The sequence below is a fragment of the Melospiza melodia genome, chromosome 26 (assembly GCF_035770615.1).
Source record: "Melospiza melodia melodia isolate bMelMel2 chromosome 26, bMelMel2.pri, whole genome shotgun sequence".
Lineage (NCBI taxonomy): Eukaryota > Metazoa > Chordata > Aves > Passeriformes > Passerellidae > Melospiza > Melospiza melodia.
This window is the reverse complement of record NC_086219.1, coordinates 4,766,202-4,903,927: the sequence shown is the minus strand read 5'-3', so window position 1 is coordinate 4,903,927 and position 137,726 is coordinate 4,766,202. Positions and strand designations below refer to the sequence as shown.

General features: G+C 45.0%; 10 protein-coding genes across 15 annotated transcripts in view; 5 read left to right on the top strand and 5 right to left on the bottom strand.

Moving 5' to 3' along the window:
* C26H1orf167 (chromosome 26 C1orf167 homolog) overlaps positions 1-6,438 on the top strand; it is a 13,998-nt gene extending 7,560 nt beyond the window's left edge. For both annotated transcript variants that reach the window (XM_063176876.1, XM_063176875.1), the window contains exons 13-18: positions 1,754-2,018; positions 2,579-2,687; positions 3,428-3,635; positions 4,371-4,506; positions 5,239-5,349; positions 6,063-6,438. In XM_063176876.1, coding sequence (XP_063032946.1) covers positions 1,754-2,018; positions 2,579-2,687; positions 3,428-3,635; positions 4,371-4,506; positions 5,239-5,349; positions 6,063-6,122 — 889 coding nt within the window. In that variant the 3' untranslated portion in view covers positions 6,123-6,438. The remainder of the gene's footprint in view (positions 1-1,753; positions 2,019-2,578; positions 2,688-3,427; positions 3,636-4,370; positions 4,507-5,238; positions 5,350-6,062) is intronic.
* Positions 6,439-7,425: 987 nt separating this feature from the next.
* MTHFR (methylenetetrahydrofolate reductase) lies at positions 7,426-18,282 on the bottom strand. 3 transcript variants are annotated; one of them, XM_063176878.1, is made up of 12 exons: positions 18,235-18,282; positions 15,382-15,766; positions 14,128-14,366; positions 13,730-13,840; positions 13,368-13,561; positions 12,674-12,924; positions 12,109-12,243; positions 11,111-11,291; positions 10,561-10,743; positions 9,196-9,297; positions 8,853-8,972; positions 7,426-8,273 (listed from the first exon to the last, which is right to left on the bottom strand). In XM_063176878.1, the coding sequence occupies exons 2-12, from the start codon at positions 15,621-15,623 to the stop codon at positions 8,076-8,078; spliced, it is 1,956 nt and encodes a 651-aa protein (XP_063032948.1). In that variant the 5' UTR covers positions 15,624-15,766; positions 18,235-18,282; the 3' UTR covers positions 7,426-8,075. The 3 variants fall into 3 exon arrangements, with proteins under 3 accessions (XP_063032948.1, XP_063032950.1, XP_063032949.1); XM_063176880.1 differs by lacking the exon at positions 18,235-18,282 and adding an exon at positions 17,555-17,574; XM_063176879.1 differs by lacking the exon at positions 18,235-18,282 and adding an exon at positions 15,190-15,276 and having other exon boundaries at positions 15,368-15,507.
* A 270-nt stretch (positions 18,283-18,552) lies between these two features.
* On the top strand, positions 18,553-36,062 carry CLCN6 (chloride voltage-gated channel 6). Its single transcript, XM_063176877.1, has 23 exons — positions 18,553-18,636; positions 19,397-19,456; positions 20,461-20,526; positions 21,014-21,079; positions 21,737-21,803; positions 22,202-22,308; positions 22,539-22,665; positions 23,230-23,297; positions 23,394-23,452; positions 24,075-24,207; positions 24,600-24,713; positions 24,960-25,126; positions 25,984-26,110; positions 26,471-26,597; positions 26,924-27,077; positions 27,172-27,331; positions 27,479-27,585; positions 28,160-28,346; positions 28,771-28,928; positions 29,667-29,823; positions 30,492-30,599; positions 30,957-31,082; positions 33,017-36,062. The coding sequence occupies exons 1-23, from the start codon at positions 18,559-18,561 to the stop codon at positions 33,095-33,097; spliced, it is 2,604 nt and encodes an 867-aa protein (XP_063032947.1). The 5' UTR covers positions 18,553-18,558; the 3' UTR covers positions 33,098-36,062.
* A 4,921-nt stretch (positions 36,063-40,983) lies between these two features.
* LOC134429633 (natriuretic peptides A) lies at positions 40,984-43,876 on the bottom strand. The gene is made up of 3 exons (XM_063176881.1): positions 43,660-43,876; positions 41,925-42,210; positions 40,984-41,707 (listed from the first exon to the last, which is right to left on the bottom strand). Exons 1-3 carry the CDS (start codon positions 43,777-43,779, stop codon positions 41,691-41,693), a joined length of 423 nt encoding a protein of 140 aa, XP_063032951.1. The 5' UTR covers positions 43,780-43,876; the 3' UTR covers positions 40,984-41,690.
* Positions 43,877-67,713: 23,837 nt separating this feature from the next.
* On the bottom strand, positions 67,714-74,875 carry LOC134429506 (atrial natriuretic peptide receptor 2-like). The gene is made up of 8 exons (XM_063176706.1): positions 74,832-74,875; positions 73,220-73,451; positions 71,881-72,015; positions 71,209-71,383; positions 69,917-70,015; positions 69,424-69,515; positions 68,204-68,341; positions 67,714-67,734 (listed from the first exon to the last, which is right to left on the bottom strand). Exons 1-8 carry the CDS (start codon positions 74,873-74,875, stop codon positions 67,714-67,716), a joined length of 936 nt encoding a protein of 311 aa, XP_063032776.1.
* A 1,322-nt stretch (positions 74,876-76,197) lies between these two features.
* On the bottom strand, positions 76,198-82,593 carry LOC134429620 (chymotrypsin-like elastase family member 2A). Its single transcript, XM_063176860.1, has 8 exons — positions 82,551-82,593; positions 82,239-82,327; positions 81,158-81,255; positions 80,128-80,256; positions 78,808-78,944; positions 77,978-78,123; positions 76,914-77,066; positions 76,198-76,215 (listed from the first exon to the last, which is right to left on the bottom strand). The coding sequence occupies exons 1-8, from the start codon at positions 82,591-82,593 to the stop codon at positions 76,198-76,200; spliced, it is 813 nt and encodes a 270-aa protein (XP_063032930.1).
* Positions 82,594-85,493: 2,900 nt separating this feature from the next.
* Positions 85,494-90,767, bottom strand: KIAA2013 (KIAA2013 ortholog). Its single transcript, XM_063176761.1, has 2 exons — positions 89,780-90,767; positions 85,494-88,797 (listed from the first exon to the last, which is right to left on the bottom strand). Exons 1-2 carry the CDS (start codon positions 90,744-90,746, stop codon positions 87,938-87,940), a joined length of 1,827 nt encoding a protein of 608 aa, XP_063032831.1. The 5' UTR covers positions 90,747-90,767; the 3' UTR covers positions 85,494-87,937.
* A 4,280-nt stretch (positions 90,768-95,047) lies between these two features.
* Positions 95,048-114,975, top strand: PLOD1 (procollagen-lysine,2-oxoglutarate 5-dioxygenase 1). Its single transcript, XM_063176902.1, has 19 exons — positions 95,048-95,147; positions 99,746-99,837; positions 101,161-101,297; positions 101,937-102,100; positions 102,306-102,418; positions 103,707-103,770; positions 104,839-104,936; positions 105,277-105,378; positions 105,483-105,614; positions 105,896-106,017; positions 106,666-106,770; positions 107,208-107,333; positions 108,156-108,297; positions 109,144-109,257; positions 109,527-109,592; positions 109,899-110,003; positions 110,373-110,519; positions 111,354-111,479; positions 113,232-114,975. Exons 1-19 carry the CDS (start codon positions 95,063-95,065, stop codon positions 113,385-113,387), a joined length of 2,196 nt encoding a protein of 731 aa, XP_063032972.1. The 5' UTR covers positions 95,048-95,062; the 3' UTR covers positions 113,388-114,975.
* A 683-nt stretch (positions 114,976-115,658) lies between these two features.
* MFN2 (mitofusin 2) lies at positions 115,659-127,979 on the top strand. Its single transcript, XM_063177181.1, has 19 exons — positions 115,659-115,716; positions 116,635-116,789; positions 117,285-117,463; positions 118,134-118,269; positions 118,603-118,765; positions 119,260-119,384; positions 119,682-119,790; positions 119,882-119,989; positions 120,338-120,491; positions 120,726-120,793; positions 120,935-121,056; positions 121,388-121,514; positions 121,685-121,789; positions 122,202-122,304; positions 122,976-123,196; positions 123,334-123,483; positions 123,712-123,908; positions 124,254-124,388; positions 125,042-127,979. The coding sequence occupies exons 3-19, from the start codon at positions 117,289-117,291 to the stop codon at positions 125,109-125,111; spliced, it is 2,268 nt and encodes a 755-aa protein (XP_063033251.1). The 5' UTR covers positions 115,659-115,716; positions 116,635-116,789; positions 117,285-117,288; the 3' UTR covers positions 125,112-127,979.
* Positions 127,980-129,345: 1,366 nt separating this feature from the next.
* Positions 129,346-137,264, top strand: MIIP (migration and invasion inhibitory protein). 3 transcript variants are annotated; one of them, XM_063176972.1, is made up of 11 exons: positions 129,346-129,425; positions 130,808-130,960; positions 131,075-131,246; positions 131,785-132,246; positions 132,880-132,979; positions 133,406-133,517; positions 133,707-133,765; positions 134,189-134,318; positions 135,092-135,188; positions 135,931-136,038; positions 137,030-137,264. In XM_063176972.1, exons 3-11 carry the CDS (start codon positions 131,076-131,078, stop codon positions 137,099-137,101), a joined length of 1,311 nt encoding a protein of 436 aa, XP_063033042.1. In that variant the 5' UTR covers positions 129,346-129,425; positions 130,808-130,960; position 131,075; the 3' UTR covers positions 137,102-137,264. The 3 variants fall into 3 exon arrangements, with proteins under 3 accessions (XP_063033042.1, XP_063033039.1, XP_063033041.1); XM_063176969.1 differs by having other exon boundaries at positions 132,877-132,979; XM_063176971.1 differs by having other exon boundaries at positions 131,035-131,246; positions 132,877-132,979.
* The last annotated feature ends 462 nt before the right edge of the window (positions 137,265-137,726 follow it).

Below are 137,726 nucleotides of genomic sequence, written 5' to 3'. Positions count from 1 at the left end.
CAGTGGGTTGATTTTATTTTAATGTGAAAAATTGAGATTGATTTGTTCCTGCAGCAAAGCAGTGTAAAGCTTATGGAGGGAGAACCATGATATTCAACTCATCTTGGTGTTATTACAATACAGGTGAAGCTGTAGTCTATCTTTGAGTCTTATGTTATGTTGACAGATCCCAAAACCACAAGAATTTAAATTTTTTTCTCTCTTAACTGTGTTCAGTGGTCTTCTTATTTGAAACAGTTTTGTTTGTAGTTTATGTTGTATGAGGCCAGAGCCTGCCTGAAGTGCAGAGAAGTGTCCAGCTGTAGTAAACCAGGAAATAATTCAGGAGGATAAGAATGAATAAGATTATTTATGCCAAGGGTTCATTTTAAGGTATGAGAAGTGCAAGTTTGGCCCTATAAGTTTTTCTTTTCAATTGCAGGTTCAGACTGAGAGGACACAAAGATCTGCAGAGGAAAGGGCAACTAAAATCCCACTAAAACTTTGGTGGCTGTGATGTTTAGACCCTGCACTTACCCCTCCTAATTGCATTTTCCTCTGCAAATCTATCTGTGTGGCTCCCTCGTGGGAATTGTTTTTAGGATAAGCCCTTAATGTTGCTCCTTCCTGTTGAGTGTGTCTCCACCATTAATCTTTTCCTTCTGAGTCTCCTTTGATGAGAGTGCTTCTAATTTCTCACTTGGATGAGCTCTCTCTTTTGAGGGGGCATTTTTTGTGTTGGGATAACCTGGAACAGCTTCTCTTGATCTTCCAGAAAGCCTTCCAGGCACAGAATATTCACACCTCTGCCCTATGGTGCAATGGGGTGATTTTATAATGAAGGTCCAAATGGAACAAGGAACCAAAAAGATAAACCAGAATTAAAAGCAGATTTCATTCTCTGCTTGCAGAGGAAGACTGGCCTCCTGTGCATCAGCCTGTGAGATACAGAGAGATTGTTGTGGGTGCAGATTTACAGTGCTGATTATAGCAACTCCTGAAGTTGTTGATTTTTTGGAATAAAATCGTCTTTGCAAAGATTCTAGTTGTACATCCCACATACACAGGGCTTTAGTTTGTGACAGCCAAGAAACAAAATCTGAATCTTGACAGCAAGTGGCTGTCATAAATGCTGCAAGCGGGCTTCAGGAATCTGCTGGGTTCCACGCTGAAGGAAATTTTAACAGTTTTACTCTCATCCTATAATGGAAAAATGAAAAAGCCTTCATCCAGCACCATCTTTCTGGTCAGCTGGTAACACAGAGATAGACTGAAGACTGGCTAATTAATTTTTATTTTTTTAGTGTGTGTGGGGGACCAAGTATGTGTACTGGCAAGGCAGCCTTGGAAAGGAATTTGTTTTGTAGGCAAAGAAAAAGCATAGTATAAGTTTGGATTCAGTTTGCAGAGGCCTTTGAATAGGAGGAAATGCTAAAATGGCCAGAGGGAAGCAGAGTCTCTTGAGTAGGTGACAGGTGCTGGGAACTTGAAGTAAAATGAGGGCAGGTTTTCAGCAGGAAGATATTTGAAGAGTGTGAACTTGCAGCTCCCAGAGATAAGGCACTGGGAAAACACACGTAGCATAGAGGCCAATGCATGAATCTTTATTGCAGCAGTAATAGGAACAGGATTTTTTCTTTGTTGAATGCTCTTTGTCTTGCTTTGGCCATGTATGTTGGATACTGCAGGGCAGGTGAGAGGGTGAAATTTGGTTTGACATGGAATTGTTGCTTTAGGCATCTGCTTCCTTTCTGTGCTTGGAACTGTTTTTCAGGTGCCTTGTCACTTGGGCCCAGGTCACTGCATGTCACCTAAGGCAGCGTGAAGCCCTCTCTTATTTTAAAAGGGTCAGAGAGCACCGACTGCTGGTTGGGAGCTTTATTAAGTGGAGGGACAAACTCTGGAGAGCTGAACAGGTGCCAGGAGGGAGAAAGCACAAGTGGCAGGAGCCCTCTCCAGGTAAAGCCTGTCACCGCTGGCGAGTGGCTGCGAGAGGACAGCGAGCCCTGCGCCTGGGATCTGTGACCACTGTCAAACAAGTAAGAGAAGATCAAGCTCCCTAAGTATGGGAAGATAAAGGTCCCTATGAGACAGCTATTATTAACTCAGTGAGTCATGAGGCACTGAGGTAGTGTGACAAGGCTTGCATAAAAACCTGGTTTGATTTGTGGTGACTGCTTAGTCCCTGCTGTGAGATTCTTCACCGACTGTGCACACAACTTCATCACCATAATCTGGCACTGATTGCAGCAACCATATGGAGCACAGCAATAAGGAAAGGGGACATTTTGACCAGAGAGATGAGAGCACTCCTTCCTCTCTGCTCAAAGATAAGATGGGATAATCACTGTCCCTGCAGAGCAGAGTGAGTTGCCAGAGATACAGCTTTTTTCAAAAGACTCACAGCTAGCAAACTACAAAGAAGTCCATTGATTTGGAAGGGCTGAGTCAGTCCTGCTGGGATCTCATCTGTGCAGTTTCCAGCCTGGGGTCTAGCACATTAAGCTGCCTGCAGAGCTGTGAGCCTGTCTCTGGGCTGTGTGAGTGCTGTGTGCATTGTGTTTACTCTTGGCTGCAGCTGTGTTATTCCTCTTTGCAGGCCTGCAACTACTGGACCAGAGCAGCTGCCTTTTCCCAGTGCTTACGGCAGCACAGCACCCTCATAGGTGTCAGGAAAAGCAGAAAGATGGCTCTCTCTTGGCCCACCAGTAAGATTTTCCCTCCTCTCTTCCTTTCACAGACCCGTGTGGGGAGTGTGAGGGAAAGGGGATTGGTGTTTACCAGCTTAATGACTGGGATTCTGTGACCGTGTTCACATGGGTCCAAGGATGAGGGAAGAGATGAGGATCTGACTCCATGTTTCAGAAGGCTTGATTTATTATTTTATTACTTATATTACTTATATTATATTATATTATATTATATTATATTATATTATATTATATTATATTATATTATATTATATTATATTATATTATATTATATTATATTATATTATATTATATTATATTATATTATATCTATACTAAAAGAATAGAAGAAAGGATTTCATCAGAAGGCTAGATAAGAATAGGAAAAGAAAGAATGAATAACAAAGGCTTGTGGCTCAGACTCTCTGTCTGATCCAGCTGACTGGGATTGGCCATTAATTAGAAACAACTCCATCAGACCAATCACAGATGCACCTGTTGCATTCCACAGCAGCAGATAATCAATGTTTACATTTTGTGCCTGAGGCTTCTGAGCTTCTCAGGAGAAAAAATCCTAAGGAAAGGATTTTTCAGAAAATATCATGGCCACAGGATTCCTCTGTGGAGCAGGAGCTCATGGCAATCAAACTCAGTTGATTTCTTCTGTGTTCAGGAGTTGAAGGACTAAGGGCTCATGGCAGCTCTGATGTGTCCCTCTCCAAGGTTAGCTCCTGTGTGATACCTCTTTTGTTTCTTAGAAAGCAGAAGAGGCAGAGAAGAAGATTCAGCACCAACTGGACATTTTCCCAGTGCCATTCAACGCTGGCTGGTGATCTACAGGAGCCAAAACAGGGCTGAGAGGTTGCTGGAGAGACCTGATGTGGTAGGACCCTCTCATGCTCATGCAAGGATCCAGGAGAACACAGCAGGGGTGGACTTGGAAGAGTGGGCTAAGAAGTGGCTTGGGTAAGTGGAGTGCAGGGCTCTGGGCTTCCTCTTGCTGATACTGAGACATAAACTTTAAGGAATTTAGGGATTTTAGAGGAGCTGAGGTTTTAGTTAGAGATAATCAAAATAAATGGGTAGGCCTTGATGAAGTTGAGAGTTAGTAGTTAACTAATAATTGATTGCTTGTCAACATAATGTTTGGTTAGCTGGGTTTATAATGAAGAATATAGAAACTGATAAATAGCTTTTAGGAACATCAGACAATTGTGGCCTCCTCTGAAACCAATTGAAGACAGGAATGGGAGTTCTACCACGGGTTCATTTGTCATATTTGCGTTGAAAAGGTAGAAAGGTCAGAAGGAGGATGACTTCATTTACTTCCTCATTTTGGGACCCCTCCCCATGAAAGGGATGACCAAACCATTTCAAGGAACAAACTATGCATGGTTAATAGTGTTTGAACTAATTACCATACGAAGCAGGTACCGAAGTTATGAATATGCATTTGTATTTTGGGCATTCAATACCTGTATAGATAAAAGGACTCTGTAATCACCTGTAAATTGAGATGTGAATTTGGGAGCTATCCCACAATAAACACACACCTTCTAACTTTAAACTGTTAGAGAGTCTTTGTCTGTCACAGTTGGATATCGGTACTAGATCAATATCCATATTTTTAATAAATCAATACCATCAGGGAAGGGCTCCCCAGTATGGCTGGTAAAGCTGATTTGCTTCTTTTGCCTGCAGGAGGAGATACCTGAAGAAGTGGCATCACACAGTGGTACTGCACCGGTGCCAGCACGACAGGAAACTGCTCTGCCTGGCAAGGGGGTGGCACCAGTGGAGGGAAGCCAGCAGGGTGGTGATGCTGGCTCAGGTGCTGGTGAGTGTCTGGTGCCACTGGGGTGGCAGTGATGGGTGTTACTGGGCAAGCCTGCTCTGCCTGTAGCCTCCCATACATCCTGGGAGATGAGACCTGGGGGTTTAACAAATACCAGTAGGCAACAAAAATCCTGGTTTACTGCTGTGGCTGGTTTTTCCAGTGTTCTTTTTGGAGTGTCAGCTTGACAGACTGGCATATCCACAGATTTAGTTGTGCTTTGCCCTTTACAGATGGGAAGCTGAAACAGGACTTGTCTAGATTGAATGTAGACTGTGCAAAACTTCACAGCAGTTATTATGATCTTTGTCCTCATCTGTGCTCCTGATACATCCCGCTGGTGCCCACAGTTTATGAAGAGCTGTCATTTGGCATTTCCCCCTCTGTTCATAGCCATGTTCTGCCAGGTTCCTGGGCATTAGCTGTGTGAGCTGTGCTCTGGCCTGCCCAGGTAACAGGATGATGCCTGTGTAGTGTGAGCAAATCCATAGCTCACACTAACTGGGGCACAGTGGGGCATTGTCCTCTCCCCAGGGTTACTGGAACTTGCCCACATTGTGCTGGAGAGAGCAGCTCAGCAAGAGTTCTGTTATTTGTCCTCTCTGTTTGTTACCAGTGCAAAGTCTTTTAAGAGGGACTCAGGAAAGCAGCTGGAGCAAGGTGGGACTGGAGGGAAGTGAGGTCATTTGCCTGCCAGAGCCCAGTTAATCTGTGTGCTGCCTCTTTTCCTGGCAGCACCAGCAGCAGCTGATGGAAAAGGCCTGGAGGGTGTGGAGACAAAGATACTTGCAAAGCTGTGTGGTGCAGAATCTTCTGGAGCAGGAAGCCAGGAGCCTCCTGTCTCAGGTAAGCATTTATGCCTTCTTCAATTCAGTGGACCTCAGTGATACAAAAAGCACCCCAAAGGGACAACTGGTGTTCCCTGCATCTCTCTCCCTGCACAATGCACTTGCTTGGGGAGAAGTTGAATACATCAGGGAATTGGACTTGCCAGTAAAAAAAGAAAAAAAGCTTCCAGCTTTACATGGGTTCATCTATGGGTGTTTTTCAAAGCTTTGTGTCAGGAGTCAATTTCCCTGACATGTGCCCCCCTCCCTGCTGTTATTAGTGGTGTTAATCCCCTAATCCCCTGCCTCTTGAGACCCCACTCAGGGAGGAAAGAGGCTCCACATTGGTGCAGGAGGACTGTGCTGACTTGCACCCAGGGGCAAGCAAATCACTATGAATTTATGAATTTGAGCGAGCAGGCAAAGCCTTAGAACTCATATCCAGTTGCTCCTCTGCCTGCATCCCAAAGATTCATGCAGGATTAGGGCCTCCTCTAAGGAGACAGGAGCAGGTACTGAAATCAGAGGGCATTGGTCTTTCTTCTGTCACATTGATTTGTACTCTGCAGGCCCCATATTGGCTCCAGGAGAGACAGGGAAGGGTTTTGAGTGAAGGGTAAGGCAGCTGGCAGAGCCATTGCTAGGAAAGCTGTGTTTAGGGGTTTCTGTAAGAATGGCTGCAGCCCCTCAAGGGTGACCCGAGTGTTTGATTTGTACACTTTGCTCTTTCAGGCCTTTGGGAGGTGGTGGCAGCTCACAGCATTCCAGTGTAAGGACAAAGGATCCCGCTGAATGCAGGGGCCTGCCTGCAGCTGCTGCTCCGTTCAGGACACGTGGAGGATCCAGCTCCTGTCACAACAAAGAGGTGGTCCTGTGCTGCCAAAAAAGAACTCTCTGCTCCTACAATAAAAGCAGTGCTGCCAGCCAGAAGGATGACAGCCAAAGAACAACCAGGATTGTACCTAGTGAAAGGTCCTCTTTAAAGGACTTGTATCTTACCTCCTTAGCAACACAAACAGAGAAGTTACTTACAGTTGTGAGGTTGCATTCTCTTCTTCTCAGGACCATGCTGTTGCTGGAGTTCTGATTAAAGAGCAAAAATACCTTCTAGGCTTTCCTTTTACTCAGTGTTTTTTCCCTGTTCAGGAGCTTGGTGTCAAGGGGGGAGTATGCAAATACAGCCTTAGAGATGAGCAGGAGTTTGTGAGTGCTGAATCCTTTTGATTTCAAAGTCTGGCTTGGGTAGGTGCAAACACAGCTCTTTATTTTTAGATTTGGCTTTTCCCCTGGAGGTGGGGGGGCAGATTTCCACATGGCTCCCACCTCCTCCCCCTGTCTAGGTCCATCAGCTCTTCATTAAGCCTTTCAGTGGGTGGCCAACCTCCTGACTGCTTCCTGCTGCTTCATTTCTGTGCTGAATGGGCAAGGTATGAAGAAACCTGCTGGGAACAGCTGAGCACCAAAAGCTTTGCCGAGGCCAGACAGGCGTGTCTGATCCCCAGCCTTCCCATTACTTGCCTCTATGATTGATGCCTTGTAATTACCCTGGATATATGAGCCTGCTCTCAGACAGCTGTAACAAGAGGGTCTGAACAATCTGGAAAAGGCTTTTCTTCCTTGCTTGTTTGAAAGAGATGCTCACAGCATGGCAGGGATCTTGAAATCCCACTGGGAACTGCTCCAAGGTAGTTTTCCTAGCCCGTGGCAGCTTTGCAGGATTGTTAAGTACACAAAGCAGCCGCAGTAGCTTCCCCAACCCCTTATTCCAACGCCTTGGGGCCTGAGGCTGTTAAGAGGCATTAGGTCAGGAAAGATAAGCTTAGCTCAGGAAAGATAAACTATCTTTTCCTGAAAAGAATACCTGAGCTTGCAGGATTGAGCTCAATAGTGTAGCTGGTTACTTTTGGTAAATTCTAGGATTTACACTTTCTCCACTCTACCGTGGAACTTGGGCCATACTCAGGACATGCACTGAAAGTGAAGGCAGAACTGCCTCAGAAACAATTGATTTTCTTAAAGCTTTCCCTTGTGCCAGGTGATTAATTAGCAAACAACATGAGTCTCTGCTATAGAACATGGCCTAATAAAAGAGACATTTGTATGCATGTATTTTATTGTATGTAATCTAGGAAATAGTATGATTCCTACTTAGTCATATCCAAATGGAAATTCCCATAGTCCTATTAAAAAGAAAACAGGAAATACAATACAAAGAGAAAAGTTAGGAAGAAAATTCGAACCTTCTTCTGGAGTGAGTGCAAAAGTGCCTGATGATCAACTGTGAAATATATTTTTTAAGAGTGCAATATAAAAGCAATTTGACCTTCTTTTCCAGGCTGGTAACTGTTGCTATAATCCCCTTGCACAGGTACAGCTGACAGGAGTGTTTCTGTTCCCCTGCCAGCATTTCTGGCACAGGAAAGTTACCAGAGGGGAAAGTTACCAGAATCTGGTGTTCTTCAGTTACTGTAATTAGCTTAACCATGATTAGCAGCTCTTCATCCTGCAGACCCCGGCCTTTGGGCTTAGTCTGGAGCCTCGGCTCAGAGGTTCAGGCAGTTCTGGCTAGTGTTCAGTGAGAATGGCTCAGGCAGCCTTTGTGTGGGAACAGAGGAGCACTAAGGGTGGGTAGATGAGAGCACCACCCTGCTCACGGTGTGGGAGTGTGTTCATTGTCACACAGGAGCTGCTGCATTCCCCAGTCAGTGGATGGAAGGAGGAAGTAAGAGATTAGGAGAAGAATTTTCACTGCTGAGTTGGAGAGTTCAACAGCTCAAAGGTATCCTCCACGACCTGCCAGAGGCAGTTTTCTAGTGGGAAGTCATTGTCCACCAGGTTGACCAAGTAGTAATTGTCATGGATGTACTGGATGATCATGCGGGAGGGAGATTCCTCTTCATAGAGCTTGGCCCACTGCTCGATCCACAGTGCAAAGGCCTCATCCTGCCACAGGAACAACAAACACGGGCAGCTGTGAGACAGCTTCATGTTACTTAATTTAGGTACACGTGTTACACATCACTGGCCAGACTGTGGCTTGTTTCTTCACAGTAAAAATGCTCGGAGCTGAGCAAGGAGCCTTATGCTTTCCAGTCAGGAGACACACTGCAGTACAATGGATGGCTCACTGCTGCCCCTGTATGTGCAAGAGGGGAGGAAGAGCCACTGGCCACTTTCTTTTCCAGTTTGGTAACTGCTGATAGAATCCCCTTGCATAGGCACAGCTGACAGGAGAGTTTCTGTTCCCCTGCCAGCATTTCTGGCACAGGAAAATTACCAGAGGGGAAAATTATCAGAATTTACAGTACAGTAACAGTAGCAGCTCTCAGTCCCCGTTTGTTGGGTGCTTTGTGTCTGGCAGCAGCTCTTGCTGGAGCTGAGGGAGCAGGAGGAGCAAGACCTCTGCAAGCCAATATAGCAACAGCCCTCAACTGGAGGGAGGAGTGCCAGAAACTAAAACTAAATCAGACACTGAATTTCCAGGGCATCACAGCAATGTATGCAACAGAAGGCAGGACTCACCTTCCAGGAGAGGAAGCTCACAGGATCCACTACAGTGGGCTGGATGATCTCCCTGCCTGGGAAGATGCCCCAGGTGACAGCATTGGGTTGCAGATCTGGAGCATTGGTGATATTCTCACCCTGACAATGGAAGGAAAACCTTTCTGAAGCAACTGCTGGAGAAGGGACTGAGTTAGTTGGAAAAAGTGTATTTACCCTCTCCTTGTTTAGGGACCAGCTGCTGCACACCACAGCTGAAGTGCTTTACTTTCCCTTCCCTTCATCAGCCTCATGTCTGAGTATTTGGTATTTGTGTCTCTCCCAGGGTGGTGAAAGGAAAGTGTCCTGTGAACAGTGGCCTTACCTTGACATTGACAATATGGTAGTTCACTCTCAACTCGTACTTCCTCAGCACTTTGAGCAGTGCCCTGACAATTTCACTGGAGGTGAAGAACTCTAGGTATGCCTGCAGGGAGGGATGGAGAAAGGGGAAGAGAATCAGAACCTTAAATCACAACAGAACTGGACACACACAGGTAAACAGTGGCATTTGTAGAGTCTGGGGTTGTATGTTCATCCCCAGAAACACATACTGATTTACTCTTGCTCGAGCCTCTATAGTAAGTGAGCTAGGGGAAAAATAACTGGGGAGAGCAGAGGGAACAGCCCAGAACAGTGCACTGAAGAAAGCTACATGCTGCCTGTTTTGCATCCAGGTAAGTCCAGGAGCAGGAACAAACTCCAGTGTTACCACAACTGCTGCATGAGGAAGCTTGGAAGAAGCCTGAGCTTAATCTTCATTTTCCAGCAGTGTCTGGCCAAGGCAGCCCAGCCTGGTGAGAGCAGAACTCTGGGGTCTCAGCTGGCCTCTCCCAAGCACCACCACTCCCTGTCCTCATCTTTTGTTCCCAATTCTCCCCGTGTGCTTATATAACCAAAGTCTGTGCTTGGCTGCTCCCAACAACTGCATCCCCTGCCCCCATTTCCTGGCAATTGCGGGAGATGATGGATTTCCCTCACCTCAGGGGAATTTCTTCCTTTGAAAACATAAATGCATTTGCCATCTGCTGGCCTCTGGTTTTACTGGTTTGCATCCCTTTTGAACAAGGATGCTTTGTCTTCCAGTTGGAGCTACTTGCCTGGCATTTACCTTGATGGGATATTCCTGTCACAGCCCTCCTAGGGCCTGAAATGCCTGACAGGGGGAGGCAGGCATGACTGCAGGCCAGGGAAGGAACATGACCAGTCTAAACAGCACAGTGCATGGGCTGGGGGGCAACTCTGGAGACCTCTGACATACAGAAGGACAGAGGAAATTTTTAAATACCTATTTATCACCATGAGATGCTGGGTGCTAGAGATACTACCTCATTGATTCCCATTGTGTGAAAAATCTGGGTGCTTCGTGCATCACTGCATCAGATGCAGGGGGCAGGCACATGTGTATATATATAAAATGTCACAGCCTGCTCTAGAAATAAGTTACCAATCATTTCTTGCTAAGAATAAAACCATGAAACTCTACAGATGTTCAATAGATGTTTTGAAGTGGGGGGAAATAGCCATAGAAATGGCATTATGGCTCTTAAGACACCAAAGGAGTTTGCCTTATCTCACCAAGAATGCAATAAAGTGCAGAAAGATTATGTGGCTGTAAGGATGGGAGCTCCCAGCCTAACAGAGACCAAAGCAGTGAAACTCTTTTGCCTAGCCCAGAGAAATACAGCACCTTTTGGAAAACATAACCTCCACTGGGCCCCCAGCCCACAATGGGGTCTGTGGATGGTTTGCCATTGATGTTTGGCTGGGAGTTGATGGTCAGGATTCCTCGTCTGTTGACCTTCTCCAGCTGGTCCTTCAGGAGGTTGGTTTCAGTAGCAAGAGGGTCGTCATTCCAAGGCATACACGTGACCTGCCATGAGGAGAAAGGATTCTCACAATGGATGTAACAACCCTTGGATTTCCATCTGGGTGTTGAGGTAACTCAGCAGTGCCTTAACAGTCTCAAACACGGCTGCTTCAGGAGAGAACTCCCAGGTTTGGTTCAAGGTTAGGATATGCACAACTCTAAGAGTGCTGAACTCAATCAATACTGGTCCTGTATACTCTTTTATGCTGAGCTTTAGCTCTGGCTGCTGGACCCCCTTCAACCACTGTACCAGGAAATCCTTTTGGATAGAGAAGTGCTAGTTCTTTAGAAAAACAATGTGGTACCAAGAACAAGAGGAAATATGCATTATTGTTTGTGGCCCACTGACCATCCCTTCCTGGCCTCTCACCTTGTACCCATTCTTGTTGGGTTCTCCAGTGATGTAACATGTGAACACCTCAAAGACACTTTCCTCACTAGTCAGTTCTTCTCCCCACATCTTCAGAAGCTCCTCACGGGGAGACTTGCTCTTCAGATAGAAGAGGTAATAGTCCTTCAGTTCCCCAAAAGCTGGAGAGGAGGAGTTACCCCTGGAAGGGAAGAGGACCTGAAGTTACTGAGGAAAATGAGCTGGTTTGGTGATGCAGGAAGAGAGCCAAGCAGCAAGAGAAGTATACAACAAAACCCACCTTGACACAAAAAGTCCCAAAATCTTGGTGCTATTCACCTCACCTCACTCAAATCCAAGCAACAGGGAACCACTTTGTAAAGCTACCTCAGGTGTGCCCAGGGGCTTTCCTACCACAGCTCTGCCTTCCTGCACCTTGTGGAAACCCAGGGCACTGGGAATATTTCTGTGTCTGCTCTGGGGTGACTGACTCTGACCCTCATTCATGGAGAAAGTTTTATAAACTCCAGACTGGACTACAATCCACAAGGGTGTGAAATAGATTATAGAGAGCAGTGTAGGTCTATCACTTGGTGAGAAATTGAGGTTTTGGGATTTTTAGTGTGTTGTGGATGACAGCAAGATGGAGGGCACAGGGTGTCATCCTGGGTTTCTTCTCCATGCTTCTTCTTCTTCCTTCTCCATGGGTTTGGGTGGCATTTTGTAATTGGCAGAAAAGTCCCCATTGCAGCTCTTTGGGATCAGTTATTGGGTGAAAAGGGAAAATAATCCAGGTGTCAGCTCTTAATTGGACAGTTTAGTCTTAAAAGCCCTTGTACCAACAGATTGTTGGCCATTTTGTGCCTTCTAATGAAAAGCTGCTGAACTCACAGTAGTCAGACTTTTACTGATAAGAAATAATAAACACCTGAGTGTGAACACGAACTGCCGTCTCAATGCCTTCAGTCCAGACCCAGAGAAACCCACAACTGGGACCTCCAGAGCAGGTGCCAGCTTACCATCGGCCATTGGGGAAGTCATCCCACTCCTGGGTTCTGTAGATGTAGCTCTTTGGCCTGGAGGCCCAGAAGATTGGCCTAACATCCTCCACTCTCCTCTTGGGGTGAGCACTGACTGCCCAGGGCAGAGGCCGCCTGCAGGGGATGAGCAGATGTTAACACAGCTCCTCTGCTGACTATATTAATACTATATGAAAAATATATACTAAAACTATACTAAAGAAAGAGAAAGGAGACATCAGAAGGTTCAACAAGAATAATAATAATAATAAAAACCCATGACAGACTCAGAGTCCAGCACAGCTGGCTGTGATTGGCCGTTAATTAAAAACAATTCACATGGAACCAATCAAAGATGCACCTGTTGGTAAGCAACCTCCAAACAATCACATAATTACTGTTTACATTTCTTTTCTAAGGCTTCTCAGAAGAAAAATCCCGGTGAAGGGATTTTTCAGGAAGCATCACGGTGACACCCATCCATTATTTGTACCTTCAGCAGACGGGAGGGATGGACAGACGGACAGACAAGTGGAACTAACAGAATCCAAGGCATTCTGCTCACCTGGGGTCCTCATTCCACATGCCCAGGCGCTTCAGCACCTCGGTGGTGGCCACCTCGCGGTTGAGGGTGTAGAAGTGGAGCCCGTGCACCATCCCACTGTCCAGCAGCTCCCGGCACATGGACACTGCCAGCTCCACCCCGTAGTTCCTGATGGCTGCATCGTTGTCCTTGATGGGCTCAATCACATCCTTGATTTCCTGGGGCACTTCCAGCTTGGAGAGCTTCACCAGCTGGCGCAGGGAGTGGTAGCCCTGGATGAGAACGCAGATTATCGTTTTTCCAAGAGCCTTTTTTGCCATCCCACTAACACAGGTGCTTTATCTCGATTTTTGTGGCAGGAGATTTAGAACTGGGGCTCCTGGAATCAACTCCCAGGCCTCATCTCTAGGATGGTAACACAGTCACTTTAGGTATTTGTTCCCACATCCTTGCCTGAGCCCAGATACTCAGGACTTGCAGGCCATTATCCTTTACATCCCTTTTTGCCATATGGGCACAACAAACCTTTTCAGCTTGTTATTAGCAGCCCAAGAGTTTAATTTGGCCTACCACCAACAGATTTATTACATTCAGCAGTCTCTCTTCCCTAAAATTTTGTGGAGGATATTTACAGACCTCTCTCAGGCCCCAACCTACAAATACCTAACATCCCAAATCCTTATTCCCTCCCTAAATCCAAATTACTGGATTTCACCTGTATAGGGAAGATGCCAGGAATAATGGGGCAGGTAATGCCAATGGCTTGACAATCCTTCATGAACTTGAGAAAGGTTTCTGGTCGGAAGAAAAGCTGTGTAATGATGAAATCTGCTCCTGCATAGACTTTCTCCTTCAGGTGCCTCAGGTCTGCCTCATAGCTCTCAGCTTCAGGATGACCCTTGGGGTAGCCTTTGGAGAAAAGGGAGGAAAAAAAATGAAAAATGGTGGTCAGGACAACATGCAGAAATTAGGAAGTATCCAATCTGATTATCCTGTCACAGCTCAGGTCCAGGGAGGGACTGCTGAGCTGATTTCCCTGTCTCAGACCCTGCACAGTCTGCAATAGAAGGCATTTACCTGCCACACAGATGTCGAAGTAATCATCAAATTCATTGCGAATGTGCTTAACCAGATCAACAGCGTAGTTGAAACCATCCACTTCTTCCTCCCATTCCTCACCAGCAGGATCTGAAAAGAGAACAAATCCACAGGTCTGTTTGCTGAACTCAGATCTGGTAGTTCTGTAAAAATCTGGCACCAAAAGGAAGACAGGTGAGCTCCCAAATCTGCAGTTTTACCTATGGACTGGTTTTGTCTGCCCTCGAGCTGGAGGCACTGCTAACAAAGGGCTCAGGTAAAACAGTCTCAGCATTTAATTCCTGCAGAAGGAGCCCCCAAATATTTTTTGGTTTTACTCTGGAATTGGACACAGCAGCACAACCTCTGCACTAACATCCCAGGACAGAAGGATTCACCTCCACGCAGGGCCATGATGTTCTTCAGCCCGAGCCTCTTGGCCTTCTGCAGGTGCCCTGTGATGTCATCCTTGCTCTGGCTGCAGCAGGTCATGTGCAGGATGGTCTCCAGGCCACAGTAGTTCACTGCAGTGTAAGCAATAATCATGGAAGAGGTCTCCTTGTCAGACCCTGGGTCCCCTGCAGGGTGCCACGTCACATCAATGAAGAGGGGGCCACCTGCTCCCATGTGGTCAAACCTGTGGGGTTTAAAGCTGAGTTAGCCTACAGCAGACAGCCAAATCCCCTCCCTGTGCCTTGAGTATCCTGCTCACTAGAATGCCAGCAGCAGGCAGAGAGAGCTTGGATGATAGCAACAGGATAGACCACTAAAGTGCTGCACCAAGAGTTTAGCAAGTGGCTGATGTAAATAAGGAAAGCCATCCTTACAATTTCATAGAAGAGGCAATGGAGGTGTTCTCTGTACAACAGACTCTCTCCCTGCATGCTCTGATAGCTTCTGACAGACAGCAATGCAAGTCCCTTTCCTTTTGAGACAGAAGACTATGCTGCAGCCCCCTCTGTTGCCAGCTTGAACTGTAGAGGCCACAGGGCTTCCCCAACTTGTCTCTCGCCTGCTCCAAGGTGGAACAGGCCCTTCTGTTCAACATATGGCAATTATAAAAAGAATTATGAAATACTCTTTTCTCCACCAGGTACGTCCATGGTGGCTCCTGGGGCTCCAGAATAACTCCTAGCTCTGCTGTGACCTATCAGCTTTTATTTAGCACACAGATGTGGATACCTGTGTCAGAGGCTAAAACTGTAGCACAGAGGCACAAACCATGGTGGCTGGATGAATATTGAAAGGAAATGGGAATGTGTTTCAGAGATTTTGCAACTCTGTCCATCAAGACAGAGTTTCAAAATCTCTGAAACAGATTTCTGCTTTTACGAGGTCCTTTTCTGCCCCAGCATCGTGCTTCAGACCCAGAACGTGACATTGGGCTTACTCCATCTTCCCAGGGCATGGGAGTGGGGAAACAACCTGGCCCCCTCAGCAATCCCACCGTGACACTTAACTCTTCAGGGCCTCCAAGGAAGACACGTTACTTGGTGTCCATTACCCTCCTCAGCAGGAAAGCACAGCCCCACTACCTGCTTCGTCACCTGGAAGGGGAGACAGAGCATGGAGCAGAGCCTGCCTCTGTTAGCCAGCTGCTTCCCTGCCCCTCCACCACGGGCACCTCCCCTCTCGTACCGCGCAGCACTCGCCTGGAGATGAGATTGACAGCAGCATTGGCCGTGCGTGGAGGGAAGAACTCGAGGGAGAACCACTTGTCGCCGGCGTCCTGCCGGCGGCGCATCTTGTCCCGCAGCCGCTCGTGCCGCTCGGCGTCCAGCACGGGCGTGGAGCACCGCGAGCTGTCCTTGGAGCTCTCGCTGCCGCTGCTGCTGCCGCCATCCGACCTGGAGCTGGAGCTGCCGCTGCAGCTCTGCTGGGCCTCGTTGACCATGGCGGGAGCTCTGCAGAAGGCAGCACAAAGAGGATGGTCGGTTCGTGGGTGTCTGCGCTGCTGGGGTGAGCGGCAGATGACTGAAGGAGCCGAGACCCAACATCCACCGCCACCACCTTTCACTGTAAGCCGTAGAGGGAAATCTGGTGAAAACACAGGAAAAAGCGTGTTTAGATAGTGCTGATAGTGATTGTAGCCTTGGGCTGGGCATGCATAGGAATGTGCTCCCTGTGGAAGGAGTGACAAAACTCTCCTTTGTCCCCTTAAAGAGGAAATAAGCCCAGAAGTTTCTCTCCTCAATCAGAAAAGACACCTCATAGGACCTGGGGGACTTCACCTCAAACTTAAGGATAGCCAGTTGGACAGGAGCCAAAAAGTTCCACCTGAGCAACTTACTAGAAAAAGAAGAGAAAGAAACAAATGGCTTTTGTGAGGTGTTTTACCAGGAGCAAGAACCTCTTGCACCTGTCTCAAGTTTTTCTCTGTAAAGAGTTTGTTACTTTGGCTTTTATTAAACCTTTATGTTTCCAACACTACCACAGAAGCCATCCTGCTGATTTTATGCCTTCTAAGGCAGCCGAGCTATCTTGGGTGTGAAACAGACCTCCAAGAGCTTATGAGACCTGCCTTGAGGAGACCCCAATTTCAGGCATGCTGGCAGATATTTTTTATTGTCTACTGCAGCTGCTTCTTGGACTGTTTCCATCCTGTTTGTGCCCAAAAGGCAGCACTGCTTTACAGTGCTAATGGGGCAGGTACTCAAGACTGCACAAACTACTGCTGTGTCAGAAACAAAGCACAGCATCCCTTCTGACCAGGCCATCCCCACAAACTGTCCTTTGCTTTCTTTGCTGGTTTCACACCTGCATTTCCAACCATTAACCTTCTCCACAGACAACTGTCCCCTATGCCAGTCCCACTGCACACACTCAACTCTTCACCAGACACGCTGTTCCCTTGGTCAACAATTGTGGCCTGCTTGCAAACAAGGCCAGCAGGGACCATCCTCATCTCCCTGTCTTGCAACAAGATCAGCTGCGCTTGCTTGGTGTTACAGAAGGCAAAACAGCACTGCAAGTCAGTGGTACAAATAGGTTTAGGATCCCCAACTCCACTTAGCTCTGCAAAATGTCCCATCCTGTGCCTTTAAAATGAGGTAGGGATTACGGTTATGGAAGAGCTACCACAATATTTGGATCTGTGTTATTTGCTTTAGTACCTGCCAAAACTTAAAATTCTCACTGGGAAGCAGCATGTTGTCCAAGTATGACATAACTTTGGAGAGTGTTTTGGGGGAAGCAGTTGCGTGAACCATCACACTCTCAGTCCTTATCTGTGGGTTTAGTTCAGCCAAGAAGACTTTGAACTCATCTTCTACTGTTTATACCGGAGCTGCCAATCAAGCAAAACCCTTTGAGAGAAAGTCTGCTTTTATCACCTGAGGAACCTGTCCAGCTGGCAGCAGATGTGAGAAAGAAGCGCGGGCTTTCTGTTCCAAGCGCTCTTGTGTACCAACACAGCAGCTGCCGTAAAAATCAACACCACAGACCTACTGACAAGTGAAGCAAACCCAACTGGGTGCACAGTCACAGCCCTGACGAGGCTCAGAGGACTCTGCCTGACATCCGCATGCATTAATCTGGGAGAATTATCCGCAAGCACACATTAGTGATCGAGCTAGCAGCTCACAATCACATGCTGTCAGCTCCCAACATCGCATTTCCAGCAAGCACGGCACAGCCCTGCAGGCAAATCAAAGGAGCTTTGTTTTCTGATTTGAGATTTTAACACCCATCACATGGAAAAAGGGTTCAGGTCTCCATAAAATGAGATTGGCTGTTGAGCAAAGCTCCTTATCTTACTAGCAATAACAAATCATGAAGACATGACAAAGGCACACTTAGATTGTCTACAGGCAACAACTTCCTTACCATGATACGCATCACAGATTTGCTGGCAGATACTTCTAGTTATTGCTAAGAGAAAAAAAATAAGCCTAAACAACAAGAACAGCAGCAAAGCAAGACAATTTTTAACACCTGTCAACACCCCTGCTCCTGTCTTTGTCACGCTGCAGAGCTCAAAGATCCGTGGCTCAGCACACTTCTGATGCTCACCATGGATGCACCTACTGTGTTTTTATGATGTTGGTATTCCAACTCCTTCCAGCCCTGAGCTGACACCGACACACAGAGTGTGCAGTCTGCATTCCCCTAAGCTCAGTTTTACCCTCCACACTGAACTCGGCTGCAGCAGATGCATTTTTCTCACAGGTGCACGGCGCTGCTCCAGGGCCACGGCATCAGGCTGAGGCCAGGCGGGCACCCGGGGCTGCATCCACCGCCCGAACAGCTGAGGGGCCACGGGACAGCTAAGGGGGAAAGGCCGGAGGGAGCCCGGCAGCCGGGGAAAGAGGCGAGGAGCAGCACATGCGATCCCGAGTGCTAGGGAAGGGGTCGGAGCCAGGCAGGTCACTGCAGCCCGATCGCCCCTTCACCTCAGCTCACCCCGCCAGCAGCGCAGCACGGCCCGGTCGGAGCAGCCAGCAGCTAGATGGGCCGGGGGGAAGCCCCGGGCAGCGATGGAACCCCCGCTCCCGGGCCCCGCTCACCTGCGGCCGCTGTCGGGCGCTGCCCGCGCCGCTCGCCCGCCGCACTTTAAAGGCGGCCGCGGCCGGGCGCGTCACGTGTGGGCCCGCGGCTCCCCTCACCCGACATGGCGCCGCGGGCCGGGGCGGGGCTGAGGGCCGGACGGGGCCTGGGGGTGCGGCCAGAGCGGCCCGACGGGGCGGGAGCGGCGGGGCTGAGGGAGGGAACGCTGTCGGCAAGGGACGGGGCGCGGCCGATCGGGGCTGAGGGGAGCGGCCATGCTCAGCGGGCGGGGCCGGCGCGGCGGGTGACGCGCGGGGCGGGCGGGGCGCGGTCGGCGGCGGAAGATGGCGCGGTGCGGGTGCGGGGCCGGGCTGTGCTGCTGCTGCTGCGGCGAGCGGGAGAGCCGCACCCCCGAGGAGCTGGTACGGCCGCCGTCCCGCCCTGCCCTGCCCTGCCCCAGCTGCTCCCTGATCCCCCCCCCGGGCCCGTGCGTGCTGGCGGAGCCCCATCGCCCCCGGTCTCGGCCCGGCCCCGCCCGGCTTGGGCAGCGCCTGGGGGTGGGCGGGCAGGCGGGGAGCGGTGCTGGAGTGCGGGCCCCACGCCTCAGGGCCCGGTGTGGCCAGCTCAGGGTGCTGCTCCTGGCCCAGTCTCTGATCCGATGCTCGTCCCGGTGCCACAGCCCATTCCCGCCCGTTCTGCTGCCGGGCCTGGTGCTTCTCCGCCTGTGCCGGAGCCCCGCGCTGTCCGCTTCCCTACCCTACCCCGCATTCTTTGTCTGGGCCTCGCGTCCCAGCGCCTGGAGCCGCTGCCCCTCGCAGCCCTAAGGGGGAGCGGTCCTGGCCGCGCTCTCTCTGTCTCTAGCCCTGCAGAGTGCTCTCTGCAAAATTGTTGCCCTGTGCTCCCCTGTACCCCGTTGCTGTGAATGAAACGGGATGTGGGTTAGAACTTTACTCCCGGCAGCTCCTGTATAGAAATAATGTGTGTTTGGCTGAGAGACAAGCTGTAAGGTAAGACCCTTTAGCGTTACCACAGTGTAAGTGGTGGTTTGGTAATCCACACTCTCAATTTATAAGCAGCAATGGTATAGGGATTCTGCAGTTTGGCTTTGCTACCAGTGTTCATGAACAGCTGTGGATGCATTCGTTCCCTCCATGATTTTCCTTTCCTGCATTTGTTTTGCAGACCATCCTAGGAGAAACTCGTGAAGAGGAGGATGAGATCCTTCCACGCAAAGACTATGAGGTGGGGAATTTACTAATCTGATATTAATGTGATAAGAACTGCAGACAGGTTTTGATCTGTTTGAGTTTGTAATGGGGTAGATGCTCAGTATGGATCATTTGGTTGCATTGGCATCAGCAGAAATACTGAGGATTGCTGTGCTTGCAAAGATCTGTTCCTCATCTTTGTATGTTTCTGGGATAAAGCTCTGTGAGTAGGTTGAATGTTTGCTCTCAAGTCAGACTCTTGCTGAGAAAATTCATTTTCAGAGCCTGGTGCATTTTCCCACTTCTTCAGTGTGAGGTTTATAGGCTCTGGTGGCCTTGTTTTCTGGTGACTATAGAAAGTATCTGTAGATACATAGTCACAGTTGCCTTTCTGCTGTCTGTGTTGTCATGCTGGCTCACAGCATCAGATTTGCATCACTGTCTGGTGGCCCTGAAGTATTTAGAACAGCTGCTGTCAGTATGGGTGTCACCAGCCCAGCCTGTTACAGCTTGGCCTGAAAAAGTGAAGATGTGGATAGAACTAGTGGAGCTTTGTGAATGTGAGTGTGAAACTTCTTGCTGTGATAAACTGAAGAATTTATATGGTTCATCTGCACAGGAGTTCCTAGCTAGTGTTCTTGTTCCAGTGAGAGGGTGAATATAAAGATCCAGTGTTATCCCCTGCACTGTCAAAGTGGAGACACATAAAGAAGTCAAAAACTCTACAATGTGACTTTTCTAAAACTGTACAATGTGACTTCTCCAATATAAAGATGTATAAATCAGTTGTGCTTCTGTTTGTTTCACTGTCTCTCTCAGCTTGAGCAGTGAAATTGTTCTTTCTCTTTGTGATTTTCAGGATCTGACTGATCTAAATATTTAAATTATTTCCAGGAGTATTTTCTTCTCCTGTTGTTTGCAGAATCTACTGTGGGGGTAGCAATGACTTCTGTAGTCTTTAATAAGGTCTTCTAGACATAATTTTTTTTCACAACCTGTTGCAGCTGATTCTCCTGAATTGACCTTTTTGCATTTCAGAGCTTGGATTATGATCGCTGTATCAATGACCCGTACTTGGAAATTTTGGAAAGCATGGACAACAAGGTAGGACCTTGTTCTTTTATAAGCTAAAACTGTGGAAATTGTCCAGAGCAACTGTGGATTGGAAGTGTTCAAAAGCTCTTTGTATGTGGCATTGACCAGCCTGGAAGGAGAAGGTGTGCCTGTCCATGGCAGGGGGGTGGAATGAGATGAGCTTTAAAGTCCCTTCCAACCCAGATCAGCAGGAAATTTGATGGGTTTTTTCCTTATTTATGACTGAAATTCTACATGTTCTCCTGGTTTCTCTATTGCAAAAAAAAATGGAGATTATAGCTCCCAGCATCTCTTGTGATCCTCAGTTTTAAAGTGAGCAAGATGTTGAGTCTTTCAGTTCCTTACTTTCAATTTGCTGTTGTCACAACACAATCTTCTGTTCGTTTATCCCTCTGGCTGTTGAGCTGTGGAGCCTAAACCCACCTTCCAGAAAATCCCTGTTTCTGTGTTGCTTTTATTTTACTTTTTTTTTTTTTTTAATCCTCTTTCCAAACAGAAAGCCCAGAGATATGAAGCAGTGAAGTGGGTGCTGGTTTTTGCTATTGGAGTCTGTACAGGACTGGTAAGTATCATGCTGTTTGGAAAATGAGGAAAATTCAGGAGACTAAGCAGGAATCATTTAGAAGCCAATGGCTAAGGAGTAAAATTAAGAGGAACCATTCTCTTTCATGGTGACTAGAATTTAGTAGATGGAATTGTCTTTTGGGAACTATAGCATGTTGTTATTGGCTGTTTTTCAGGAAGCCTTTTTTTTCTTTCACAACTTGGTGGGTTTTCTTTGTAAAGTAGTCTGGCAAATCCTTTAATTCTGCATGCAGGAAAACTTTTCCAAAGCAAACAACTTAGTAAAAAAAGATGACAGTTAATGGCTGAACTGTGAAAATCAGCTCAGCTGACTGTATACCTCAATTAAATACCAGTTTTCTTCTGTAGCCTTAAGTATGTTGAGGGTGTTAAAAATGGTGCCAGATTAGTACTTTAATGGGAAATAATCAGATGCAGAAGTGAATCTCTTCAGGAATAATGCTAGGATGGCTCTGTCCCAGTGAGAGAGAGGGAAGAAATCTGAGTTTTCAAAGCTGCTTTACTCTAAATTATGCCTTTGTCTTCTTCATTTTCTCTTCTCTCCTGTGTACATATTTCTGGTAGGACTAACTAGAGGGTGGTCTTAATTTGTATGTAGAAATTACTGATGGAAATTCTGTCTTCATTTTCCCAGGTGGGCCTCTTTGTAGATTTCTTCGTGAGACTCTTTACCCAGCTCAAGTTTCAGGTGGTACAAAGCTGTATCTTTTGCCTTGGACCTTGCTAGACTCAAGTGACCTTTTCCTTTCTGTTCCCATGTTTTGCTCAGAACAGCTGAACTTTCACAATTTTGCCATTGGGCATGTTGTTCATAATTAGGCAAGTTTTCAACTTGCTTTTGTAATTCAGCCCTTGAAACCAAGAAATGTTCAGTGTTGGGTACATAAGCAGAGACTGAAAGAATGAGTGGTTTCCCTTCTTCCTAATTCAGTGTTGAGCTTTGAAAAGGAAGCCTGGCTTCCTGACAGGTTGTGTGTTAGCTGCTCTGGTTGGATTAGGAAGCACAGGCTTGGTTTTTGAGGCCAGTGGGAGGTTCAGGTATTACCAAGTGGTTGTGTGTTGCTGTGGGGAATGTTGTTTTCCTTGACCATCCCTGCAGCGGTGGAGGAGTGCACTGAGAAAGGCTGCCTTGCCCTGTCCCTGTTGGAGCTGCTGGGGTTCAACCTGACCTTTGTTTTCCTTGCCAGTCTTCTGGTCCTGATCCAAGTAAGCCTTTGCTGCTCCATTGCTGCTCCTTACACAACCTTCCTTTCCTCTCACACATGTCCTTGATATGAAATATCCCTGCTAGAAACATTTTCTGCCCCAAAGCATCAAATTACCTTCACAGTTCTATTTGATTTAGCTAAACAGGGTCTCTTGGTCCCTTACTCTCTGATAAAAGTTGGCCAGGTACCAAATCAGTGCACCATAGTGCCAGTGTTTCTTTTCTGCAGCCTGTAGCAGCTGGGTCAGGAATTCCTGAAATTAAGTGCTACCTCAATGGAGTGAAGGTTCCCGGGGTTGTGCGCCTGCGGACCGTGGTGTGCAAAGCTACAGGAGTGCTCTTCAGCGTGGCAGGAGGTGAGGAGGGCTCTGCTGTGCTGTGCCTGTTGGGTGAAGGAGTCACTGAAGGGGGAAAAAATGTTTTCTCTGCTTATATAGGGCACAGAAGGCCCTGCCTTTCCAGTAAAATCATTCTGGTGATTTGGAGCAGAGTCATGAGCCCTGAGTGCATTTAGAGAGTAGAGAATAAACAGAAGGATCAGGACTATCAGGGGAAACAGGTGATTTTCTGAGTGGGCTAATGACATGTGACTCTTTGGGGCAGAATCCAAGAAAAGAGACCTGAGAATGTTCCAGGAGCAGCCTGAGGGCAGAAGAGCAGAATAACCTGGAGAGTTCAGAGTCCTTGTACAGTTGTTTTTCAGTTATTTCACCCACTTGGAGTGCAGAATTTGTGCAAGTCTTTGCATTTGGGGTTGTTGAGTGAGCAGGAGGTCAGCACCTCCCTGTGAGGAGCTCCAGGCTTGGCACAGAGAGATGTGCCATGGCATGGGAGTGCTGAGCTGATCTCTTCTGACTTTGTCAGCAAGGGAGGGTGGCAGTGGGGAAAGTGCATTACCTCAATAAACTCTGCTTTTCCAGGTCTTTTTGTCGGGAAGGAGGGGCCCATGATTCACAGTGGTGCTGTTGTGGGTGCAGGCTTGCCACAGGTTAGTGCTGGCCTGAGCCACGCTCCTGGTCACGCCACTGTTTTGTAAGAGTAAGTTCCCATCTCCTGTGTTTCTAAATCTTTACTTTGTTTGTAGTTCCAGAGCATCTCTTTGAGGAAGATCCAATTTAACTTTCCCTATTTCTGCAGTGACAGGTACTGTACCCAGGATGTGGAGGAGGGGAGAGGAGGATGAGTGAGCTGACTTCCTCGGGAGAAGGGTGGTGGGCTGGGGTGAACCACTCAGTTGTTTTATCAGTTTCTTTCTAGAGTCCTGCAGTTTCATTCTGCAGCAAGACAACACCAGGGTGTCACTCTTCCAAGCTGCTCTGGTCTTCCTGTTCATAGATGTTCTCTTGTGCTGCTCAGCAGATCTCTACCCGTTTCAAACCTTTAATGTGGGTGGTTGAAGGCTCACCCCTTATGATTAGCATATACTACAGAGAAGGCTACTTCTCTGAATGTGAACAAATTCTTGCCCTTTTGTTTCTGTAATTGTTTCAAGTGATGCTGGAGTCCATGGTTTGGGATGGTTCCTCACATACTGGGCAGTTGTGTAGTACCAGAATTCTGCTCTGTGTTTGTGCTCTACAGAAAGAGCACAATGCTGCAGCTTAATGAGCAAATGGTGGTGTCTGCCATGGCCAGCTTTGCTCCCAACTCTCATCCTGAATCTCTGGGATATTCCATAAATGGGGATGATCCCTTACTTTGCAGAACCTAAGCATCTCCAGAGCTCTAATTTGCTAAACTGAGGTTGTTTTTCTCTTCATTTCAGGGATAAAAGGGATTTTGTATCTGCTGGAGCAGCTGCAGGGGTTGCAGCTGCCTTTGGAGCACCAATTGGAGGCACTCTTTTTAGTTTGGAGGAAGGTTCCTCCTTCTGGAACCAGGGACTTACATGGAAAGTGGTGAGTGGTGATTGTGACTCTTTCTGTGTGCCTTGAGAAGAGGGCTCCCCTTGGTAGGGCTTGTCCATGAGGACATTCTGATTATCCTGCCTCTTCCTGAACTGTCTTGGCAGGAGGAAGGTTGCCTGATCTATCATTGGTCCAGAACTACTACAGATCAAGGGCAGAGATGAGCCTGGTGTTATCTGGAACTGTGGGACAGCTCTAGGCAGCAGCTTTAGTGTACCTGGCAGAGTGGGCTTTTGTGCCTGGGCTCTCTGCAGTCTGATCCCTCCACAGTCAGTTCCTTTGCCCAAGTATAGGTCTCAAGGAAGAGCTGACTGTACCAATCTTAATTTTGGGAACCTTTGCTTCCCCCTTCCCCCTTTTTTTTTTTTTGTTTTGTTCCACAGCTTTTCTGTTCCATGGCTGCCACTTTCACCTTGAATTTTTTCCGCTCTGGGATTCAGTTTGGAAGCTGGGGGTCTTTCCAGCTCCCTGGGCTGCTGAACTTTGGGGAGTTTAAGGTAAGATTTACTCTTATTTCCCCACTCTCCAGTCTCTTCTTAGCCCTGTGCTTCTGTCTGTTAGTTTGGAGGTTTTTTTTGACGCATGCTTGTATTTCAAGGCCCTTTATGTTTAGCTGCAATACATTGATAATTGTCACCCTTTGATTTTAGCTACTCAAAATCTCTAGGTGTGGAGACAGAAGTGTTGGTAGGAAATTCCAGCAACTACTGTAATCCTTTTTTTTTGTACACTTTTCTGCACAGTGCTCTGAGTCTGATAAGAAATGCCACCTCTGGACAGCTGTGGACCTGGGCTTCTTCATTCTGATGGGGATTGTGGGAGGCCTTCTTGGAGCCACCTTTAACTGCCTGAACAAGAGGCTTGCCAAGTACCGCATGCGCAATGTGCACCCCAAGCCAAAGCTGGTCAGGTATGTGTGCCCTCTCCAGTTTGTGCAGGCATCTCTGCTCCCAGAGCAAAAGCATCAGTCTAGAAGACCCTTTGAGTAGGATTGGAGCAAATCTCAGCCTGGTTGTTTTAAAAATCACTAAATGAATCCTCCATAGAACTTAGAAGTGAACACCAGAAAGCAAATGTTACAGTCCCTGTAATTTTTGATGACTTTGGTGGTACAGAGAGAATTGCAATCCTTCTTATAAGGGCAGTGGAGGAAGCTCTTTGTCATAAAGGCTGAACAAACCAGAGCTTTGTCTCCATGCAGGATATTTTTTGTGTCCTTGTCAAAATTGCTGTGGATGAAATAGCTGATCTCACTCTTTAAAATCATATTGATTAATTAAATTCACAATATGTGTGTTGTTTAGAGAGGGAACTTCTGTGTTATTCTGAAAGTAGCTGTTGGTTTGCTCTGGACAGCTCCTAAACACAAAGCCCAGGTTTAAAGAGAAAAACAAGTGTATTTCAGCAGTTAGAAAAGAGATTGAGAGACTGTGCATCATCCTGCCCAGTCCTATCTATGCTTTTACCCTGTAAGGATGTACAGAACATTGTTTCCATATGAACAGCCTCATTACTGAACCCTGGGGCTTTTCATGTGTGACTGCTGTGTTCTCTGGGCTTCTTTTTGGGGCAACCAGTTAAAAAGGGGAGCTAAGGCAATCCCTGGGAACCAAGTCAAAATTCAACTTGATTTGCAGTGTCCCTTGTTCTGATGCTAAGCTGTGGTGACTGTTGCTTCATGCAGCTTTATCAAATCATCTGCAGAACTGGGACTAGGTTACAGTGCTGAGTGTGGCTTCAGTGCATGGTCTCTGTTGTGTCTTTCAGAGTCTTGGAGAGCTTGCTTGTGTCATTGACCACCACTGTCATGGTCTTTGTGGCCTCCATGGTTCTGGGGGAATGCCGGCAGATATCTTCCAGCAGGCACGGTGGCAATGACACCCTGAGCCTGCAGGTGAGGGGTTCCTATGTGAATATTATATTCCCTGTCATGTTGTTCACCCTGCAGAGAAGCACAGGCATGCAGTGAGCTTTTGACAGCCTGCAGTGCATAACAGAACTGCAGTGAGAGCCCATGGAGGGTTGCAGGAGCTGTGGGTAATAATGAAACCTACACTGTGCTTTTGTACAAACAACTCAGGCTCTGAGTCAAGGAGCCCATTGATGTTGTAGGCCCCATTTCTGCTATTGATGTTTGGTTTGAACTTCCCAAAGCATGGCTAACAGTAACAGAAGTGTTATTTCCATTCTCCCCAAAGGCTAATGCAGGAGACAGTGAATTTTAACTCTTTGTGTCTTTTGTGTTCTGCATTAGGATATATCAGAGGATGTCAATTCAAGCATCAAAACTTTTTTTTGCCCAAATGAAACCTACAATGACATGGCCACGCTCTTCTTCAACCCTCAGGAGTCAGCTATCCTGCAGCTCTTCCACCAGGATGGTAAGTGGTTAGGAGACTGTCTCATCCCACACTTAAGCTTCAGAGCTTCATCTTAGCTGGAACAGCACCACAAGGCTAGCAGCATCTTCAGGCCTTCATGGTTCTGGAGGACTGCTAGTAAAACTGGTGAAAGTCTCTTTGATGGAAAGAAAAACCTGTTTTCCCTCTCTTTTCACTTACTCATTGTCTGCAAGTGTGTTTGTACTGGGAGACTCAGTAGCTGTTGTGAGATGAGCCTGCTGTGAGCTGAGGGGTGGATGATGCTGGACTCTATCTTGGACAGACATGTGCCCCTTTCTTTAGTCATGATTCTTCTTGTGTTGCAGGTACTTTCAGCCCAGTCACCCTATCCCTGTTCTTCCTTCTCTATTTCTTACTCTCCTGCTGGACATATGGGATCTCTGTGCCCAGTGGTCTGTTTGTACCATCACTGCTTTGTGGGGCTGCCTTCGGACGCCTGGTCGCCAACCTCCTCAAAAGGTGCATCAAGTGTGCGTGTGAGGGACATGCTGCAGGTGCACCATGAGCTCTCAGGCAGGTTTTTCTAATCTGAGGGCTCTGTGCTTTGCTCTAGTTACATTGGTCTGGACCACATCTACTCAGGAACCTTTGCACTGATTGGGGCAGCAGCATTCCTGGGAGGAGCGGTGCGCATGACCATCAGCCTGACTGTCATCCTCATTGAGTCCACCAATGAGATCACCTATGGGCTCCCCATAATGATCACCCTCATGGTGAGTGCAGGACCAGCAGCTCTGGCTTTTTGCAGAATGCTTGAACATGTGCTGGCCGTGAATCTTTGTTACTTTCAGGGCTGTCATAAGCCAAGGGGTCTTGCACTTGGAACAGCAACTCAGTAAGACCTCGTGTTTGCTATGCAGGTAGCCAAGTGGACAGGAGACTTTTTCAACAAAGGCATCTATGACATCCATGTGAACTTGAGAGGAGTGCCTCTTCTGGAGTGGGAAACCGGGATGGAAATGGATAAGTAAGGCTGCTCCTCTTGGCCAGGCTGTGGGTTAGAGTTTGTGGTGGGGATTCTTGCTCAGAAATGCGTTAATGCAGGGGGCTGATGTTTCATCTTCAACCAACCTGGTTGCTCTGAGGAGCTGCTGTGAAAGGAGTTGTGCACCAGGCCTGCAGCAGGAAAGAGATGCTGAAGCCCTTTCTGAGGGGGTGGATGGATGGATGGAAATCTGCAGGGTGGGTTTGGGAAGTTCAGCAAATGCTTTGTGAAAACATTCCATTGGACTTCTTGTGGAACGTCATCCTCTTCCCACCTGTTGTGTCTTCCCAGTAGTGTTTAGAAACTATTTGTAAGTTAGAACATTCTACCTTTCCTTTCATTGATCCAATGTTATGTTATAAAAAGAATAATTAAAAAATCAGGTGTACCATCACTTCTGATACCGCAGTGAAGGTGAGCACACAGGTAAAAGGAGCCAGCAGAATTTAACTGCAGCAGAATCCTTTAGGACCTTATTTAGGGACTGGTTTGTTCATCACCAGCCTTCTGTCACTGATGTGATGTATGCAGCAATCTTGGATTTCTGTTTCTTCAGGCTACAAGCCAGTGACATCATGGAGCCCAACCTGACATACGTGTACCCCCACACCCGGATCCAGTCCCTTGTCAGCATCCTGCGCACCACTGTCCACCATGCCTTCCCTGTGGTGACAGAGAACAGGGGCAATGAGAGGGAGTTCATGAAGGGAAATCAGCTGATCAGTAACAACATCAAATTCAAGGTAAAAGCTTGCTTGTTTGATAGGTTGAAGAGTAGAGAGCTTTGTTTTGCGTTCAGAATGGCCTTGCTTTAGCTATTTAAGGTTTTGGGCAGAATTTGGGTCAGAGATAAGCACCTACTGCAATAGAAAATTTTTAAGAGCTCCATTTCATTCTATTGTCTGGGTTATGGTACAGACAAAAGAGTGGTCTGCATTCCTAGAGGCAAAAGTTAAGAGGAAGAAGTAATCCGTGTAGCACAGACATGGAAACATTTGAATTTGTTACCAAATTGCGCAGTCCTATTGGCTATTCTTGTAAGTCCTGCAGCAGCAGTGAATGAACATGTTATGTAGTGGCACAAAGCAATGATTAGTAGTTCATAGTCACTCTTGGATAACTGTTGGCTTGCTTAGTGAGTGTCTGAAAATTGTTTGTTGTATGCAGAAATCCAGCATCCTCACCCGGGCTGGAGAGCAGCGCAAGCGGAGCCAGTCCATGAAGTCGTACCCTTCGAGTGAGCTGCGTAACATGTGTGATGAGCACATAGCAACAGAGGAGCCTCCTGAAAAAGAGGATCTGCTGCAACAGATGCTGGAGAGAAGGTGAGGTCCTGGTAGGCACAAATGTACAGAAGCAGGGTTTTTCCATGTGTTCAGATGTGTTGTAAAGAATGTTTCATATGTTAGTGGAAACAGGGCTGATATCCATGCTTTAGAAGTGTGAGGAGCCAATGCTGTGTCTCACACCTGTGACCAAGTGGGTTATGTCCAGGTTCTTACATTTACTTCAAACATTTATACAGACATATTTCCTTGAGAGGATGAGGTACCTGGAAAGATTTCTGTAGAAATCAATGTCCTCTTATCTGCAAAAATGTGATAGCTCTGGAGAGCTCCCTTATCCCAGCTAATGACCTGGTGCCGTGATACTGATCCCACCTTTCTGGTAACTGGGCTGAGTCACCAGGCTTGTGTTGCTGTTACTCCCAAGTAGAAGCCCAATCTAGTGAATAATTTTCTACATGAGAGATTGTGACTTTCATGAATGGCATCCTGACCCAAATATTTTGCCAGATGCTTCAGCTTTTATTAGAATCTGAGTAATTTGGAACTGAAAATTGCTTTAATAGCAAGTCATGTGAAATTGAGTTAGGAGACTGTCCCACATAATGGCTCTTGACCTCTCTCCCCTCTATTTTTTTTTTTTTTTGTGAAGTCTTGCTTGTTCCTAACAAGAGTCCCTGAAATATTCAGGGGAAGGTTGCAAAGAGCTGAAACAGCTGCTCTTTAGGGAGCTGGGCTATGTGAACCTTGTAACACATGGTGTTAAATCCATCACAGATACACTCCTTACCCCAATCTGTACCCTGACCAGTCTCCCAGTGAGGAGTGGACCATGGAGGAACGCTTCAGACCCCTGACCTTCCATGGCTTGATCCTGCGCTCACAGCTGGTCACCCTCCTTGACAGGGGGGTTTGCTACTCTGAGAGCCAGTCGGTGAGTCCTCCTCTTCAGAAATGGCAGCAGACACATCCCTGCCTTCTCAGGAGGCTGGGAACAATCTTCATGGGCTGCCAAAAAGAATATATCTATTTTTACACTTTAAGGAATGCATGTGTGTCTTTAAAGTTGCAGACGGGTAATGTGAATTCTCCCTTGCAGCTCTTAAAGGAAGTTGAAAATATCCCCAGGGAAAGGATAGCCACTGTTAAAAAAATTCATCCAACAGAGCTGTTTGTTGCATAAAGCTGTGGAGAATATATGATATGAATATAAGGCATAAAGATATGCAGAACTGGAGAACAGAGGGCAGATATTAAATGCAAATAGAGCATCCAGCAGTATATACTTCGTGTTTCACTGCTGTGTGTTGAGGTCCTAGCAGAAAAATGTCAGCTGTGTCACTGAGATCAGGCCCAGCTCCCACAAGACTGGTTTCCTGCTGTCCTCCAGTGTCAAGTATAGATTTGTCAGAGGTTGGGTAGCTGTTCTCTCTCAGCTGAAGGCCTGCATAGGTTTGGGTAACAGCACCTCTGCAGAATGTGGGTGTGGGAGGAGAAGGAGATCTGGGGGAGCAATTAGGAGGCATGGTTTGCTGTGCTTGCAGCCCCTGTGTAATCTGGAATGGTGACACCTGGGCTCAGTGAGGTTTATTTTGATTGCAGAGTGCAAGTCAGCCTCGTCTGTCCCACGCAGAGATGTTGGAGGATTATCCCCACTACCCAGATATCCATGATCTGGACCTCACATTGCTGAACCCTCGTATGATAGTGGTAAGATAAGCACTGCAGTGACAATCCCTCCTCAGATATATTTACAACTGTCCAAAGCCTTTAAAAAACATTGAGGGCATGTTTTAATATAGTCTTTGGTGCAGTGCTCCTCAAGCACTCAGCCTTCTCTGCATGTGGAAACCCCCTGCTATGAGGTACCAGTGTCCATTGGTGTCTGTCCAGTTTAATTTCTCAACAAACCAAATGTCGTATTTGTGCAGAAATAGAAGATGACCACAGTCAAATACTCTGTCCAGGCATCAGTGCCATGGAGGATTTGTAGGAGTTGCATGTTAGTGATTCCCAGAGACATTGAAAATGCCTCTTGTAAATAACATGATTGCTTTTCTTTCTTAGGATGTCACCCCATACATGAACCCATCACCCTTTACTGTCTCTCCAAATACTCATGTGTCACAAGTCTTCAACCTGTTCAGGACAATGGGACTCAGGCATTTACCAGTTGTGAATGCAGTTGGAGAGGTGAGTCCTTGGCTTGGCCTAGCTGAGCAAGGAAGCCACAGTGTTTGTGTAATATTTTTCATCTCTGGGACAATAAAGATCTCTTTTAACATCAAACAGAAATGCTTTAAAGAGATCAGAATAGGATTTTTTTAGGGCCCTGAATGCTTGATTACTGTGATTTTGTTGGCATCTTTTCTGTCCTAACCTGTTTCTCCTTTACCTGCAAGGAGCAGGACATGAATCTCCTGTCTCAGGTGTGCAGCCTGTAGAAGCTGTCCCATTTTTCTATCTGTTGAAAGGCCCTGAGCTCATCAGAGGCCACTAATTTGCCTTTCACAGCTTTATTTAAGAGCAAAATTTCCTTTTATGTTGGGGCAAGAGGTTTTTCTGTAGGAAGGGAGTTGTATTCTGTTTGTGCTCACAGGAGCAGCAAAGCAAAGGAGTGTTTAAATTATGTGTGTTTGACTCACTGTCCCTTTGCCATCTACAGTGCTCAGAACCAGTCAGTAGATGTCAGCAACCTCCTATAACCACTGTGAGAAGCTGTTTCCCCATAGCTGACCTGGTCTGTGTGAGGCAGCACTGCTTTTTGTGCCTCAGGGTTCCCACAGTTACTCTGCAGGGCCTGTGAGTTGCAAAGGAGATGCCAACTTATTCCATTTTAGTACAAGAGCAGCCTAGTTCTAAACTCTTTCCATGTGTAAAATCAGAGAGGTGTTTCACCAGCTGAAATGTGTGTTTTGACTTTATCCACAGCAGGCTGGGAGAGGGTCCCTCTTGTCACCTGCCAGTGTGCCTTAGCTAGTCTTGACCAATTCTCTGTTTTGGTCTTTAGAGCTTCCTTGAATGTACCTGACAGGAGCTATCTGAAGTCATGCCATGTGGAATACCAGAAATGTCTTGAATGAAGCCCTGAAAGACAGCTTTGTTATTTCCAATTGCAGTTTTTACTTCCCAGAGGATTTTACATCCTTATGCTGTCTGACATGGAAAGGGTTTCCCTTCCTAGGCACAGGGTCCTACTGGTGCCAGACCCCACAGCAGTGGTCAAGATGTTTGTTTGAGTGTTGTTTTTTGGTTTTAAGTTGTTTGTTTGGGTACAGTTAAATCAGCATTCTTGCCTGAAGAGTAAGTGCTGGTAGAGGGAGGAATGTGATTTCTGTGAATTTCAACTTGAATCTGCTCTAACTCAGCTTTGGTCAAGAACTGCTCTCAGGTTTCCTCTTTTTGGGGTGTTGAAAAGAATGACCACTTGTGAAAAATGCCAATCATTTGTTGTTAAAATTTTTGAAGTTTAATAGAAATAAAATGGTTATAAAAAATAGTAATACAATTAGAATAATAATAATAATTTGGACAAATTGAATTAGGACAACATGAGACAATAAATACAAAGAGTTATGGATGTCCAGGTACCTTTTTCTGGGCAGCACGAGCCTGAGAAAGGACCCACATTAACAGAGGATTAACCCTTAAAAGCAACAGCCTGTTGTATATTCATACACCTCATCCATGATGCATAAATTCCACTCAAACACAGGATTCTGTCTGGGCAGTGTCAGCTTCTTCCTCTGAATCCTGACAGTGCCTTTGAGGCAGGAAGAAGTTCATTTCTCCTGATAATGGGGCAATAAATTGTCTTTCTCTGAAAGATTCAGGTGTCCTGTGGCTGCTGTCTCACTGCGCGTCCTTTCTTTAAAAAAAGTATCCTACATAGCACAGTTCCTATTTTGACATTTTTTATAACCTAAAATTATATTTAACACACTACTTAAGAGAATGAACACAGCATAACTTTCTAACACAACACATATATAATATTCATTTGAATATTTGTAAAAAGCCAATCATAAAATACATGCATTTTTCACACACTTTTTTATGGATGTCTTTCAGTGGCACATCTCTGACGCAAACTTGTGTCTTTTCTTCTTCTTTCCTTCCTGTTCAAGGTTGTTGGGATAATCACTCGGCACAACCTGACCCACGAATTCCTGCAGGCCAGACTGAGGCAGCACTATCAGACCATTTGATGCCCCTGCCCCTCTGTCAGTGTGGTTCCTCCCTCTCCAAGCTGGCACACATGCTCGCATCCTGCTTGGACCACACAAGGCCCAAGACCTCCCGTTTGGCTTCTCACGTGCATATCAAGCCTGGGGAACTGGAAAACATTTTGCTAGCCAGAGAATTAGAGGAGCTGCCTGAGCCCAGAGCTGTTGATTGGCCTCAGGCACTTGGTTTGACAACTCTTGATCCAGGTGTTTTCTTCCCCTGTCCCCCAGTTATCTCCTTCTGTCAGATGTTGTCCTGACACCACTGTGTGTTCTGACATTTTGTTTTGGGGTTTTCTGAAGAGCTGGAAAAAAGAACCATTTCCCTCCACTGTGTCCTGAGCAAAGAACTGCAGTGTCTTTCCCTTCCTCCTGTGTGACTCCCTTTTCTTCTTCCTCCCTTGTTCCTGCAACTGTTGCCTTATTTGTGTGAGAAGGGAGTTACTGTCACCACTGAGAGGAGATACTGAAGTTTGCAGATATCAGATATCAGCTGCTCTAGAGGATGGTTTCTTGCAAAAGCAATTTTAAAAAATCCAGCGTTTTGGAAATGCACCTGTCTTTGCAAGTGTTCCCCTTTGCCCATATTTTTTCACTCTGGTTTCATTTGTTCTTTATTTCTCTCCTTCTTTCATGGGGAAATGTTTCTGTTGTGATGTTTTTGACAGCAGATGACTTTTGAGAGCAGCTCAGCAGATTTGAAGTTCAAAATGGTTACGCTAGGTTTATAAATATTTAATACATTTGTGAACATCTCAGAGAAAGGAGATCTCTTCCCTGTTAGCTGTTGCTGTTATCTCCCTGTAAGAGACTCTTCTAAGATGCTTGGTGGCACTCCACTTTGACATTTCTTGGGGTTTGTAGGCACTTTGTCCCTGCACTGCTCAAACAGTGAGAGCCTGGGGCACCTTTCCAGCTGGAGTCAGAGACCAGGGAACTCTACATCCTGAGAGCATGGAGAAGTGTTGCTTTGTGGAAGGAAATAGAGCTGATGGTCTCTGGGCTTGCTTGAATTATCTGTGTGTCATGAGAGGAGTTGCTGTAGTTCCAGGCTGCCATAAGGAGGGATGGTGGTGACTAAGGCAGCATCTCCTGCAGGTGTTAAGTGGGGCTGTCTGTGCTCTGTAAATGCTTGGGATAATGTTTGCAACAGTCTGTAAGGGTGAAATCAGCCCTCAGGAGCCAGTTGCAGCCAGTTGAGTGCTTTAGCAGGTACCATCCTGGCCAGCACCTGTATGGTTCCAGCAGGCACCTGCCCTGCTGAGTTCTGTGTGCAGATAACCCTCAGTGGGAAGCCAGTGCTGTGCCTCAGGGACTGCAGAGCTGATTGGCTTGATAAAGCACAGAGCATTCTCTCAGCCAAGATACATGGGGAATGTATTCCAGAAAAGCTTCTACACAGCCCCTGAGCTCTGCAGTTAACCCTTTGTCTGCCATAAGGAGCTGCCTGGGTGGGAACTGGGACAGAAGGCAGACTTTGTTGATTTTCTGTATTTCCTTAGAGCATAGGAGTTGGCATCAGGTACTACCCTTGATTTGTGAGTTCTTTCCCTGTAAGTAGAGTGAGGATGTTTGTTCTGTCTGGATAGGATCTGCAGGTGTTGTCTGAAATGCCTGTGTTCCCTGAGCTCTGCTCCTACACTGAGCTGTCCCTGCAAACTTCCAGCACCCATTTCCACTCCCTGAAGCTGGGCTGTAGGTTTGAAATAAGCTTTTGTTAGGCTACCTGATTTCATTCAAAGGGTCTGAGTCATTAGGAATCACAGGAATCTTGGTTTTGTGGGATTTCAGATCACTTAGGTGGGATTGGCAATCCTGTACTGTTAGAACACCTGTCAAGAATGTCCTGTCTCCCCATGACAAATGTTGAGTGTGTGTGTAAGGGAAGGTTCCTTCTCTTCCTGCACATGAAGGCTCCTTGGGTTATTTGCCTTGAGCTGGTCCTGTTTTATTTCTGTGCACAAATGGCAGGGTGTTTTGCTGCAGGATGAATTTGTCATTGCTGCTGAGGCAAGAGTTGGGCAATCCAGACAAATCAGGCTGGAGAATCTTACCACGGTTTTTCTGGGCACCAGATGCTTCCCCATGACAGGGCACTTTGCCTTCAACCTGTTGGCAGCACTGTCTGCTCTGCCTGGGCATCTTATTCAGATGTTTCAGCTGAAAAACACCCTTTCATTCTTTCAGTAAAGACATTTTCAGTGAGGATGGTGGGTGACCCCTGTCAGCTGCTTTAAAGGGAAATTTCAGTGTGCAATACAGTACAATTACTGTTGTGTAGCCTGCAGAAAAGGAATGACAAGTTCACCTGACATTTGGAGATGCAGTATTTCCCTTCTGATGAGGACTGATGCCAAGGGGTTTGTGTTGAATCAGTCTTCTCACACTTCAGTTACTTAAATCCTTTCTTACAACACACTCACTGCTTCTACCCTGGCTCTAGTTGCTAAGTGATTTACTGAGGAACTTATTCTAACATAGATGCCAGGAACATTTTAACAGAGCAACACTAAGGGAAAAATAACCCAGAACTGGGTTAGTTCTGATGGCAAGGTTAGGGGGTTAGTCTGGGGCCTTCCTCCTTGCCTTGTGGCTTCCTGTGCAGTGTTAATTATGCAGTTTTGAATTATTAATTACTGTGAACCATTCCAATGGTATCAACTTACCTTTCCATTTGGTTTTTGTTTTGCACTGTTTTTTTGTTATGAAATTATGTAAGCTAATTCCATGGTGTGTGTGTATATAAATTGTATTTTTTTTATAATTTGTATGAATATATTTTTATTTGAACAATGGCACTTGGGAAGTATTCATGTAGCTGTAACATGTCTGAGAGTAAAATGTTTGTGTGTCTCCTTCAGCACTTTCAAGGCCTTTTGATGTTTCTAGTATTGTTTTATTTTTGCCCTTTATGATAATAAAACCAGTAGAACATGGCAGCATCCAAGAGCATGATTTGAGGTAGTTGAGTTGTTGGTATTTATGAGCTGTCTGGATTTAGCAGTTTGTACAGAAGGTGCTCTTAAGAGAGGAATGGCTGTGATCCATCATCTTGTGACCACTGCAGTTCCACATTCTCACCTCAGCTCTTTCAAAGGAGGGAATTTGATAAGGATAAATTGTGCCCATTGTGCTGCTTTTCTTACCTGAGAACTCACCTTCCTCCCAGTAAGTTAATGAAAGAGGTTTAAACTACAGTGTGTCACCTCTTGTTTTACACTTGGCTTCTCCAGGGTATGAAGGATCTTAAATATTCAAGATGAAATTATTTAGTTTATGCTTGTCTTTCCTGCTTTGTCCTGCTGTCTGCCTTACAGAAAAGAATTAGTGACAATTTTTGAGCTTTCATTTAATTTTGGTTTACAGGCCAAAAATGTAAGTAGAGTCTTTGAGCTCTGTAGAAATATCTGACCCAAACCTCACTTCCTTTCCATGTTTCTTTGCATCAGGGGCTGAGTTGTACAGAATTCATGCAGTACAGAATACACAGATGTTGTACAGATGCTCACAGTAGCTCTCTGAGGCACTTTAATACAGAGTTGTCCAGCAGCTTGTCTGGCTCTGCCCCCTGGCTGTGTAATGCCAGGGAAAGCCTGAGATGGGCAAAACCCTCTCTTGGGAAGGAATGGCAGAAAATCTGATTTGAGGAGCTAAAGAAGTGCCACAGAGGATTTAACTAAGCAAGGAATGGGAAGGATGCCCTAGCAGGGGTGGGAAGGAGTCATCAGAGAAAGACTGGGGGAACTCTGCTTCAGCTCTGTGCTGCCTTGAATTGTAAGTGCAGCAACACGGGAGGGGGTGGGAGAGGTTTATAGACTCATTGAATCCAACCATGCATCATTGTCCCTGTAATGACACACTGGGGCTCTAGCAGAAATAAAATTAGTGGTGTTCAGTGAGGTTATTATTATTTTTTTTAAATTTTTGCTTTGCTAGCAGGATACAAGCTGCCTCTTCAGTGTGTGTGCATCCCCAGTTGTGAGTCATGCACTGGGAGGAGCAGAGGATGGCTGCCTGGAGCCTTGGCTGTTGCAGGGCTGTGAGAAGAGAGTGAAGCTGCTCTTGTTGTCCAGGGTGCTGAAGGGCTTTTCAGCAGCAGTGGGACACACTCAGTCTGCTCTGCATCCACTGTTCAAATGCAGTGTCTGAAAGGGCTCACTGGGAGCTGGGATGAGACATCAGTGAGCTCCACTGCTGTCTTGGATGTTGAGATAATGTCACTGTCATATTTTCTGAAAAATCCCTTCGCCAGGATTTCTCCTCCTGGGAAGCTGAGAAACCTCAGAAAAGAATGAAAATAATTATCAGATTGCTTCTCCCTGTTTTGCTGCTTTGGAATGTTGTGTAGATATTGTTTTACCAACTGATCAATGTTTGGTTTGTTTCATGTGTATTGGTTTTATTTAATGACCAATCACCATCAATTCTGTCAGACTCTGAGGAGTCAGTTGAGAATTTTTCATTATCATTCTTGTTAAACCTTCTGTCTGTGTCCTTCTCTTTCTTTATTATAGTTTTAGTATAGGATTCTTTTAATATAATATAGTATGATAAAATAATAAATCAGCCTTCTGAGAACATAAAGTCAGATTCTCATCTCTCACCTCGTCCTGGAAACCCTCACAAACTCAACAAGATAACAGTTTAAAATAGGACGTCCCTTTCTCCAGGCTCTTTCAATTGCTGTATGGGCTGTGTATGGTTTAACACACATCTTACTGATATTTCAAGCATTTTAAAGCAGACTGGAACCCATATGTACCAATTTCAGTAGAAAACAATACTGTGTTGGAAACTCATGACTGGCAGCTAAGACATGACCACCTTGAGACCTTTGACTCCCCCAGCAGCTCTTTGATGCCTATACTAGAGAATATCTCTCTGTGATGACTGGATTAACACACCAGATTTATTTTTCTTTTCTTGTATTCCAATTCCCAGCATGGCAGGCCTGACTCTAGTTGCCTTCCCATCATAAACTTCACCTCCTCCTGAGAGGGATCGTGCTGGTTTTCTGAGAGAGCAGTCAGGTGATGGTAATAGAGGGGGAAAGTCTTACAAACCTTCCTTCCTTCCCACACGGAAGTGTGGGACACACTTATCAAGCAGATATCAACCAGCAAAGGCCCTTGGGGGCCAAGATTCAGGAGAAGTAAATCAAGCAAGCTGGTTGTGGGCAGATTGGGCTGTGAACTGGCCCAGCTCCACGTCTCCCTGCAGCACTGGAGGGTGGGTGTGTGCCCTGTCCTTCACTTGTGATTTCCTGGAGGAACCCAGCAGTGCTGACAGCTCCTCTGTTGCAGACATCTTTTCATTAAAAATCCTTTCCTTAGGATTTTTTTACTTCTGAGAAGCTGAGAGGTCTCAAAAACAAAATGTAAACATTGATTATCTGCTGCTGTGGAATGCAACAGGTGCATCTGGGATTGGTCTCATGTGGATGTTTGGAATTAATGACCAGTCACAGTCAGCTGGCTCTCTCTCTGTCCAAGCCACAAACCTTTGTTGATTCATTCTTTTCTGTTCATAGCTTAGCCAGCCTTCTGAGATGAACCTTTTCTTCTACTCTTTTAGTATAGTTTTAATGTAATATATATCATAAAATAATAAATCAAGCCTTCTGAAATATGCAGTCAGATCCTCGTCTCTTCCCTCATCCTCAGACCCCGTGACCACTGTCACACTCCTCTTGGCATTCTTCCCTGCCAGCTTGGATTTCAGTGGGAGCATTTTGTTTTGTGGGAAGCTGCATAGGGATAGTGCAGTGTCTGAGGGGCAGAGAAACCATCAAATCTAATTTGCAAATATACTCAGTGCCAAGCAGAGCCCTATTCCAAACAAGGCTCATGCCTTGCAGAGTGCATGGAGCACGCTAATGGAATTTCTGTGTTTCAGAGTCCAAAGGAAAGCAAGCTGGATTATGCATGGCCAATAATGGGTGCTGCCAAATGCTGTTCAGAAGTTAGAATGGAGTCTGGCAGGGCAGGAGGTGACAAATGTCATTAGAGCTGTGTGAAGGGTGTCAGCCTGGTCCTTCTCTGGTCCCACTGGGATATTTCATTTACGTGATAGCTGTTCACAAGATTGTTCCTTGCTCTCTCTGATCACTCACAGCACCAGTGGCAGCTTTTTTCCATCCTTGGGGGTGATGGTTTTGCCTGTAGAGCTGATCAGTGTTGAGTTTGTCCCATTCAGCTTTTCCCAGGGCTTACTCCTGAGTGCAGCACTATTCTGCCCTGGTTGCAGAATTTCTCTGAGGGTGCTTTACAGCTCAGTAATAGCAGTAAAAATCCAGTCAGAGATGCTTTTTTCCTCGATTGCTTTCCCTCCATTAGGTTCTCCCAGACTGCAGGGTCTATTAACTCACTGTCTGCAAGCTCACACAGACTTGTTCCACCAGGAACTGGCTTGCTGCTAATACTGGACCCACCTGGCTTTAGGTCAGGAAGCATTGCCTCTTCTTGCCATTTTTAGCACATTCCACTGAACTAATCAGTGTTTTGTGCCTTGAGGGACTGACAGGGAGGGACAATTTACAGTGTCTGTGCAAGCTGTGCTTGACTGGGTAAAATTCAGCTCCAGCTGCTGTTAGAGTACATGAATTGTTGTTACTTTCAGCTGCACAGGGGAAGTCAGGCTGTTGCCCATTGCTGGTGTGGAGGGATCCACCTGCATGTTCCCATTGTGCTGCAGGGGGTGTGTTTGGAAAACTTTTAAAAAGACAAAGCCCCTTTATCCCCCCAAAGGGTGACTTCACACCCCCATGATCTGTGAAATTGAGTAAATGCAAAGTCACTGTATCTTTCACTGCAGAGATGCTGCTGGGAATCTCAGCCTGAGAATTTATTCTTGTCAGGGAAACCTGTGTGGACACTATTGCACAAAGCATTTTATCTGTAGCTGGTGCTGCTGGAAGGAGAGGATTTGTATCACACTCTGGTTTCCTGTTGGAGTGTTCCAAAATTAGTCCCTCAGGTTGGACCTCTGCCCTTCATCCCCAGGAAAGAATCACAAGGCCCAGCGTGGAGAGGAGCACACAGATCCCTCTTGGAGGCCATGTCAGCACTGCAGGGAGTGACTGGAGGGTGCCTTGTCACAAATGTGATGTGTGGCATGAGCCCTGTCAGTGTTGCAGCACCTTTAGCTGTGACTGGCCTTGTGCAAGGAGGGGTGTGTGCTTGAATTTCCCCTTTCCCTGGAGCTGTGGCTCCTGAGAGCTGTTGTCAGCAGCTCTGGAACACCTGCAGTCCAATTCCTTATCCTCACCAGGCACTGTTCCTGTCACCTTATGCATAAGCAAAGTCAGAATTGGATTGTTCCAGCTGAGCCTGTCCTGGTGCTGCCTTCCTAAGCCCTGAACAAGCTTCTCAGGGTACTCAGGTCCATGGGAATGCACTGAGGTTCTGGGAATGACACTCATGAGGTGCTCAAAATAACACAGTTCCTAGCAGAACATGCAGGACACAGGACAGTTGTGTCAGCTGGGCTTGGTGCCACTGCTGGGGCTCGCATGGGGATCCAAGCTCTTTGTTCCTTGGGATGTGTGGCTGAATGTGTGTTTTCGGCAATATTTCCTTCTTTGGTGGGGTGATAAAGTAGTTTTGGGTCAAATTCAGCTCCTAGGTGTGAAATCTAGCAAGGTTAAATAAACCTTAATCAGACTTCCAGTGTTCCCATTAGCCATGTTAGAACAGCTTTGCAAGGAGCCACTCCCAGAAAGTGATAAATGATTTTTGCATGCAAGCTGCTGTATAGGTCAGTGATCCCACCTACCCTCTCATGATAATATTCAAACCTTTGAGGATCCTTCAAGAAATTCTGGGAATCAGCATCTCAGCCCCGTGCAGAGTGAGACAAGACACAGTTCATGATGTATCTTTGTGTTGATGCTCGTAACCTTTATTGGGTCACTGCTAGAAAGCATATACAATGAATTCCCTTTCCTCCCTCTGGTTATCTTGAAACTTGTGGAGTGTCGTGGTTTTATTTATTTCTTTTCATGTATTTCTTTTCTTTATTTATTTTCTTTTCTTTGGCTTACTCGAGGCTTTTGTGGCAGTTCCCATGACTGAATAATTTAAACCAGCACAAGGACTCTCTTATCACTGAAACCCTGTCTATAGGAGGACTCATGGTGATCTTTCAATTTTAAGCAAGTTTTTTTTTTCCTGCTAACCTGTTAGCATTTCTAACTGCAGAGGAAAAGCCTCTAGTCAAAAACTCATTTTCATTTTTACCAAGTTTTCTCTGTCTCATGTAAGTAAGATCCAGGCTTGTGGGTACCAGAATATCAATAAAACTTAAGATTTTGACTTTAGGCAAATACAAGAAAATTTAATGCAACAGACAGGAGAGAGGTCCAGCACAGATGTCTAACGTGTTAGTTTTATTTAAAGATGGTCTGGCAGTGCTAACGTAAGAAATGTTCTTTAAAAAACATCAAATAAATAAATAAATAAATAAATAAAAATAGGAATAACTTTCTGTTGAGGAGCTTGGAAAGCATCTGGCTTTCATCTTGGGAGGAAGGGGTACTGTAAAGCATTCTTCAGAGCAGGTTCTAGGGAGGCTGATCCTAATTCCTCCGGTAGCCTGCAAACCAAACATGAAATAGATGTTATTAGAATCTGTTCTTGTCTTGGTATCACTATTGTCAGCAATGCCTTTGAAAAAACAATACTAGCTTAAATACTGGGCTCAAATTAGTTTCAGAATGGAATTGTTTTAAAGATTTAGATGAGAAGCTGCTCCCTCCCATGGCGCGGACACGGTCGGTGCTGTTCGGTGAAATGGCTCAGCCAGGACTCACCATTGCAGCCCATCCCACTGAGGGAGCCGATCCTGTCAATCCTCCTCCCAAAACAGCCAGAATCCCTCATCATCCTGGGCACCTGCAGCCCCCTCAGTCTCTTGAGGAGGGGCTCCCTGTAGGACAGGGGGGTGTTGGGTGCCAGCCTGGCTTCAGCCTTCTGGCTGTCGCCGTCGTCGCTGAGTTCCGGCAGGATCTCCTCCTGGGCTTTGGGTTCCTGCAGGTCAGGATTGGACTCCAGGGCTTCCATCATGGCAAACTTGTCCTCCAGTCTTTCCAGCAGGGCCTGTAAGAACAGGATTAAATTGATGAAATTCCTTGTTTTGTTGTCATTTGAAAACTCTTCCAGTCATTCTGTTCTGTGTTCACCCATGGTCCCATAGCCCACCCTAGGGACACTGACAGGTTGGATCCCAGCCTTGCTGGTGTTTGTTGGGTTCTGTCCTCTGCATTATTTCCCTGTTCACACTAATTCCATCCAAGGGAAGGCATAGCTTCACCTTGTGAACTGAGTGAAGCTGCTTGCCATCATGTGTATCTTACTGGCAAGTTTAGAACACATGTTGGCAGAGAAGAAAATGCAAGATGTGGGTTGGACAGGGTCTGCTCAGCCCACCAGTGGTACACAGCCTTTAGCCACACAGCCCACTCCCATGTTACTGCTTTGTCCTGGCTGTTTCAATGGACATCATTTGGAGAAGCTCTAGGTGTTTTCCTGCCCCAGGGAATGCAGGATTGCTACTCCTGAAAGTGACTGAAAATACCTGTGTGGTAAATTCATACAGCCTGCTGTGTGACTGCTTCCTGGGCGCCATTCTTTGTAATTTGTAAAGCTTTGTGTAACTACCTCCTCAAAGGCAGCTCAACCAATTAGAGGCCACTAATTGCCCAGCTCTAGAATAAGAATATAGAGGAATGAGCCTTATGGCTTGCCCGACAGTGAGTGCATTTGGAAGCCACTCTTCCTGGCTGCTGAAAACAGCCCACATGCAGCTTTACCTCAAATTGTCCTTATCAGCTCAGGGAGTTTGTTCTTAGGGCCTGAGAACAGCTTTGGGAAGCTGGTTACTGGTACCAGCCAGCCCAAGGAAAGGTTTGAGCTTTCAGATCCCATCAGAGTCTCAAGCTTGTACTATGCTGTAACAATGCATTTTCTCTATCATTTATTAAAATTCTTAGTGGTGATTTTATAGCTCTGGAAGCTTTTGTGGATGAGCCACGCTAAATGATTGTGTTAATTCCTCTAGTAATATTTCTAAAAGTTTGTCTTTGGGTGCTCTACTCTACCTCCTCATCTCTCATCCATACACAAGCAGATCTCTCAAATTCACAAAGCTAGAGCCACATGGCTGCCCTGTGGAGCAGGGGTAAACATAGAGACGACCCCAGCTCAGTTTTCTATTTGTTCTTACAGAGCTACTCTGATGATTTTTTCCTTCCCTGCAACTTTGTTCCCTGGAAGATGTATCTTTAAAAGAAAAAGAACTGAAACACCAAACCAGACATCCTACAATCACAATTTTGGTTCCCACTACTGCCCAGGAGCTGGGGTGAACCCAACACAGGAGGATATTTCCCTACAGAGCTTCTCTGAACCCCTCTGAAAAGCTTTGTCCCCAGCATGAGATGTCTGATGTGGTTATTGCCACCCAACCATGCAAAAAGAAGGCAAATCACCCCCTCACACCCTGCTAAGCCCCCCAAAAGTTTACCCTTGCAAAATGAGAGTCCTCACCTCCATGCTGGCCAGTTCTTTGGCAGGGCTGAGGCTGTAGATGGGGTTGGCTCTGCAGGGCTGGAGCTGGATGAGCAGCAGCAAGAGGAAGCCATAGGAAAATGAGCCTTTAGTGTCCATGGCGCTGAGCTCGTTGGGAGTTGGGAAGTTCAAGCTGTTTCTTCTGAGATGTCCCTTCAAGTCTCTTTCTTCCTCGTGGTGTTGTGTCCCTTCTGAAGCTCGTCTTTTATACTCTTTGGGCGATCCCTGCTTCCTAGGTTATCAGTGGGTTTATCTTGGGCACATTCCAGTCCCACTGCAGGCATGCAGCTCTGTCAAGGGAAGATTCCCTTTATTAGCTGTCATTAGGCAGCAGCTGCTGTTGCTGAGGAATGTATGTCACAAGTCAGTGATTTCATGTCACTCCCCCTCCTCTTGATACCAGGAGCTGTGATTACATAGTCCAGTTGGAAATTCTTAGCAATTCTCTTTCAAGAGACCCCTGTGGTCAGATTTACAGAGATGGGAAACAATCCCAAAACTTTGCTCATTTAGAAGATTTCCATAAGGAAAATGCCTTTTACAGGGGAAAGAACAGGCTTTCAGATCAGTGTTTGGTGAAGAGTCAAGAATGAAGATAAATTGTCTTTCAGGACACCTAAAGCATTGCGCGCACTTCTTATACGGAATATGCGCGGCCACCGCCTACAGAAAGTGTGCTGAAAATCCCGGATTTGGGCCACTTTTCCCCATTGCTCCCGAGGTGATATCACCACAGAAACTCTGTGTTTGTGTGTCACCAAGAAGAGCAGCCCCTGGAGCTGCACCTCAGTGCAGAACAGGCAGTGGGGAGAGCGAGCACCTCCAGCCCTGCGCGACAGCCGGCTCCGGCACCGCTGACAAACACTAGAGTGTGTTAACAGCCAAAAGCTTAAATAATGGGATTTCTGTAAGCACTCGTGGTAAGGCTTGACCTGCGTCAATAAAATATAAAGAACAGGCAGCCAGTTTCAGCAATAATCTTATTTTACCGTCATACAGGAAAGAAACTTGTTCAATGAGAACTTAGCTGGTTTTATTCAGTCTGTCCCGAAGAAAGAATGGATGAATCTGTGTATATGTGAGTTTTGTGAGAAGTTAAAACAAAATCTTAAATATATTATATTAAAAACTAATAGTATTTATTTGTTTAAATGCTGGATGTCTTAAAATTAGCTAGAAACTGCCTGTTCTTAGATGAGAAGTTACAGAAGTACAGAAATGCTTCAACTTTCTCTTCCATTTTTGTGTTTGTACATATAGTATAACTAAAAATTAATCTTTTTACAGAAGTGCAGGAGATTTCTAAATCATGAAGCAATAGCTTTTTTTTTTCATTTTCCTAATGTTTCTTGTTATTTTAAATGGAAACAACAACAAATATAGGAGTAAGTTGAATGTCAGTCTAGTAATAATTTGTTGACTTTTCATATGAACATATATCTTGAAAGAAAATCATGAGTATGCTTTCAAAATAACAATAGAATGAAAAACTATTGCCCATGTCTTATATGTCTTAATATGGTGTTTATGTACAAACACGTGCACATACTGCTCACATGATCAGCTACCAAAATTATACCAGAAAGGACATTCTCAAGGTTGTGAAGTCATGCTCAAATGCTACTTCTTCCTAATATAGCCCGAAGTCAGCCCAACTCTGTGTATGTTCTGATGAATCCCTTTATTAAAAGAGTTCTCTCTGGTTTTCCTCAATGCTTTATTGTTTTCAGAACATAAAGGCAACACTATTTTTTTTTGTATTTTTTGTATTATTAATTTTGTATTATTACACCTTCTTATTTTGTGTTTTTAAAAAAGAATGAAGATCCTGATAGCTTATTTTTTATAATTAACATTCTATACTGCAGTGTCTGTATAATTCATTAATTAGTTACAAATATTCTCTTCCTGCTGCTCTTTTGTGTATGTTTGTTTGTGCCAAGGTGTTTGTTACACTTTGTTTTGTAAACTGCAAAAGTGGGAGAAGATAAACCAGAATTATTTGTTCATTTTGAGTGTCCAATTTAAGATAATTAGAATTGGTTATTGTTGTATTTCTTGTTTCTTTCCTTTCACACCCCCCCACACACACTAAGTATTCTCTAGTGCTCTCTGTACAAAAATATTTTGTAGCTTGCTCTGAGATTTCCTTTGTGTCTGTTTTTTTTTTTTTTTTAATTTGGTTTGTTTTGTTTTTATTTTTGTTTTGTACCGCAGCCCCTGGGGCACAAACCCAGCAGCAAGAAATTAAGGAACACAACATTAATCTCAGATGTGAAATATTTTGCTTTGAGTGATCTGTCCCTGTGAAACAGTCTAATTGTTCACAATTTTAGTGATTAAGTCAGACCCCAAGATAGTATTTTCTTTACTGGTTCATTCTTTTTCATCTTCTGTGTTCCATGGCAGATAAATAAGATGCAGCAGCCTTGACAACACTTTTCTAAGAAAAACGAAGCTTCTAAGGAAAAATTTGTGCTCTATTCCATGTACAATGTAGTGAAGTGTAGACATGGGGTGAAATGGCTGCCTGTCACAGTAGCAGTTGTATTTTCACAGCCAAATTCTGCCCTCAATTATCCACCTTGCAGTTCTGCCAAAGCAAACGGAGTGTGAAATGTCAGAACTCAGCTCATCGTTGTTAAGCTATAAAAGTCACTTGTTTATCTCAGTCTTATCACCCTGGTAAAATAATATGGACTTTAGGGTTTATAGCCTAGCAGTAAAGTCAAGATCTGGCATTGCCCATGCTCAGCTGTCTCGGGTTTTTGTTGTTAATTCTCTGCCCTGAGATGTGCAGGGTGTCTCTGTTTCTGTCTCTGTTTCAGCCTGCACAACTGAAGAACGAGTCTGGACTCTTCACTTTTCAGTCTTGAGGTTGTTTATTAATTCTTATCTATAAAATTCTCTTTCTGCTCAGCAGGGCAGCCACAGGCACTCTTTGTGTTGTCCTTTTATACAACAAACTACGTAGAACATATTTACACTTAATTCCCAATACCCATCACCTGTGTTAGACAGTGCACCTCTACTCTAAACCAATCCCAAAGTGCCACCATCACTGCAGAAAATGGAGAACAAGAAGAAGAAAGAAGAAGGACTGACTAGACACCCCCTGATTCCTCCATCTTGTCCCCATAACCCCCATGCCAAAAATCCTAAAATCTACATTTTCACCCTGTGAATATTTTATTATTATACTATTCAAACTTGTGTGACTTTCAGGTCCTCATACAAAGCTGGCAACTTGCTCCAGGGGTCACAATCAAATCCCCAGGGGTTCTGGGCTGTGTGCCAGGGTCTCTGAGCCCCCCCATGGGGTCCTCAGCAACTCTGGACACCCGGAGGGATGCACTCAGTTCTGACACAGCTGGGCATTTCCCCAGTAAAATGTCTGCCTTAACAGGGCAGCAGGTTCTTCAGAAAAGCTTTCTGTGACTGGTTTTGGGGAACCTGGCACATTTCCCCTGCTCCCCAGGGTGTGGGGTGGGAGCTGTGGTGCCAGGAGGCTCCGTCAGAGCAGCTCTGGTTGTTCCGATCAGAGAGATGCTGCTGGCAGCCTGTGTGTGGGCCCTGTGATGAGGAGATGGGCACAGCTCAGCTGAGGTGGCATTGCCCCTTCCCCAGCCAGGTGATTCATGATTCTGTGTCCTTGTTTTTCAGCCCTGTGAGGGTAAGGACCATAACCCTGGGGGTTGGCACCGTGTGGGTTCCATGTGCTGATGGACAGACCTGCCCCAAGTGCTGCCCTGACCCGCTGCACATCCTGACACTGTGTCCATTCTGCTGCTGCCACTCTGGGCTGGGCACGGTGAACAGAGCCTCCTGTTCTGAGGGACAGCCTGGGTTTGGGTTCCTTTCATCTCCCAGTGACAAAATCTTTGACAAAACTGTGCCACACTGTGACGGTGTTAGCAGGGGGTTTCGGATGAGGGAAGAGATGAGGATCTGACTCCATGTTTCAGAAGGCTTGATTTATTATTTTATGATATATATTACATTAAAACTATACTAAAAGAACAGAAGAAAGGATTTCATCAGAAGGCTGGCTAAGAATAGAAAAAGAAAGAATGATAACAAAGGTTTGTGGCTCGTACTCTCTGTCTGATCCAGCTGACTGTGATTGGCCATTAATTAGAAACACCCACATGAGACCAATCACAGATGCACCTGTTGCATTCCACAGCAGCAGATAATCAATGTTTACATTTTGTGCCTGAGGCTTCTCAGCTTCTCAGGAGCAAAAATCCTAAGGAAATGATTTTTCATAAAAGATGTCTGTGACACCACACCGCACCCAGGCTCTCTTTCCCTGCATGATGGTTAGACTGAGAAGAAAATTAATCGATGAGGCCATCAGGGAAGAATCAAAACAGACATGTAAAAATGTCTGGAGTGGCCATGCCATGCTTCAATTAAGTGGTGCTTCATGCTTCACTTTTTCCAGGGGGGGAATTAAACTTTCATCCCGAACACGGGTTGTTTCTCCCGGTGATTGTGTCCCGTTATCTCTGCGCTGGACCCTGCAGGCTCAGTAGTGCCCAGGGAGCCCCGGGCAGGCTGGGGCAGCCCGGCGGGGCCATTGGCGTCTGTCCCCGGTGCTGAAGCCCTCGCAGCCCTTTGCCTGCCCCTGCAGCTGCTACCCGCTGTGTTTTCAAAGCGATTTTTAAACCCCGAGGGGAATAAATACAACCGGCCCTCTGATAATAAGCTAGCCAGAAGTGAGGCTTGGATGGGACCAAATCTCGATTGCTGCCTGACATCACTTCAAATCAGATACACCAAAAGCACACATGTTTGAGAAAGATATCTGAGTGTTTCTTTCCGTGTAGGAGTGCTTTTAATGGAGGCTTTTGTCCTCAGCAACTTGTGTTACCCTGGTCTGTAAATTCATGCACTGCTTCTTAGCAAAGGTGGAAATGGCACAGCTCCTGAGGAGCTCCCCTCATCTGACTGGCATCCTCACTTCAAAGCTTAGCTTGGATTATTTAAATGCTAATAGAACCCAGCAAATTACTTAAAGTGCAAACACACCTGGCTTCAGTCTTGGGGATCTAATTGCAGAGGCTTTTATGTGAGATAAATTGCTCTTGCTTTGAGAAAAGTGCCTTTTTAAAGTGCTCCCACAAAATGCCAGGTGATGGGGTGGCACATCACCAGCCTGACCTCTGCAATTGCAACTCTCATCTGTTTCTTATTCATCTTCTGTAGGATTCTGTTCACAGGTGCTCACAGCTCAGACTTCAGTCTGCTCTGACCTCTGTTATTTTTCTGCAAATAAACTTCAGTAGTGCTTGCCTTCCACTGGGTTTTCAGTGAAATTTCAAAATCGAGAAGCCTTTATCTCTGTGACAACATCCCTGCTCTAGAGTTACTGGGAGCCAGGAACAAGCCTTAGACTCAGGATTATTAGAAAGGAGGCTGCAAACTTCCCATAAGCTCCAGGAATCAAAATAAATTATTTTAAGCCATGTATAGATGGGCTATTGATATGGAATTATGCTGGAAGATGAAAGAATAACACAGTTTTCATTCTGGACTTTAATTCTTTTTTTGATTGGTAGAAATCTTAATTTTCTTGTGATTTTTCTCTTAGGAATGGCAATTCAGAGTATAATAAATTCATTATGAACTAATCCATCATTGTACTCAGGGCTGTGTGTGCATATGGCAGCAAATACTTGTTCAGTGCATTTTCACAGTTGCTGTTGCTTTGTTAATAAAGTTAAATTAAACAGATTAACTTGCAAACAGCATAAGACCTAACCAAAAATGTTAAACAGAGAAGCCTTCAGGATATGTTTTTCAATTTTCTTCTCAGTGGTTTGAAATACCTGGATTCCTATGGAAGAGTGGGGTGCCTCTGAATTTCCTTCAAAGAAGGGTAGGATTGTTTTGGGGTTGGTTTTTTGTTTGTTTGGGGGCTTTTTTTTCTTTTTTTTTAATAAAACTTCTTTTTTTAAATAAATGGAATTTTTTTGTTTCTTTTTTTAAAAATAAATAAAAATTAAAACAAATACTAAGAAAAATTTGTTTTCCTCCACCAGTGGCAGATGTAAATGCAGAGTCACTGCTTTCTAGTGATGTCTGCTAAGAGAGCTGCCCTTTGTTCAAATTGTGGGTCAGAGATTTGGGGCTTTGGTTTCTGTTTACCAGACAAAAACCCTCTGAAATGCTCCAGAATTCAGTGTCTAACTGCAAACTAGGGCTCTGTTTCAGGAATCAAATATGAACAAATCACACAGCAAACCCCGAGGCAAATTCATTATGGAAAACAGTTTATTACCTGTGACATAACGAGACTTGTTTATGAATACATTCAGTAAACAAAGAGTACGGATGTAGTTTTCTGCAATTAATTTTCAGATAGATGTTGACAAATAAATACTCTGGTACAGACAGGCAGTACAGCAAAGGTGCATTTTGTTGGACAAGTATATCAGGGGAGAAGTGGGTTTGTTTGCTCAGTACAGAGTGGATCTGTAGCAGGCAAAGGGTGTTTGAAACCCCAAAGTCAGTCCTGTCAATAAAGAAGATCAATAAGAAATAGAAAGAGAATTGTACAGGATTTCACACATGGAAATTACACTGTTTTCTTGCTGTTCTAGGGGCAGATTTAGCTGCCTCTAGAACAACAGAAACAATTATCCCTGGGGAGCAGAGAGGGAAAACCTCTCTGATTTTCTAAGAGAAGATGAAATGCTTACAGCTGACTCAGAGGAAGGAGGGAAAGTAAATAAAACAGAGGAGTGGCATCCACAGGTTTTAAATCTACATCTGATGACAGCGAATTCTGAGGAAGGTAAAATAATAAACTGTGTTTGTGATAGGAGGGGGAAACTTAACTTTAAGGCATCATTTCCTTGAATTAACTCTGCTCTTTTGCATATTCCTGCAAGTTACACACCAACACACACACCAGCAGCCTCTGCCTCTCTCTTACCACAGCAGAGTCAGCATCCTAATCCACTCAGTGACCCAATTCTGTCCAGTCTGACACCAAAACAGCCCCTGTGTGCTTTGGGGAGCCCCTTTCTCCTTCTGCCCTGGTGTCTACGAGGTGAGCTCAGGAGGTGGCTGAGGAATCTCTGGATGGCAGCAGCATCACCCATGGAAACGTCCCTGGTGCTTTGCATCCACTGCAGGTCAGTGTCTGCCTGACCAAGGGCATCTCCTGCCATCAGCTCGTGCTGCTCACGCTCCCACTCTTCTGACACCAGGGGATGCTCCAGGTCCTCCTCCAGCAATTTGGGCTCACTCTGGGAAAAGGGAAGGGCAGAAGGTGGGGAAAGATGAGAAGGAGGGGTTTGGAAATTCTCATTATTTCCATCTAAGCCATACCCAGTGCTAAGTCTGAGGATGTATTAGCTGCCAGACTGCCAGTTAAGTGTTTCCTAGAACTGGGAATATATCTTAGAAATTATTTTAGGCATTTCTTTGTGCACTTTGTGATGCCTTTTTCAAATTTTTCATAATTTATAGGGATAAATCATGAAAAATTATGAAAAATTATGAAAAATTATGAAAATTATGAAAAATTCGAAAAAGGCCTCATAAAGTGTGCAAAGAAATGTCTAAGACAATTCTTCAGAACCAATTTCAGCATGCCTCTTGCCATTGCGTTAAGGCATCCTTAATGAATAAGGAAAAGGGAAAAATAAGGGAAGTAAGGAAATAATAGGGAACAAGGAAAAAGAATAAGGAATAAGGAAAAAGAAAAAAATAGCGAATAAGGAAAAAGAAAAAAATAGTTGATATCTAAGAGAATTAATGCAGTGGCAGGAGACATGCTGAAATTGGTTCTGAAGGATTATCCTAAACATTTCTTAGCACACTGAGAGGTCACTTCATATATGGCAATGCCAGCTCCCTAGTGCAGTAACTGAAATGTTTTGGAGCTCCTGCACAAACAAACCCACAAAGATACACACACGCAATTTCTCTTTTCCTTGTATTCTGCACCTGGCAGTCACAGGCAGGGGCTGCATTGCTGCACAGCTGAGCTGAGGAGGAGATCCTGCATTCATAATCCTTCATTCCTTTTTCAGCTAAATGCAGGGGTTTCAGGGGGTGCATGCAGGTGATTGCTGCAGGGCTTTAGATCACAGCCCTCCCAGGATAATTTCTTTACTCCAAAAGTTTATTGCTCCACTCACAGGATGATCCTAAATGTACAATCCCCTAACTGAATCCACAGGAAAATAAAACCCAAACATTTTCCTTTCAATCACCTCATGTGATCAGAAATTTAAATCCAGTCGTCAATGACTTTAATTTCGTCTGTTTAATCACTTTGTATCTGCCCATCTCAGCATTCCTGCTGCCATGTTATCTCTTTAGGATGGGTTTGGAAGAAACAGAGCTCATCTGGCATGTCCAATTCCTAAAGAAGCATCAGCTTCTTTCAGCTCTGTTGAGCAGTCACTTACCTGTAAGCTGGAAATGGATCTGGCCCCTGCCTGGTTTTGACTGACAATGAGCAGCAGAAGGAATCCAGGGCAAAAAAGGAGTTTCAGGTTCATGTTTGGCGCCTGATTCCTCTTCCCTTAAGTCCCTCCAGGTCAGTGTTGCTCTGTGTCTCCAGCTATCAGCATTTATATCTTCCTCCAACCCCTCCCAAATCTACCTTTTGAGTTCCTGCTGGTGCAAGGATTGGTTTGAGGTTTTGATCTGGTTTCATCCACCCAGGAGAAGGAGGAGGAGGAAGACGAGGAGGAGGGAAGAAACAATTCTCTTTTCTGGTGGTGAATTAAAGGAGAATTTTTCCACTCAGGCAATGCAGCATCACTCTGGAGTTTTGGTGCCACGGATGAACACGAGTGAGCACAGCTCAGGGTTCCTTGGGCTCACTGCTCACCCTTTCCTTTTCATGCAAAGAAAAATACCTGTGAGAGAGCTGTGAAGTGGGAAAGGAAGTGAATGGTGTCCCCAACACATCCCCCAGCTCCTTTGTCACTGTGAGCTCCATAGAGGGATGGGCTGACAAAACATGCTCAGAACTGAGAGTTATTACATAATAATGCTATAATAACATAATAATGTAGATTATTATTATTATTATTATTAATATAACTTATTAATATTAATATTACTTAAGAGATGAAAGTGTGATTTGGAGAAGAAGGGGAAAACCAAGTATTACAAATTCAAGTTGCACTGGTTACTGGCCTGAATGGCAGCGAGTGTGGCCAAAACCTGACATGCACAGAAAACTTCTACAAGGCTTGAGCTGAGGAAGAAATTCCTCTTTCCCTGGATCCAGCTTAAAATAGTTCCTCTGTGTGATCTTTGTCTATTGTGCACAATTAGTATTAAATCACAATCAGTCTGAAAGGAAGAACAGGCTTGAAATTTGGCTTCACTGAAAAATTGAGATGCAATAACACTTCTTGCCCTTTCATGGCATTTTTGCACACATGTGATGCACAGAGTTAAAGGCCATCAAGCTGGACCTACATGGAGGAAATGGAAATTAAAGACCATCTGGTATTTTTCATCTGATATTTGAGTTACTGAAAGCTTGCAAACCAGTTTTCTGTATCAGCTTGTTGGTCCTGGAAGCTTGGAAAAAATAATTCTGTGATGTGGCAGCAGGTTTAATGTTTTCAATGCTTTTTTCTTGTGCAGATCAGTTTGAGGTATCATTTTAAATGGGTGTTGTAAGGAGACAGCTTAGAAACATCCCTCTGTGAAGGAAAAGGAAGTTTCATGTTATTATATTGTTGAGGGTTTTTTGTGGTTGATGCTGGTGAAAACCACATTTGATATTAATCTTCTTGCCCTTTCATGTAATTAGTAAATGAAATCATCATCCCAGAGGTTTGAGGTGTGTGCTTCTCAATGTAACAACACATTAAGAAAAGATCAGGGCAGTTTCAGGTTCATCTTTTCTCCAGGATTGTTTTGTTGCTTTGATTGGCTTCTCACAGGTCTGCAGAAATGTATAATAAACCTTCTTGAGAGGACCTTGAGATCTCTGAGGGTGTTCTGGGGTTCTGCTGAATGTCTCTCTGGTTATTGTTGGACATTGATGCACTAGTACAGTTCTCATCCATGACTGTATTTTCTAGAAGTCTGTGGTGCAATCTTGTGCTAAAGCAGAGCCAGGTTAGATGAAATTTCTCAATGCATTGTCAAGGTGAATTTGAAAACCTTCAAGAAAACAACGATTTACTAAAATCCACTTGGAATTTTTCCCATTGCCATTTGTGTCATTGCCTCTCACCCTAATGCCTTGGTCTGGATATTCACAGAGATTTATCATTGCAGCTAGGATGGAGACTTCAGCACAAACATCAGTCTAGAAGAAGGGAGGAACCCATGAGGGCAGCAGAAAATATTTTGGAGTTAGGAAATGGCTTTGTGTCCCTTTTTGAAGTGTTCCTTTGTATGGCAAGTCTTTCATGTAGGGTGGAAGGAAGCAGGTTGGTGTGTGTTGCTCGTCTCCAAGAACAAATTGTTTAGCAGCTTCCTGAGATATTTCTCCTGTATCATCAGAAATCTGGTTAAAGAGCAAGATCAGGGCAAACTATTCCTCTGGTGTGGGGGTGCCAGTTGTGGGTTTCTCTGGGTCTGGATTGAAGGCACTGAGACAGCAGTTCATGTTCACACTCAGCTGTTTATTATTTCTTATCACTAAAACAGTCTCACTGCTGTGAGTTCAGCAGCTTTCCATTAGGAGGCACAAAATGGCCAACAATCTCTTGGTACAAGGGCTTTTCAGACTAAACTGTCCAATTAAGAGCTGACACCTGGATTATTTCCCCTTTTAACCCAATAACTGATCCCACAGAGCCCCAGTGCAGACTTTCCTGCCCAATTACAAAATGCCACCCAAACCCATGGAGAAGGAGGAAGAAGAAGCATGAAGAAGAAACCCAGGACAACACCCTGTGCCTTCCATCTTGCTGCCATCCACAACACACTAAAAATCCCAAAACCTCAATTTCTCACCAAGTGATACACCTGCACTGCTCTCTGTAATCTATTTCACACTTTTGTGGATTCCAGTCTATTCTGGAGTTTAGGAAACTTTCTGCATGAATGAGGGTCAGAGTCAGTGCTGCCCTGGGGGAGCAGACACAGAAATATTCCCTGTGCCCTGGGTTTCCACACTCTGAGGATTTACCTGCCCATCCCATGAGAGAGCTGAGCACTGAAGTTGACAGCACATAAATGAGGTTTGGTAAGGGATCATTGGAGCCTTGCTGCAGTAACTCATCTTCCTCCTTCCAAGCTCAGTGACCCCTTTAGCCTTTTTCTCCCTCCCAGCTGCTCAGGCCAACATTCCCTGGCCGGCTGAAAGGGCAGTGGTGTTTCTGCAGCGTTTTCATCACAGAGGGATCACTGAGCCTGTGATGGATGCTGGCACCAGGGGCTCCTCACTGAGACATTGACATTTAGCTGGAAAAATGCTCCAAGCATTTTCTTGGTGTCCCCCTGCCTCCCCTCCCTGAGGGGGCTGCAGCTGGGCTGTGCAGGCTCAGTGCACAGCAGCACCACCATGAATGGGTGCGTATTTAAATTTATGAAATAAACTATTAAATTTATTAAAAGTTTCGGTGTCACGCGAATGGTCGAGTTCAACACTAGATGTGTTGATCTGGACATCCTTGCTTCCCCATGATCTTTAAGTTGGATCTCAGAAATCCATGGGTTGATCTTGCTCAGAATCCCAGTTTTTCATTCTCTGTGTTTTATGGGACATCTTCGGTGTTTGGACTGAGGTCTAATTTGTCTGCATGGAGCAAGGCTGGACTGGCCGTGGGAGAAGCTGCAGGCAGGAAAGCTGTGGCATTCACTGTCTGCCCTTGCTGACTCCTCACAGGAGAGAGAAACAGAACCTTTGTGGGCAGCATGGACACGACACATCCCCAGCTGCTCCGAGCTGGCACATTCACCCAGGTCCCTCTGTGAGATCCCATCTGGGCTCCTGGTTTGGTTACTGAGGTGTGTGGTGACATCTCCTGGTGAGTGGAGAACGTGCCTCAAGTTCAACTTCTGCTAAAAACAGAGAAAATAACAGACCAGACACTGAGAAACTTCAATAAAATTAGTTCTTCGTAATCAAAACCATGATGCATGCACTACAACGAAGTTCTGAGTGTCTCTTTTTGGGGGTTTAGTCATGGAACTGTGTGAGAGTGGTCGAGTCTTGGGAAGGCTCTTGGTATGTCTATGGTGTATTCTTTATTTAAACATTAAAGTTATTGAAAGCTTCAATGTCACACGGATGGTTGGATATGTTGATTTGGGCTCTCATAATGGATTTTACAGGATGTAAGTTTGTGCAGGAAGAGAAGGGTGTAGGATGACATTTCTTAATAATTTTATCTGGGATAACACTTGCCAGGTATTTCTTTGAGCTCAGCTCACCCTGGCAGAGCTGGGAGCAGTGTCACCAGTGCCCATTGACCAAGGTTTGCTTGCCAGGCAGCCAAATCCAGGGGCAAGAGGTCACACCATCCCATTGTGCTATTTATTGCTGCATGCCATTTGTCACTGCGGGGCTTGCAGAAGGTGAAGCCATTTCTAGAAATGGCTAAACAGCTACAGGAATGAAATGGCTCCTGTCCTAGGAGTTGCAGTGGTTGTTTACTTCCCTTCTCCCTCCCCTAACAGACTGGTGATGGACCTAAAAATAACCCAACTAACTAAAAATGTAATCATTACATAAAGCCTGTCCTCCACAAAACCCTCAGCAGATTTTCCTTCAGCCTGTGAGAGTGGCACTGTACATAACCTAAATTTTGTGTTCCCAGAGCAGGATCCCAATTGTCCATTAGTTTTGACATATCTCAGTTTTGTGGACTGTGCTTGACTAGAGAGTGATGTAGGTCAGTTTTGAGAATAGGGAGGTAAACTACCCTGATTTTTGTCTGGGATTCATGCATGTATTCTTCCTGCTAACATTTATGGTCCTTTTCATCAATGCTTCTCATCAGTTCAGGTACAACTGCACACCTGTTGCCCTGTTCTTCTAAACTTCTTCTTAGAAAAAGAAGGCTTAGAAGAACTTTAGAACAGGGCAACAGGTACATGCAAGTGTACAGTAATGTAATGGACTTACATTACATTATTGTAATGTAACTCCATTTTTGTAATGGAGTTTCTCATGCACTTTTCATGTAAAATAATGATTGTTTTGCATTCCTTTCTGGAGGAAGAGAGAATTGATGGACCAGTGTGGTTGGAGAGGTGGCAATTTCATCCTCCAATCCATGATCACTTTTGAAAGTCTATAAATATTGGAGTTTGTAAATAAACTGCTCTCTTTTTACCTTGGATATCTCAGCTTGTGTGTGTAATTCATCGTTCATTTCTTGCCCTATTGCGACATGTACCCACTCTTGCTTATTGTGATTAGAGGGCAAATCCTTCCTGTTGAGAACTGCAAGACCATCCTGGAATTCTGCAGTGGATGCCCATAAAGCTGCATGTGAACAGAGGGCATTTCTTGCTGCAGTGGGAAGGATGCAGCTTCACCCAGAAAACCTGGAAAAGCAAAGCTGCTCTCCCTCAGGAACTCGGGGTGGCTGCTCTTATCACCCTCTGTTCTTGATTTAACAACCTTTCTTTGTTTTCCCAGAAAATACTCACCGTGATTGCCAAGCTTCTGGAAATAGCTGGAGCCTTTTGTGGTGCAGGGTGGGTGGCTGTGGGCCAGAGGGACAGGATATTTTAGCTGTTGCTTCCCAGCACAACGTGATTGGCAAGTAGCCTTTCAAAACCCAACACTCCTAAAGCTGTGATAAGGTGCTCAGGCTGCAGGGCTGGAGGCTGTGCTCATGCTTGAGATAAAGTTCACTGTCAGCAGCACATTCACACCTCCCCTGTCACAGCCCCTGGCCCTGCCATTCCCACCAGGCACTTGCAAAGCCTCAGCCCTGGGGGATCAGGCCCTGGGCTGTGCCCAGAGGGGCTGCACAGCTCCCTGTGCCCTTGGGCTGACATTGAGCTGGATAGAAGGAATATTGTGATTTGTCACTAAGGATTGTCACCCACAACTTTGGACTCAACCCCTTTCCCTTGGGATGCACTGTCTGGATGAAAGAATGGGTGGAGTAAGAGGCTGAACGAGGGATGTGGGACTCCAGGGTAGCTCTTTAAAATGCAGTTTATTGTATTCAAGGTGTCACAGCAGTCCAGGGTCATGGGTGACAGAGCCTGTGCCTACAGCTCTCAGCTCCAGCTTCAGGCGGGCCTGGATCCCTGCACCCCTCATTGAGGCTCTTATTAATGTCTCTTACTAATGGTGCCCCATGTTGAGCACCACTGTAAGAGCCCAAATGAGAGATGTGGGACTCCCAGCAGCTCTCCAAAATGCTGTTTATTGTATCCAAGAGGTTACAGCAGCCCAGGGTCATCCCTCCAGCTGCAGGCAGGCCTGGAGACCCACATCCCTCATTCAGGCTCTTATTAATCTCTCTTACTATTGGCACCCCACGTTGGGCGCCACTGTAAGAGCCTAAATGAGGGGTGTGGGACTCCAGGCAGCTCTCCAAAATGCAGTTTATTGTATCCAAGAGTTACAGCAGCCCAGGGTTGTGGGGACAGAGCTGTGCCCACAGCTGTCAGCTCCAGCTGCAGGCAGGCCTGGAGACCCCTTGGTTTTGGTTACAATGCATTATATACTTTTCTTTGCTGAGCATCTTAATACAGTAGAACCAATCTATATCTTAACTTTTATCTATAGCCCATCATAACTACTATAATTACCATATTCATGTTACTGTTCTCCAATCACTAAAAGTTAGTACATTACAGTTTAAGCTAGAAGTTGTTCTTCAGTTTTCTTGCAGTGGAAAATTCTGAAACAATGTGTATTTTCCTGTGCAATTACAAAGCATCACCCAAACCCATGAAGAAGAAGGTAAAGAAGAACAACCTGCCTCCACCCTAAAACCCCCATCTTGCTTCATATTTATTTCTATATTCTAAAATCCCAAACTCTAAGTTTTCCACCATGTGATACTACACACTTCTAACCAACTCCACACTTTAATCCCAGTACTATCCATCAATTTTGGAAGCCTTCTTCACAGCCTCAGATCAAACGCAGTGTTCTCTTGTGGGTCTGTGCCTTTGAGCACAGAAAGTTTAAAAATCTCAGCATCCAGGTTTCCAACAGATGGGAAACCTTGAATAATATGTGCAAGAATAAGCAGTAATGGGAAGGTGGGGTAAGAATGCAGCCACGCAATCTGCTTTTTATAGAAAATAGTGCTTCAGTGCTTTCTGAAACAGGGGAGAACCCTCCAAAAGGCCTTCATTTGAGCACTCAAAACCCATCTTAGAAAAAAAATGCTTTATGAACAGTTGCCTACACTTTAAATGTAGGCTTTAAACTGTTCAGTTAAAACCAACCCATCAGTATGGGTTGCACAGAGAGAGACCATGGGACCTCAGAGGCAGAAAATGTTTTTAGTATTCCTTTCCCACTGGAGATTCCTCACATAACTTCAGTGATGTTTGACCAAGAGGATTTGCTTTACCCTGTCACCTCCCTGAGGATAACAGCACATTTTCTGCATGGTGTTGAAGTGTGAGGGCCATTGTGAGCCATGACATCATATCTCAGGCCAGAGCAGAACAGGAAATGACCAAGGAGGCCAAAAATATTGGCCATGGGAAGAATGAACATTCTTCAGCCCAGATAGGTCAGATGCACCTGACAAGTGTAATGGGACAGGGAGATCTTTCACACTGTAGCACATGATGATATTTTAGTGCTGAGAGATGGTTTGTGAGAGGTGAACCAGGGTGCAAATCCTCTGGATGACATGCTAATAAAGCAGACCTGCTCTCACAAGATGAGTAAAGGGAATATGGGCCTGAAGAGCTCCAAATCTGACCTTTATTTAACTTCAGGAGGCTTAAAATAAATTCTGGGTCCCAACTTCCAAACACAGCTAGAATAGTAATTCACCGCCAGATGTATCAAAACTACCAGTGAGAAAATTGTATTTAAAAGAATTCAATATTATTATAAAATATATTAATATCAAAATAAGATATATTAACATATATATTAATATTGATAATATGTATAAAATAAAATATATTAATGGCTATCTATGGCTATATATAATATAATAAATTAATATTTTATATATATATAATAAAATATATTAATGGTTATCTATGGCTTTTTGGGAGGTAGAAGGGAAGGAAGGTTGTCTCCTGACAATAGGAGAAAAACAGGAAGCTATATTTCATAGAAAATTTAATGGTGTTTTGCAAAAATAAATAATTATAAATATTGGTTCATAAGCTGAATAGATTCAACTATTTTTAACTGATTAGTCAGTTTAAAATAATTTTTTAAAAGGGAGTCAGGGAGATTTATAAGCTAAACTATCTGTGAGGTCTTTTTCACCTAATCAAAGAGAGAAACTTCTGGGCTCCTTTCCTTTTTAAGGGGACAAAAGATAACTTTGTCACTCCATCAACAAGGAGCACATTCCTATACTGGACCTTAAACCTCAGAACATATCTCTGCTTGTGCAGGTCTGAGAGCTTGATCTGGTTCTCCTTAGCTTAGCTTCAAAGCAAGAACCTTCACTGCGGAAAGGAAACATCCCAACCCTTCAGGCTGAGCTCTTCTAGGCCCAGTGCCCACCAATTCGGTCCCTAATGATCCTGCCAAGCTGAGGATGTGAAGCAGAACTGATGCTTGTGGCATTCACATCCTCTGAAATAATCCCTTCACCCGGCATTTTTCTCTCGGGAGGCTGAGAATCTCAGAGAAAAGGAAAACAATTCTTATCTCATTTGCTTCTCCTGTGTTGTGCTCACATGTGGAATGTGTTTGAAGATTGTTTACCCACAGGTGATTATTTAATTAAATTCTGGTGTGAATTGTTTAACTCATTGGCCAATCGGGGCCAAGCTGTGTCAGGGCTCTGGAAAGAGTCACGAGTTTTCATTATTATCTTTTTAGCATTCTGTAAATATCCTTTCTGTATTCTTTAGTATAGTATTCTTTAGTATAGTGTAGTATCATAAAATAATAAATTAGCCTTCTGAGAGCATGGAGCCCGATTCATCATCCCTGCCTTTGTCAGGACACTCCCAGCAATGCAATAGTTGCTGAGCCATGTGCGGAAGGCAGACAGCTCAGAAGGCAGGAATTCCTGGAGCACTGAGAGCAGGGGGCATGACAGGAAGAGGAGGCTGATGCTTTGCTGAAGAGCCCCTCACAATAGTGCAGGAATAGCAGATCTGTGTGTCCTGGCCCCAGATTCCCTTATCTGGGGGTGTGGGTGGTGGCTCCTGTCCACACGTCTGCCTCACACCCTGCTCCTCTCCCACTGCCCCCAGACACAGAGTGCCTTGAACAAGCTCCAGGGCTCCATCCCTGAGCCTGAATGAGCTCCAGGGCTCCATCCCTGAGCCTTGTTTTGCGGAGAAAAGAAGAAACCTCACAACTTTATAGAAGTTGTAAATCTCGGTATGTTTTATTACGGCGCTGGACGCATGCAGACAAAACTCTCCTCAAAAGGCATGCCTGCCTCTGAGAACTTCAGGTCTCTTTTTATCCCCCTCTCGAATACATATGCATACAGTTTCACAATAGGTTCATACATATTCATTTTTATGGGTTTCGTGTGACTTTTACCACTAGTTCCTTTTTATCAGAAGGAATTCCAAGGTCAGGTTTACTTGCCCTTACAGCAGTCCCTGTCTCTCTCTATCATCTTCTATCTCCTCCCCTTTATCTCTGTCCTTCGCTGAAGTAACTTCACTGAGCTTAGGCCTTGCAGCCTGGCTAAATAACTACGATTTCTAACCACAGACTCAACTCAAAAATGTACATTTCACCTAAATTAAAATGGATTTCCGTCCTGGAAAATTTTCACTTTGCTCCATTCTGAACGAGCTCCAGGGCTCCATCCCTGAGCTTCCCAGGACCCGTCCAGGCATTACCCAGGTGACATCACCACAGAGGCTCTTCCTGTGTCACATTCCCCAATGGAGAGCCTCCTGCCAGGTCCTCGTCGTCCCACACAGACTTTTTAGGAACAAATGGTCTAATTTTAACCTGCCTGCCACAAGCGCCTTCCTGAAATAAGTTCTTACTGTCTCCTGCCTTGTGCATGCACTTGAGAGTTTAAAAACAAAATGTCTCATCCGTAGGGTCCAGAGCTGTGGGAAGGAGCAGGAGCCTGTGCCAAAAAATGCTGTCACTGTCAGACCCATCCTGAGTTTCTCTGGGATTGAAGGCACTGAGACAGAAGTTCATGTTCACACTCAGGTGTTTATTATTTCTTATCAGTGAAACAGTCTCACTGCTGTGAGTTCTGCAGCTTTTCATTAGAAGGCACAAAGTGGCCAACAATCTCTTGGTACAAGGGCTTTTGAGACTAAACTGTCCAATTAAGAGCTGACACCTGGATTATTTCCCTTTTCACCCAATAACTGATCCCACCGAGCTGCAATGCAGACTTTTCTGCGCAATTACAAAACATCACCCAAACCCGGACCTGTTAATTAAGCAACTCCTTGTGCCTGCAGATCAATTGATCAGGCGATGGACCCCCTGTGATCTCCAGTTCATTGAGACTTAAAGAATAAATAGAAAAAGGCAAAAAGTCCTTGGGGACCCCAACAGACCCACGGGGCCTTTCCTGAGCAGCAATTCAAGAAAAAGAGCAGCAGAGCAGCGTGTCCTGAGGCTGATCCCAGGGCCTCTGCAGGGTGGGAGGCTCTCAGCCACAGCAGCTGCCCAGCTTGCCCCCGTGCAGCTCAGGACTAAGGCAGTGCTGGCTCTCACAGGGTTGTTGGTGTCACTGGGTGCTCTGAGGGTCAAACCCTGGCCCCAGTTTGGCTTCAAGGGGTGGAAACAGATGTGGCAGCAGTGTGCTGCGTGTGCTGAGCATCCCACGGGAGCTGGGAGCACACCAGCACGGTGGTGAAAGCACAGAAGGGACCTGGGGAATGGGGCTGATCCACACCTGAATTACCCCAGCTCTCGCACAGGCTGCCAGAGCATTTGCTCTCTACTCTAGCAGGACTATACGGGACCTTTGAAATGTCACTGGCAAGAATTTTGTCAAACTGATTGGTTTCCATGAGCTGGTTTTGTTTCCAGATTCCCATCCTCCTCTCATTTTGACACATTTTCATCAGCCAGCTTCTTAGTGCCCTGAGAAGGAGCAGAGCTTGCAGGTTGGGTAGCTTACTAATGGGTCTGGGAATAAGGATCATCTAGAAGCTGACAAATACTCCAGAACATGTATGTGCTGTTTTCTATTTCATCTTTTCAATTTTCCTCCTTTTTTCCCCCTGCTCTCCGGTTTCAAGTGCCCATTCCCATTTGTCTTGTCAACAAAGACTTGTTTGAGCCTTTTAGTTTCTCTGTCCTTCATCTTGAGAGGAAAATGCTGTGATGGCTCAGTGGTGTTCCCTTTGCCTTTCCATGGCTGTGGCTGTGTGTGCCTGCAGTGCCAGCTCTTCTGGGGCCCTTTCCATTCCTTTTCCTTTTCCTTTTCCTTTTCCTTTTTTCCTTTTCCTTTTCCTTTTCCTTTTCTTTCCTTTTCCTCGCCCTCTCCCTTTCTCTCTCCCTTATTTCCCATTCCCTTTCCCTTTCTTCCTTTTCTTCCCTTTCTTCCCTTTCCCCTCCCCTTCCCCTTATTTCCCTTCCCCTTTTTTCCTTTCTCCCTTTCCCTTTCTCCTTCCCTTTCCCTATTTCCCTTCCCCTTCCCCTTTTTTCCCTTTCCTCTTTCCCCCTATTTCCCTTATTTCCCTGTCCCTAACTTCCCTTTCCTTTTCCCTCTCCCTCTTCCTTTCCCTTATTTCCCTTTCCCTTTTTCAATTTCCCTTATTTCTATTTCCCTCTCCTTTTTCCTTTTTCCTTTTTCCTTTTTCCTTTTTCCTTTTTCCTTTTTCCTTTTTCCTCTTTCCCTTTCCCCGCCGTGTTCGGGCCCGCAGCGCCACCTGGCGGCCGCTCAGGGGAGCGCAGTTTTCTGCCCCGGGCGGATCCAGCTGTGGCGTTCCCACATCTGGCCAGAGGAGCCGGGCACTTCCTTCCCCAATGTCTCAGCAGTACGGCTAAAATATCCCGTCTGGTCTTTATGGAAATGAAGCTTTTGAGAAGCTGTCTGTGTTTGTCAGACTCCGTTTGTCAGACTTCATTCCTGCGGGATTTCTCTGTGCCTTTGGGAAGGCTGAAATCCCCCAGAATAAACTTGAGACTCTGAGTTATCCCTCAGAGCAAGTTTTTCAGCCCAGAATATGTTTCAAGCCAGCCTCAGAGTCAAGCCAGACAACCCGGTACAGCCTTAACCTTCATCAGCCCAAGCCTTGCTTTATGTCAGACATAAACAGCACAAAAATCTTTGGGAGCAAGCCACCACATCAAAGCATCAGCAAGGAGCACATCACTTCCATCACTTCCTTCTTGCCTGAGAAAGGCAAAGGGATGCTCAGAGTTGAACAAAAGCGTGTTTTGTTAATAAGCACTAATTGCTGTCTATCAAGCACACACTTTTTTTCTAATTTAAAAATCCACACTGAAGCCTCTGAAGAGGTGAAGATCAGAACAGGCTCAATTTTCCATGCTAATAATTCGCTTCTGATCTTGGCTCAGGATTTTCATAACAATTGGAGGCAGCTTGGGGCTGCTGTGTGTCTGAGCCCCAGTGCCCAGCTGTCCCTCTCCCATGGGGCTCCTTTCATGCCTGCCTCTGAAGGGATCCCTGCACCTGAGACATTTTCCTTCCCTGAGCTGGAAATCATCCTCAAACACATTTATTTCTGTCTCTCCTTTTCCTCTTTTTTTGGGATTTTTTTCTACATTTTATCCCACTTGCTGAGTGCTGACAGGAACCAGATGAAAATATTCCAACCTTTCAGTCAATACTGGACATCAACCCAGATTTAGATATGTTTGAGTACATGGGATTGTGTTTTTAAATCTATGTGAGCACACCTGTGCAGGTTCCATATACATCTCCAGTAATATCATCATCAGGCATCTTAAAAACACACAACACCTCCATTGTAAGAATTTAATGCAATACAACACCCCCATCTCCCTGCATTCAAGAGATTGACTTTAAAAAGAAGGATTTTAGGGAGTTTTGTTTGGTTTTTGTTTGTTTTGCAAGTGGATTTCCAGGATGCAGCATGCTGTAATGTGATGTACCATTGTTTCCTTTGGTGTGAAAGTATTGGAGCAACTTCCAAGCTACCCGAATGGAAAAACCTGAACCACGTGCTTGCAGATACCTTTTAACAGAAATTAAATTGTATTTGCATGGATGTAAATATTCCATGTAGACAGGTTCTGAGATTTTGGGAGGTGGGAGGGAAAGCTGTGCTTGAGATTAGTGAAATATTTTATTAGGTTGTTTTATTAAGCTGTAAGCCTGGAGTGACCATTGTGGCCATTGATGCAAAGTCCTGCATTAATTGAAGCATTGAATTTTCCTGAAATATTTTTTGCCTGAACTGGCAAATATATTTCTACAACCACACCTGACCTTGACTCAAAAAGCACCAACGCTGGAGTTTGTTCTGCATTTCCTTTCTCATGTAGAAATATGCACGTTACACTTATCATGAGGACTTCAGCCTCCAATTTTATTTACTTTTGTACAAAAGCAAACAGTTCTTCAGGTAACCTTCAGAGATCTGCTTCAGGCCAAGCTTGGAGCCACACACCCACTCCTGGCCTGACTTAAAGGAACAGCTCTTGGCTTTGACTCTGCAAGGAGTAACTTACATGAGCTGTACTCCAAACAACTTCCTTTGAAACTCATAAAGCTACCTTATTTTAGGAAAAAATAAATTACTAAAAACAAAGACCAAGAGATTATTAAAACCAAGACAAATTGCAGCTTTTCAAGCTTGATTTCCTCTTAAATTCACACCTGAATTTGTGTTGCCTTTTTCAGCCATTAAGCACAGCCTTGCCTCCTTTAGGAAGAACTTTAATCTGCTAAATCTCTCTTTTGCTCTACCTGAACCTGTCAGCTGGGAGAACAGACAGACCAAACCCTATCCCCACATTTGTGCTGCTTTTCCCTCTTCCTGGAACTGCTAAAAGAAGGCAGCAGGCAGGATGGGGTTAATTAGACGTGCAGCTCTGTTGCAAATGAATTGAACTCTGCACAGAGTTACTAATTGGGGAAGTAATTCAGTTTGCTTTGATTTCTCTGAGTCATACACAGAAGGGGAATTTACTGCTCTTCACTAGAAGCTCTTCCTCCAGCAAGGAAAAAAATGGCAAATTTCAGTTTAATGGGAGAAGGAGCTTCTCTCTCTCACATCTTCCACAGAGCTGGACTGGTCTTTGCCTCACCAGGAGACTGATAATGGAAAAAACACGTGTGTGGAGAGGAGATTCCACTGTAGGGGAGAGAAACTGGGAAGACAAAGTGTGATGGTGTTCACCGGGGTTCTTGGATTGAGGGAAGAGATGAGGATCTAAATCCATGTTTCAGAAGGCTTGATTTATTATTTTATTAAATATATATCATTAAAATTATACTAAAAGAATAGAAGAAAGGATTTACTCAGAAGGCTGGCTAAGAATAGAATAGGAAAGAATGATAACAAAGGTTTGTGGCTGAGACTCTCTGTCTGAGCCAGCTGGGCTGTGATTGGCCATTAATTAGAAACAACTTTATGACACCAATCACAGATGCACCTGTTGCATTCCACAGCAGCAGACAACCACTGTTTACATTTTGTTCCTGAGGCCTGTCAGCTTCTCAGGAGGAAAAATCCTAAAGAAAGGATTTTTCATCAAAGATGTCTGCAACAACAAGGTGCTACAGAAACTTCCTAGAGGAAATTCAGTGCTGTCCTCACTTCATTGGTACCTCTGAAATAATAATCAAAAGTACATATTTTACCTACCAGTCATGGTCCTGGTGGAACCCCACCTGCCCTTCAGTAGCTTCTCCTTGTTTGGAGATGCCTTCCTAAATTTCCACTGGTGCTTTATGTTCCCACTATCTAAAAATACCCATTCTGGCTAGGAGCAAGAAGAGAATGGTATTTAAAGGAGCTGTGTGTGCCTGGGACAGCCCAGTCACTTCTCCTGCTGTCACATCTCATCCACAAAACCTGGAAGAAGCTCGTTTTTCCACTGTGCTTCAGTGCCATGGGACCTGTGCTCTAAACTGGCAGCTTTGTCACCTTCCCCCAGAGCAGGTGAGCCCAGAGAAAGTTGGTTTTCCTTGGGGCTGAGCTGGGAGCTCTGATGGAAGCCATTCCCCTGCCTTTGGCTCGCCCCAAGGGTGGCACTCCCAGGGCTCCAGTCTGCTCTGGAGCTGCTCTGGGTGCTGTGGGTGCCTGGGCTCAGCTCATCCCGGGGCAGGGCAGGGCTCCGTGCAGCTGGAGCGGCTCCCACAGCAGCCTGTGACAGACAGAAACACACATTTGTAGTGAGAGTCCTATGTATTGGATAAGTGGGTCCTAGTTGCTCTAAATGAGCCACAGCTGTGAAGTCCTTAGTTGGGCAGCAGCTGTGGCTTGCAAAGATAACTGGGATGAACGGGGTTGGGTCGAGAGCCCAGGAGGAGCCCCTGTGAAGCCATGAGGAACTGCATGGTAGAAAAGCAGCTAGAAGGTATGGACTTTAAGATGGGACTCTAGAAATATGAAATACAATACAATGATTGGTGACCCCGATGTGATGGAGGTATGCAGCCTGAAGAGCTGTGGAAAATAGGACAGCCTGAGAGCTGTAGCAGCCTGAAGAGCTGTGGAAAATAGGACAGCCTGAGAGCTGTAGGAGCCTGTAGAGCTGTGGAAGATTGTGTGTATTGTACTTGTGTGGTGTATGAGGCCTTTGAGTCTGGGGATAAAACATGTATTGTAAAGGAAATGAATATATTGTACTTGAATATCTATATTGTATTTGAATACATCTGTTAGTAATAGAAAAAAGGGGGAAATGTAGTGAGAGTCCTATGTATTGGATAAGTGGGTCCTAGTTGCTCTAAATGAGCCACAGCTGTGAAGTCCTTAGTTGGGCAGCAGCTGTGGCTTGCAAAGATAACTGGGATGAAAGGGGTTGGGTCAAGAGCCCAGGAGGAGCCCCTGTGAAGCCATGAGGAACAGCACAGCAGAGAGGAGCTGCATGGTAGAAAACCAGCTAGAAGGTATGGACTTTAGAATAACATAACAATAGTATGGGACTCGAGAAATATGAAATACAATAAGATAGCAACTATGCACATTAGGGCAGTTTTGCACACATTAGAGCAGTTTTGCACACAGCAGAGCTGTTTTGCAAATGGCAAAGTTGGTTTACACACAGCAGAGTTATTTTACACACATTGGAGCAGTTTTACACACAGCAGAATTGGTTTACACGTATTGGAGCAGTTTTACACACATTAGGAGCAGTTTTGCACCCATTACAGCTGTTTTGCACCCATTACGGCTGTTTCACACACAGCAGAGCCCCCTCCTTGCAGGCAAATATCCAATTTCCACAAGTCCCAGCCTGCAGTGAGTGCTGTGTTCTCTCCAGGAATCTCCCCTAGCCCGATGTTCACCTCCTTACTTGTTGGACAGATCCCTGGCTGCTTCCCATCTTTTCTTTCTTGGAGATTGCTGGGTTCCAGTGGCACACCAGGCTGTCATTTTGAACACTGTAGTTCTTGTTCCCAAGGAGCCAGTAGGTTTTCATTTTCCCTTTGCCCTGGACAAGAAAAGGAGAGAGGAGAAAAAGCTGTTTTCATGCAGAGTGAAGCAGAGCAGGAATCTTTATAGCCAGAGCTACTCCCTGTCCTGCATTTCTTATCTCTCCTCTCGTAAATGGCTGCTGATTAGGGAAAGAATTATAATTTTCATATATTTTACATGTTTTTATTTTTATTTGTTTTTAAATTATAAATTATAAATTATTAGAATTTACTATATTTATTATATTATTTATATTTATATTATTTATATTTTAATTATTATTTTAAATATATATTATAAATTATCTATATTATATATAATATATTTTATATATTTTATATATATTATATAAATATAATGTATATAAAATATATAATGTATATATGTATTATATATAATATATAATACATATATCTATTATATATATAATATAATATAATTTGTATTTTTATATTTATATTACATTAATATTTATTTATAATATTTATTATTTATGTAAATATATAAAATAAATATATATTAAATAAAATAATATAATAAATATATAATAAATAATATATATTAAATAAATATAATATTATTTATTATTTACGTAAAATATATAATGCATAAATATATATTATATATATGATAATTTATAACATTATTATAATCTATTATATTTTTAAAATATTATTTATGAATTGAATTATGAAGTATATTAAATCATAAATTATATCATAATTTATGTGCAGTTTGAGTGCTAATAATCTTTTCTGTTCAGAGGTCACTGCCTTGCTGGTCACTGGCAGTGTTGCTAAGGGTTTAAAATAAGCTTTAACCCATGTGTCTTTGACTGAATCCTCAGACTTGGGGCCACACTCCTGTGGTTCCATGCAGGTGCAGGCACAGCAGGCATATTTCAAAGCACACAGAACACTTTTTCTTCAACTTTGGGGAGTATTTGTGCAGCCACTTGCAATTGAATTAGCTAAAGAACCTTGGGGACACAGTTAAAAATTGATGTGCTCTTCACAGAAGAGCAATGGCCAAACCTATAATCTCCTCCCTATCCCATTAGATGCCTTTATTGTTGTAAAGTTACAGAAAATCTGTTACCTTGACTTCAATTTCTCCTCTCAGCTCAATTTCATAGGCATCATCTGTGAGAAGGGCTTCGTACGTAGCAGAACTGATGTGGATCTTCTGTGCTAGGATTCAGAGCAGAGCAGGAATTGATGATTCCCTGAGTCCCAGAGAAAACACAATCCTACCTTCTTGCCTGTTCCTGTCTCATCATAAAAACCATGCAGTTCTCTTGAATAAAGCCTTTTTTACTCTTTCTAGAATCCTGCCTCTCACCTGTTCCTGTGTCACTATAAAAACTGCGTGTGGTTCTCTTGAATAAACCCTTCTTTGCTCCTTCTACAATCCTGCCTGTTCCTGTGCCATTCTCAGCCCTCAGTGACACTCCTTCTCCTCCACAGACCTTATTTCCCACTTGGCTGTGCCTGATGTGAGGGTGTTGGGGATTTCCTTGCCCTGCAGAGCCCCGGAGGTGCAGAGGGCAGGTGTGGGTCTGGCTGGGGGGGGGTCCTGCCCAGGCACTTACGCAGGCTGGTGGATTCCATGCGTGAGGCCGTGTTCACAGTGTCCCCAAAGAGGCAGTAACGAGGCATCTTGTAGCCCACCACTCCAGCCACACAGGCTCCTGGGAAAACACGAGAGACCCCAAAAAGGAGCGAGTGGTAAGAAGCAGTGAGAAGTAAGTGCAGGACAGTGTCAAATGCCAGCACCTTTGCCAGTCGCTCTGCGTCCTCAGAGAGATTTGGTGACTGGGAGTGCTCTGTGCATCTGGGGCCTGGCTGCACAGCAGTCACCTAGTGAGAGAAGTCTCAATTTGATTCATGTCCTGGATTGCCAAGCAAAATGTATTCTATTTGCCATCTGGATGGCAGTTGTCTTCTGTTAGGTGGGCAGTTTTCCTTATCTTTTCCACAACCACTCCTCCCTCCAAGGAGACATCTCCTGATAACAGCTGTTGAATGTCACTGCAAGGCTGATAAGAACTGCAGCATCCCACTGGGAGATGTGAGCACAGAGGGAGGAGCCAAGCATTCCTACCTGGATATAATCTGGAGATTGTGAAACACCAGGTCTGGGAAGCAATTTAGAACTGGGGATATCACCACCAATTGTCTTGGTTTGGAAAGACAGGTGTCTGCTAAGGAAGGCAGGAACCCCCCCTGAAATGGAAAATGTAAACCTCCTCCCTCTGAATTGCTATAAATTTTAAATTAAGGGGCTCTCAGGCAAAAATATGGGAGCAGGAAATAACAGTTCTTTAATAGGGAAGAAAATAAAAAGGTAAAATAAACAATGCAGTAAAACAAAACAGCACTGCCAGAGTCAGAACCCAACCTGACACCCTGTGGGTCAGGCTGTTGGCGGCAGTCCCATTGGAATTGTGGCTCAGCCCTCCTGCAGTGTCAGGGGTGGCTCTGCTGGAGCAGGGATCCTGGAGAAAGGTGCAGTCTCTGCCTCTGAAGATCCCGGGGAAGAGGCAGCTGCTGTTCCTCTGGGAATCCAGTGGAAATCTATCTAGTTGTGCTGGTGTTCCAGAATCTCCAGATTATATCCAGGTAGGAATGCTTGGCTCCTCCCTCTGGGCTCACATCTCCCAATGAGATGCTGCAGTTCTTATCAGCCATGCAGTGACATTCAGTAGCTGTTATCAGCAGATGTCTCCTGGTTGTGGAAGAGATAAGGAAAACTGCCCACCTAACAGAAGACAACAGCCATACAGATGGCAAACAGGACACAATTTGCTTGGCAGGCCACGACATTCTAAGTGACTGTTCCCTGTTGTGTTTTCCTGCTACCCTCACCCCATCCCTGTGTTACCTGTGTGGATCCCAGCCCTGAGCTCCAGCCTGCCCCGTGGCATGTGAGGGATCACCACCTGCCTCACAGCTGCCACCAGGTCCAGGGACATCTTGGCAATCTCATCAGCATGTCTGCTGCCATTCCTCTCTGGCAGGCCACTCACCACCATGTAGGCATCCCCAATGGTTTCCACCTGGTAGGAAGGGACAGTGACACTAAGTGGCAGGCACTGAGCTTGATAGGATAGGGATAAAATGTTTTTGAAATCATGGAATATTCAGGGGAGTTGGAAAGTGTGACGCTGTTCACAGGGGTCTTAGGATGAGGGAAGAGATGAGGATCTGACTCCATGTTTCAGAAGGCTTGATTCATTATTTTATGATATATATTACATTAAAGCTATACTAAAAGAATAGAAGAAAGGATTTCATTTTCCTCCATAGAAGAATGCGAAACAATAAGTTATTTATATAAAGTGTGTGAGAAAATTAATTACAAAAACATAAACATCAAAAAACTTAGAAAAACTTAAAAAATCAAAGCAACACTCGCCAAAATGTGGTGTAGGATGGCAGGTCTTGTGTTTCATGGATTTGAACTCCTGGCCTGGGTTATTTGGTACTCAGCAGAAAACAGAGTAAGAAAGATTTCAGCAGTTTGCAGATCCCTCTCCTGTGGGTTTGTACTCACCTTGTACACATCATAAGACTCAATCCTGGTGTCAAAGCAGACGTAGAGGTTGTTGAGCATCTCCACCACTTGCAGGGGAGTACAGGAGGCAGCAATGCTTGTGAAGCCCACGATGTCAGAGAAAAAGATGGTCACCTGTCACAGGAGAAGGAGAGCATGAGGAGTTTGGGGATTTGTGAAATCTTGAGCCTAAGCCACAGTCTGCACCAGTTTTGCACAGCTCAGTAAAAACACTCCTAAATTAACAAGTTCTGACTCTCAATTTTTCTCTACTACTTTGAAAGATAAAATTATTCTTATCTCCAAAGCTTAGCACCTGCACTTCTGTGAATACCTCATTTGACTAAAAGTCAAATGCTTTGAATCTTGTGAGTAGCGATCAAGAGACTTCTTGTAGAAGTACGGTCTCATTTTCCTTTAAAAATTATTTAAACTGTGATAGGGATAAAACTAGATACCAAAGAACCCTGTGAAATAAAATCTCAGTTGCTGGCTCCTCTCTTGTTGAATTAGAAAATATTAACTGGGTTTTGTTTCATTTTCAAATGGTGTTTGTCATGATCAAGTAATTTACAGAAAAAAATAACTTAAAAAAATAAAACATAAAGAAAGAATAGAATTGAGGAAATGTGTGCTGCAGCTGTTGGCAAAGAATTTTCTTCTCTGTGCTGTCTGAATTGTGTCAGTGTTTAAACTCAAATCATCCTTGCTAATACCAATTAATCTGGAGGGGCCACCTTGTCTCTCTGCCTTGGTTCAGCACTTTTGATGTCATGACTATTGTGGATTATAATTAATTGTGCAATTACAGGTTGTTGTTTTGATAAAGATACCTACAGATTAAATGCAGACATTTTGTACTGCGTTTCACAGCTGAAAGTAAGGGGGTGTCCAGGGAAAAAGAGAGAATAGTATTGCAATTATTGTAGCAGGAGGATTCAGGGCACAGCTGCTAAATTCAACACTGGCAGCAGCAATTCTTTTATTAGTGATATTTTATAAGGAGGAGATTGTTTCTTCCTCCTATGAACTCACGATCCAGTGGTGCTGGCTGTTGTGGGAGGCTTCTAAACAGCAAGACAATTTGCCAGTATAGGATATTTGGTGTCCAAAGCTATGAATTTGGAAATCTCAGCTCTTCTTCCTTCCCCACCAGCCTGGGTGCTCCATGGCACGCTGCACAGCTCTTTCCAAAAGCCATTGGGAATATTTGGATTTCCATCCACGCCCGACTCCAGCTGCAGCCCCAGGATGCTCAGAACTGTGACAAGGTAGGTGCTGTTTTAGGGGAATAAATACTTTTATACCCTTGGTGGCAACATCCTTTGCATTTTCTCACCTGGTCATAGTTTTCTGCCTCAACTTTTTGGCATTTCCTGAGCTGCTTGGCCACAGACTTTGGCAGCATCTGGTGCAGGAGGTCCTCAGCCAGGCGCCTCTCCCTTTTCAGGTCCTCTGTCTTTTCCTTGAGGTTCCTGGCATAATTGTGGATCCAATCTGTCATCTGCTTGAAGGACACCAGCACAATGGGGTAAACGAGGCAGGCAACCACCAGCAGACTGATCTTGAGGCTGGTTGTGGACAGGATTTCCCTGGATTTCCTGAGCAGCTTTCCCTGCCCCTCCTGCAGCACACAGCTCTGTGCGCGATGCAATCCCCTCGCCGTGGCTTCCAGGGACACAAAATCACCCAGGGATGGGGTGAAGAGAGGGATTCCTTCAAAATGGGTGAAATGCAGGGACAGATTGACATTGTCTGTCCAGCACTTATGTGCAGTCTCTGAGGAGAAGAGAGCATGGCTCAGAGTGGCAAAGTGCTGGTGCAGAGTGGTTTGGAGGCTCACAGGGGCTGGCACTGGCTGGGATTTGAGCACAGCTTCTCTGATTTGGAGCAAGAGTTTGAAAGCCACCGTGTCTGCCCAGTCAGGATTGTGTCTCATGGCTTGGACATCCTCATGGGGACTCCTGAAATGCTCCAGCAGCTCAGAGATGGCTCTGGACAGCACCTGCCTGGCCTCAGCACCCCCTGAGACGTTCAATTTGTGTCTCAGGTCAGCTGTGTAAAACCTACAGATGGAGATTTTCTCCTCCTTGCACTGGCAATCCTCACAGTACAGCTGTGCTTCACTTGCCATGCAGAGGGAGTTTAAATTGCCCAAAAGGTGGGAATGGAATGATGTGTTCCTTGCTGGGATGGGATGATCTGCTGCTGGGAGCAGCCAGCTGTGCCTCTCCTGCTGCAGGACAGAGATGAGGTGAGCAGCCCAAAGCTTTTCACAGGAGGAAAGCTCCTCAAGGGCTTTGCCTGTGTCTTTCCACATTTCCAAGCTGTTGCTCAAATCGAAAGAAATGGCCCCAAGGAGGCTGCAGAGGGAGACCATGCATGCTGTCAAAATCCTTTGAACTGTTCTTCTACCACCAGCATTGGAAGAGGGAAAACACCTAAAAAAAAAAAAGAATTAAAAAAAATATTTAAAGAAACCAGTGGCATTGTCTGATCTTAAGAGTGTTTCTTCCAGCTCCTGTAACCACAACTGTGTTATTTTATATATCACTAACAGTGGTATTTAACAATTTCAATGCATTCTGAAACAAAGCAAAAGGTTTGTGCCAGCGTGGCAGCTGACAGTGCCCACTCTGAGCTGAATGACTAAAAAAGGAGCTGAGTTCTTCACCTGAATGACTAAAAAAGGCCCAGCAGGGCCATGGGGGAGACAGGTCTGCCCTCAGAGCCGGCTCTTGCTGTAAGAATCCACAGCTGGAGGGGCTGTTTGGGGGGAAAAGGGGAAGAACGTGCGGCGATAGGATGCAAATAATGCGAACAGCGCAAATCCCCAAACACCCAGCGCGAACAACTAAACAACTATTTAGTGCCATAGAAATACAACAGCTTGCCCTTGCTAGATCCGAGATGCCGGGTGTAAAAGCTCTCTGTAAAAGCATCACACTCACCTGCAGGGACCCGCGGGCTGCTCTGCTGCCTTCCCTGCGGGCATCCCCGGCTCCAGCAGCGCCACCCCGGCCTCAGGCTCCTGCTGCTGCCTCCCTGCACCTCCTCCCGAGCCCCTGCAGGTGCTTTTGGTGATGCTCTGACCCTTCCCCCTGCCCACGCTCTGCAGAGGGGTGTCAGAGCCCAGGACATCCCTCTGGCTGCCCTGGGGGAGTCCAGACCCTGGAGGGGGCTCGGAGACCTTGGCATGGAGTCACAGACACCTGTGCCTTTGGTTTTAACCCATGGAAACAGTTCCCAGCTTTGTGCGAGGATTTACAAGCCACAGGAGTTTGAGAAGAGTGATAGTTAATTTGTCACAGGGTGAAAAAGTAGAATTTTGGGATTTTAGGATGGGGGTTCAGTAGGCAAGATGGAGGGATCTGGGTGTGTCCTGTCCTCCTTCTTCTTCTTCTTCTTCTTGTCCTCCCTCTTCTGCTGTGATGGTGACACTTTTGGATTGGTTTAGAGCAGAGGCAGAGTGTCTAACATAGGTGATAGGTGTTAGTTAATCCACCAATACGAGAGGTTTATGTCCAAAAAAGAGGCAGAGGAGTCCCTTTCTGGCCTTATTTCAATCAAGGGAGAGGCCATGGGGCATTCCCCTGGGATCTCTCCAATTTTTGGAAGATGCAGCCTCCTTTTTATCCCAATTTCCCAGCCACATTTCCCTTCTCTCTTTCCCCATTTCTGAGGTACTTGAGAGGTTCAGACTTCCCAAAATGCCTGATCCCAAAGATTTCCCTCTAATGTATAACCCTCCCTTTTCATTTTTAATTCTAACTGAATTTAGGGATTTTTCTTCCCCACTGTTTCTTTCATCTCTCAATGTCTAATTTCATTTATCAGCAAACCTAAAGTTCATTTGTAAAAGCAAATCTCTTTTTCCATTCATCAATCAGTGGAATCCTTCCCATTGTTTCCTTTAGCTTCCAGATGATGGTTTTATCTACCAGCAGACCCACAGCTGGTTTGTAAAGACAAATCCGCTATTCCTCTTATAGGTATTGGAAAATTATTGTAAATGAAGTACACGTAGTTTTGAGTATGAAAAGCTAACACCACCCCAAGGGCAGGGACTGTGCCACAAACCAACGTGCCACACAGATCTCAGCAGGACAAGGAAAATACCCAGTGTTATCCCCAGATACGGGCTCTGGGCTTGCCAACAGTCAGGAAAAAATGACAGAGACACATTTGTTTTTATCATGCGAAAAATGCAGTTTATTTAACTAGCATTTGGTTTAATAACTGTATTGGTAAAAGTGTAATTTCACAGGATTTTTTGATCACAGGTCATTTGGTATCTCTCATCCAGGTCTCAGTGGATTAGTAGCTTGCCATAACCTATAAAAATGTAAAACAATTGAAAAATCAGATCATGAGCTGCAGGAATTCGTGAACAGTATGTGCTGTGTCCAAGTCACAGGATTTAAATAAGTGAAATAAGATTTTTTTCTCCTTAAAGTTCATATTAAATTAAAAGATGTTTGACATTCCAGACTTGAGCTGCATGTTCTACCCTTTAGGATGCAATTGCAACAATCAGTGCATTGATGAATGCAAATTTGAGCAATCACTTCTGAAATATATGGTCAATCTTTAGGACTGCAACAAAGCTCTAGGATAAGGGGAGAATCCATTCCTACTATCAAAACTTATAATTTGATATCTGTTTCAGAGGAGGATACTTTGAATTGGTAATGATTGAATCAGGAGGGACACAGCTCCCTTAGCAGGGGGCAGAAATCTCAGTGAGAGAGCCCCAGCACAGCCAGCTGTCTGAAATATATGGTAAATTTTTATGACTACAATATAGGTCTAGGAAAAAGGGAGAATGCATTCCTACTACTAAAACTTATTTGAATAAACGAAAAAAAAATTTATATCTGTTTCAGAGGAAGATACTTTGAATTGGTAATGGTTGAATCAGGAGTGACACAGCTCCCTTAGCCGGCGGCAGAAGCTCCCAGTGAGGATTTCTGCCCAGCCAGGTGTGTGGATGTCACCCTGTTTTTTAACTTTTTTGTGCAGCAGCTGCTCACCTGCTGGATCCAGCTGTTGTAGGCAGAGACCCTGGTGAACACAGAGGGTTTGTGGTAGTAGTTGCAGCTGATGGAGGAGCCGAAGCTGACGATGCCGTGCACTTCCCAGGTGCCATCAGCCCTCTGGCAGTTCAGCGGGCCACCAGAGTCACCCTGGCAGGAGGGGGAACAGAGTCAGAGTGTCAGCAGCTCCTCTGTGGGGGTTTTTAACCTTTCCTTCCCATCAGGACTGTTTGCTCAGTGTCAGCACATTTCTCCTCGCAGAGAAAAGCAAGGCGCGATTCTTCCCCAGGACATTTCTGGGTTTCACATTCTCTGAACCTCAGAGAATGGAAAAGCAATTCTTATCGTTTGCTGTGCCTGTGCTTGTGCAAAAGTAGGATGCAATATGGAGATTGTTTACCCACAGTGATGGTGCTTTGTTTCCTTGGCCTATCAGGGCCAGGTGTGTGTGTGTGTCAGGACTGTCGCTGACGAGATTCTGTGCAGTGTGTGCAGAGTTAAGTGCTTAGCAAATTCAGTTTAGATTTAATGTAATATAATATAGAATAATATAGTGTAATAAAGTAATTAATTAGCCTTCTGATAAGATGGAGTCAGATGCATCATTCTCTCCCCTCATCAGGGATCCCTGTGACGGTGGTCACAGGGGTTTTCAGGGTGAGACAAGAGACAAGAACGTTGACTTCATATTCAGAAGGCTTGATCTATTATTTTAGGATATATATTCTACATTATAACTATATTAAAAAGAATAGAAAGAAAAGTTCTCAGAAGGCTAGCTAAGCTAAGAATAGAAAAGAATGAATAACAAAGATCTGTGTCCCAGCAGAAAGTGAGAGCAGCTCTGCCATGAGTGATCAGTAAATCCAAACACCTACAAGAGATTAATCGTGGATCTACCTGTTGCATTCCACAGCAGCAGATAACCATTGTTTACACTTTGTTGCTGAAACTTCTCAGCTTCAGCAGGAAAAACCCTAACAAAGGGATTTTAATGAAAAGATGTCTGTGACAGATCCCAAACTCAATAATCTAAACCCAAGCCCTGAGAGTGGACTCACGCTGCAGCTGGAGATGACTCCATCCCCACCAGCACAAACCATGGTGGATTTCACAGTGGTTCCCCACCAGGAAGAGCTGGAGCAGGTGGCATAATTCACCACCAGCAGACGGCCTTGCTGCAGCTTGTCAGGAAGGGGTCCATTAGCTGAGAGAGAGCAGAAACACAGAGTCATGGTGGCAGCTGGCACTGAAGGGAGAATAAAACTGCTCTGCTAAATGGTGTCTGGGTACCATCACTCCAGGTGAGGCACTCCACAGGGGCTATATCAAACGAGAAGCTGTTATAGGTACGAGTGTCCCTTAGTTCCATTCTTTCATATACGCCTTCACTCACTAAAAATTTGCATTCCATTAAAAACAGTCTCATTGTTAGAGAAACAAAGAGCTGCTCTATTTTCAGGAGTTTGCAATTTACTTATCCCTCAAGGAATTCCCTCTTGAGCCAAGCTGACACCTCTGCTCAACTCTGGGATTTCCTTCACTTCACATGTATTCCCTTGTGTGCCTTCAGGCATTCATCAGGTGTGTTGGGATTAGCAAATGCACGTGTCTGCACACTACTAACATTTGCATTACAATAGCTCCTAAAAGCTCAATAAAGGCCCCTCAGGTGCATTACCAGCTCTGTCACAAGGAAAATAAATTTCAAAAAGAAAAATCATAATGTGTGAGTGAAGTGGGGCCTAATATAATAAACTACCTCACTACACTGAGCTTCAAGGGGACGTTGAGCGCCATTAACAATCTTTGCCATCAACCTCAGATGAGAAGGAGCTTCTGAAAGGTGTTTTTTGTTATTTCATGGTTTTGCAAATGGCCAAATACTCACTCTGCAGTCTTCCCCAGCCAGTGACATAGCAGGGAGTGTTGGCGGACAGGATGGTCTGGGCAGCAGGCAGGCAGGCCAGCTGGATCTTGTCACTCAGGGTGACGTGCTGAGAGAGCTTGATCAGAGCAATGTCGTACCTGTGGTCACATGCGCACGGTGGGGGAGAGAAAGGGAAGGTGAAAAGGTTTCAAAAATGGATTAAAACACAGCAGCCTGAGTACTCAGCAGTCACACAGCACCTGGCCTATGTCACTGTGGTATTTTCTGAAAAATCCCTTTGCCAGGATTGCTTCTCCTGGGAAGCTGAGATGCCTCAGAGAAAAATGTAAACAATAATTGTCTGATTGCTGCTGCTGTGTTTGGCTGCTTTGGAATGGTGCTGGGGGTTCTTTACCAACAGGTGAATATTTGATTGGTTCCATGTAAATTGTTTTTAATTAATGACCAATCACAGTCCAGCTGTGTCAGACTCTGAGGAGTCAGTCATGAGCTTTCATTATCATTCTTGTTAATAATGGGAATGACTATTAACAAGGATGATAATTCTGATGTATCGTTCTCTTTCTTTAGCATAATTTTCGTATAGATATGATATGATATGATATGATATGATATGATATGATATGATATGATATGATATGATATGATATAACATAACAATGACCCTTCTGAGAACATGGAGTCAGATTCTCATCTCTCACAAACACCACAGGCCTATTCCAAAGAGAAGCAAGGGAGCAAAGGGGGCAGTGCATGAACAGCAAATATTCCTGCACCCCAAAGAAATTCATGGCAAATTCATGGACTGGGAGGCTGTTCCCTGCAGAACTGCCTGTACTCCTGATGGAAGAGAGCTGTCTTTTATAGTTTTTTTCGCCAAAACCATGTTAGGACTCCAGTCTAAGGACTGGAACTGAGGGGATTTCTTTGTTACTGCCCTTAGCCTGCAGCAGGACACAGGGGTCCTTCAGCCACATGGATATTAGTGATCCATAACTCTGTATCTGCTGCTGGTAGGAGGGCTTCAAAGAATGCTGTATAAAATCCTTCTTTCCCTTTCATTGTACAAGAGATATCACTGCATGTAACAGCTTCGGACCCAAGCATGAACATGAAAATGGCTTCTGGAAACATTATTAATTAGTAAAAAATCAATATTGTTAATTGCTTTGTATTCTCTGAGGGGGAAGGTAGAAACTGGACACGAACAGGAGGCTCTAAACATTAATTTAATTACCATAACTCCAGATGGTTGGGATTCAGGCAGTTTGATTTTTACCCTCCACCTAAAAACTGAAAAAATACCTTCCACCAGCTTACCCATTGGCAACATTATTTGAATTCCAGTTCCTATGGACAATGATCTTTGATGGAGAAACTGCAACTGATCCTGCTTCCGTAGCTGACAGGTCGTATTTTCCAATCAGCACTTTGTAGGTCATAGTAGAGCTGGGCAAGAAAAGGATGAACACTCAGTTGTGTTATACAGCTGCACCTTTGGCTCCTGGGAGATTCACTGAGAACAGCCCTGGCTGCAATCTCTCATCACAGGCAGGTTTGTCTGGATCGAGCCAGTGATTTGCTAAGGGCAAAGATTTTGTTCTGGACTTGATAATTATTTAATCTCTGAGCTGTCCTCTCAACTCCTGCTCAAGGCTTCTTTATAAACTCAAGGTGCCTCTAATCTTTGCAATATTCAGCTCACATTCTTCAATGCAGTAACAATTTGGACTTTCTTTTTATAACTTCAATAATAAATAACAGTGTGACAGATAGAATACACAGGATTTATAATTATAACATGCAGCCAATCCTTCATGTTTCATATTATATATTTATAATATTTGCTACAAATTAATGTTACAATAACCCCAGAGCAAAATGGGGTTGTGTTTGTGGAAGCAGCTTTGATGATGCAATGACAGTGCTGTACCTGATCATTTGTTTTCCACACAATATGAAGATTTTACTGAAAATTATTTGTATATATTCAACATATTTGTGATTATTTCTTCAGGGAGTGGATTGATTAGTTAACTTGTGGATCTCACTGGCATATATTACAGAAACAGACAACACAGCTGAATTTTAATAGCAGCTTGAAAACAGAAAGATGTTTGTGGTTTGTTTATGGAAATTAAGAATATATAATTCAGGTAACTGGGGTTTTTTCCTCTTTTACATTAGGAAAATAAAGAGATGTCATTCTCCTGACTTTTAATCAAAAGATATGATGCAAAACTCAGAGCTTTCAACTGGGAAAGGGTAAACTGGCATTGATATGGTTTTCACTCATTTCTTTCTGCTCAAGTGCTGCTTCCTGGGTCAGATTTACCTTCATTTTACTCACCTGATGCAGTGGGCAGCTGTCATCACCCAGTTGGTGGCAATCAGGGTTCCCCCACAGGTGTGACTCCACTTGCCATTGGAATAGTATTGAAGGGAGACCTGGGATCAAGGAAACAGGTAAGGTTCAGGCTTTTACTTACTCATTTTTCATCACTGTGCTTTGTTCCTGCACCCAGAACACAACTTGATGATGGTGGAAAGCTTTGGAGTTCCCAACTCCTGGCCACAGAAAGGTTTTTCCTCCTTCCCTATCATCCAAAGCTTGATTTTTAAAATACATCTTGCTTAAATAGCCCGAGTCTACTTGACTTAAAATGAGAGCCTGCAGGAATGTCACAGCACATGCTGCAGTCAGTAGGGCCAAAATACAGAATTTCAGGAGATTTAAGCATTCTCCCATGTCAGTAGGGCCACAACACAGAATTTCAGGAGATGTAAGCATTCTCCCATGTCAGTAGGGCCACAACACAGAATTTCAGAAGATTTAAACATTCTCCCATGTCAGGAGGGCCACAATACAGAATTTCAGAAGATTTAAGCTTTCTCCCATGTCAGTAGGGCCACAATACAGAATTTCAGAAGATTTAAGCATTCTCCCACACAGAGTAGCATCATTCCACATCATTCCACTTCAAGCATCTGCCCATACACAGTAACACCATACCACATCAGAGAGCTTCAAGCTTTTTGCTCTTTAGCCCAACATTTTACCCCCCTCATGTCCATGCATTGCACCCCTCTGTTCCCTTTGGTGGTTTGTCAGTCCCTGGGCACTCCATGGCTCACTGCCTTCACTGCTGCTCACCTGTTTTCAGAGCTGTGCCCACGGGGGATGAGGCTCTGCAGCAGCCCCACTCCCAGTGACCACAAACTGTGCACCTGCACATTACCAGCAAAATGCAGCACATTCAGAGCTTTTTAAAGAAGATTGGAAAGTTCAGGCTTGATCAGAACAGAAGAGACAAAAGGTGTCAGGCAAGATGCATCAAATGGAATTTAAGAGGTGGTTTTGCTCAGTTCGGTTGTGCTGTGCAGAGGCAGCACAGCCCCAGCAGTTGCAGAGAAAGCACAGAATCACCAACCTGCCAGGGCCAGCTGTATGGCCTTGCATTTTCCCCTCCAACAACTCTGGTCACAAGAGGTGGGTAGGAAGGAACCCCGCAGCCAAAGGCTAGAAGACACACAAATAGGATGAAAGAAGGTTTAGAAAAATATCTGTAACATATCCAATAGCACAGCACCCAGTTATTCTTTCAAGAAACCCTTGTAATGAACATCCTCTGCTGTATTTTTTCCTTTGAAGTAGAATGTTCAATTTGTCTAGAAAAGGAAAGCTGGTTTTCGATTTTAATTAACTTGATCATTTAAAATTAAAGCAGAAGCTGGGCACGTACCTGCAGAGGCCAGAGCTAACAGAGCAAAGAGGATTCCAAGCATGGTGCCAGTTGCTGGTGATGGAGGCTGAAGGCTCAGCTCCATGCCATTTTATACAGTGTCCTTTATCTCTGGAACACATGACTTCAAATGCAGAGCTATTCCAATATCAATAGAAAACTTGTATCAGTGTGGAATAATTATCTATGTACATAAAATCCTCATTTAGGTGGACCTTGGAGACAGGCTATACAAACAACTTGGTTAAATATAATTCCAAATTTGATGCTTATTATCTGTAGCAGCTGTGTGCATTTCCATTGCCTTGAAATTTCATCACAAGGTGTCCACAGAAGGATAATGTTAAATTAATTATTCTAACACTTGGTGATATGTCAGCAGTAAGTGACTGATCTGTTGGGACAGTGATAGATTTGGATGTGTTGGGGTTGCATTCGTTGATATCTAGAGGCTCCCCTCCTACCTTACTTTTTGTACAATTATACAACTCCTTGGGATTTGATTTTGGTTTGGGGTCTTGGCTTGCTTTTGTTTTGTTTTGTGCGCAACTGAATGGTATCTACCACATTGTACTGACTGAAAACCTGTATTTTCTTTCCCAGATCAAGTTGCAACGTGCTTCAGCACACCAGACTTCTTCAGCAAAGCAGACTCCAACCACTTTGAAGTGGAACTTCAAGCTTTGAAGCAATACTTCAAGCCATACAAAGAAACAGCTGTCCATGAAGAAGCTGAAATCCTGGTATGCTGTGGTGAGTCAGACTCCATTCCTTTCCTATTTCCCTTTGTTCCCTGAAGAGAACAGGGTTCCCTGCAGCATTGCAAGTGAGCCTGTGCACCCCCAGAGCAGAACTATAAAACACTGTGAGCTTGTTAATGAGAAGAGCAAAACACTTCTACCCACAAATGACAAAACAGGCAAGAGCAGCATTTACACCACTCCAGAGATGCTGCCACAAAAAGAAGTGTCTTAATTCATTACTGACATTTGAGATCAGTGACTAGATATCAATGCTCTCACTTGCCCCTTTTATCTTTTTTCTTTTTTCTATTTCTTTTTACTTCTACTACAGGAATTTTCCATCCTCTCTCACCTTTCCAGCCACCAACCATTCTCTGGTTATTTGAAAAAAAAAATTCCATCCCATAAACCAGGACACTCATAGAAAACCAACTTACTAGAATGGAAACAAATATCATAATGCCAGTTTTACAACCAGAGTTGTGTTGCACACAGACACCAAACAAGGGGCTCAAAAATGCTGAAATAAATCTAATGTTTAATGTCAAGATTAATAAGCAGCATAAAACCTGATTTCCAGAGCTTCCATTCAGCAGTAGATACTGTGCTGGATGAAAGATGCCTGGAGCACACATGTGGAAGGCAGGAACACAGAATGCTTTGCTGTTTTATCTGCTTCTCAAGAATGTATTTTCCTACCCAGACAATAGCACTTGAGGAAGCTGCACTTTGAATTGCAAATTGCATCAACCAAACCCTGTTCTGGCATCTTGTATTTATTATCTGTCAAAAGCAGAAACCAGGATTAACAGTGCAGAATTGAGATTCGAAATTTTTTTCCATTCATTTGTTGGCTCTTTTCTTAGTGTCTGCATTTACAAGCTAAACAATGTTATGCTGCTCAGTTTAACTTCCACGTCACTGTCATTTTCATGAATTCCAACTAAAAGTATAAATTTCAGATGGTCAGTTACTATTTTAACTTGCTTTGTTTGTTGTGTGCTTGTAAATGTGGAATTTTGTTTAGTTCTTTCAGCATTTCTGCATTTCACAAATATAATCTGCTCTCTTGCATAGTGTAAATAGAGAAATGCTGTTTCTTTTTCCCCTTCTTCATGGAGGAATTCTGAAACTCTTCTTTTGTTATGGAGGAAATTCTCTCAGGAATCATAATATATTTAATGTAAACAAATATAACTTTGTGCTCTCTTGCATGCTGTAAATAGATAAATGCTGTTTCTTTTCCCCTTTCTTCATGGAGGAATTCTGAAACACTTCTTTTGTTATGGAGGAAATTCTCAAGGAATCCTAATATATTTAATTTTAGACACTCTCAAAGCTGTTTTGTGTTTTGTTTTGTTCATGCTTTATCCATCTTTTCCAGGCCTGAACAGTTTTCCTTGGGCTCCATGGGTGTCAGGCTGCTGGCAATTCTGCCAGGAAATATCAAAATGGCTCAGCCTCCAGCTGATACCATGTTGGCTTGGAAAGAACCCCCTGGAAGCTCTTATCATCTTCATGCCAGATATCTCACAGAAACTAAGCAGCTCATGGAACTTTGGTGAGAAAGAGAAGGAGATTCTGGTATGTTCTGTTAAAGCAAATAGAAAATATCTCCTTTAATACACAATGTACCTGTGTACAACTTAAGTGAACTCTGTTGCTTCCTTATCTTTATTCCCTTGAAGGGCAGTAACTCTGCTGTACTAATTTGTAAACTGAATTTTCTGCTGAAAACTTAGACATTGAAATCTGCTTTCCTGAGGGATGTTTTTCATCTGCAACCACAGTAACCCCTCTGAAAATCTGAAGTTAAATCTTGACCCAGTTTTATCTTGGGACCACCAACTGTGCCAAATTTATTACTTGCTGGGTGGCTGTTAAAACTGCTGCTTGATGATTCCCTGGGATTGTTTCTGTGTTCTTCAAAGTAAAGCTTGGCCTTCATTCCTCAGGACAGAACAAGGTTATAATGAGCAAGAAAATGGAGATGAGCTTTACCCTGCGTGTTTTTGCCACTTGTTGTGCCTTCCAAATTGTCTTATATCCATTTATATATTATTTTCCACACTGTATTTGAAGTCAAAACTGGCCACAGATGTAACATAAGGCCCTGCTTATCTCAGCTGGGTGGGGAGCAACAGCAGGAGAGAACAGACACAAACCCAACAAAAACCCCAACCACACTTGAGCAGTCAGATTAGACTGAAAGGTATTTATTTAGAAACAACAGCTTTGGTATTTTAAAACCAAACAACCTGTAAGTCACTAGAAAGTGGGGTGTCTTCCCCCATAGCCAAAACAAATCAATGCACAAAGTCTCAATAGGCTTAGAATAGGAAACCTGTAGGTCAGCATTTCCAAGTGCATATCCAGAAAACAATTTCATTAAATTGATTTTGCACTCTACAGTCATAAAGGCTGAAAATCCTGTTACCAGAACTTATTGACAGTTAAGACTGTTAGATATTGACAGTTAAATTGACTGTTATTGAAGTGGAGGAAAAATTAACATACTCCCCCTCCCCCCAAGCAATAAATTACAAACTGTATACCAGAAAGGAAGTTACACTAAAGTTTTCTAGTTAACTCTCAGAAGGGAATCATTATCCTTTATTTTTCTGTAGAAATAAAAAAAACCAAAACCAAACAGATCAAAATATCCAAGGTCTTAGTATATCTTCAAGTATTTTCACCAAATAGATTACTCCTAGGGAACTGAACAGCTTACAGGGAAAGGACACATCTGTTACACAAGCTTCTGGGATAAACAGTTGAATCACCACACCTTCCAAGTCTCAGATTCCTGTAATAGCAAGGCACAGAAGGATTGTTGCTTTCAAATGCTCCTTGTTCTCAGCTGCAATATTGCCAGGTGTGTTGTGCAAATGGAGGCTGAAAGCAGGACTAAGTTCACTTGGACAAGGAATGGAACAGGGTGTTATTTCAAGACCATCTATCTTGCTTACTGCTACAGATTCTGAGCTCCAGCTGCTTTCCACCTCTTCCCTGTTTCTGGAATGAAGTTCTGCATCACCTTCATTTGAAGTAGGTCCAGCTGAGAGGAGGCAGCAGAGCTGTGTGCTCTGCAGTGCCCAGGAGGATGAGGAGCCAGGTCAGCCCTGCTGTGGCTGTGCAGCCTCTGGGCACTTCAGCGGGCAGAGTCGGGGACAGCCACCTGCAGCAAGGGTTAACAGGTCACTGGTAAAGGCAGAAGGCAAATCTTGGAGATGACAAAGGCAACTGGATAGACAACAGTGAGAGGACACAATTACATAATTCCAAGGACACATTTCAGGGGTGTTACACAATAACTGACACCACCTCCTAACCCCTTCCTCCCTTTGCACTGAGGTGCTGATCATGATCAGAGGCTTCTAACTGCACTTGTCTGATTTACATTTCTATCCTACCTCTTCCTAGTTTGTCTGGCTACAAGCACCTCCCACTCAATCTTTTATTGGATCAAAAGTATTCAGACCTGCTTGGGATCAGGCTTGAACTCCAGTGCTCAAAATGACAAAACCAGTGAGCTGACAGGAAAACTTCCAGCTCACTTTCAAGACCCCTTACAGTCGTCAAGATTGGTTCAATACCTTCTGTTCAGCCTTAGCTATCCAAAATCAAATTTGATTTTATAATCTGGAATAACAGTACAATCTATAGCTAGAACTTTTCCTCTGACAGCTGTTTAACTATCAGCTCCTTTTTTTTCTAAATGAAAGCTACATTTAACTCAGTTCAGCCCTCAGGAGGGAAGCCTCTGAACAGCACAACTAGCTCACACAGCAAACCAGTCTGGTCTTGCATTTCCACTTCATATCAACACACAATCAGAAATTCCCAGTTCTAAGAACAGAACTCACCATCTACTGTCTATTCTGTGCTAAGTTTTTACAGCAAATAAGTTTTCCAAGGCAACTCAGAACAACTTGAAATTCTTTACACCCAGGTAAGATCAGCTTGGAGCTCTGGCTCCAGAGCTTGGAGCCAAAACCTTCAACTCACAGTAAAAAGCACTCAGGACTTTCCTTAGCACAGCTTTGCATTTTGTCTGACTGGGAGAAACACCAATTCAGCTTCCTCCCAAAATGTTGGTGGTAAGTGTGGTGTGATGGAGGGCTGCACAGTGTTTATAATATGAACACCTACCACAAGTCCCAGCAAGTCAGCAGCTTCACCTCCAACACCAGCCTGCCTTTGGGTGCTGCTGTGGACACCTCACACATTCAGAGCAGGCAGGCAGGTGTGCAGGTCTCCACACAGCAGTACAGACAAGAACAGCAGCTCTCTCACATGCCTTCTGGACAACAAGAATCATCACTTCATGACAGCTGCAACTGCTGGCACAGAAACAAGCCATGTCCTACACTGATGTGGGAAAAGGACAGAAAGCTGTGTCTGCCTCCACCTGCAGCCTCACAAATGTCTAAGGACAGACAATGAGTTTATCTTTTATCTTTTCTAACGATTCTGATCCCTACTGCTCCAATCCCTGCCCTAATCCTCCTTGCAAGAGGTCACAGATTGCTTGTTTCAAGAGAGACTGAAAATCCTCACAGTCCAAGAGAGAGCCTGCTCAGGCACAGCTGACACAACATCAGGCTGACAACACCCAGAGGACAGCAGCCAAAAGCAGCAGTTTTATACCTTACTCCTGAAGAGGGGCTTGGCTCCTGGCCCACAATACTCGTTGTAGATGAGTTTGAACAGAAACAAATGAAACAAAGTAATTAAGGAGGCCACACTGAACCAGAACAGGAAGGGTAAGCCTGGGTATTGCTTGGCCATGTGTTCCTCATGAGCTAGAATAGCTTTTAGGTGGAGTGTGTGTCTCAGGTCCTGCAAGTGGACCAGATCTGTTGAGATATACAGCAGTGGTGTGATGGGTTGGGTCACCATGACAGGGAAGGTGTGGCCTCGTGCCTCTGAGGTGAGCTCCACGGGCTCGTTCATACAGCCTGCCTCACAGGCATACAGTCTGACAGGCTTCTCCTGGAACTTCACAGACACATGCAAGAAGGGCTTTCCTTCAGCATCCAGGAGAACAGCTAAACTGATCAAGTCCTTGTTGTAATGGATGCCACGTAAGGAGTAGCTGTTATGGAGCACGTCAGGGTCAGCCTGAAACTGAAGGTGGTTTTCTGTGAACTGCAAACCCCCAAAGCTGAGCACCATTCCCTGCATCAGCCCGTGCACTCCAGCTGCCACAAGGCCCTTGCAGCCCCGTTTTTGGAGAGTCAGCTTCCACAGGTCTGAGAGCTGCAGGATCTGGGTGACACTGGTCAGCCTGGGTGGCCACAGGTTCTGGGCGTGCATGGTGGCGTGGCCACTGAAGCAGTGGTCAGCATAGTTCAGGCTGGCCTCAATCCTCTCCCTGTCCTCACCAGCAAGGAGAGGGTCCAGCAGGGGGGCTGGCACAGTTGACAGCACGTAGTAGAGGGTCATGTTGACAGTCTCGCTGGATGGGGTGTGAGCATCTGTGATCTTCCTCATTTCAATCCCTGCAGCAAAAGAAAGCAAGCAATAATCAGGAATTAACTAGAAGGAAAAGAAGATCAAACACGCACACTGATGTTCAACATGGTGTTCTTTATCCATAAAGCACCAAAGTGTGTCACACTGATTTTTCAAGATTTTCTAAGCCTTCTGATGTTTACATTCTTGTAAGGAACTTTCTCACACACTTTCTGTAAATAACTCATTGTTTTGCATTATTTTATAGAGGAAGAGAAATTTGATGGACTGTTGGTTCGTCCAGTGTCATTGGAGAGGCGGCACTGTCACCCTCCAATCCACTGTCACTTTTAGAAAACTATAAATGTTGGAATCAGAAAATAAACTTCCCTTCTCCACCTTGAGAGCAGCAGTGTGTGCACTCATGTTGTTTCGTGTCCTGTAGTACCAAAAGTGAAATGTTTCCTTGTGTTTGTCTAAGATACTCTCTCTGCTGCTTGGCAGTTTGAGAGCCAAGCTCCCACTAAAGACAAAGCTAACTTAATATACAGATGCCTTACAGGCCTGTCATCATGACTCTGCAAGAATGATCTGTCAAAAGAACATAATCTTTTTATAAAATAACAAGTTCTACATTATTTGGTCAGCTACTCTTTTATGTAAGACATTAAAATCTTAAGAAAAAGCATCTTTGGAGAATAGCCCTTAGCCTCCATGCAGAATCTGTCTTTTATGCTATCACTAAAGGTCACTTTATTTCCAACTGACATGCAGGGCAAATCAGTGAAGTTCCTGAAGCCATGAAAAGCAGCACACACAGAATAATGATTATAAATGTTCTTCTATCACTTTCTATACATGGTCAGGTGTACTCCAGTTTAAGATAAGCTGGGTTCCAAACCAGAAATGTTGTTTCACTAACCCACAACTCATCAGGAAGACCAGAGCCTCTGGAGACCTTACAGCAACCAGGAGCTTTCAGACACTCTCTAAAGCAACCCCATGGAAGCTAAGCATCACTTTCCTTACCTGAAATGAACAAGTCAGACCAGGTCTGCTGGTGCTCCTGGAAAAGATCCTCCACCCCCATCTGCATCACCTCCAGCATCTCTTTCTTGGCCGCCTCCCTCAGCTTGCTGAAGGTCTCCTCCAGCCTGGACACCTCGATGGGCTCCGACGTGTACACCACGGACAGCAGGGTCTCGTCAAAGTGCGACTCGGGCGCGACCTGCACCCGGCTCACGAGTTTCTTGGCAGCCACCACCACCAGCACCACCTTGGGGCTGCCGGCCAGCAGCAGGCGGCCGGAGGAGAGCAGGAACTGCCGCTCCTCCACCTTCTCCAGGCTGGTGGTGAAGCGCCCGCCCGGCACGGAGGCGGCGGCGGGAGCCGAGGCCTCGAAGGCGGCCACCCGCGCGGTGGGGTTGGCGATGCGGATGCGCTGCAGGTAGAGGTGCGGCCGGCTCCGGTGTGCCACCACCTCCTCCCGCACCGTCACGCAGTCCCCGGAGCCGGGCCCGGTCTGCACGCAGCGCAACCTCCGCACGGCCCCGTCCCGCAGCGCCGCCAGCGCCGCCCGCGCCTCGCCGCGCCCGCCCAGCGCCCTCAGCCGCACCAGCGCCGGGTACTCGGTGGCGAGCGGCGCGCCCGCAGCGGGCCCCGTGGGCCGCACCCAGAGCCGCCCCGCCGACACGTCCAGCAGCAGGAACCCGTTCCCGGCCACCGCCAGCCCCGGGGGCTCGCCGGCGCCGACCGCCTCCTCAGGCAGAGGCAGCGCATCGCCGCGCTGGGTCTGCTCCCGCCAGGCGCCCGAGGCCGTCTGCAGGCAGAGCGCGGCGGGGCCCCAGGGCTCGGCCCCGCGCCCCGCGCCCCGCGCCCGCGCCGCGCCCAGGTACCAGTAGGCGACGAGCAGCAGCACCAGCAGCAGCAGCAGGCGCCGCGCCCAGCTGCTGGACAGCAGCCCCGGCAGCCCCTTCAGCCGCTGCTGCAGCCACATGGGCGGCGGCGGCGGGGGAGCCCCGGCCCAGCCCGTCCCGGCCCCGGCCCCGCCGCACCGGCCCTAGGCCGCCATGGCCGCCGCGCCACAGGCAGCGATTGGCGGCGCTTGGCGGCGCTTTGCGACAGCCGCGCCCTCCGGCCCTCAGGGGGCGCCTGGCAGGGAGACGCGGCCCGGCCCCGGAACCGCAGGGAAACGCCGGGAACTGCCGGGAACCTGGCTGGGAACTGCCCCGGAACCGCCGGGAACCCCGGAACTGCCGGGAACCTGGCTGGGAACTGCCCCGGAACCGCCGGGAACCCCAGAACTGCCGGGAACCTGGCTGGGAACTGCCCCGGAACCGCCGGGAACCCTGGCTGGCAAACCCCGGAACCGCCGCGAACCCCGGCTGGCAACAAGCCCGGAACCGCCGGGATCCCGGCTGCAAAACCCCGGAACCGCCAGCAATCCCGGCTGCCAAAGCCCCGGCTTCCAAGCTCCCGGTTTCCAACCCCCCCCGCTCCAGGTCCCCCTTTGCTCGGGGTTCCCGGCCCCTCCCGTTACCGGGACCCCTCTCGGCTCCGAGCCCCCCCAGCTCCGGATCCCCGGCACCAGGATCCCCCCGGCACCCCTGTCAAGCTCCCTCTGCGGTGTCCTCGGGCAGCTGCAGCCCAGGGCTGAGGTTCTCTGTCTCCTCCCCGGGTCACTGCACCGATCGAAAAGGCCTGGAGGGGTTTTCCGTAATTCCGTGGCAGTTTAGTGGCTTGCCACCATAGACTATGCAGGAAAGGAAGTTTTTTCTATCAAACTCTGTCCCACTGTGTCGTAAATAGAGGAACAAACTTCCTCGGGTGTCTTAGATGTGCACAGGAAAGCTTTGTATCCAGAGCAGTGCTCGAAAGACAAAACGAGTTTCAAGAAAGTCAGGCAGAAACACTGTGAGTTAAAGTCAAATGGGAAAATCTCAACCAGGTTGAGGCACTGAACTGGATCAAAAAAAAAAAGGGAAACAGAGGAGACACATTCTTAATTTCTTCCTGCGAATGAGCTGTTTGACTGGGGAGTGGGTGGGGAGAGCACTGGAATCCCAAACAGTGGATGAGACCCCATTCACTGCAGGTTTCAATGGGCTGGTGTCACTTCAGGACACGAAATAAAATGACACAGACACTGGAATCTCCAAGGTAAAAAGAAGGGTGTTTAATTTCTGACTAACATTTACAGATTTTGAAAAGAGCCAGTGGATTGGAGGGTGACAGTGCCACCTCTCCAATGACACTGGACAAACCAACAGTCCATCAAATTCCTCTTCCTCCAGAAAAGAATGCAAAACACTAAGTATTTACAGAAATATATAAATATAAAAATATATAATTATAAATAAAATATAATACATAGCCTATAAATATATAATATATAATATATAAACATCAGAAGACTTAGAAGAACTTAAAAAAAAAAACAAAACAGGCTGGTGGTGTCAGCTTTGAGGCTGCTGTGAGAGCAGAGCTCTGGCCCTTCCAGCTTTCAGGAAGCTGCTGCTCCCCCTGAAGCACGTGTTGCACGTACTCACTGGAACATCTGCATTGGCAGCTGGCTCTGCTTAAAAAGACAGGCAGCAGGCTGCAGCCAGCACACAGATGTGAAAAATGCAGATTTTATGATTGGCTTTTTGCAAATATTAAAATGAATGTTGTATGTGTTGTGTTAGAAAGTTATGCTGTGTTAATTCTCTTAAGTAGTGTGTTAGATACAGTTTTGGGTTATAACATAATGTTAAAATAGAAACTATGCTATGTAGGATACTTTTTTTTCTAAAGAAAGGATTTGAACAGACATAGCAGCCATAGGACACCTGAATCTTTCAGAGAAAAAGAATTTATTGATCCATTATCAGAAGAAACGAACTTCTTCCTGCCTCACTCAGGCCTGAAGATGCTGTCAGGATTCAGAGGAAGAAGCTGACACTGCCCAGACAGAATCCTGTGTTTGAATGGAATTTCTGCATCATGGATGAGGTGTATGAATATGCAACAGGCTGTTGCTTTTAAGGGTTAATCCTCTGTTAACGTGGGTCCTTTTCTGGGCTTATTTTGCCCAGAAAGAGATACCCAGACTGTCCCTAACTCTTTGTTTTTATTGTCTCATATTGTCCTAATCCCAATTTGTCCAAATTATTATTACTTTAATTATATTGCTATTTTTATAACCATTTTATTAAACTTTTAAAATTTTAAAAACAAGTGATTGGCGTTTTTCACACAGAGCACACAAAGAGGGGTAAATGTGCTTGCTGGGCTGGCATAGCTGCAGAATACAAAGCTGTCAAACAGAGACAGCCAGGGTATACAGCAGCATAAACAATGAGGCATTCATGGTTTGGAGTGTGCAAAACCACTTTCGTTTTAGACTGGAGAGATTTAACTTCATTAAAATGAGAAACTTGCAATTTTCAAAATCCACATTGAGTTGCAGATCTCAGTCTGAGGTCTGAAGGTGGAGGAGGGAACATCTAATGCTGTGGCTCCTGCCTTAAACTGTTGAAGCTGCTTCAGATTTATCACAAGATTTGTCTGAGCCTGGAAAGTTCTGAAGAAATCTAAAATGAAAGCATGTTCTTTTACTCGTTTGATTTAGGGAAACTGGCAGCTTTGCAAAGGAAGTTTACTGAAATCATCATCTTAGCGAGAGCTAGGGTTGTTGCCTGGAATGCTCATGGCTTCAGCATGACAACTGTTCTCTTTGCCTGGTAATTATGAGGGAATTCCTGCACTGGGGAGAAGGAATGGAAGGAAAAGTGCTTTGAACACACTCAAGAATATTCTCAGTGAACAAACAAACAGTAATGGGAATTCTTTGGGATGATGCTGTTATGGATCATGGAGAATATCTGTTAGATACAGTGTAACCCTTCCAATGTGCTTGATTTTTTGTTTCCTCCTCATACCTTCTTGTTTTGTGTTTGTTTTTAACCTGAACCCTGTTATATCTGTGATTTCTGTTGATTTAAAGAGATGATTTCCTGACAGGCCTCACATAGGATCTGTGTTAGTGGTAATTCATCCTGTGGGCTCAGAAGGGTTTCCCTACATCTAAACCTTACATTCACTGCAGTGCAGAAGTGACCATAAAGCAAATGTTAATTTTAAGATATTTAACTTATTAAGACAGGATTATTTTGTTTATTCTCAGGGGCAGAATGAATCTTGAAGTCTGGGAAACTTTCTCCATGAATGAGAGTCAAAGTCAGTGCTCCTGTGGGGGTCAGGGCAGCCCAGAGCAGACACAGAAATATTCCCAGTGCCCTGGGTTTCCACAGCTCAATGTCTGTTTGTCCCTCTGCTCATCCACTGCCTGCTGCCCGGCCCCACAGGATCCCACACCCCCGGTGTGAAAAACGCCAATCACTTGTTTCTAAAATTTTAAAAGTTTAATAGTAATGGTTATAAAAATAGTGTATAAAAATGGTTATAAAAATAGTAATATAATTTGAGTGATAATAATTTGGACAAATTGAATTATGACAATATGAGACAATAGAGTCAAAGAGTTACAGTCTGGGTACCTCTTTCTGGGCAAAATAAGCCCGAAAAAGGACCCACGTTAACAGAAGATTAACCCTTAAAAGCAACAGCCTGTTGCATATTCATACACCTCATCCATGATGCATAAATTCCATTCAAACACAGGATTCTGTCTGGGCAGTGTCAGCTTCTTCCTCTGAATCCTGACAGCATCTTCAGGGCTGAGTGAGGCAGGAAGAAGTTCATTTCTTCTGATAATGGATCAATAAATTCTTTTTCTCTGAAAGATTTAGGTGTCCTGTGGCTGCTATCTCGGTGCAAGTCCTTTCTTTAAAAAAAGTATCCTACACAGCATAGTTCCTATTTTAACATTTTGCTATAACCTAAAACTATATTTAACACACTACTGAAGAGAATTAATAGACCATTACTTTCTAACAGAACACGTATAATATTCACTTTAATATTTGCAAAAAGCCAATCATAAACTACGTATTTTATGATTAAATAAGCATTATTTCATGAATAAATAAGTAGAAAAATAAGTATTTTATGATTTAAAAATTACTATTTTTAATCCGCTGCAGCTCCGGGATCAAACCCACGAGCTCACCCCGCTGTTCCCCCTCTCTTTCCAGGATCTCCCGGCCCTGCCCCGGCTCCCTCCCGCCTCCTGCGGGGGCTGCCCGGGAGGAGGAGCCGGCTCCTCCCCGCTTCCTCCCGGGCGGGTCTGGTGCGTGGCACCGCTCCGGCAGCCGCGCTCCGTGCCGCGGGCGCCGCTCCCGCTCCGTGCGCGGGGGAGAAGCCGCCTCCATGGTGCCTCCGGCCGCGCCGCTGCTGCTCGGGGCGCTGCTGGCGCTGCTCGGGCCGGGCGGCGGCCGCGCCTCGCCGCAGGAAGGTACGGGGAAGGGCTCGGGGCACCGGCAGCATTTGGGGCGTACCGGCAGCACCGGGAAGATTGGTAGCACTGGGGGGGATTGGTAGCACCGGGAAGATTGGTAGCACTGAGGGGAATTGGTAGCACTGGGAGGGATTGGTGGCACGGGGGGGATTGGTAGCACTGGGGGGGATTGGTAGCACCGGGAAGATTGGTAGCACTGGGAAGATTGGCAGCACTGGGGGGCATTGGCAGCACTGGGGGGCATTGGCAGCACTGGGGGGGATTGGTAGCACTGGGGGGCATTGGCAGCACTGGGAGCCGGTAGTACGGGGGGAACCGGCAGCACTGGGGGAGCACCGGCAGCATTGGGGGGCATTGGTAGCACTGGGGGGGAATTGGTAGCACTGAGGGGAATTGGTAGCACTGAGGGGAATTGGTAGCACTGAGGGGAATTGGTAGCACTGGGAGGGATTGATGGCACTGGGGGGGATTGGTAGCACTGGGGGGGATTGGCAGCACCGGGAAGATTGGCAGCACTGGGGGGCATTGGCAGCACTGGGGGGGATTGGTAGCCCCGGGAAGATTGGCAGCACTGGGGGGCATTGGCAGCACTGGGGGGCACCGGCAGCCTGGGGGGGGATTGGCAGCACGGGGAACCGGCAGCACTGGGGGGCATTGGTAACACGGGGAGGGGATTGGTAGCACGGGGGGCTGCCCGGGGTACGGGGGGGATTGGCAGTACCAGGGGCACCGGCAGCACTGGGGGATGACTGGCAGTTCGGGGGGGATGCTCGGGGTACAGGGGGCACCGGCAGCACTGTGGGGGGGGGGATTGGTGGCACTGGGAGGGCACCAGCATCACTGGGCGGGCACTGGCATCACTGGGGGGGACTGGCAGCACTGGGAGGGATTGGCAGCACCGGGGGGACCGGCAGCTCAGGGGGCACCGGCAGCACTGGGGGCGATTGGCAGCACTGGGGGCACCGGTAGCCCTGGGAGGGATTGGCAGCACTGGGGGCATTGGTAGCACGGGGGATACCGGCAGCACCGGGAGCCGGCTGATGGACGGGCACAGCCGCCCCGGTGCCGCTGTGGCCTCCGTGTCCTGCCCCGGCTGCCCAACGCTGCCCCAGCCGAGCCTGCGGCACCGTGAGCAGCACCTGGAGCTTCTGGCTGTGGTGAGACAGCACCATTCCAGCCCCGTGAGGGACTCTCGGTCCTTCATCCCACCTGGGTCAGCCACTGCCTGGTTTTGAACTCAGGCGGTTCAAGAATTCAAGAATTTTGAATTTAGGTGGTTCAAGAATTGGGTTGCAGGAGAGTGTTTGATTCCAGACTGGCCACGCTGTGACTCAAGATCAGGGATGCTCCTAAAATAGCATCAGGCAGTGTCTCCCCTCTGTAAACATTCAGTAGAAGCTCTAGAGTGGTTGGTAGAACAGCACAGGATTAGGGCAGCTTCACAATGTCAGCTGCACTGACAGAGTTCATACACTGTCACTCTGCCAAGAGGTTTGGATAATTATCTCTGTCTTCATTAGAGAAGTGGCAATTAGGAGGAGATTTCATCTTGTTGTGTGTAATATTTCCCTTCACAGTGAGATTCTGGTATAACTATGTACATTAGTTAATACAGTTAGTGTGCATCTATGGGGGTGTTGGGAGTTCCTTGGCAATAGTGGCATATTTAAAACAAAGAATCTCTGTGCTATCCTACCTTCTTTGCACATCCTAAATTTTCCATGGTTTTAGAATGCACTAGAGGTATAAAACTGAGGGCTGAGAAAGAGAATGAGGTGAATTGGTTAGGAAGAGGAATTTGGAATTACCTGTTTTCTGAACCATCACTTTTGGCATGGCTCAAAGAGAAAATGCCACATCTTTCCTGTGCCTCAGCTTCCCCAGAGTAATATGAGAGTAATGATATCTGTCTTCTCTCTTGGATGTTCTTTTATAGCTGTGCAAAAGCTCTCAACATAGTTATTTGTAGTTGATAGAATTTTAAAAAAATCTTCTGTAAATATAATACAGATATTATATTATCCACTGTTAAATTGTGCACTGATTTTTCTTTCTATTTGATCCCCATATTAATGTTATTTTCTTAGACACTGTCTTAACAGGAAGTGACACAGTAAGATTTCCCAAATCACAGCCTGAGGATAAATTCATTCCTTGTCCTGAAATGCAGCTGTGCTTTCCCTGTAGATTTAGGGCAGAAGTAAATAACTTTAATTTTTTTGTTTCTGAACACATCTGGTCTCTGATTTTTCTTCTTTATAAAAACTCAGATGTTTACTGAATCATTTCATTGTGATCCTGGTATTAAGGTTCCTAATCCAGTGCTTTGTTCTTACAGAATCCTTTTCACCTGTAGAGCTCTAAAACCTCCACAAGTGAGGTAAATGTCCTCTTCTGTCATTCTACAGATGGAAAAACAGGGATAGCAGGATTAGCCCCTTGTTGAATAGCAGAACCAGCAATACAGTCCAGCTCCCCTGGTTCTGAGTCCAGTGCTTGCTTTGTTTTTTGCAGCCATGCCATTATTAAATGTATTTCTACAATTCCTAGCTGTTAGTGTGGCCCAGGGAGCCTCTGGGCCCAGGAGCCTGGCTCAGCAGAACAAGCTGCATTTCTGCGTGTGGAAATTGCCTGTGATATGGGAAACTGGGATGGATCAATCTGTTTAGGGAGTTTTGGAAAGTTTGCATGTGATGTTGAAAGTGAGAGAGTTTACTGCTCTGTCCTTTAAAGTATCTGTCAGCTGTGTGAGTGTTCAGCAAAATCTTTGGAAAGAAAGGAAAGAGTTAAAGCAGAAGGAGTTGGAGGCGACATAGCACAAACTTCAGTGCTGGTCTGGAGGAATGTCTCCTGGGATGGAAAGCTATGGCTACTGCACAGAGTTATTAGAACAGAAACTGAGCTTGGTGTCTCTGTGTCCTGCCCCACAGGAATCTGAAACTTGGCATTCTGCTGGGGATGAGAGTGGTCTTTGTGCTGGTTTTTGTGCTCCTCTGAGCTCACAAACTGCATGGGGAGAACTTTTCTGTCGTAGAAACAGGACACCACTTCCTGTTCTGTGTGAGCCTTTAGCACTCATCCTGTCCAGCAAACTTTTGGCAGTCAAATCATAAACAGCGTGTGGCTTCTTTGGGATGGCAGAACAAAAATGAATTAGTGATTTATTTAATGTGAGAGGCCTGAGATTGTGGGCTGAAATAATTGCAAAGCAGTCAGGATCCTTTCCTTTTCCCCTTTCCTTTTCCCCTTTCCTTTTCCCCTTTCCTTTTCCCCTTTCCTTTTCCCCTTTCCTTTTCCCCTTTCCTTTTCCCCTTTCCTTTTCCCCTTTCCTTTTCCCCTTTCCTTTTCCCCTTTCCTTTTCCCCTTTCCTTTTCCCCTTTCCTTTTCCCCTTTCCTTTTCCCCTTTCCTTTTCCCCTTTCCTTTTCCCCTTTCCTTTTCCCCTTCCCTTTTCCCCTTCCCTTTTCCCCTTCCCTTTTCCCCTTCCCTTTTCCCCTTCCCTTTTCCCCTTCCCTTCCTATTATCATATGCTTTCTCCCCTCATGTACTAGAATTTGAGGGTTGTCTAATAAATACAATTAGACCTCACCTATTGATTGTTCTCAATCTCTCTTCTCTTTTTTTATTCTGATGCAGGTAAAGGATTTCAGGAATTTCTTTGGTGATATCTTCTTTCTTCCTGATTTGGAGTCTTACACTTATTTTTCACTTTTGCTCCCTTTGTGAGGTCCACCTAAACTTCTAGATCCTTCCTCTCTAAGGCTAGGCAGAGTATCAGTTTGGGTACATGAGGGAGATACATCTGGTACATCCATTGAAAAAATCATTGTTCCAAAAATGCCTGCTAAGGCCAAGAAAATGTCCTTTCAGTTTTTCCTGGTATTTTCTGATGTTTAAAACGGATGGCCAGGATTGGCATTTAAGCTCTGTTGCCAGAACCTCTACAAATTCCCACTTCAGCAAAACTGTGAAGTATAACATTTCATCATTGCAATGAGGAAAGCAGAAATTCCATGTAAAAATCATATTCCAGGGTACCACAGAGAAACTTCTGAAAGAAAACTTCAGGATTAAGTTTTATCATTTTTAAGGGACTGGAAATGAAAAGCAAGTTTGGGAGGAGAATGTAAATTAAAATTATAGCACAATTAAATTCACATTGAATATGTATGAAAAACTGGAAAATGCCTCAGGAATGGAGTAGAAAATTGAAGCAGTCATGGAGAGAGAAAAATAACATTTAGTCTAATTTTTCTTTTCCCTACATCCAGGCAATGCTGAGTGACAAAAAAGCAGCTCTGTGGGGAGCAGAAAGTCAAAACTGCATTAAATTGATGACTTTCAGATGGGCATTTTGTAGTAGTGCTATTTTTTATCTTCAAGTTTAATTTCTTTTGTACTCTATGTGAGAGAATTGTAGCTTTCACTAGCAGGGCAAAAACCCCACTAAATACATTTTATTTTCTCTTTTTTTTAATCTCAGAACTCAGGCAATGAAATTGTATCTTTACAAAATCTCTCATTTTATACCCACAATCAAGTTAGGTTGTGAAAACCACACACATTGAGTATCTCTTGTGCTTTTCCCTGTGTGCAGAAAATCTGCTGGTTCTGACTGTGGCCACCAAGCAGACTGAGGGATTCCAGCGCTTCAGGAGATCAGCCCAGTTCTTCAACTACAAAATCCAGGTGATTTCTAGCACCTTCCATAGGGGTTAATTATCAAATTTGCAGGGAAATCCCCAGTGAAAGAAGGAATGATGCATCTGACTCCATCTTATCAGGCTAATTAATTACTTTAATATACTGTATTATTCTATATTATATTACATTATATTGTATAATATATAAACTGAATCTGCCAAGCACTCAACTACACACAACTGTACAGAATTTTGTGACTGTCAGCCAACAGTCCTGACACACACACACCCTGATAGGCCAAGGAAACAAAACACCATCACTTTGGGTAAACAATCTCCATTTTGCATTCTACTTTGGCACAGCAAATGATGAGAATTGTTTTTCCTTTCTCTGAGGTTCAGAGAATGTGAAACCCAGAAATATTCTTGGGAAGAATTGTGCCTCGCTTTTCTCTGTGAAGAGAAGTGTGGCGACAGTTGGTCAAAGGGAATTTCAAATTGTGGAATGGGTCAGATTTGGCCCCACAGTGATTAAATGAAAGCTCAAAAGGGGACACACATCTTCTCAGCTGGCTGAAAAGTGCTGTGACTGGGTCATTTCTGCAGTGTCCTGAGTGTTGGCTTGGGGAGAGATCCATAACTCCTGCTCAAGGGAGCCTCATGGCACTTTTGCATTGCACTGCCAGGACACACAGTACAGAGTGTGCTCCTGTCCCTGTGGCCAGGAGTGCTTTGTGTTACCTTGTGACACTGATTGTCCAGCCCAGAGACTGGATCAAAGGCTGCCTAGTCCTTTTGTCCTGGGGCTGTTATTTTTGCTGTGATTTGCACTGGGAGTTATCAGAACCACTAAGTTTGTGGGTTCTGGTTCTTTCCTGTGAGCCTTGTTGGGAAAGTGCCCTGTTGAGGTGACCCTGTGTGGCATTCACATTTTCTGGAAAAATCCCTTCTCCCAGGATTTTTCTCCTGGGAAGCTGAGAAGCCTCAGAGAAAAAGAAAACAGTTGTTGTCTCATTTGATTCTCCTGGATTTTGCTGTTTTGGAGTGTGTTTGGAGATTGTTTACCCACAGGTGATTGTTTCACTGGATTCTGCTGTGAGTTGTTTTCACTCTTTGGCCTATCAGGGCCAAGCTGTGTTGGGGCTTTGGAAAGAGTCACAAGTTTTCATTATTATCTTTTCAGCCTTCTGTAAGTATCCTTTCTGTATTCTTTAGTACAGTTTAGTTCAGAATTCTTTAATATAATATAGTACCATAAAATAATAAGTTAGCATTTTGAGAACATGGAGTCAGATTCATCATTCCTTCTATCATCTAGGGGGAATGCAAATACAATAACTACAATAACCCTGTGCCTGTTGCTGTGCAGGTGCTGGGGCTGGATGAGGAGTGGCAGGGTGGAGATGACCAGCAGCCAGCTGGAGGGGGGCAGAAGGTTCGTCTCCTCAAGTCAGCTCTGAAGCAGTATGGGGATAAGAAGGATTTGATCATCCTTTTTGTGGAAAGGTAATGGTTTGCAAAGAATTTGCCATGAACTGAATCTTACAGTGGTTTGGATGGGTTCTCACTGAAAAGAAATGAACTGTGAGATCAATTGCTTTTGGAAAGTGTGTCCAGATATCTGGTTGTTTTTTTTTTTTTTTTTTCCCTGAATTCTCTGTGGTTTCTTGGGAATTACTCAGAGCTGCATCCGTGGCAGTTGGGAAGGGCTGATCAGAACAGGCTGATGCCAATTCCTGCATGAAGTTGATAGTGTTGTACCTGATTCTGCCACAGTGGAAGTTGGCTGCCTCCATCTGCAGAGAATGAGCAGACAGTTCCTTTGGAACTGGGCAGGCTTTTCTTACCAGAGTTATTTGTTTTATAAGGTGAAGTAGGCTGCAGCACATCCTGAGAGCCAAGAATTAGTCTCCAGAGAGGTGAAGAGAGAAAAGGAAGGGTTGGAGTTGGAGTCTCAGTGTCTTTTCATATGCCCAGCATACAAATAAAACTACACTTTAATTAATTGCATTACCAAAAATGTAATACTGTTAAACAGAACTAAAAGAAAGGGATTCCCAAAGAATTAGTTTCTAGAAACTTTTCTCAATGACATGTTTTTCTGACTCCTTTCCTTTTGTCCTTTTTTTGTCTGTCTCTCTCTAGCTACGATGTGCTCTTTGCTTCAGGCCCCACAGAACTGCTGAAGAAGTTCAAACAAGCCAAAAGCAAGGTGGTTTTCTCAGCAGAGAATTACATCTATCCTGACAGAAAGCTGGAAGCCAAGTACCCTCAGGTGCGAGATGGAAAGCGCTTCCTGGGTTCTGGAGGTGAGACACAGAGCTTGCTTTCAGCTTTCTCCTCCTGCTTGACCTTTGTGGGAGAAGTGGCAAAGCAAACTGAAAATTGATGAGTCTCTGCAGCAACAGGGTGTAGTGAGATTTCATGTGAGAGAAGTGAAAGTACATGGATACAGGAGTACTTCTATTTTTTGGTCATCTGGGTGGAAACACCTCCTCATCCTTATTCCCACAGGCTTCATAGGTTATGCTCCAAACCTGAGGAAGCTGGTGGAGGACTGGAAAGGAGAGGATGATGACAGTGATCAGCTCTTCTATACAAGAATCTTCTTGGATCCACAAAAAAGAGTAGGTGTATCGAGATTCTGGGTTTGGGAAAATTTGCATTCTAGCTAGTACCCCCATTTTCTGTTATTAGCAGTTTTTATATTAAGCATAAAATGTGAATGGGAAGAGAGATGTCTGAAAACAAGTCTCACTGGAGGCTCATATCATTATCTGTAGGTGCTGGTGTTTAAAGCCATTGAGTGTGGAGGAACTAAGCAGCCTCCTCCCAGGGGATGTGAAACTGCAGAGTGCAGTGCTGCCTTAGAGACAGCCTGCCTAGCACTGAAATACATTCTGTAACATCCTACAGAAGCCTGGAATGGACCCTGGAAGCAGCACTGTGATTCCAGCACCATGCAGTGCACTGGCCAGACCATGCAGGTCATTCTGGTTCTGGTGTCCCTGCCCAGCTGGGCATTACAGAGGCCAGTCTGTCCCTGGGGAACTCAAACTGTAACAGCAATTAAATCAAGAGGGAACATTTGGAATAGGGAACTGCTATCAGACTAGAGAGACACTTGAAATTTTTTGCCAGCAAGGCTGGTAGAAAATTTAGAACAGCTGGTAGAAAATTTAGAACTTTTTTAGTGCCCCAAATCTGAGTATGGCCTTTGATACTTTCACATGAGCAGTCCCTTTAATCTTCTCGTCTGCAGTTCTGGCCTTGTGCCATGCAAGGGCTGAGTAATTCCCCTGACTTGGCACTCAGACAGGGGATGTTAGCACCCTGCTGTCCTTTCCAGTAATCCATCTTACTGAGGCCTGCAGGGACACAGAATTCTGTAAAGTCAGAGCTGCATTTTAGTCCCACTCAGTCAGAGTGTGACTTGCAGCAGGGAATAAAAACAAAGATTGCACAAGCTGATCTTGCACCTTACTCTCCTCTGGTTTGACACTGGTACGTGGGGGTCACACTTGCCCTGTGGATGGAAGGCAAGAAACTTTTCACAGCAGATGTTTTTTCTATCTGGCATTCCTGTGTATTTTTTGTGTTCTGGTTTATATGACTGTGTGCAAGTCTACTTCATTCATATGATGCAGATTTATTGACACACCCACAACAGCTTTTAAAAAAGGGGGAGAGGGCATTTGCATGGTTTTGCCTAATAGAATATATTTAACTTGTTCTTGAAAATGGTGAACTGTGCCAGATTTGAATGAAAATTATGATTATCTGGCAATGTTCAAGGTTTCAGAGTTTGTAGAGTTTACAAATGACTATAGGAATGGGATATTTTCACAGAGCATAGGGTCTGTTGTATGTAAAGAATGCATTCTAATTAAGGTTGTTTATCTAATTCTTTTAAAGGAAAGTATCAACATCAGTCTGGACCACAGAAGCCGGATCTTCCAAAACCTAAATGGGGCATTAGGTGAGATGGAAGGAAGGAGCTCATTTCTCCTTGGAATGCAACTTGCATGTTGACACCAGAAATAAAGTTTTGGCTGAAGGGATTGTATTTCAGAAATGGCTGTCCCCACAGAAAAAACTTTAGTAAAAGTCTGTGCCAGAGTTCTGGGATGTGTTTGCAATTCCATTGAGACCAGCTACGTTCTCATTGCAATTCCTTCTCCACTTGAGGGAATGCAGGTCAGGTTTTTCATCTCGCACCTCGCAGCCCCTTTGATCTCCAGGCATGTCGGATTGCATTAGCCTTGGGGATTGAAACTGGGAGGGACTTGCAGTGCAAGTAATAACACAGAGCCTGCCTAGGGCTGCCTTTCTGCTTCAGAGCCATGCTGGAATGCCCTGGGAGGTGAGAAGCAGCCAGATATGCCTGTGAGCACTCCCTGGCTGTACCATGCTTCTGACCTGACCTGCTCACTGATTTTGCTAGTCCTGCCAAGAGGGATTCACTTACTTTCCTATCAATGCTGCCCAATGTTTTCAGTCTTGCAGGTTCCATCTTTATTTTGCTCAAGTAAAAAGTGATAATGGCAGTGTAGTGTTTGGCTCCTGTGCTCAGTATATCAGACTGCAGCTTGTATCTGTGCTAGTCCTTTTTCCAAAGGATTTTGTATGGTTGTGTTGAGGAAACGTCCTCAACGTCCTCAATGATCAAATGGACTTTTGTGAGGGGTGACAAAGAGAGACATCAGGTGCATAGAACACTGAGGTGAGAAGGGCCTGAGTCCTCCCATCAATAGCTGTCCCTGTCATCAATAGCTGCTCCTCACTGCCAATTTTGAAATAACCTTTCAGTATGGCTTCTGCCAATTCCCAGTCATTGTCCAGCTTCCCAGGCATCCTCCTGTTACTTCACAGGATCATTCTGGATATTTTTTTCTCCTTTAAAGATTTTGTCTGTAGGCCTTAAACTACTTGTGCACGGTTATCCGTTGTCCACACTTTCATATTTCAGCAGTTTTTCTGTATAAATGAGGCATCGTGCTTCTAATTATCAATAAAATCCTTAACATGATGGTAATGTCATTTCCAGATGAGATAGTTCTGAAGTTTGAAAATGCACGAGTGAGAGCAAGAAACTTGTTGTATGACACTCTGCCTGTGGTGATCCATGGAAATGGACCCACCAAGGTAAGTGGACTGTCCTGAGAGAAAGATTTGTTCTGTGTTTGTTGCAAAGTGACCCTTTAGGCTCCGTGGATCAGGTTACTGCCTCCACATAGACTGACTTTCCCTGTGTAGATTTATATTTGAGAAACAATAATAATATAATATAATAATAATATAATAACAATAATATAATCATAGCAGCAAGATGGATCTGGTTCAAAGACCCACATGTGGTTGGATTTTCAGATTCTTTAGTTCATGGAGAAGGTAAACAAAGTTCAAATATGACCCCACAGTGGGGATGCACACAAAGAAACTCTCTTGCCCTCTAATGCATAATCTGGCAAACTTCCTTTTGCAGCTGCAGCTGAACTACCTGGGAAACTACATTCCTCAGGTTTGGACATTTGAGACTGGCTGCACGGTGTGTGATGAGGGTCTGCGAAGCCTCTCGGGGTTTAAGGTGAGGCTGCTGTGTTTATTCCAAACTCTCAAAACAGTTCTTACAGTTCTGTGTCTGATGTTGAACATGACTCACCACTGCTCTCCTCTTGTCCCTGAATGCAGGATGAGGCATTGCCAATGGTTCTGATTGGTGTTTTCATCGAGCAGCCCACCCCATTCCTCTCCCAGTTCTTCTTGCGGCTTCGTAACCTCCATTACCCCAAGCAGCGAATCCAGCTCTTCATTCACAACCATGTAAGTGAAGTGATGGTCTTAGCAAATGTGGGGAAAATGTACACCTCATCCTCTACTCTAGGCACTTTTGCAGCCTTTGGCTAGACTTCCAGGCTGTGTAATCACAGTATTTATCTGCAATGGCACCCACAGGATTGCATAATTGTCTGCAGTGACATCACCCAGCTGTAAACGTGTGAAAATGGGCTTAAGAGCTGTTGCCCAGCTACTCATTTTGAAGGCAAGAGGCTGAGTGGCATGGATGAGCCCATCTTAAGTGTTTTTCCTTACTTTTGGAATAGGAGGAACATCACTTGATGGAGGTGGACTCCTTTGTAGAGGAGCATGGCAAAGAATATCTTGCTGTCAAAGTGATCGGGCCAGATGATGAGGTGGAGAATGCTGAGGCACGTAACTTGGGCATGTAAGTGAAGAGGCCATACATGACAGCTGGCAGAGACAGCCTGTGTCCAAACTAAAGCATCTGTTTGTTCTCAGGATCATCCCTATCAAGTGATTGCTCTTATTTTCTCAGTCACCCTTTCAGTTTCTCTAGCATTAACTCTGGTGCCCTTATATATTGGGAAAAAATCAACTTCCCTACCAGCTCACTTGTCCAGTTTCAGGAACTAAGTTCTCACTGGTCCTTTGCTCTGACAGAAGGATAGCCCTGTATCTCCTGCCCTCATCTATATACCCAGACACAGAGCACAAAGGATATGCACCCAAATCTCTGGAGAGGAGGAGTGCTGTGGCAAAACTAAGAACTAGTGGGAGAGTATCTTCCTGTCTGTGGTCAGGAGGTGTGGATTTGGGCCAGCTGTAGATGGGAACCTCTTCAGTTTGAGCTGAAGAAACATTTAGTTTGCTAAATGTGATTTTGGCTGTGTCTCGTATCAGTTATTGGATACTGAATCTGATGTGCTTGTACTATGCTGGCCCTCTAGGTTGTTACATTAAACCAAATTTCTCAGAGCACCCAGAAGACATTTAGACTACAAGGTGAAGGAATTCTTGGTGCTCTGTCCTTTGTCTTCCTCTGGTTTAGGATGTGACTTTTCTCTGCCTGCAGGGATTTGTGCAGGAAGGATCCTGACTGTGACTATTACTTTAGCCTGGATGCTGAGGTAGTTCTGAAGAACAAAGAGACTCTGAGGATCCTGATTGAACAGAACAAGTGAGTTCTTTGGTCTGAGCAATGCTTACTGCTCGTCTGACATGAGGAATTCAGTGCACATCCCTGAGATGTTTAGGGAACCAGGAGAGCTGTGCCAGAGATGTTAGCCAAATACCTCTTATGTGTTGTTTTGGGTTTTTTTTCACTGTAATTGTAATCCCTGGATTTTAGGCAGGGGATGTAAATCATCCTTAGCTTTGTTTTTATACAGTCACTAGAACAAATTGGATTCTGACAGACCTGCTGTAGTTAGAGAGGAGATTGGGACCCTATTTACCCTTTCTTACGTGGCATTTCATTCCAGCAGAGTTAACAAAACAGCAACTCTGTAAGTGAGGGAGGAAACGGCTCTTACAGTACTGTGGTTTGTAAATATTTTCCTTTTCTTCCTGTGGTAACATCCTGTCCTGCAATTCCTTTTTCCTTCATGCCTCCAGGCTGGTGATTGCCCCCCTGGTAAGCCGTCATGAGAAGCTGTGGTCCAATTTCTGGGGAGCCCTGAGCCCCGATGGATACTACGCCCGCTCGGAAGATTATGTGGATATTGTTCAAAGGAGGAGAGTGTGAGTGTGCAAAGAGAGCTTTTTCCCGATGAAATCTCTCAAATGTAAAGTTTCCTGCAGCACATTGTCATCAAATTGATGTCCAAGAGCCAGAGAGTGCAAATGTCTTTGTGTATAGGAAAGGAAAATAAATCTCTGCTCCTATTTGGAAGTTTTATATTCTCCCCTGAGCAGAGACAATAACATACTTGGGACAGACTTATAATCAGAGTAAAGGTTTGAGAGTGCTGACTGCTGAAATCATCTCATCTTACTCATTTCATGTTTTCCCACCTGGGGTTTATGGTTAGTGTGATCCTTAAAGTCCTGTAAAGTGCTGTTTTAATCTCTGTCAGATCAATTTTCAGGTGATCGTTGAATGGAAAATTCACAAAATTGAGTTGTTGATTCATTCATATTCTTGAGGGACCCTCTTTTTTATAGGCCACTATAAATTTTTTTTATTTACTGGCCTATAAAAAAGAGGGACCCTCTTTTATATAGGCCAGTAAATGCTGGAAATCAGCTTATGCACTTTTGACTGTTTCAGTTTCTTTAAATCACTGGAAAAAATATGTTGATCTCTCTGGGAAGAGATTCAAGCCACTAATTACATCCCTAGCAAAAACACACAGTAGCAATTATTTGCTTTCCTGGTGGACTAGCATTTGTGCAGCTTAAAAGCTGTGGGCAATAAAAGTGATTTTTTCTGGAATGCCAATCTCTTTTGGTATGGTTTTCTTCCTACTGTTCTGAGCTGGCTCATTTAGTCAAGCCTGGCTGGTGCTGCAGTGCTACCTGTCATCCTCAGTGCTATCTCACTTTTCTTCTGCTGTGTTTCAGTGGGCTCTGGAACGTTCCCTACATCAGCAGTGTTTACATGGTTAAAGGCAAGGCTCTGCGCTCGGAGCTGGAGCAGGGGGATCTGTTCCACAGTGGCAAGCTGGATGCTGACATGGCTCTGTGCCACAACATTCGCAGCCAGGTCAGTCCAGGAGAGAGCCTGCCAGGGGAGAGCTGCCTGCCAGCCTCAAGGGGACAGGATTAAGCAGTTTCAAGGCATTCAGCTCTGCCAGGGCAGGGAGAGGGTGAACTTGTACCAGTCAGTACAGTCCAGACTTTAAAACAGCATGGCGTTTCTGTCTTGCTGTGAAATGATGTGTAGCCTTGGGCCACTAAATGTAAATAACTCTTACTAGTCAGTACAGTGCAGATTTTGGAATAGTTTGGGATTTCTGTCTTGCTGTGAAATGATGTGTAACCGTGGACCACTAAATGCAAATAACTCATACTAGTCAGTACAGTGCAGACTTTAGAACAGCATGGAATTTCTGTCTTGCTGTGAAATGATATGTAGCCATGGACCACTAAATGCAAATAACTCATACTAGTCAGTACAGTGCAGACTTTAGAACAGCATGGAATTTCTGTCTTGCTGTGTGAAATGATATGTAGCCATGGACCACTAAATGTAAATAACTCATACTGGTCAGTACAGTGCAGACTTTAGAACAGCTTGGCATTTCTGTCTTGCTGTGAAACCACATGTAGCCATGGACCACTGAATGTGGATAATATTTGTGTTCTTAGGCCTTTTCAGGACTGCTCTAAATGGGATTGATAGGGTAAGAAGGAAGACCCTAATCTCACAGCTGCCTGGCTGACAGGACACAGAATTACTGTCTCTGTAACCCTTCAGAGTTTCTCATATCCAGGGTGGAAATAAAACTGAAAGAATGAATAAATGAACAGCTTGGAGAACTGTCCAGTGCTTGGTTTCACAGTGGCTCTCAGAAATGTGAGGCCTTTATTATTTCTTTCCATCCTGCAGGGAGTCTTTATGTACCTGACAAACCAGCATCAGTTTGGGCACATACTGTCCCTGGAGAATTACCAGACAAGTCACCTCCACAATGACCTCTGGCAAATATTCAGCAATCCTGAGGTGAGATAACCTGCACACTCAAAAGGCACAGCAATGTGGGAAAATCTGATATTAGTTTCATCACTGTGGGAAGCCCAGGCTTTGTAATAATGGTGACTCTCAGGTGGGATGAGGAGCACAGGCACAAAATTTAAAGAGAAAATTTTGGGACTTATAACACATGGATGAAAGCCTGTGAAATACTGCTTGCTATGAGTGCCTGGCCTTTTATTACCTTTTTAAGCAGGAGCCCCACAGAAATTACTGGTTTGCTTATCTTCTAATTGCAGGATTGGAGAGAAAAGTACATCCATGAAAACTACACAGCAGCTCTGAAAGGGAAATTGGTGGAAATGGTAAGAAAACATCACTCTTATCCATCAGAATAGGAAATGAAGTTTAGGACAATGCTTTATCAATATTGTTGTAATTCTCAGGAATAAGCAGTTGAACATAGGAAACATGACCTTGAAATACTTTTACAGCTAAATCATTCCAGCTCTCCTAAGTGGGAGTGGGGCACATAAATCATAAGACAAATTTCTATCCTCAATATTTTAGTTTCCTTCCACTTCCTCAGTCTACACTCATTTTAGCATTACTTCTTTTGCCTTAAACAAACTTCTTTTGTCCTTGTTTCTGCTGTTCTCACCTGTCTGCAGCCCTGCCCAGATGTTTACTGGTTCCCCATCTTCACTGACACTGCCTGTGATGAGCTGGTGGAAGAAATGGAACATTATGGCCAGTGGTCCACAGGTGACAACACAGTAAGTAAAGTCAGGAGCTCTTTTGATTTCTGGGATACACCATTTTCTGTGCATAGCTGGTTATCCTGTGGGAAGGCATTAGATCCTAAATTAAACCAAAAAAGTAGAGACAATACTTTATTTTGCTCCTGATTAATTCTGATTTTTCCCTGAATCCTCTTTAGTGTCCTCTGAAGTTCTAGTGTTCAGCCTCTCTGATGGTAATATTGCTTCCCTGAGGGTTTAATTATGGTTTGAAATGAGCTTTCCATCCTGCAAATTCTGATAAACAAACATCATATTTATTTGTAGTTACCAGGAACAAGTACTTTTCATTCCTGAACTCCAGGGTTCCCATCTTTACGGGTATTTGTGCTGATTCTATTTCAGGACAGCAGAATACAAGGAGGATATGAGAATGTCCCAACTATTGACATACACATGAACCAAATAGGCTTTGAAAGAGAATGGTATAAGTTTCTTCTGGACTATATTGCACCCATCACAGAGAAGCTGTACCCAGGATACTACACCAAGGTATGTCTGTTGTATGCAGGGCAACCCCAAAGTCTGGCAATGATTGGCATCTGACTCCATTGACTCAGAATGCTGAACAATTGCTTTATTAAAAGTATATTATATTACATTATACTATACTATATTAAATGTTTACATATTAAATATAAATATTTACATATACTATGTATATATATGTATTAATATATATACACTATACTTATATATATTTAGTATATATATTTAATAGTATATATAGATATACTATTAAGTATATATATATTAAATATATACATATGCTATACTATATTAAAGAGATAGTATACTAAAGAGATACTAAAAGGATACTAAAGAAAAACTTGTGACTGTCTCCAGACAATCAGGACACAGCTTGGACCTAATAGGCCAATTAATATAAACAACCATCACCAGAATCCAATTACCAGATCCTTCAGGTAAACAGTCTTCCTAACACATTCCACATGTGCAAAAACAACAGGAGCAGTGAATAGAGATAAGAATTCTCTTCTCTCTGTGCTTTTCACTGCCTTCCCAGGAAAAATCCTTGGGAAAGCTTGTGCTTGCTGCTCTCTGTAAAGAGAGCTGAGGCCACAGTTGGTCAGCTCCTCCAACAATACAAACACTATTTCCCAGCACAGAGGAATTGACCCTGCAGTGTGACCCAAGCATGTGCATTAGGAGATAGGCAATTTCTCAATGACATTCTTCTGCCTGATTTTTGCCTTTCTCCTTTAGCAGTGGGATGCAATTTCGGTGTCACACCCTGCTCTGCAGCTGAGAAGCCCCAGACCACTGTAGCCCTCTAACAGGGAGCTCTTTGTCCTTCTCTCTCAGACCCAGTTTGAGCTGGCCTTTGTGGTTCGCTACAAACCTGACGAGCAGCCATCCCTGGTGCCTCACCACGACGCCTCCACCTTCACCATCAACATTGCCTTGAACAGGGTGGGCATTGACTACGAGGTGAGTGCCTGCCAGGGCTTCAGGAGTGCAGCACAGCTCCTGCAGCAGCTGAAAACCCTGCCCTGATCCACATCAGGCTGCGCACAAACCCTGCCCTGATCCACATCAGCCTTCTTTACACTAAGTATTACAATTAATGGCTGTAAGACTTCATGGGAGGCTGTTTGGGTCCAATCCAGCTTGCTATGGACCCCAGCCCACACAAGAAGCACTCTTCTCCATGTGGGGACAAAGTCCTATTTTATTTCCTTGATAGGAGACAGCAGATCATCCAGGTGACCCCCCCTCCTAAGCTGCAAAAAAGAGGGCGATACTTCATGGCAGGAGACTTTTAAGCACCTTCCCTGAGGTGCTTTTTCCAAGCTGATGTGTCTCATGTTCCCCCAGGGAGGAGACTGATGTGTCTCTAGTGTCTCTTGTGGAGGCTGATGTGTCTCTGGTGTTCCCACCAGGGAGGAGGCTGATGTGTCCCTTGTGTCCACCAGGAAAGAGGCTGATGTGTCTCATGTTCCCCTGGGGAGGAGGCTGATATGTCCAGTTGTGTTACCACCAGGGAGGAGGTTCATGTGTCCCCTGTGTGCCCCCTAGGGAGGAGGCTGATGTGTCTCATGTTCCCACCAGGGAGGAGGCTGATGTGTCTCTGATGGAGGCCGATGTGTCTCTTGTAGAGGTTCATGTGTCCCTTGTGTCCCCCCAGGGCAGAGGCTGATGTGTCTCTTGTGGAGGCTGATGTGTCTCTGGTGTCCCACCAGGAAGGACACTGATGTATCCCTTGCGGAGGCTGACGTGTCTCTGACTGTCCCTTTGTCCCCCAGGGCGGAGGCTGTATCTCTGGTGGAGGCTGATGTGTCTCTGGTGTCCCTTGTGGAGGTTCATGTGTCCCTTGTGTCCCTTATGGAGGCAGATGTGTCTCTGGTGTCCCTTGTGGAGGTTCATGTGTCCCTTGTGTCCCCCAGGGCGGAGGCTGATGTGTCTCTGGTGGAGGCAGATGTGTCTCTGACTGTCCCTTTCTTTGTCCCCCAGGGCGGAGGCTGATGTGTCTCTGGTGGAGGCAGATGTGTCTCTGACTGTCCCTTTCTTTGTCCCCCAGGGTGGAGGCTGATGTGTCTCTGGTGTCCCTTCTGGAGGTTCATGTGTCCCTTGTGTCCCTTGCGGAGGCAGATGTGTCTCTGACTGTCCCTTGTGTCCCCCCAGGGCAGAGGCTGTGTCTCTGGTGGAGGCTGATGTGTCCCTTGTGGAGGTTCATGTGTCCCTTGTGTCCCTTGTGGAGGCAGATGTGTCTCTGACTGTCCCTTTGTCCCCCAGGGCGGAGGCTGATGTGTCTCTGGTGTGCCTTGTGGAGGTTCATGTGTCCCTTGTGTCTCTGGTGGAGGCAGATGTGTCTCTGACTGTCCCTTGTGTCCCCCAGGGCGGAGGCTGATGTGTCTCTGGTGTCCCTTGTGGAGGTTCATGTGTCCCTTGTGTCCCTGGTGGAGGCTGACGTGTCTCTGACTGTCCCTTGTGTCCCCCAGGGCGGAGGCTGATGTGTCCCTTGTGGAGGCAGATGTGTCTCTGACTGTCCCTTTGTCCCCCAGGGCGGAGGCTGATGTGTCTCTGGTGTCCCACCAGGAAGGACACTGATGTGTCCCTGGTGGAGGCAGATGTGTCTCTGACTGTCCCTTGTGTCCCCCAGGGCAGAGGCTGTGTCTCTGACTGTCCCTTGTGTCCCTTGTGGAGGCTGACGTGTCTCTGACTGTCCCTTGTGTCCCCCAGGGCGGAGGCTGCCGCTTCCTGCGCTACAACTGCTCCATCCGAGCCCCGAGGAAGGGCTGGAGCCTGATGCACCCCGGCCGCCTGACGCACTACCACGAGGGGCTGCCCACCACCAGGGGCACCCGCTACATCGCCGTGTCCTTCATCGACCCCTAGGGCCCTGCTGCCCTGGCCCTGGCCCTGCTCACGCCTGACTTTGAGTAGAAACAGGGAGTGTCGCTGAGAGCTCCTGAGGTGTTGTTCAGAGCTACTTGGATTCGATTTTTGTATGATTTTTAATGTGATTTTTAATGATATTCTAAGACTCCACTGCTGGAGGACTTCACTCTCTGATACTGCAGGTAATATCTAGGAATATTGCTGTAGAAGTCCAAAGGAGATTTTGTGCCTTCATTTTTGATTCTGCTCCTCATCCACTGTTTCTTGAAAGTGCTGTTTACTTGAACTTTCATCAGTGATTCATTGGCTTTAAAAAATGGTTTTTTGGAATGGAAATCCAGCTTTTTCGAGGCAACTTACAAGCTGGAAGCCTCATTTCATCCACAACATACACAGGACTGGATGTTACACAATAATTCCTGGACATTTTTCCAAATATAAACCAATCAGGGAGCTGACTCCAGGAGTCATAACAGTTAAGTGTCACACCAAATGAAGCTGAGTTGGAAGATCCTGAAGATCATCTGATTCCTTACCTCTTTGCTGTCCTTGCAAGCAAATCACAAAGTTCAATGTGGCAACATAGGTGCTTCTGGTGAGCTAAGGGAAGGTCCTCTGATGGTGCTTTACCTCTGGGTTGGACTGAAGAGATTAAAAACCTCCCTTACCTTCTGTTTCTCCAGATAAGAGCAGCAGGCATACCCACACAAATTCGTGCCATATCAATATGTAGATTAAATCTAAGAAAGGGAAGGGTGGGAACAGCTCCATCAGTCAGGGGGGCTTCTCTCAGAATTGTCTGTTCTATACCATGTTACAATAGCCAAAAACTCTGATCAATGTCTGCACAACAACCCAGAGGTCTTTGGTGGCCTCATTCCATTTGTCAGAGATTGTTTTAATAATTTTCTTTGATGGTCCATTCACTTTAGATGGAAAGAGCTGCCCTCTGGTTCTTAGAGGAAATCATTATTCAGTGTTTTTATTATTTGAGATTGAAAACCAAAACACTCCATTGCAGAAGCTTCTCCAATGGGGTCAAGGCTGATAGAAATGAGTGCTTGGGAAGTGCTGAGAGATTGGAGTGAACCAGTAGTTATAAAAATATAGAGATATGTAGACTAGACCTGTGGTTAGAGAGTGAAGGGGCAGAACCCTTTTCTGCATGTGCCTGTGGGATACCTGCTCTGCTTATCAGACACCATTATGCCAGAATAGTGTGTTTCACAAGCAATAAATTCATACAGTGATTGTCCTTAGGGAAAAAATAATAATTATGTGCCTTTTAGTTGTGTGTCTCCAGCTTCTGCTGCCTGATTATCAGAGTAGAGCCCTTCATCTGGGATGGGTCACTCTAATGGGGCAGAACAGCTTCAGACATGGAAGGGGACAGACAGATTTCCCAACTGCTTTCCTTGAGCTTTTTAGGTCTGTTTTGAGGCCATACACTCACCTGTGCCCAGGAGAGAGAAATCCAGTCAGGGGCAAGCATTTGAGAAGTAAAATTGTACTTAAAGTCGTGTTACGTGAAATGCAGAACTGCCTGTAACCAAATGATTGATCAGCATGTCAGAGATGTCCAAAATGTGTGTTATGTATTTATTCTGCAGCAGTTATTTTGTTTGACTTGGGGTTTTTTTTGTAGTTTTTTTATGTTTGTTTGTTTGTTTTGGTTTTTTGGGGGGTGTTTTTTTTTTTTTTTTTTTGTCTTTGGGGTTTTTTTTTTGTTGTTTTGTTTTGGGTTTTTTTTTTTTGGGGTGGTTTTGGTTTTTTTTTTTTTTTGGAGCTTTTTTTTCTTTTGGTTTTTGTTAGTTTGGTTTTTTTCTTGGTTTTTGTATTGGTTTTGGGTTTTTTGGTTTTTGAGGGCTTTTTTTAGTTCAATGTTTTGGTTTGGGGTTTTTTTGTGGGTTTTTTTTCCTGGGTGTTTGGTTTTGGGATTTGTTTTGTTTGTTTTGTTTGGGTTTTTAGTTTCTGTTTTTATTTTTTTGCGGGAGGATGGGGGAATGTTGGGGTTGGTTTTGTTTGGGTTTTTTTTTTCGTTGTTGTTCTTTTGTTGTGCGTTTCCTCGGGCCGGTTCGGTGGTGGCGATAACGAGCTGTACGGTTTGAGCACGGGTTCTCTCATTAAACCTTTCCCGTGACCCTTTCCCGGTCTGTGGGCTCTGTTCCTCAGCTGGGCCCGGGCCACCGCCCGCCATCAGGGCGGGAACTACAACTCCCAGCGTGCCCCGCGCCCGGCGCGCCGCGATGACGCAAACCCCTCCCCGCACCGCCCGGGCGACGGCGCCGCGGGGTGACATGGCGGCCGTGCGGGAGAGGCGGTGAAGGTGAGCCACGGGCGGGGCCGGGCCGAGGGGACCCGACAGCTCCTCCAGGCCGGCCCAGACTCTCCGAGGGCCGTCTCTGGAGAAGAAAGGATAGGGACAGGGATAAGGGCAGGGACGGGTGAGTGTCGGACCCGCTGGGGCAGGGTCCTGAGGGGGTGCGAGGCGGGCGCTTCCCGCCCGTTTCTCCCGCCCCTGAGGGCTGAGGGGAGGCGGCGTCCGGCCGGGGCGCCAACCCAGCACACTCTGCGGGCACTGGTATGGCGGGGGAGCAGGGCCCTGAGCTTCCCTGAGGCACACCGGGATGGTGAGGGAATGGAGCCGGAGGCATCCCTGAGGCACACAGGGATGGCGGGGGAGCAGAACCGGGGGCATTCTCCAGGCACACAGGGATGGCAGGGGAACAGAGCCGGGGCATTCTCCGGGCACCGGGATGGCGGGGGAGCAGGGCCCAGAGCATGCCTGAGGCACACCGGGATGGTGAGGGAATGGAGCCGGGGGCATTCCTGAGGCACACAGGGATGGCGGGGGAGCAGAACCAGGGACATTCTCCAGGCACACCGGGATGGAGGGGGAGCAGAACCAGGGACACTTTCCGGGCACACCGGGATGGCGGGGGAGCAGAACCAGGGACATTCTCCAGGCACACCGGGCTGTCAGGGGAACAGAGCCGGGACATTCTCCAGGCACACAGGGATGGCGGGGGAGCAGAATTGGGGACACTTTCCGGGCACCGCGATGGCGGAGCAGCAGAGCCCAGAGCATCCCTGGGGCACACCGGGATGGTGAGGGAATGGAGCCGGGGACGCTCTCCAGGCACACAGGGCTGGCGGGGGAGCAGAGCCGGGGACATTCTCCGTGCACACTGGGATGGCGGAGCTCGGTGGCCTCTGTCCGTCATCGTCGGTCACTCTGCCACAGGGGTGGAGACCGGCTGGACTCGGCGTCGCTGAAGGAGCTGCGGGACCGAGTGCGGCCGGGGCGAGGGAGAAGGCAGGGAAAGCTGCTGCCGTTTGTCTTCGTGAGGGCCTCGGGCTGGCCATGTGTGACTTGTGAAAACGTAACTCATCCTGAAAGTAAGCAGAGGATGGGGAGGAGTGATCGCTGCGAGCCTGTTTATTGGAAGGGAGAAAGAAAGAGTTTTGGGTTTTTTTTCCTGATGAAGTGGAAGAATTTCTTTATGAAAGACAGAAGATAGTCCTTAAAATGCATATTTATCTGGTTCTTGTTAAGATGCTTGGTTGCATCACAGAATCATGGAATGGTTTGAGTTGGAAGGGACCTTAAAGATTATCCAGTTCCACCTGCTGCTGTGGGCAGGGGCATCTTCTGCCAGACAGGGTGGATCAAGTCCTGTCCAGCCTGGCCTTGAGCACTTCCAGGGATGGGGCAGCCACAGCCTCTCTGTGAAACCTCTGCCAGGGGCTCACCATCCTCACAGGGAGGAATTTCTCCCCAATATCCCACCTAACCCTGCCCTCTGTATATGGAAAGCCTTTCCCCTTTGTTCTGTCACTCTGGACAGGTGGTGGCACTTGGTGACACTGCTCTTTGCTGGATTTTCCCTGTAGCGCAATGTCCCTGCTGTTTACTCGTTCCAACTCAATAGTTGCAGTGAAGAAGGATAAAAGACACATGGCTGAGGTAAATGCTTCTCCACTTAAACATTTTGTCACTGCAAAGAAGAAAATCAATGGTATCTTTGAACAGCTGGCTGCATACATCAACGAGAGCTCCTCATTCCTAGAAGGTAATTTGAGTTCTTGGACTGTGAGTGTGTAACAAAGCTCTGCCTACTTATTATTTCCCCAAAACACACACCAGCCCCCTCAGTCAGTTAAACAGCACTGCTAAATCTGTGTTTATTTATACATGCATGTCTGTTTGTGCATTCATGTTTGGAAGAAAAAGCAAAAATTATTTTGTTGGATTTGGGTGGAGTTCAGATTCATATTTGAAGATGTGAAGTTCATGCATGTTAAGAAACTGAGCTAGTTAGGGGGCTGTGCTTGGTTTTTATGTTTGGGAGATTTTTAATTAATTACACAACCCCAGTCAGGTATTTTTTGCCTGTAATCCTTTCACTATTCTTGCCTGGACACATCATTGCCACTGACATGTAACAAACACCAGTAATTGGCTTTAACAGCTTAAGGCACAGACAGATTTTACCTCTAAGGGCGCTGGCCTCTTTGCACTCTAGGCTGTTCTGTTCAAGGCCATGAACAGTTATGAGATGCAAAAAAGAGTCAGTTTGATAAATGCTACTGTAAAATTGCATCAGGGTGTCATTGCCTGTGTCAGGAACACCCATGCAAGCTGTGGGACATAGATAAATGTTAAGTGGTACCATCACAGAGAGGGATTTCACCCAGTCTGACCCAGATGGCATTCAGAGACATGATCTCTTTTGATTTTAGAGACACACAAGAATGCAGAGCTTGATCCTGTCACCACAGAAGAGCAGGTACTGGAAGTCAAAGGCTACCTGTCAAAAGTCAGTGGTATCAGTGAAGTGTTGGCAAGACGACACATGAAAGTTGCTTTTTTTGGGAGGTGAGTCACAAGCTTGTGTTGCCTATGCTCCCCATTCAGTAAAGCATTTGAGTATTGTAGCCAGTAAAAAATATTTATATAAACACTGATGCTTTAGCTTTTGCTTGTAATGTCCCTGATATAGGTGCTCTTGTAAATTGGAAACAAGTATTGTATCACATAATTCTTCAATTTGAAGAATTTTTTAAATAGGGAAATAAAAAAGTCTTTTTGCAGGTTGCCTCTGGCACCTAAGTTGTTACAACTTGGCTGTAGAGAACTTGCTTTTGCAACATCAAAATGAGCTCACCTGGCTCTTGGAAGTCTGAAACCCTGTACTTAATGTGACTGCAGGACAAGCAATGGGAAGAGCACTGTGATAAATGCCATGCTGTGGGACAAGGTGCTCCCTTCAGGAATTGGACACACCACTAATTGCTTCTTGCGTGTGGAAGGGACAGATGGACATGAGGCTTTCCTGCTGACTGAAGGTTCAGAGGAAAAGAAGAGTGTAAAGGTACAATCTCCTTAAACATAAGGTTAAGGATAAGAGCTCTTCAGAAATGTAAGAAGAGGAAAGGGCAAAAAAATAGTCACAGTTAAGGATTTTAATCATTAAAGGAGTGGAGATGAAGAATGAGTCTTTGTTAGATGTAAGAAGCAAGTTGCAGAACGGGGACTTGCTCATTTTATGGAAGAGATGACATGTCTTTATTACTGATAGCAGGGGACAATGACTCAGGAGGTTCTGAGCTTTGTATAACTCACAGAATCACAGACTTCCTGGTAATTCCTCAATATCCTTTCCTGACAGGAAAAATCTCTCATAAATTCTCACTAGCAGTTGCCTTTTTTCTAGGACACTCAAGAAGGTTTTATGTGGAAAACCTTCCAGAGAGAAAAAAATTTGAACTTGGGCTTTATCTCAAATTGTCTGTGAACGGCCCTGAAGGGAGATAACTGTGTTAGTGGGTCTTGGCAAACAGGAAATGTTATTTCATCTCTTCCTAGACTGTGAACCAGCTGGCTCATGCCCTTCACCAGGATGAACATCTGAATGCTGGCAGCCTGGTCAGTGTAATGTGGCCCAATTCCAAGTGTTCCCTCTTAAAGGACGACCTGGTGCTGATGGACAGGTGAGAAATAGCTTTCTTTCCTTTCCTGCTTATCACAGGCTAATTATGGAAATGTTTTCAAATATATATTTAACAAACCTCAAGGGTTCTAATCTAAGACAATGACCAAAGTTCCTTGCTGTAATTAACAGTGCCATTTTCTTGGTCATTACTTCCTTTTAGCCTGTACTCTGTCACCTCAGGGTAGTGTAGCTCAGGCATGGGAAATTAATGCTTTGAAAAGCTCTTACTAACTTTTTAAAGTCTGTTTTTGCTGTATTCATAGCACAGTAATATCTCATTTCTGTGTATTTCCAGCCCTGGCATTGATGTAACCACCGAGCTGGACAGCTGGATTGACAAATTCTGTCTTGATGCTGATGTGTTTGTTCTGGTGGCAAATTCTGAATCAACATTGATGCAAACTGTATGTGCAAGTCCCCTGTTCAATGAATTTGGCTATAGGTTAAAAATATTTGACATATTAATTTAAAGAGGTTTTATTTCATTTTCCTTAGGAGAAGCAGTTCTTTCACAAGGTGAATGAACGTCTGTCTCGACCCAATATATTTATTTTAAATAATCGTTGGGATGCATCTGCCTCAGAACCAGAATACATGGAGGAGGTTTGTGATGTGTTTAAACTACTTCTCTTTGCATGGATGTTATGGAGTCTGTTTTGACTCTGGTCCTTGGGGATACAATCATTATCACCTTAGTGTGGAGACTCAAGGGAACATAGACTAGTAATGAGGACATGACCCTTGAAATTCCTGAGCAGGAAACCAAGAGTCTCGCAAAAGTTAAAACACTTTAGAAAACCTCTGGAAAATTCCATAAAATAACAGGTTGTTTTTTTTTTTTTCTTCAATGCTTCTTTGGTAGCTTAGACCAGCAGAGGGCATTGGGGTAACCTTTAAGAGATGGATAATGTGGATTTAACTGCAGGTGTGGTCTCTCCTGGCTGTACTCAGGTGCGCCGGCAGCACATGGAGCGCTGCACCAGTTTCCTGGTGGATGAGCTGGGTGTGGTGGACCGAGCCCAGGCAGGGGATCGAATTTTCTTTGTGTCTGCAAAAGAGGTGCTCAATGCCAGGATTCAGAGGGCTCAAGGGATGCCAGAAGGAGGTGAGGAAAACTAGCAGAAACTTTCCATTGACTTACAGAGATGAAAATAGTATCTTGTTTCAAAAAATGCATGAAATTGGGGTAGGCCAAATTATTAATAAGGCAGTCGCAACAGAAGGGGTGACTTAGCACTTTTACATTGGCTTCAGTGTAAAGCAAGAGCATTTCTTGTTGTCCAACATCTGATTGCTTTCTCAAGATTTAAGTGGTTGTTTTGTGCATTCCTTCTCTCAGGTGGAGCATTGGCAGATGGATTTCAAGTAAGAATGCTTGAATTTCAAAGCTTCGAGAGAAGGTTTGAGGTGAGTATTATGTGCCAACATTTTGGTTAGATTTTACTCCTGAAAAACTGGCACTTGTGGGGACATATTTTGGAAATAGATTGTACAGGAAGGAGAAATTGTGTTAGTATCTGCTAATCTTGGGCTGCTTTTTGTGTACAGGAATGTATCTCACAGTCAGCAGTGAAAACAAAATTCGAGCAGCACACGGTGAGAGCGAAGCAGATTGCGGAAGATGTTCGTCTCATCATGGACTCCGTGCACGTTGCTGCCCAGGAACAGCGGTGAGAACTCTGCTGGTGCTTGCATAACTGCAGTTTGTATTCTGGGAGAAATGTAAGGGAACATGAATATCTGAAATGCACACCAGAATCCAGCATGTTTGAGAGCAGGAAGGACTTGTATTGGTGGTGTTGCTTCTAGTGAATGATGAAGTATTGAGAAAAGACCTTATTTTTGTCCTGTGCCATCCATGACTGTGTAATGTGTTGCAGATATTGACATGTTTTGTTACTGGGTAGGAAAATCTGTCTTATTTCTGGAATTCAAATATATTTATAGATCAAAACTGCATTTATTTGGCATTTTGATGGACAGGTTTTTTTTTTTCACCAGTGTTTACTGTCTGGAAATGCGAGAGGACCGTCAGGATCGTCTGGGTTTCATTGACAAACAGCTGGAGCTCCTTACTCAAGACTACAAGAGGAAGATCAAACAAATCACTGAAGAGGTGGAGAGGCAGGTAAGGAGGAGTGTCTGCAGAAAACTGATTGTGTGAAACAGCTGCAAGCATGGTGAGGAAAATGCATAGTGCTGACAAAGCTTTGAAGCTCTAAAAATGTGGGAGTTACATATGGGAAGAGGTGAAAAGCTTTCAGAAGCTCCATTTTCTCTCCTGTGCTGTATCTTTAGGTGTCAAATGCAATGGCAGAAGAAATCAGACGGCTCTCAGTGTTGGTAGATGAATACCAAGCAGATTTCCACCCATCTCAAGTAGTTCTTAAAGTGTACAAGACTGTAAGTGATGTTTGCTTAAGCAATTTAAGAGACCTTTTTTAGCTGTGAGTAATTATGCCAGCTCATTGTTAGGCATTTCAATCTTCCAGCTAGGTTATGAGCTAAAGATTTAGTTTTTTAATAATCTCTGTAATAAATTGATACATGTTATATATGATATTATATAGGTTGAACAGAACTTTTCCTGAACTAGAGTCTATGTGAGATTTTTTTAAATTTGCCTTTTCATCCCTTTCACTGAAAAATGGGGGGAGGTATGATATTAATGTTAAAAAACTGGGCAGACAGATTGTGTGCTCCTGTTTTGGGAGGGTCTTTTTTAACTAGCAAGCTCTAGCACCTTCAGTCTGCATCTTAGCTATGTTTATTTTAATCTTAACAATTTAATCTTAACCCTTTCTTTGTTTGTTAGGAGCTGCATAAACACATCGAGGAAGGCCTGGGCCGTAACATGTCAGATCGTTGCTCCAGTGCTATCACAACTTCCCTGCAGACAGTGCAGCAAGAAATGATAGGTCAGTTCCACAGGCACTACTGCCCTTTCTCTTCCCTTGAATTGCATTTTGAAATACCTAGGTACATGTTCTGGGTTTCTCATTAATCCAGTGGCTGACGTGCAGCTGACACCATCTTAGTTTCCATCTTGATGAGTAATGCTGTTGTGTGGAGTGACTAGTTCTGTGTCTGAGCTTAGGCAGTGATTTCCTAATGAATATGTACAGTCACAGTGTAATCCTCATGACATTGGGTGGCATGACAAAGTAATGCTCATTACAATGGAACTGGTGAAATTTGGGAGATTCTCATACCAAATCCTAATGAAATACAAATTATTTGGAACTAGGCCTGTCTGAATATGGGACCATGGTGCCTAAAGTACTGGATTTCAGATTTTGTTTCCCAAGGTCTTGCTAATCTGTAAACTTCACCAGCTGCCTATAAGGATTTTGAAAGGTTCATAGAAAGATTTCCTTCTGGTTGGTCTGAAGAACCAAGAATTGAATAGTAATTGATGATGTATCTCTTACTTTGTAACATGCTTGGCATATAAAATTTAACATACTAAGAAAACTGAGTGTAGAGGATGAAACAAGCCATAAGCACCTTGATTATAGAGTACAAGACCAGTCAATTCTTGTGAACTCATGAGCTGTTTTTTGCATGTTTTTGTTTTCTCTCTGTGTAGATGGTTTAAAACCCCTCCTCCCAGTGTCTGTGCGGGGCCAGATAGACCTGTTAATTCCCAGGCAGTGCTTCAGGCTCAGCTACGACCTGAACTGTGACAAGCTCTGTGCTGACTTCCAGGAGGACATAGAATTCCATTTCTCTCTGGGATGGACAATGCTGGTGAACAGATTTTTGGGACCAAAGAATGGTCGTCGGGCCTTGATGGGCTATAATGACCAGGTAGATACCTCACTGAGTGACTGGGGTAGATATTCATTATTTCAATGGCTGCTGAAGTTCCTTTGGTGGGAAGAGCAGCAGTTCACCTCCTTTTATTCTCTTCTTTGATTTTGTTTTGTCCCTGCTTTTCTAATCAGGTTCAGCGCCCTTTAACACCAGCAAATCCCAGTCTGCCTCCTTTGCCTCAGGGCTCTATGACCCAGGAAGAACTCATGGTGTCCATGGTGACTGGACTGGCCTCTTTAACTTCCCGGACTTCCATGGGGATCATCGTGGTTGGTGGTGTGGTATGTGTGCATTCTAGGTGGTATTTTATAACCTCAGTTGGAGCACTGATGTAAAAAGCATTTGCACTGCCAAATCCTGTAGATATTTGCTATTGACAGATAGATTTTCTGTTTTCTCCTTTATCTTCCACTTGAGTACAGTGAGCTGATTTTGCAGTGCTGTCTGCACCATTGTTGGGAGTGAATATCAGTAATATTGTGTAATTTGTTTATCTTGTGCTTCTTTAGGTCTGGAAGGCTGTGGGTTGGAGACTGATTGCTCTCTCTTTTGGCCTTTATGGGCTGCTCTATGTGTACGAGCGCCTCACCTGGACCACCAAAGCCAAGGAGAGAGCTTTCAAGAGGCAGTTTGTGGAGTATGCTGGGGAGAAACTGCAGCTCATTGTCAGCTACACAGGCTCCAACTGCAGCCACCAAGTCCAGCAGTGAGTTCCCTCTATACAGCTAACACCTCATGGAAATTCTGCTGTTTGGGGTTTTTTAGTGCTGTTCCTTCTATTCATGCTGAATTCCAGATTTTCAGAAATGTAATGACACATGTTTTAAAATAATATTACTTTATTTTGATTATGTAGTGTTTGGGTGCTGTTAGGCATTAGTCTTAATATACTTCCATGTCTCAAATCAAAATGCTCTGACATATTGTGCAGAAGTGGAAAGATGAGTGTCTGAATCACGATACCACCATCCCTGTACATCAAAGGGATTTATTCCTTGAATGTGCTGCTTGCTCTTACTTTCCATTATACACAACTCTTCTTGTTTCATAGAGAGCTTGCTGGAACATTTGCTCATTTGTGTCAGCAAGTGGATGTCACACGGGACAATCTGGAGCAAGAAATTTCTGCCATGAATAAAAAAATAGAAGTTTTGGATTCACTGCAGAGCAAAGCAAAACTGCTCAGGTGAGATTTGATTATTCCATGTAATTGTTTTTCATGTGATTGCCCCAGGATGTTCATATGAGGTGTGGCTTAGAGTTCCTTCTGTCTTAGTCATAGCACTTGATGTGCAGGTGTCAGCACTTTTCCCTACCAAGTCATGTTCCCTTTCACTAGGTACTTTCCTATGGACTGTTGACAGTCATTTAAAGCTTCTGTCCCACAAAGCACCTTTTTCTTCCTGTTTTTAATTTTTTTTGGAATTACAGTTCCTTCCCATTTATGAAACCATGCAGTCTTCCACTCCTACAAGCTCCTTTAGGTCCTTATAAAATGATGCAAAAAGTCTTGCCTTCACCTTTGTACTCAGTTTTCTGCTGCTTTCTTTACCCTGCAGAGGATGTTGGGAAGACTTTTTCAAACATTCCTTACCTGCACAGTAAGACCAATGTGAAGTTGTGTCCAAAATCTCTGTTTAAACCTCAAAGCTTAGGGACTGACACCAGGCAAGCATTCTTGACCTGCAAAGGAATGGCAGCAGCCTTTTGGATGAACCTCTGGCACTCCATGCCTTGCTGTGTATTTATTCTTGTTGCAGTTCTTTCTGACTGGCTTGAGAAATCAGAAAGACTTCCCTCACTGTTTCATTCATCTAACAAAACTTTCTGTCCTTGCAGGAACAAAGCAGGCTGGCTTGACAGTGAGCTCAACATGTTCACACATCAGTACCTGCAGCAAAGCAGATAGTGTGAGCAAAAGAGAAAAACAACAGTTCCCCTTCAGTGCTCTCTTAATTACTGCAGAGAACATGGTGGGTGATGGAATTCCCTAAAGGGAATGAGCAAGAGCAGATTGCTGTGTTTCCAGTTGCTGTGTGAACAGTAGGATTCTGCTTCCCTGTTCTGTGTCCCACCTCCAAACACTACCTGTTAATAACTCTTCTTTTTCCTTGTGAGACCAGGCTACTTCAGGAGGAGTGTGTGCTTTATACATTTACAGGGGGCTTTTACTGTACTTTATTTTGCTTTAAACAAATTTAAAGCAATCAAGCAAATGTTTATCAGGTTAAAAGTTATTCTGACCCATCTTTATGAAGTAAAACAAATGACTCCATAAAGACAGAACTTTTGAAGCCCCAGGTTGACATATGTGTGACAAGCAGCTGTTTGATTAAACACATCCCACACACACAGACATGGTGGTGGTTTCACAAAGCATTTATAGCCCACACAGGCTTGTCTGAGGTTAACATTCCCTTATTCTAGAACATAACAAAATCACAGTGTCACTGCATAGAAAGGTTTTTTGCTCTCAGGATGCTTAAACCTGTGAACAAAACCCAGTTCTCCTCTGGAGCAGGAGGGATTAAGATTTTGTTTGGTAAGCTTAGTGAATTTGGAGTTAGTTTCTTCCTCTTAAGAGCTCTAATAACACAGTCTGGCCCACTCCCCATCATGGACAAATAGTTTGCAAAGACAGAGCTAGTTCCTGTGAAGGAGATAGTGCTGACAATTTGGCAGCTTGTTGAAGAAGAAAACGAGGAAAGAGAAGCCAGTTGACACAATGTAAAGCACTGCATGATGAGCTCAGTTGAGGAATGTGGGGTTTTTTTTGGAAAAGCACAGCTGTCTTTCTGGAAGCAGGCCTGTGGAATTCCATTACCACTGTTTGGCCACAAGAACAGCATGTGGATGACACGCTGGAAGAGATGTTGCTTCATGTAGAGTTCCCACAGGATGTACAGTCTGGGCAGCAATAGGATTTGGTATTTTTACCTTCTGTTAAAAGTATCAGAACATGCTGGCAAGTACAGCTCCTCTGGGGTGGGGGGAGTTGTGGCTCTTGTGGTTCATGTCAGGGCAAGAATGACTTAAAGCAAATTAGTTTTTAAAATACATTCTTTATTTGCAAATACATGAAATTAATTGTTGAGTTTTGCTCTGATGCATTGGGAATATAATAATTGGGAATTGTAAGGACTTGAGTCTCTTCCAGTAGGATTGGGCAGAGAAGAAATTCTGGCTGACTTTAGGAGCTTGAGTAGGATTAAGTTCCTCTACTGCAAGCTTCTTTCTCTCCTTGTAGGTCAGTATTTTGCCATGTGTTGGTTATAATCTTTCTGTTACCTACAAAATATCTGAGGAATCCAGAATCAGATCCTGTAGTCCTGAGGTTAGTGACAACCTGTATCTCTTCAGCATCACACACACACAGAATATGGGCCGTCCTTGAGCAGGTCCCAGCTGAATTCTGAACTACTGAGCAGTGGGATGTTCTTCATACTGACAAAGAGACTTTTTCCCTTGAAAATGGCATTAGGATTTCTCATTAATGCTCAGGTATGAATATATGTGCATGTGATAAGTCACATGTTTTTCATATCATGGAACTTCCAGAAAGAAGCTGCCTGATGCTTGAGGGAGTAAAAATAGTGAAATGTCAGTAAGTACTTCTTAGGTAAGGCTGTACTGAGATTTATAGAAAGACTTGTCTTGATTGTGTAGGAGCTGACAGTGAGACATCCCTAGAATGCAGAAAGGAAACAAACCTTTCCCTTCCAGTAGAAAGCTTTGACTCCAGCTCAAACTGAAAAGCTCAGAATTTCTATCAGAAGGTGTTTTTACCTTGACTGAGTTCCTCAGGTATCCACCAGGATGGGAACATAGATTTGATAAAATCTGAGAACGAGCAAGAAAGAAATTCAACTCCTTGCTTTTGGCAGTGGGTACTCTGAGCTTGTGGTGAAGTATATTGGAGTAAGTGGAATCATCTAGTCCTACTCTGCTGCAGGTCTTGGTTGAATAAGTTTGAATCTTTGGTCTCTCAAGCTGTCACATGCACAGCCATGTTCTGTTCTATTGAGTCCTCAATACACAAGGACATTGTCAATTCCAGGTCAAGGCAGAGGTGATGTTCTACTACTTAGCAGCTCATGAGTGCTTTATTTTGACGAGGTAGTGTTATCTCTTCAGGGGAAATCTGATAAATGAGCTGATCTTTAAGCCAGTGTCTTATCTGTGAAGGGAAAAGAGACTGATGGCTTCCTAGAACCCAGTGTTTTGCTGCTGTGTGTGTGATGCTGCTCAGACCCAGGTGCTGTTGGCATTCTCAGTGCAGAGCTGAAGCCTGACCTACAGAATGGTGGAAAGAACCACTTGAACTTTTTCAGAAGCAAAACTGCTAACGTGTGTGAGTGTAACCTTGTCCTGGAAGCCCAAGTGATCGAGAATCAAACTTTTAACAGACAGGCCTATAGGCTGGATTCCTCTGAAACAAATTACAGCTGTACTTCTTTAACTGAGAGTGGTGGAGGAATGAACACTATCATGAGTTTGTTCTCTTCTGATTTTCATAAAGAATGCTAAACTATTCCTTAAAACAGGTAATTCTAGAAACAGTCTTCCCCAAACTCCCATTTAAAGAAGGTCAGCTAAATGCACTTTTATCTTATTGCTGCTACTTACTTTTCCTGTTGTATTATGTTGATGGAGCTCTTCGAAATACTCTTACCAGTGAGTTTTCTCTGCTGTATTTAAGGTGATAAATTTGCATGAGTTAGTCCTGTAACAGTGCTGTAAACAATGGAAACCAAAATAAAAATGAATTGGAAAAACATTTCTCCTGCTGTGTCCTGCATGTTGTGATACAATCTCCCAGTGTAAGCATATCAGCTCACATCAGTATGTTTAGCTTTGTTGCTTTGTGTTACTGAATTGCATCTTTGACACTTGTGACCTTTTTCTGTGTTCTTACTTTGCAAATTAACAAGGAGACCAATGGTACTGAATTGCCTGATAGGAAGTTTTAGTTGCACTCAAATTGTCAGTATTGAATCAATGATTTCTTGAGAATATTGTTGGAAATAATAGTGAGCAACCACTGAGTTGGTGGCCTGAAACTCTGGTGCATCAGTATCCTCAGCTGGTAAGTTACATCAAAGTTAGAGAAGGCCAGATTTCCCGTAATGAGGCTTCAAAATGTCAGGAAAATTAATCCACAAACACCAGAGGTTTATGTCCAAAAAGGAGACAGAGGAGTCCTTTGACTTTATTCCAATAAAGGGAGAGGCCATGGGGCATTCCCCTGGGATCTCTCCAAATTTTGGAGGATGCAGCCTCCTTTTTATCCCAATTTCCAGCCACATTTCCCTTCTCTCTTTCCCCATTGTCTGAGGTACTTGAGAGGTTCAGACTTCCCAGAATACCTGATACCAACGATTCCCCTCTAATGTACAACCCTCCCTTTTAATTTTTAATTCTTGCAGAATTTAGGGGTTTTTCTTCTCCATTGCTTCTTCCATTTCTCAATGTCTAATTTCATTTATCAGCAAACCTAAAGTTTATTCATAAAAGCAAATATCTCTTTCCATTAGTCAATGAGTGGAATCCTTCCCATTACTTCTTTTATGTCCCAGTGCTGGTTTTATCTACCAGTAGACAACGGCTGGTTTGTAAAAACAAATCCCCTATTCCTTTCAAAAACAACTCCTTGGTCTGTGGAGGTGCAGGGGGTACACAACCCTTCCGACACAGCGTTGGGAGCAGGATCGTGCTGGGGCTCTGTCCCGAGCTGGGCAGGCCCCTCACGGTCGTGCCAGGGCTCTGTCCCGGGCCCGGCAGGTCCTGCATGGTCACACCAGGGCTCTGTCCCGAGCTCTACTCCGCCTCCAGCAGCCGGGCCGCTCCAGGGCTCTGTCCCGAGCCGGGCAGGTCCCTCAGGGTCGCTCCAGGGCTCTGTCCGGAGCCGGGCAGGTCCCTCAGGGTCGCTCCAGGGCTCTGTCCCGAGCCGGGCAGGTCCCTCAGGGTCGCTCCAGGGCTCTGTCCGGAGCTCCACCCGCGGCCGGGCCGAGGCAGGGCCCTGTCCCCAGCCCTACCCCGCTTCCTGCGGCCCGCGGCCGGGCCGGGCAGGCCCCGCGCATGCCGGGAGCCGTGGGGCGGGCCCGCCTGCTCGAACGGCCGCGCCGGGGCCGCCCGGGGGAATCCCGGCGGCGGCTGGAGCTGGGCGGGCAGCCCCCGGCTCCCGGAGCGGGCGGGCAGCCCCGGAGCGGCGGGGGCGGCGCAGGTGGGCCGGGGAACGCGGGGCCGGCGCGGGGACTTTGAACGCCTCAGCCCCGGGGCCGCAGGGCCGGGCGGGACCCGCGGGCTGCCGGGGAGGGAGGGAGGGAGGGAGGGAAGGAAGAGTTCACCGATCGCTGCCGGACTGGCCTCTCGGATAGGAAAGGGGACATTTACAATTTTACAATTTTACAGTGCTCGGGCTCTCGCTTGTGAGCATTGGCGGTCCGAACCAGCGCATCTGTGCAGAAGCAGCGCGCAGTTTAAACACCTCCCTCGCGGGGTTCTCAGCTCCCCACACAACCGTTGTTTATTAACTGCGGGAGGCCAAGCTCCTTTTCAGAAAGATTTCACTTTGCAGCAGTTTCATAAACCTGAGCCCCCGGGGCTGGACATGAAGGATTTGTAGATTATGCCAAGAGCGGACCTCATCTGGTAAAACCCTTCCAGAAAGTCCCCTGACTGATGTTATTTTCCGAGTATTTCTTTCTGATAAGCAATAATGAGTGGATGCTCATCAAATCTATTAGCTTTGTCCTGTGAAGGCTGTGAGAACTACATTTTTTTTCCAAATTGTCTCAAATTTAATGCCTCAACACTGATATTTCTGTTTTATGTTTTGTAATGCACGTCTCCCTTATTTTTTGTAACAAAGAGATGTTGTAGTTTGTTGATAGTTAGCAGTGCTCTTGATTCTTCCCACTGCTGTTGTATCACATGTGCATTTGATTCCTCATGTCCAGTTGCCAAGGTAGCAGATGCAGACACAAATTAGATGAGCTTTGCAGAAGGTTTTGGGGATCCTTTAGAACAGAAGTCCCAGAGAAACACAAAGTCTTCTTTAGAACATAATTTATCAGTCTAGCCAAAAGCAGTTGTGGGAGTTTGGTTTAGTGCTTGCAGCTGTTTTATTTTAAAATCCACTTTCTGCAAATTAGGAGGCACTTGTGATATTGTAAAGATGTTGAACAGTGTGACAGCCTTTCGGTCAAACTAGGTTTTATTTATTTATCTGATTATTAACTCCTTTTCACCTCCCTCTTCTAATAAAAGGGCATCCATTTGTGGGATTTAATTTAATGAATTTGTGGGATTGGAATTGCCTGAACTGTAGTCCTGTGTCACAGCTGAGCCTTTTGGAGCCTTCCTGGCCAGGGAACATGGAGGACAGCTTTGACTCTGTATTTCTTTTGGATGTAGCAGATATGTTAATTAGTTACACTTCGAATTTACAAGCATCCTGGTGTTATCACAATATAAATTTCAATGCTTCGAAAGAACATTACAGCAGAATTGCATAAGTATGTCCTAAATAACAGCCTCTAAACAAAATGTCTCTTATTGAGCTTTTTAATGTGAATTTTTCATGTTTACTGTTTCCTCTGTCAGTGTTTCCTCGTTTAGTCAGTTCCCAGTTTCTGAGTGGAAAATATTTGGCAGTTTATCCAAGGGGAGAGAAGTATCTTGTGGTGCTGGTTCTGAGCATAAGGAGTTTTGAGACTGGCTGATTTCTCAGGAGCAAGAATCAACATTTCAACAGCTGTAAGTATTTTTTAGGAAAAGTCCCCTGAAAAAAGCGTGTCTGCTGCTTCACTTAATGTAGTGAATTCATGTAGTTCACTCTCCTTCTGGCTTTACATTAAAATATTTTTGTAGGATGGACTTAGAGCTCATGATGAGGCTGCGCCAGGCCAGCCAGGACCTTCTGCAGAGGCTGAGAATGAAGCAGGAGAAGATGAGAAAAGAACTTCCCAGAAAGCATCTCCTTCCAGCATCTCATCATGGCATTGCATCTGCTGAGAGATTGATCCCCTTGTCCAGGAGAGTGGTATGTGCTAGAAATTCAGGGAGCAGATGGGCCTCTATGACAGACAGCAGCTCTGCCTGTGGTTTGGTGTGCTCAAGGAGACATATGGACATGGAAGAGCTCTTAGAAAGTGGTATGTGGAGTATGGATTCTGTTAGAAAAGTCTCTTGGATGTTGTTTACTCTGTGGTCTCAATCTGTTCTCCTGGGTTTGGAGATCAGTTCCTGCCTAAGAAAGGCAAGTTTCTTCTTCTAAAATAGGAATGAGCATTGTGGAACAAAATCCTTCTGTTTCTTCTAAGCACAAGGGCTGAAAGTTCAATGGTTCCTGAAATTGGGAAGAGCTACATTTAGGGAAAAGCTTCCATTGGAAGTGGATCTCTTCTACTGGATCTCTTTCTTACACTCTCCAGAACATAAGGATTTTTCTTTTTCCCCTGCAGGAATTTAAAGGAGTGAACAGACTAGAAAGAGAGGTTGATTTAGTGAGTGAAATGTTCTTACAAAAGGTGTTTGTAGTCTGACTGGTGATAATGTGTTAAGAGAGTCTGTCCTTACAGGAGGAAAATCGGGCTGATGCAGTAAAATCTGAGCCTGGAATAAAGGTGTCTGTGGAGCCCAGAGCTGGCCCAGCCCTCAGTTCATCTCCTGAACACAGCAGCAGTGCCAGAGGGGTGCAGCAACAGCAAGTGAAGACACAGGAAGGAGCAGGTCTTGATTCCAACTTCCCTGGGAAAGAGAAGAATGTTATGCCAATGTCTGCAGTCATGTGTGGCAGAGAAAACTCCAGAGTGGATGAGGATGGTGGTGCTCAAGGAAGTCCAGAGAAAGAATCCTCCTTCCTGGGGCATGGAGAGAACAGAAAAGAGTCTGCTCTGCTGCATGGTTTCCATGAGAAGTGTCATCCAGGGCTATCACTGAGCAGAGTGCAAAATAAAGAGACTGGTGAGCAGCACATGGTCATCAGAGAGCCCCACGGCCCTAAATCAGTCTTGCTGATGCCTCAGTCCAAGGACTTGAAGGTAAATGTTAAACCAATGCTTTTCTTATTTTCCTGAGTCAGCAGAATGATGAGGAGGAAGGGCTGGGTGAATGTTACCTCCCCTGTTCCCACTGTATGAATTGGAAATTTGGGGTCAGAGCTGTTCCCAGCTGTAGCAGCTGTTGGCAGTTTGTTCAGGCCCTGCTTTCCTGAGCCAGTGAACTGAAAGACCAGAAATCTGTAACATTTCACTGGGAAGTGTTGTCTGGCTTCTGCAGATGCCATCCCCATGCTGAGGGAGAGCAGGCAGCTGCAGTGCTGCTGTTCCACAGTTTGTCTCCTTAGGCATGAAGGGCAGGCCCTGGCTGTGATCATCCTCCATGGCAGCACAGGTTGCCTTCTCTTTGGTGATGTGTGATGCAGCTCAGCATTTTGTTTAAAGCTTTGAAAAATCCTGCTTTATTTGGCAAGTCCCTGTCTCCTCTTTCTGTTTTATTTATTGACAAGGCAAAGAGCTGGTGAGCAAATTACTGGGAGGGGCATAGATGGAATCCAGTCTCAAACTCAGCCACAGCTGTCCCATCTGAACAGCTTCTGGTTGTTTCCTCAGCTGTGCTTTTGAATGTCCTGTCAGGTGATTTGGAAGTTGTTATTAATTGTTTTCTTTCAGAAGGAAACTCGCCGTGTGACTTTCCAGCCTGACCATGAAGAAGATGCCATACCTGTCAGCAGCTGGTCTGCCCATCCTTTCCTGGGCTATGACTGGATTGCAGGTGAATCCTAACTCTGAAGCAGAGCTCTCAGAGTGGTGTGGTGATATTCAGAGTTAAAACACAGTTTATGATCCCTTTGGGGTGTGATGGAACTGCTGTCCTAGGGCCAATGGAGCAGGTCCCAGCAGAGGGACTGCAGCTTTGTCTGAGGCCCCTCTCCAGACTAGAGGTGAGGTGGCAGTGATGTGGGAATTCAGGCAGCAGATGGCAAAGCCTGGTGAGGTCAGAAGGGATAGCAAATACCTGGAATGAATTAATGCAATAAGGACCCAAACCATACAGTAAATCTCTGGCTTGACATGCTCTGCCCTTCTCATTGTTATTATTTTGTTTGGACAGTATCTTGTGAGGCTTGCTTTGGTACTTTCCCAAATTTTGTAAATCATTGAAAATCATTAAATCATTCTCTTTCCTTGGTATTCTCAGGGCTTCTTGATACAAAGTCTCCAGTAACAGAAAAATCTGAGCAATACTTTGCTGAGCTGCAGGAGTTCCGACAGTCCAACAGAGAAACCTGCATTCACCAGCAGCACCTGGAGTAAGTGGGGATGGGGAAGGGCTGAAACAGCAATGTTCAATCCCTTAGTAATCCCTGTAGTAATGATAAGCATAGTCTGATTGGAGCAGGACATTGTGAGGGTCTTTATTTACCTCTCAGTCATGTGTGCAGTGCTGTTCAGAGGGCCAGCCCTCTGTCACTAACTGATTTTCTTGTGTGTTTCTGTAGGCCTGAGGATTACACAGGTCCTGAACAAGAACTGGATTTGATAATTGGTTCTCATAAGTGTAAGATCATATTTCTTCCTAATTCAATTTCTGTGAATAAAGAACTAAGCAGTCTGTACCTGAGAGAGCACCACGTCATGCAAGACCAGCAAGAATGTGTTATTTTCAGCTACAGCTTTTCAACCAGAATCAAAGATACCAAAGATAATTGAGTCTTCTAGGGATCCACTCTGAGTGTCATTTTAATTTGTTAGGGTTTCTTGTAATTGGCTGATGTTCTGTTTCTAAATTGAAGAGGTTGAAGTTTTGGTTTTGCTTTTTAGGAACTTACTTGGGGACAGGAAATGTATAAGATATATCAGGAAAAGCAGCTCTTTTTATAGAATGCAGATGTGGTGCTGTGATAGAACACAGCTTTTTTGGCTGGGTTCAGGGACCTTGTGACAAACAAGAAACCTGATGAAAGTTTGTTGTTCTGTGCAGGTGTTTACTGCTATGGATTGAACGAGCGTCTCTTCACCATCCCTGTGGATTCAGAAGCTGCCTGCCCTGTGTGTAAGATCCCACGTAGCCACCAGCCCCCAGGGACTCTGAAGGAGCCAACCCATGTCAGGTAGATAAGAATTCCTGCTTTGTAATGTGCACAAATCAAGAAAAAAAAAAAAAAAATAGAGAAGAAAATCTGATCAGGTGTAGGAGAAAAGAGCATCCCAACAGTTCTGTAGAAGGTTGCTGTTTTCAAGGCAGAGATCTCTTGCTTAGAAACTCCTTACTGATCTTTTCTATAAGTCTTGAAATCAATGAGAAATGCATGTTTTGTCTGAATTTGATTCAGAATCTGAATGTACATGTAAAGTGTCTACTGCCCTAATCCAAAATGGTTCACTTGGTTCACTTTGGGGTTAGACCCTTGGATTCTGAGTGGGAAGGCATGCAGATTCCCTGTGCCAGAGGTGTGGGCAGTTACTTCCTACAACTTCCTACTTCCTTGGAACACAAGCCCTGTTAGGAATGTTTGAAGGAGCTGGGGCTGTTTTAGCCTGGAGAAGAGGAGGCTCAGAGGTGACCTTATTGCTCTCCTGAAGGGAAGCTGCAGACAGGTGGGGTTGGTCTCTGACAGAGGACACAGTCTCAAGCTACACCAGGGAAGGTACAGGTTGGATATTAGGAAGAAATTTTTCACCAAAAGAATAATAAAGTTTTGGAATGCTCTTCCCAGGGAGGGGTAGAATCACCATCTCTGGATGTGTTTATAAAAAGGCTGGACATGGCACTTGGTGCTATAGTCTAGGTGAGGTGTTAGAGCATGGGTTGGACTCGATGATCTTAAAGATCTCTTCCAACCTCATGATTCTGTGATTCTGTGATTCCCTTGTGTGGTTCCAGGGTGAGCATTCCCAGGGGGGCCCTTTTGCCAGCCCACAGGTACCGAGCCCATCGCAGGAGGAGCTTCCAGCCAGCAGATGACCTTGCACTGTCCTCGGTAAGTCACTGCCTCCCTGCTGAAGGCACAACCCCAGCTGGTCCTTGCTTTATAGCAAGAAGGAAGGAGAATCTGGGATTTATTCCCTTGGCAGAGTTTCCATTAAAATTTTTGATAAGCATCAGTGAGATAGCCAGAACATCCTTTGGGGTGTTTCTGAGTTAATGCCTTGGTGTATGACATATTTCCAGTGCTTTACACTGCACAAAAGGAAATGCCATGTGGAGATTTGGCTGACTTGTTTCAGGCACTTACCTCTCAGCATAGCTAAGAGTACCTGTGTTTGTTTCCACAGACATTAATAAGTCTGAAAGGCAAGTGTCTACATAAAGTATTCACAAAATCAGTAGTGGCAAGGGTGGATTTAAAACTGCTGTTGTGTTGCTGGTCCTGTGTTCCATTCCAGTCAATGCTGCGGGCAGTGTTGTTAATTTAACCTAGCCCTGGCCTGGAGATTTCCAGGGAAGAGGTGGGAGGAAGCTCAGTTTTGTGGTTTAGGGAACTGGATGAGTCAGTTGAGACAGGTTCAGAGGGGTCAGGTGCTTGAGTTCTCAGAGTGAAAGATCAGTTTAGAAAAGTGGAAGAGAACTGTTTAGTTCTCTTTTGTTTGAGATTTCATTTATTTCCTGTTAGTCATATAAAAAACAATAGATTAATTACTCAATTATGCAGAAGCTACTTCTAAGCAATAACAGGCCACAATAGATAAAAAAGGGAAAAAAATTCCCACTTTTTTTCACAGCATTGCCTGGCTGGCTGGGAAAACATGGTTCCTTCCAGCAGCACCCTGCTCAGCAGTTTGGATCTGAGAGCCTCACTGGAAGAGAAACCTTCTCCCTACCCTTACCTGGTAAGCACAGCCTCCAGAGTCCCAGGAGATGCTGGGTGTCACCATCATATTTTCTGAAAAATCCTTTTGCCAGGATTCTTCTCCTGGGAAGCTGAGAAGCCTCAGAGAAAAATGAAAACAATAATTATCTGATTGCTTCTCCTGTGTTTTGCTGCTTTGGAATGTGGTGTGGAGATTGTTTATCCAACATGTGAATTGTTTCATCGATTTCATGTGAATTGTTTTTACTTAATGACCAATCACAGTCCAGCTGTGTTGGGACTCTGGAGAGTCATGAATTTTCATTATTATCTTGTTAAGCCTTCAGTATCCTTTCTCTATTCTTTAGTATAATTTAGTATAGCATTCCATAATATAATATAATATAATGTAATATAATATAATATAATATCATATCATATCATATCATATCATATCATATCATATCATATCATATCATATCATATCATAATAAATTAGCCTTTTAAGAACATGGAGTCAGATTCATAATTTCCTTCCTGCCACGAGGAACCCTGAAAATACCACAAATGGTGACACCAGATGTTGGCCATAGCCTGAGCTGAAGAACAGTAGATGAACAGCTGAAGATGGGCAGAGTTCACAGCCAAGGCTGGACACAGAAGAACCTCCTGAGTTTTCCCAGACAGCTCAACACAGTTTCTTTTTATTTTAATTATTTATTTATTTAATTATACAAAAAGGGATTTTTCAGAAAATACGGTGGTGACAGTTGGGAATTGCACAAATGGAAATTGCAGCCCCATCTCTAAAGGGTGTGATTATTGAGGGCTGAGCAAACAAAAATGCCTGGAAGAGTATCTCCCTATCACTACTGGGAAAAGTTTTTCTTCTGCTGACTGGTGTGCACAGAGACAAAATGCAAATGGAGCTCGGTAACAGGCAAAAGCCTGTTCAGCTCACCAGTCTTCATCAAAATGGGGAAAGTCACTTTGGCATTCTTTGATTAATATCCTCTTTATTTGGATTTCAGGATCCAGTGTCCAGATTGTCAGGAGAAGCCAGAACTGACAAGGTCCTGCACTGCCTCACTTGGCACACCTGAGGTTTAGCAGAGCCAACCAGGACAGCAGGCAGCAGCCCTCAGCTCAGATCCCCTCAACACTCTGGATCATGACTGCCTGTGGAAGGGATGAGCACAGCATGTGGAAACAACTCAGAAACAAAGCAGTTTGGATAAAAATAAATCTTTGGACAGATTTTCCCCAGTTTTCATAGTCATGTGCTTATGTGAGCAGCCAATAGATAGATCTGAGTTTGCACAGTCACTGTGTTCACTTTGCATTTTTTGCCTTTTACAGCTGCTGAGAGCTGCATGAAGTGTCCCAGCCAGGGCTGGATAAAGTCATGTGTGCAGGATCACTGGTGCATCCTCAACTGAGTGACCAGCAGCATAGCACTAACTCTGAATGCCAGGGTGAGGAATTGGCCTGGCTCAGTGGAGTGACACAAATATGTTTATTTCCAAATATTTGAAACATGACACGCAGTTTTCTAGTGTGCTAAACTTGAGCTCCTCAATGATTTGTAAAAATTTTTAAAATTCAGTTTATTCTCAGTGAAATGTGTGTAGCTACAGAGTGTAGTACATCAGAGTAACTTTGAATGTGGAAAAAAAAGTTAAATTGAGATTTTATTCATCAATGAGCTAGATAATGCCTTTAAATAGT

Coding starts and splice junctions, on each gene's coding strand:
- MTHFR (XM_063176878.1), bottom strand. CDS start 15,623: ATGGTCAACGAGGCCCAGCAGAGCTGCAGCGGCAGCTCCAGCTCCAGG. Junction 13,562..13,729: donor CTTCGACATCTGTGTGGCAG/GTAAATGCCTTC, acceptor TTTTCTCCAAAG/GCTACCCCAAGGGTCATCCT. Junction 12,244..12,673: donor ATGTGGAATGAGGACCCCAG/GTGAGCAGAATG, acceptor CATCCCCTGCAG/GCGGCCTCTGCCCTGGGCAG.
- CLCN6 (XM_063176877.1), top strand. CDS start 18,559: ATGGCGCGGTGCGGGTGCGGGGCCGGGCTGTGCTGCTGCTGCTGCGGC. Junction 22,309..22,538: donor GTCTTCTGGTCCTGATCCAA/GTAAGCCTTTGC, acceptor TCTTTTCTGCAG/CCTGTAGCAGCTGGGTCAGG. Junction 28,347..28,770: donor GTAACAACATCAAATTCAAG/GTAAAAGCTTGC, acceptor TGTTGTATGCAG/AAATCCAGCATCCTCACCCG.
- LOC134429633 (XM_063176881.1), bottom strand. CDS start 43,779: ATGGACACTAAAGGCTCATTTTCCTATGGCTTCCTCTTGCTGCTGCTC. Junction 42,211..43,659: donor AAGAACTGGCCAGCATGGAG/GTGAGGACTCTC, acceptor CTGTTCTTACAG/GCCCTGCTGGAAAGACTGGA.
- LOC134429506 (XM_063176706.1), bottom strand. CDS start 74,875: ATGCCCGCAGGGAAGGCAGCAGAGCAGCCCGCGGGTCCCTGCAG. Junction 71,384..71,880: donor AGTCTTATGATGTGTACAAG/GTGAGTACAAAC, acceptor CCTTCCTACCAG/GTGGAAACCATTGGGGATGC. Junction 70,016..71,208: donor CAGGGCTGGGATCCACACAG/GTAACACAGGGA, acceptor GTGTTTTCCCAG/GAGCCTGTGTGGCTGGAGTG.
- LOC134429620 (XM_063176860.1), bottom strand. CDS start 82,593: ATGCTTGGAATCCTCTTTGCTCTGTTAGCTCTGGCCTCTGCAG. Junction 81,256..82,238: donor CATACAGCTGGCCCTGGCAG/GTTGGTGATTCT, acceptor CCTTGATCCCAG/GTCTCCCTTCAATACTATTC. Junction 78,124..78,807: donor TGGCTGGGGAAGACTGCAGA/GTGAGTATTTGG, acceptor GCTCTCTCTCAG/CTAATGGACCCCTTCCTGAC.
- KIAA2013 (XM_063176761.1), bottom strand. CDS start 90,746: ATGTGGCTGCAGCAGCGGCTGAAGGGGCTGCCGGGGCTGCTGTCCAGC. Junction 88,798..89,779: donor GTCTGACTTGTTCATTTCAG/GTAAGGAAAGTG, acceptor CTTTTGCTGCAG/GGATTGAAATGAGGAAGATC.
- PLOD1 (XM_063176902.1), top strand. CDS start 95,063: ATGGTGCCTCCGGCCGCGCCGCTGCTGCTCGGGGCGCTGCTGGCGCTG. Junction 101,298..101,936: donor ATCATCCTTTTTGTGGAAAG/GTAATGGTTTGC, acceptor GTCTCTCTCTAG/CTACGATGTGCTCTTTGCTT. Junction 102,101..102,305: donor GCGCTTCCTGGGTTCTGGAG/GTGAGACACAGA, acceptor TTATTCCCACAG/GCTTCATAGGTTATGCTCCA.
- MFN2 (XM_063177181.1), top strand. CDS start 117,289: ATGTCCCTGCTGTTTACTCGTTCCAACTCAATAGTTGCAGTGAAGAAG. Junction 118,270..118,602: donor AAAGTTGCTTTTTTTGGGAG/GTGAGTCACAAG, acceptor ATGTGACTGCAG/GACAAGCAATGGGAAGAGCA. Junction 119,791..119,881: donor AATCAACATTGATGCAAACT/GTATGTGCAAGT, acceptor CATTTTCCTTAG/GAGAAGCAGTTCTTTCACAA.
- MIIP (XM_063176969.1), top strand. CDS start 131,076: ATGGACTTAGAGCTCATGATGAGGCTGCGCCAGGCCAGCCAGGACCTT. Junction 133,766..134,188: donor GATAATTGGTTCTCATAAGT/GTAAGATCATAT, acceptor TGTTCTGTGCAG/GTGTTTACTGCTATGGATTG. Junction 136,039..137,029: donor CTTCTCCCTACCCTTACCTG/GTAAGCACAGCC, acceptor TTTGGATTTCAG/GATCCAGTGTCCAGATTGTC.